Raw genomic sequence first — 106,450 nt, forward strand, 5'->3', positions numbered from 1 at the left:
TTGCTTGTGGTTAGAGCATGGTCCCCCTCTGGTTTCTGTAGCACATCATACTTCAAATACTTTTGCTTTAGTGACTTCTGTCAGAAGTCCGGAACAGCATGTCCTCTTTCAGTCAGGCTGGGCTTTTCCAACTCCCCTTCTAATTTTTACTTCTCTCTTTCTCCTCCACCTCCCAGCTAACTTTGTGTGTACATAACACAAGGCTACCTTCTATGCCAGAGCTATGTTGTTTTGCTTGTTTATGGTCCTTTGATCAGCATTAGGTTTCTCCCATTCGGAACCAGTTCAAAGCTTTTTAACACCCTGGACTTCCTACTAGGCCAAAAATACACCTTGTCGTCTCACTATAGTTGAGTGTGTGTGTGTGGGGGGGGGGGAGTGATTTTGAAGCACGAGTTCAGAAAGCATTTTGTTTATGGGATTGGTTTAGCACACCAATGTGTAACCTGGCTGCCACTGAGGTTTACCACCTTTTTGATTTAAACAAGGAGGCCCATTTTATCTTTGAGTTCTTCTGTGTTTGAGAACCTGACATAGTCCTCTCCCAGAACTACCCAGCTGGGCCTAGAGCTGCATGCAATCCACAGAGATCCAGAATGTTTCCACACAGAAGTTTTTCTCCACATTGGTTCCTAAGCTGAAACATTTTTTTAAAGCATCCGCATGTCGTGATCATCCTGTCCCTTTCCATATGAAAAATCTGTCCCCAGTGCAAGTGCCTCTGCATTCACAGCAGTGATTAAAGGACTTTGTAGACCCTTCCCCGTGTGAAAGCAACTCCAGTTATTTCCAGAATATAATGAATAAAGTCAAGGGGGGGGGGGTCCATTCAAAACTGAGAAATAGGCTTGGTCTTTTTATTATGTAATATGCAGGTATTACGGAGGATTGTGTGCCCACTGCACACTTTGTCTTAGGAGCAATAGTCTGCATCTTGTGCTTGCTGAACTTCAAAACAAGATCATAGTTCAGGGCACTTGTTTGGCTTTGATGTATTTTCTGAATCTTTGTAGAAAAAGATGGAAACAGCATGCTAGAGCTACAACTAAGGGCTCAGACAAGTTTTCTTCATTTGGCCAGATTGGATCTCCTTGATTAGTTATGCTTATCCTACTTTGTTACACTTTGTTTTCCTGTTTCCACGAGAATCTTGTCTCTGACCTCTCTCATCACCCATTACATGTAACAATCTAAATGCTTCCAGTCCCATGCACAGAGAATCATTCCTGGAAGATTCAGGGCAGAATTCACCTGTTCCAACTCCTTTTTCTCCTGACACCTCTATGATTTTTGTTATAAAAATCTCCACAATTATTTCCTTCCCATAAGTATCTGAACAAATAAGCTCCAACTCGCAGAAATCAAGCTGGAATAAATGTTCTTCATTCAACTAGCAATCCCCATGAGAATTGGGGAGAGGGGAGAGACTTCTTGAAAGTTACTTCCTCTTCTGAAACAAGGTGACATTATACTCTAGGAATTTCAAGTGCTCTGTGGTTTCAGAACAGGAAGTGATGTCAGGGGCAAAAATTGAACACAACTGGCGGTTTGGGGGGGAGGAGAGGATGTGAAGGCTGCCATCAGCAACAGTGTGATAATACTTACAGGGAAGTGATGTCTCTGGGAATTGCCAGAAGCTTTGTGGTGAAGCAGCAGCGTTTCTGATGATTTGTAAAGAGATGTGATGTCACTTCCAGGTTTCCTCCTAAAAGTGATGTCAAGCCACCAGCCCATCAGCCATTTTTTTCTTTATTTGTCTTCCACCACCACTCTGAGCAATGGCAGGAAGCAAGAGCCAGGAGCAAGGGATTTCCTGCCCCAGTTGGCAGGCCTAAGGGAGCATCATCAGTAGGGTGCTAGGTGCCCCCTGGCAACTGGTAAAGGGGACCTATTGGCAGAGGGAGGAGGCCTAGCCCAGTGTGGCAGCAATATCATGGATGAAGCAAGATGCTCTGGTACCTGGGCAAAACTCTATGGTAGAAGTTGTTCCCACCATAGAATTTTTGCCCAAATACCAGAGTGTCCCATGTTGCTGGAGAAGTGATGACATCACTTCCAGTATGCACTGGAAGTGAGGACACTTCATCGCCATCAACGTTACTGCTATGTCAGTCCTCCCCCCACTTAGGGTTGCCAGCTCCGTGTTGGGAAATACCTGGAGATTTTGGGGCGGAGCCTGGAGAGGGAGTTCAATGCTATATAGTCCAATTGTGAAAGCAGCCATTTTCTCCAGGTGGACTGATCTCTATTTGTTGGAGATCAGTTGTAATAGCAGGAGATCTCCAGTTAGTACCTGGAGATTGGCAACCCTACCCCCACTGCCAGTAAGTCCCCCACCAGCTAGCTGATCCATGGCAAGGGGCAGCGGCGAGCTGTCCCACACCACTACCAGGTAAGTGATAACCCTATTTTTTCCAGAATTTGCCGGTATAACTTAGGTAACCAAACTTATTTAAAATTGTATAACCAACCTACAACCTCCACTGGAAACCCTAATCCCACCAAATTTAACTCCTTCCTCCAACAGAAACACACTACACTTTTGTCCCTGAGCAACTGATAATGTTGTGATATACATGTTTTGTGCCATTAAATCAGTGCAGCCAATCAACATTTGAGGCTTCACTGCCTTAGGCATAGGGTTGCCACCTGCCCGGTTGTGGCAGGCAATTGCCCGCCAATCAACCGGGCTGCCCGCTGACCAGCTGGTGGGTGGAAGCAGAAAGGGGGGAACGATCCCCTGTGCGCTCCCAGGAATGCTCCAGCCTCCTGTTCCATGCTGCAAGTTCCTCCCAGTTCTGCTGTGCGTGCGCTCAGAGTGAGCGCACAGTGGGGCTTTGAAGGCTCCAGGCTCCCTTTGCATGCTACAAGCCCGATTGGGCCTGCAGCACGGAACAGGAGGCTGGAGCGTACCTCCCAGCCCTGCTGTGCATGCTCCGAGTGCGCACACAGCAGGGCTGGGAAACGGGAAGGGGAGTCGGGAGCACACAGGACTCCATCCAGCCCTGCCCAACAGAACCTCCCGCCCAAGGTAAGTGGGGACCTGGCAACCCTACTTAGGCACCATACGCACTGGAGGATATGACCTAGTGGTCTGTTTGCACATGAAGGTTTCATACATACCAAGGGGCAAGTAGGTGGGGCTGTTAAGACCCTTGAAAGATTCCCAAATCAAAACTCTTCCTGCACTTGCCTACAACTAAGTGTACAGGGAGAAGGAAAGGAGTGAAGATCAGTGCTATGTAGCCCTTACTGGGCTATGACCAAAACATTTAGCCAAACTATTATAGGCCATTTTAATCACTTGATTATTTTGGAAAGGCTCTTAGATATTAAAGCCCTGCTGGGCCCATCTATTTCAGCATTCTATTTCCAAAAGTGGTCAGCCAGAGGCTTCTAGGACACCCACAAACAGGACACAAAGGTTTTCAACGTTTGTTGTCTTCCCATCATAAGTCGCTGCATTTTAGCTTTGGCAGCCTCTCACTCTGTGAGACTTGGGGGGGGGAGATCTTTTGAGTTAAGATTATTATCTGCTATTGTTCAGAGTTAAGTTCTCTTATGACTACTGATTTTATGTTTCTCTTTCGAAAGTCAAGGTCAAGAGTGCTTGGTTGTCATGGCCATCAGGAATGCAAGGTGAGAGTTCAAGAGCAAGACCTGTGTATTGGGAGGAAAAGATCTGAACAGAAAAGGGGGTCATGGATTTAATAGCCAAAATTCTTGTTTCCCTGAGCACTTTCAAGCTTAACCAGATTTCTATGATGTGTATGTTTACATTTTAATAATGAAATAATCTAATCCTGCCTACCTTGTTCTCACAGTTGACATCCAAACAAGTGGTTATGACTGAATACTTCTTAATTTAGTTGTAGGATTTAGTAGATACACTCCAGGATAACTGGAATTTTATGCATAGGGACTCACTTCTGTTGGTCTGCACCCCATGCAGAAGGATTACACCACAGCACCTGATATCCCGGGGCATGTTGCCTGCAGCATTTTCCTCTTGACTGAGGCTTCTGCTATTTACAAACTGGTAGAAATTTGCAAAGGAAATCATTGCTGTGAAGAACTTTGGATCTTCCTGGTCATATACAAACAATACTCTGGTAGTCAGTACTTTGGATAAGATGAAGTAAACTTAATTTGATAGGTGACCCCTTTGTTCTTCTACACCCTCCCTTATAATTTCGATGATATTGCCAAACAAACTGAAAATTCTATTTGTGTTGTTCATTAGAGCAGCTATTTGTTCAAGGCAATACTGCTAGCAAGCATGCTTGCAGCGTAGTTGTAAGTACTCGATAGAGAATTTGGTAATCTTTCTGCATAATTTGCTGTGAACAGCTGTGCTGTCATTTTAGAGACTAGGAGTTCTTCCAAGAAACACAAGGGCAAATAGCTCTTCAGACATGACCTTCTGCTTTTATTCTTTCTACAGTGGTTGGACTTCTAATTCTGTAGTATCTATTTCACACCATTGGAAGGGGAATAGGAAAACAAACTTTTGCTCTGATCTTCATTGAGCTCTTAAAGGAGAACACAGCATTTCTGTTTGAACAAGAATATTTCCACCAAAAAATGGACAGCAGTGTGCGTTGTTAAAAATAAATAAATAAATGGGGGCCTCAAACATTTTCAAATACCTCCCTTAAGCTCAGCATGATCAAAAGTGCTGGATATGAATTAAATCAGATTGGAGTACTGTTACAACGAAGGCTCTTGATGTGGATGTGCTTGAAACTAATGGCAGGATTGCAAGAACAATGAACCAGCAAAGTATTAAATGAAATAGTTACCAGCTATGATGGGTTCCACTAGTGGATCGTGGAAATATGTAGATAGATAACCAGCCTGCTATCAGAGAATAAGTAGTATGGAATATTTCTGGTCAAGGTTGGCGATTATGGTGATTAGGGACTTAGGTTCAAGAATGGCAAAGTCATTGTCAAAGCCAAGGCACCATTGTCTCCCTTATGGTATCCTAGACTTATGGCTTTAGCAGTGTTGTTCAACATGGAGCCTACTTGCTTTTTCCCCAAAGCAAAAAGCCAATCCTGACTTTTCTTCACTTTGTTGGAACAGGAGGGGCTTCAGAAGAATTTGGAGACGCATTTCTGTTTGCAGGCAGCAACCATTTGGAAATCGCTGTGCATTCATCATAGGAAGATGCTTGAATTGGAACCTCCTAAATGTTGTGGAACCTCCCAACATTTTGTAATTGGGTCTAGACCACTTGGCCTCCACCCTATGGTAGGCATTTTCAAAATTCCAGAAGTGGCCACAGGCTCACCTGACACTTTCCTTTCAACGTTCTGCTGCTATATTAGAAGATCTTGAATTGTGGCCAAACAGAACTAAAAGTTGTTTTGAGATCGTATCTTAGTGTTTGGATTTAAAGATTAATACTTGTTATTCTGGGCAAATACAGCAAATTAATGGCTATTCATTCTTGCTATTAATTCTCATTTGTAAAAGCTTAATCCAAATTCACTGACCAGTTGCTTGTACTGGATTGTACTATCAGTTCCTGGACTGGCCTGACTTAAGGGCTCCATCTTTGAACAAAGAACACTTGGCTCCTGTATATAGTCCAAAAGCAGGCACCTTAGATGTTCATACCTCACTTTTCTCCTCAATGATGACCCAAAGTAGTTTACATTGTTTGAACCCTTCCCCAATTTATCCTCACAACAGCAATCCTGTGAGGTAGGTTAGTCTGAGAGAGAGAGTGACAGCCCCGAGGTCATCCAGTAACCTTCTATGGCCAAGAGAGGATTTGAATCTGGGTTTTCCAGATCCTTGCTGTGGCAGTTGTGAATTAACTTAGCAATTGCCCCACACCTCCCATTCCAGAAAGATACAACATTCATCTAGTCTGAGGCACACAGAAAAGCAACCATTCACAAACCTGTAAGTTTGTTACATACCAGGATCAACACAATAATTATAAAGCAGACCAAAGACAGAGTTGGGTTATCTGCAGAAAGTCATATGATTCGTCAGAAATATCTGATAAAGCACTCTTGCAGGGAGATATACATTCTAATACAATTGCGATTTGAAGGAAAAGAATGGGCGAAACCCTAAAAATATGAAGATGTAAAAAAAAAAAACTCATGAAAAGGTGTTCACAAATAGAAGTGATTTTAATGTTCCAAAGCCTGTAGTCTTAGAGTTGTCACTGTTTATTTTGGAAAAGATTGTTGTACACTAAACAGATGTATGACATGCAAAAACTGTGCTGACATGCAGAAATATTCATGTGGGGCATGCGTGGCATGCAGGGATAAAACATGGAGTGCTGCCAGGGGAAAGTATGGCAATCCTATTTTAGAAACAAAAGAAGGTGTACCATCTTCCTTAACAGGTTCTGTTGACAATACATTCCTTGAGTCAGGGATCTGTCATCTTGTATTCTGTAAAGCACTGTGGCACTACATAAAATAATAATGGGGGGATGGAGAAGTCTGGAAATATGTCCTCCATTTATTCATGGTACGTTTTGTTTGCTTTAAACAGAGTAGGGTTGCCCGCTCCTGGTTGGGAAATACCTGGAGATTTTGGGGGTGGAGCCTAAGGAGAAAAAATAAAATCCCCACAAAAACTGAACACAGTAAGGGGGGGGCTCTGGATATCAGGGCACAGGAATGTCTTAGAAGAGATATATCACTATTGGGGAGTGTTTTTTTTTTTTTTAAACAACAACTAAGACTTGTTTATGCATGGGGCAGAAATCCTTCTTTCCATGGGGCCCGGGGAATATTTTGATAAGGTAGTGGGTGCCATAACAAAATGGCTGCCATGGGGTACAGTGTTGGGAAGCTCCAAGACAAGAAGCCTATGGTTATTCACAGCAGCCTTCTGGGTTCTTCCTGCACTGAGTGGGTGAGGAAAGCTGGTAACTGGGATTAGCTCTTTGCTTGGTGGAAGAGATGTTGTTTGGGGTCAATTTCCACAGAAAGGGGAGGGTTACTTCCTTGCATGTCCACAGGAAGAGGTGGCCCAGCCAGATACATCAGATATGGCCAAGGTGAGGGAGCATGGCTGTGACCTACCGCCTGGGATGAGCTCCCATCTTTGTTAGTCAGGGAGCTTTATCATTCCCTGCCTGCTGTTTTTGTTTTGTTTTTCTATTCAAGAATGTCAGAGACTCAAGAAGCATGCAGACGCCAGAGAACACATTGGCAGGCATCATTGTGCTCCTGGGCATCATGTTATCACCTGCACTAACTATATCATCAACAGCTTCCAAGAAATAAAGAAACTCTTCCAAGCATTTCTTTTCATAGATAGAAAAATAGTTCCTTCTTTCCTTGAATTTTGTTCACCAGTAACAACTTTAAAATTTCCCTTGGGTGGAATATAATCGGCTAGGCTAGGCTTTGATAAGTATGAAGAATGAATATTTTGGTAGTGAAGAGTACAGCGGTGCTTAGATTACCTTGAAGGAGCAGGAGACTCTTTTCTTTATCCTTTGGAATCCCCATCATTCTCCAGAGTGGCCCTGGTCACCATCATGGTACCCACCAATGTGTTTCCTGGTGCCCACTGCCCACTTCTTCCCCAAAACCTCTCCCCCCCAAAAGCAAACAGCCAGTCCTGGCTTCTCTTTACCTCACTGGAGCAAGAGGTGCATCAGAAGAGCCCCGGATTCATCACCTTTGAGTCTTCAGAAAGTGTCCTGGTGGAAACAGCTGCATCCATCAAAGGAGGAAGCTTGGCTTGGGATTTTCCAATAATCTGTAATTGCCCCTCAGAGAAGACATTTTGTGACTGGTCTTCTCTCCCGTGGAAGGGCTGACCACTATCCTTTCTCAAGATGCTGGAAGTGCCTAGAGGCTCGACAAGGTTGAGATAGAGCCCCTGGAGTTCCACATTAAGAAGAGGGTGCTCAGCATATTGTTGGCAGCATGGTCCTACCTGGTACATTTTCACATTCTCATTGTGGCAGTTAAAATAACAGACATTGAGTAGTATCAGATCACCTTAAGGAATACAACTTGCCCTCATTGTTCTATAAAATCCAGTGGGCTGCCATTGGTGTGGCACAGGCTACAAGCGACAATATTCTGTGAATTCTGTGAAGTAATACTTCAGTTTGCTCCCAATATGTGGCAAATAAATGAACATGTAAGATTATAGCCTTAAGTGATGTGTTTTTGATGTGGAGGAATTAGAACTTCACGGTACGCATAAGTCTTTATTATGAAGAATGACCTTGCAGGTAAGTGGCACTTCACGCATAACAGGGGCATGGGGCAGGGCTCAATGGTAGAACATTGGCTTAGCATTCAGAAGTTCCCAGATCAGTCCCTGACATCTCCAGTTAAACAGTTCAGGTAGTAGGAGATATGAAAGACCTTGACCTAAGACCCTGGAGAGATGCTGCCAATCAGAGTAGACAAAACAGACCTTGGTAGACCAGTAGTCTGACTCAGTATAAGGCAAATTCACATGTTTACATGTGACAGCCACAGGGAAGCATCTCCAATAGCTTTCACAGCTGCTACAAAGCTGTAATATGTGAGAGTCACTCATCATATTAATCACCCTGATGAAATGGAATGCTTCTTTGCGAGTACCTCGCAGTTGAAACAATAGCCTGCACAGGCATGGTATGAGTAAACACATTAAGGAGAACGGTAGCCTAGAAATGATTGAAGTAATTTTTTAACAAAAGAAACAAGGACCATCCGTGTGACTAGCAGCCACCAACGACATCTACCACCATATATTTTTCTTTCATGGGCATCTTGCAAGATGAATCCCCTAAAAATCCCAGGAACATGAAGAATCTTCCCATATCATCAATGTCACTCCCTTAAACCCTTGTCTTTTTAAAAACAAAAAAATATTTTGTAAAGGTTACAGGTATGAAATGCAGGACAAAGATTGTTTTGTCACTGAAACTCAAACCATCTTTATTGCATATTCATGAAGCGGACAAAACCACAGCTCACTGAACAACTGCTTCTCCGTATAAAGAACATGGTCTGTGAAGTGCTATATGAGATCAACAAGAATATTTAAAGAAACCATTTTTCCCTTAGAAATCTTGTTAAATAAAAAAAGTTAGTCTCCATATTTACAAATTAATATGCTGATGCATCCTTAAAGGGTCACTTAACATTTAGCAGGTCTCTCTTCATCTATTTCAAGCCTAAGTGTACACTTCTGAAGCCATTTACGTTAGTCTATTGACCACCGAAGATCAATTCAGTACCTTTTTTCTAATCACAGCACTGTCCTTCTTATTCTCCTTTGTCTCTTCATGTTTTTATCGTAGAGCTTCTGGGATTTCCACCTGAAAAAGCAAAATTGTTCTTCTATGAAATCAGGGCTATTTAGAAGGGGGGGGGGAAATCAGATCATATAATTATGAAACTTGTATGGTTAACATATTGAATAATCATGTGTTTGCAAAGCTGAATGTATTTATTTATTTTGTTCAATTTATACCCTGCCCTTTCCCAGCTCAGGCTGTGGCCAGGGCTAATCCAAGCACCGGCTAATCAAGCTATAGTTTAGGGCAGGGCTCCCCAACCTTTTGGAGCCTGCGGGAACCTTTGGAATTCTGATACAGTGTGGTGGGCACAGCGACAAAATGGCCACCGAAGTAGGCTGAGCCAGTCGTAAAATGGCTGCTGCAGTTTACCTTCAGTCACACAGTGAAGATCCTTGTGCTGTGGTGGCAGGTGCTGCCCAAACAATGTTTTAAAAATTCTGCACAGTCATTGCATAGCCTTGCTGGGCAAAAGCCCCACCTTGCCCTGCTTACCTTCTAAAAATACTTGGCGGGCACCAGGAAAGGTTTGGTGGCTGCTATGATGCCCATGGGCACTACATTGGGAATCTCTGGTTTAGGGGCTTAGATTAAATGGGGCCTCTAAATGTAAATGACAGGAGCCTTGTGGTGCAGAGTGCTGAGCTGCAGTAGTGCAGTCAAAGCTCTGCTCACCACCTGAATTCGATCCTGACAGAAGTCAGTTTCAGATAGCTGGCTCAAAGTTGAGTCAGCCTTCCATCCTTCCGAAGTTGGTAAAATGAGTACCCAGCTTGCTGGGGGTAAAGTGTAGATCACTGGGGAAGGTAATGGCAAACCACCCCATAAACAGTCTGTCTAGTAAACATTGTGATGTGACGTCACCCTATTGGACAGTAATTACCTGGGGCTTGCACAGGGAACTACTTTCTTTTTTTTTTACCCTAAATGCAAACTACTACTAAACTTTACTAAGTTACCATTGGGGGCGGTAGTGCTACAGAGCATCTTAAACTTGACATAGTTTAGGATCTTAATTGACCATGCCTCTGAGCACTTTTCCTTGCCCATATAAACATAAAAGGAAAGCTATTTTATCTGTCTCCCAGTTTTCCTATCAAGTTTTAAGACTTTGCGAAATATATATATTTGCACTCTCTTATACTTCTAAGAAAAACATGAGACTACAAGAATTTCATATAAATATTGTATTTCTTTTACATGTGTATTCTGAAACATCGAATTGCTACCAATCTTTTGAGGGGTTCCTGGAAGTATCTTCATTTTTTTAAGTCTATCGGTTGATATCCTACTACTACCCGAGTGCTTGCACTGCATTGCATTTTTATCCTCTTCTCAAAGGAGCTCAAGCTGGCACAGATGGTTGTCCTCTCCTTCCATTTTACCCTCACAACAGCCTTTTCTTATAGGCTGGACTGGAAGAGAGTGACTGGCCCAAGGTTACCTAGTGAGTGGCTTCGATCAGAAGAACCCAGTTCCCCTGCATTAGAACCCAGTTCCCCTGCTCCCAGTCCTGGTCCAGTGTTCTAACCACTACACTGGCTATCTCATCAATGCTTGTGAAGCATCTACAAAGAGAGGACGGCCAACTTTATAACCCACCCTTTCTCTTTTTCTTCAGTTAATTATGGTGTTTTGAATTCAGTCATCAGAGATCTCTAATGCTATCTCAACACCAACAACTATAATCTCACACATTTTATAATTAAAGAAAAATGTAATCAGAAATGCCAATTTTAGAGTTGAGTATGGTAATGTGTATGAGTTCTAAATATTTCAACTTGCATTATTTTAACATGGTCACCCTGCATATCTAAAAATTTAAACTTTGTTATTATAATTCCAAAGGTGTAGCCATGTTAGACCGTTGTAACAAATCCAATAAGAGTACAAGACTCCTGTTTATTCATTATCATGTCTCTGAGACACAATGAGCCTGTAAACCTAAAACAGCCTAAGAAACTTACCCTCTTTAGCTGTTTCATGCTACTTCCTCTGATTGCATCCATGAGGTCACCATGGAGAGATCTCTGTGGGGTAGGAGGTCGAGTAGAAGGGCGTGAACCTTCTTCTGATTTCTTATCTGGGATTGATTTTAAGGAATCTTTGATTTCTTTCAAGATCTCGTTCTCATATTTTTTGCTTTTCTTGCCTTTTTTCTTTTTCTGTTTATTTTGTACAACTTTTTGGGCATTCTCCTGCTGTTTGATAACTTCCGCGATATTCCTGGTTGGTGCCTTTTTCTCAGTGACAATTTGAGGAGGGGGTGAAGGAGGGGGTGGAGGGGGTGGGGATGGAGGGGGTTGGGGTTGTATTTTAACAGATGGAACCTTTTTAGGAAGCTTTGGAGAGGACCATGGTGAACTCCGAGGAGATGAATAAGGTGAAGAACCAGGAGTTCCTTTTTGCAAAGCTTTGGTCTTTGGGTTGATTGCTCCATCACAAATGGACTCTTGCTGTCTCTGTTCCTGCATCCGTTTCTGCCTTTGTTTATCCATGTTTCTCGTCAGGATGCTTGTCATACTCATTCTTGGTCCAGCAAGCTCAAAGTGATAGCCTAACTTCACCAGTGTAGTATTGTCCTTCATAAGTTTAGCAATGTCCATTTCTACTTGACTGCCCATGATATGTCTTTGGTTGTGGAACCGTAATTCTGTCAAAATCTTATTATACTGTAAAGCCCTCATGATAGCTAGTATACCTTTGCCTGTAATAAAATTGGAATCTAGATTCAGACTTGATATATGTTGATTCACTTTTAGCATTCCGGCAACAGCCATTGCAACATTGTCATCTGCATGAGTGTTGGACAGGCTGAAAGTTTTGACTACAGTGTTGTTCCTGAGGGCCTGAGCAAAGTGGGTCAACGTCTGGGTGGTAATGTTCTCAATATTGTTTAAGTTGACTTCTGTAGTGTCAGGGTCATTGTCCCTAACTTTCTCCAGAGCATCCTCAATCACCGTGGGATTTCCACAGGGGTGAATGGCACCTGTTCTGCAGCTCAAATCTTCTATGCCTTTTTCACTATGACCATTGGTAATAACTTCACTGTCTGCGTTGCTGTCACATTTTCGTTGTTTAATTTTTTCACAGCTCCTGCTGCTTTCACAATTTGTAGTCCTTTGACATACTTCAGCAATTTCTTTTTCTTCATCTGCACTACTTTCTTCTTCTTCTTCCTCTTCCTCTTCCTTCTCTTCCTCCTCTTCTGCCGTTTCTTCTTCATCTTCTTCAGTGTAAGCCTCCTCAGAAAATTCACTGTTACTTCCTGTAAAATCATCTTCATTGATTTCTTCTGATGTGTCATCATCTTCATCTTTAGACTCCTATATAGGAACGAAACATCAGTAATTATTTAAGGAATAACATAACCTACATTAAAAGTTCTTAAGCTTGGCTCTAATGAACCTCACTAAGGTTCCCTCCCCCCAGATTATTAGTTTATTAATTACTGTTGATCATTCATGTTGTGAAATCCAAACACATTTATTTTATAAATATCACATTTCCCCCCAAAGACTACAGTATACTGCATTGGAAAATCCAGTTCTTCTCGCAGCCAGCATTTGGAATGCTGGCATTTTATTGGACATTTATTTAAATAAAACACTTCTATCTTGCCTTTCCCAAGGCCCTGGCCTTTACGCCCACATGGACCCCTTTATGGGGTGTAAAAAGGTGGATGGGTACACAAAAACTTATGTGCTGTTCTTCTGTAGAAATATTTTATTTTATTTTTAGTCTCTTTTTTTCTCCAAAGTCTTCAGGCACATTATGCCTTCCTTTTATCCTCAGAACAACTCTCTGTTGGTAGATTAGGCTGAAAGATAAAGACTGGCGCCAAGATGGCCATCTGTCAGCAATACTGATTCTGTGAACTTAGGCAGATCATGAGAGGGAGGGCAGGAAGGTTGCATCAGTGTTTGGCTGTTATGTCACTTTCTTACATGCCCAGGGTAGTGTCGATTGCCACTTTGGGGTCAGGAAGCAATTTTACAGGGATCCTGGAGGGTTGTTGTTGTTGTTTTGCCACCTTCTGGGCATGGAGTAAAGGGTCACTGGGTGTGGGGGAGGGAGGCAGTTGTGAATTTCCTGCATTGTGTAGGGGGCTGGACTAGATGACCCTGGTAGTCCCTTCCATCTCTATGATTCTAAGATCACCCAATGAGTTTCATAGCTGAGTGGTGACTTGAAACCAGGGTTTCCTAGTCCACCTTTCAAAGAACTGCAACTCACATATGGCTGAGGATTTGCCAGAGAATACAAAGGGAGGATGGCTGTACTGAGCCCTAGGCTAAATCTGTTCCACTAACACCTTCCTTTGGCAAAAGGTGCCTTCCCTTGATGAAAAAGATTCTCTCTATAGCAGAAGAGTCTCTTGCATCAGGGAATGATATCTTGTGCTGCCATTAACAGAACAGCCTGCATGCTGATGGCAGAAAGGTATGTATGTAGAATATTCTGTATGCATCTGCCTTAATGTGAGTTGCTGAAAGGAGAAAGCACCTAAATTCTGGCAGTTATGCATCATTGCATGAAGACATGGGAAACATTTACGAATTGGTAGCTTTAACCACAAGTCTCCCTAGTCCATCATGAATCAACACAAAAAATATATGACAGAGGGAGGCCTGATGGGAGATGAGAAGTGTACGATGACCTCCCATTTCCCAAGATGTTCCATCTCACTGGCTGCACATACGTAAGCAAGGGTATCCATCCCTTCAGACTGAGTGGCTCATGCCCTAAATGTTTGCGACTAAAATTAAAATAATAAAGGTGCTTGAAACTAAGAAGTGTCAAGCAGCCTCAAGTTTTGACACAGCTGAAGGATAGACCTAACTGTGCTTTTGTTTTTAAATACATGGACACACGAAGCTGCCTTATACTGAGTCAGACCCTTGACCTATCGAGATCAGTATTGATAGACCTCTGGCTGGCAGCAGCTCTCCAGAGACCCAGGTAGAGGTATTTCATCTTGCCTACTGCCTCATTTTTTTTCCCACTGGAGACGCTGGTAGGGTTGCCAACTGCCAGATAGTAGCAGGAGATTTCCTGCTAATTCAACTGATCTCCAGCTGATAGAGATCAGATCACCTAGAGAAAAATGGCCGCTTTGGCAATTGAACTCTATGGCATTTAAGTCCCTCCCCTCCCCAAACCCCACCCTCTTCAGGCTCCGCCCCAAAAATCTCCCACCGGTTGCGAAGAGGGACCTGGCAACCCTAGACGCTGGGGATTGAACCTCAGGCCTTCCGTTCAGGCTCAGTCCCTCCCCAGGGATCTTTCCAGTTCCAGACACCAGTTGTTGCTCTGTGGATGCATGGCTATAAGGCACAGCTTTGCAGCCTTCTAGAATCATTATGGTTGTATTGTGTTAGAAAATTCTTGTTGTTGTTTTGCCCCTACCCCCATGGAGAGAGTGATGCATGACAAGCACTATATTAATACTTTGACGGATGGCATACCAACACCCTGGCTGGCTGCTGTGCTTGGATAAATACCTTCAGCTGAGTTCTGATAAGAGCCAACCCAGAAGTGAGATAATGTCCTGGTGCTGCTTTACACGGGTAGAGGACGTGGCTCTATCAGTGCTGTGGTGTATATATAGCCCTATAATCTGTAGCCTGTTAGGAATTCTGTATTCACTCTTCAGTGTTTTTGTGTGTGTGTGTGTTCAGTTTGCTCTGTGAAAACAAGTGATTATGTTACAAAAGAGGCAACGACACATATGAGATCATGACCCTATGAAGTTGTGGGACTCTTTCACGTGCTGTTTTTCATTTAGCCTAATCTTCCATTTGTGAATTGTTTTTTCCACTCAAATCCATTTCCCCCCTGACAATTCCCTGAGAACCAAAGTGATCTGGTAGACAGCATATGCACCCGGAAAACAGGCTTTTAAATCAAATTGAAGCAAATATATCAATGATCCTTCATTGTATAGGTTTAGGATGATTTGATTGCAGCAAATCTGGAGGTATTTTAAGATCTTCAGAAAATCATGTGCTGTTATTTTGTAAAGTGACTTTACAACAGGGCTGATTCAAAGTATTTTGTCGCCCAAAGCAAGGTGCACCCATTGCTTCCTGAGTAAGGTTGCCAGGTCCCTCTTCGCCACCAGCGGGAGGTTTTTGGGGCGGAGCCTGAGGAGGATGGGGTTTAGGGGGGAGAGGGACTTCAAAGCCATAGAGTCCAATTGCCACAGTGGCCATTTTCTCCAGGTGAACTGATCTTTATCAGCTGGAGATCAGCTGTAATAGCAGGCGATCTCCAGCTAGTATCTGGAGGTTGGCAAATTGGCAACCCTTTTCCTAGAACCAAGCCAGGCCTATGGATACTGCCAATGTGGGCTCAGGAAGTGATGCCAGTCCCCTTGTATGCCACTGATGGCTGGGCTTAGCCCTTCAGAGCATCAGTGGCCTCCTCACTGTGTTACCCTAGCCAGTTATTTGGGTGGGCCTGGCCCTGGTGACAAAAGTGAGAGAGAATCCATGCTCAGGCAAGACACTGATCATTATCTATAACTGTGTAAAACAGGAATGATCCCCACTCTCAAGTATCTACTACGAGTAATCTGCGGGACTACCTCTCTCAAGTATCTACTGTGAGCATCTGTGGGACTCCCTCTCCTGGTATGCCCCTCAGAGAGCTTTGCATTCAGCAAATACAAATCTCCTGGTGGTCCCCGGCCCAAATGTTTCTTTTCTTAAATGTAAGGAACAGAAGACTGAATTCCTTCCAATCTCTATGCATCATTATGAATTCTCCCATAAGAGAGGACAAACTGCGGTAAGGAAACATGTAACATATGGTCTAACACTGATTTATTTATGGATTTATCAGCACACTTTCAAGTCAAAACAATGGGCTCCATAAATGGCATATTTATTTTAAAATCATTTAAAATCATATGTTGAAAAGGTGCTTAAACTTTAAACCATGGTTAGAGTTTGGAAGCGTTACACTTGTCCCAAGCAGGAATGGGTTAAAAAATCAAGACAAATAGATTAATATTAATCTCCTTTGGCTGTCTGATGGCTGACAGGGAAAGAATAAATGACCTCTTGGCCATGCATAAGGGCTTCTGTGTATGCACCCACCAGGCCAGACGTTCCCCTGAATTTCATAAGCACCTTTTTGGGTGTGTGGCTGTTTCAGAAAGAGTCCCCAGAAATCTTGTATCCTGTTCAGGGGCTGCAATACAAATGAGTCCCTTTGAGGGTGCAGAAATGTGTTTGCACTTTCTATGGGCCCTGTCATGCCCAAGATAAGTACTTTATTGATTTCCGTGGCAGAGGTTTTTAGCATGTCTGCCTTAGTGAAATCAACACAATACAAATGTGTTTTGTAGAGAGCCTGTGTGTAGTGGTTAGAGTTTCAGACAAGGAGCTAGGAGACCCAGGTTTGAATCCCCCACTCTGCCATGGAACCTCACTGGGGACCTGGGGCCACTCAGACAAAGCTTCCTTACAGGGTTACCGTAATTTAGTGTGGATCCAATAGAGGTAAGGAGAACAGTATTCGAAGGCACATTGGGTGTCTGTTGGGGGGGGGGGTGGAAGCAGGGAATAAATAAAAGTTCTTAAACCTGGCTGAATCACATCCTAACAGAACTCCTCCCTGCCCCTGGTGTTCCATAGCAAACTTCTTTTGAAACTCTGATTTGAACAAGCAGTTTGTAATACAATTTCATTCAGGAAAACAATAATTTCCACAGAGAAAAGAGCTAGATGTGCTGTTCTCTAGATCTGTTGAAAGTGTGTTGTACAGAAAATGTTCTACGGAAGTCAGAGCTATAGGCTCAGCAAAACTGCATGGTAGTCCTTTTGGGACTCTGCCACCACTCCAGACCATAAATAAGGATCATGTTTTTAAACTGTTTTTTTTTTTTAAACTACTTTGTATGTAATACATTGGGAGAAAGTTTTTGGTGTAGTCCCTCTGCTATACGTGGTAAGTTTGTGCAAGCAGGATTTTTTAAAAATGTGAAACGCTCAGAAACGTAGTCCTAATATACAGTCTAGACGCACTCTGTCCTATGAATGTGAATATCAGCCCCATTAAAGAGGAGAGGATTTCACAGTAATTCCACGACATTCGCTCTGCAGCAAACATGCTACCCTTGATCAATTTGCTTTTTAGGGTGATAGAAAACATTCGGGCGGAAAGCGAATGGAAGGACGTCTTTCTGCAACCTAGTGAATACATTTGCTCTCCTACCTTTTCACATGCCCCCATCCTCTCTTTTTCTAGAAGTTTCCTGGTCTCCCTCTCCCAGTAGGCCATCAGGGCTTCCCGGCTGAAAGTTCCAGTTGGAGTTTTCTCTGTGAGGCTTTTTTGCCTCTGGCCCACTGGGAGGTTGCGGTCAGGCTCAATGTCCTCCAACTCCCTCTCCAGCTCCTTCAGCTCCTCATCAGTTAGAGAAGCAAGCAGTTCGTCTTCGTCTAGGTCTTCATATTTACTAAGCTCTCGCCTGTAGCCAAAGGTAGACATGGTCCCTTCTCTTGTCAGACCGAGATATAGTTGAAATGAAAAGGCAGCATTCACAAAAGCTGAACCGAGGAGTCTGTGTCTGGTTTGGTCAGCAACTGTTTCCCTGTGTCGCTGCGGCTCCCTTTAAAAAGTATTCCTAGGGGGTTGCGACAATGTACGGAAGGATGAAAGCATGCTCTGTTTTAAGCATCAGACGTCAGCAAGACAGTTGAACAGAAAGAATGTCCCAACACCAGTGTCTGTACGTCTCTTAAACACAAGGATTATTGACCTCCTGGCCATGACCGTATTTAGCGTAGCCCAACATGAGGAAAATGTATACTTCTCTATGCACTTAAAGGACAGGAAATCAAGCAAGTATGCTCCTCAAGATCTTGTCCTCACCAAGCAATAGAAAGCAATCAAAAAGCATTTCATTTTGTTAGGGTTTGTGTCATTCTGAAAGGGGAGGGGTAGAGGCTTTCCCAGCTGTTCAGAGAAATACCTCTCTATTTAATGGTTATTGAAAGGAGAATGGGAGGAGAGGGGCCGTCACTTCATCTTCTGGATTAAGCGTTGGTATGTTTAGGAATGTAACGTGAGGCTAGGATGATTGCCATGCCCCAAGATTGTGGAATAAACCTCTCAGGTGATGTCAACTGCATGTTAAATAATTGTACACATAAGCTAATTTCAGAACCCTGTCTTTAAAAGAAAACGTGAGCCCAGCCACAATAGTAACTTCCTAAATATTTTGAACCTTAACATCATTCTTTTGAACACAATGGGATTTGTCAAGATGCAGGTGTGACCTTAGGGTTGCCAACCTCCAGGTAGTAGCTGGAGATCTCTGCTATTACAACTGATCTCCAGCCGATACAGATCAGTTCACCTGGAGAAAATGGCCCCTTTGGCAATTGGGCTCTAAGGCATTGAAGTCCCTCCCCTCCCCAAACCCTGCCTTCCTCAGGCTCCACCCCCAAAACCTCCCTCCGGTAGCAAAGAGGGACCTGGCAGCCCTATGTGACATTGAAACCTGAGAAGCCACAACCAACAGCAACCGTTTACCAGGGCTGACAAAATGTCAAGTAATTGTTAAAATATGTATTTCTCACATTTCACTGTGGCTCAACATGGTTTTCAAAAACTGTACAAACCAGCAAAATAAAACGCCTACACGTTAAGTACCAAGGTATACACTTATTACATGGTTATGCTAGGTAGCGGTAATAAAAGATACTAAATGTTTCTCTCATTAGCCACAGTTTTTGATAATCCCCACACGTGCGCGCACACACACACATACACACACATTAGAGATGTGAAGGCCTGGTGGAAAATGGAATAATTCATGGGAAACAACTTTTTCTTGAAAGCTTTTAAATTTTTTCCCAATGGAAAATTGGAGGATTTTGTGGAACACTGAAAACAACGCCTATGGAATATTTTTCTTTGAAGTGAAATGCTTTTTAATACAAGTTTTTATTCACTCAAAATGGATAGCATGAAAAAGTCTGGGGATTTTTAAAAATTCTGATAGAAAATTTGAGAAATTTAGGAAAGTACTAAAAATCTCCTATGAAACTTTCCCCCCCTTTTGGAACAAGTGAAATGTGCTAAAATATCATGCTATTTTACTTTATTGATTGTTGTATTTCATTTTGCTTATAGAAAAGTAAGGCATTTATACTTTTAATTCCATAACTATGACAATGAAAAAAACTGTACATGTTTGAGACCTAAACTATTATAGTATGTCTTATGTGTTTGTTTTGGGGGCATTGTTTTCTATTCATTTTGATTTTTTAATTGTAATCTTTGTTAATTCTTGTATTTTACGTTTCTCTGATTCATTTTTTTCTTCTTGTTAACAGATTTTCACAATATGCAATAAACTTTCATCAAAATTATAATGAATTATGCATTTTATGTTGCTAAATCAGCAACATATGTTTAGGCTTGATTGGAAAGTATCATATATATTTCAAAAAAAACCGCAGGTTCCATTAAAAAACTCAAAAAATATTTAAATGGCTCCCACAATACTCACCTAGAGTATTGTGTTCAGTTATATGCACCACAATTTAAGAAGGATGTAGACAAGCTGGAACATGTCCACAGGAGGGCAATGAAGATTTTGAGGGGTCTGGAGACCAAGTCCTACGAGGAAAGGTTGAAGGAGCTCAGTATGTTTAGCCTGGAGAGGAGATGATTGAGAGGTGATATGATATCCATCTTCAAGTACTTGGTGTTATATAGAGGATGGTGTGGAGTTGTTTTCTTTTGCCCCAGAAGGTTGGACCAGAACCAATGCGTTGAAATTAAATTAAAAGAGTTTCTGGCTAAACATTAGGAAGAACTGTCAGAACGGTTCCTCAGCGGAACAGGCTTCTTTGGAGGTTTTTAAGCAGAGACTAGATGGCCATCTGTCAACCATGCATATTCTGTGAACTTAGGCAGATCATGACAGGGGGGGCAGGAAGGAAGGGTTGTGTAAGTGTCTAGCTCTCATGGCTCTTTCTTACATGCCCAGGAAAATGCCAATACCAACTTTGGAGTCACGAAGCAATTTTCCTCCAGGCCAGATGGCCAGGGATCATGGAGGGTTGTTTGTTTGTTTTTTTGCCATCTTCTGGGCATGGAGTAGGGGGTCACTGGGGTGTGTGAGGGGGGAGGTGCTGAATACTACATGTGGAGCACTGCATTGGGTCAAATAGCTGCTCCCCAAGGCTGTTTCAGCTTGGGAAAACAGCTTGGGGAAGAAGGCTTAAGCTCCTCCCCCCTGTGTTGCAGTCCCAAACTGAATCTAGCCCTGACACACTTGGGAATCTTGGTTCCTTGAGGTCGTTTGGCTGTGCAGAGAGCAGAGATGGGTCAGGGAAATCCTGACCCAATTTGTGCCAGACATAATGTCTAGTTTGGACCTTGCTGTGGCAGTTTGCTGTTTATCTTCTGTTGAAAGATCTTTGAACTGTGCCCAAATATAGATGAATAGCCAGTGCAAACCTTTCTGCACAGAGGAGAGGTGATCTATGTTACACCCCCTCCCCTAATAACCCGGCTGCTGCATTTTTGGCCAAGATCTCTCCCACAGGGTGGGGGACAAATCTACACAGAAGCCATCTCAAATAACTTTAGTGACATGAACAAATATAATTTGTGAACAGGACAATCAAGGAAGTAATTGTTGAAAGCCAGCATGGTGTAGTGGTTAAGAGTAGTGGACTTTAATCTGGAGAATCAAGTTTGATTCCCCACTCCTCCACATGAGCAGCAGACTATAGTGAACCAGGTTGGTTTCCACTCCTCCACATGAAGCCAGCTGGTGACCTTGGCCTAGTCAGTTCTCTTAGAGCTCTCTCAGCCTCACCTACGTCACAAGGTGTCAGTTGTGGGGAGAGAAAGGGAAGGAGATTGTAAACCAGTTTGATTCTCCTTTTTTAAAAAAAGGTAGAGAAAATTGGCATATAAAAACCAACTCTTCTTCTTCAAGTTGCTGGAAAAAGGTTCTTTCAAGTCAGGGCTGGTTCCAGATTTGGGGAGGGGGCTGGGCATAGAGTACCCAGGGCCCTTTCCCCTCCTCTGCCCATGACTAGCCCCCTTCACATGCCTCCATCCTTACCCACCAACCCATTTGTTTGTGAATCCTTCCCGTCCCCCACATTCACAGATGCCTGCATCACCTATTGTGATAGAACTTATAATTTCAAGATATTCCTTTATATTCATCTAGTGTGTTAATTTGAAGACCTTCCCTTAGGTCACATGTTTAAGTAGGCAGCTCAGTTAGTTGAGAGTGCTTGCATAAACCTGTTAGAGTTGCTACTTAGATTAAAACTGTTTGAACTACTACTCATTCTTCTGGTCTCTGTTTGGAACCCAGAAGCATCACCCCCCACATGCCCTTTTCATAGGATTGCTAGGACCCCTCTGGCCAACAGCAGGGCTGGTGGTTGAGAGGGACTTACTAGCAGCAAACAGAGGCTGAAGGGAGGCTTTAAGTGACATTGTGTCACTGACAATCGTATTTTTACCATAGTGTCTGCCCAAATACCAGAGCATCCCTGCAATAATCAGCGACGTGATGACATCACTTCTGGAAGAGAGGTCATCATGTTGATGCCGGCCTCCATTTGCAGCTAGTAAGTCCCCCATCAGCCTGCTGAATGGCACCAGGGGGAGGGGGCTTGGAGGAGGCTTGGAGCAGGGAATCCCCACCCCTGGCGGGGGAATGGCAACCCGATAGGGTTGTCAGGTCTCTATTTGTCACCGGCGGGAGGTTTCTGGGGCGGAGCCTGTGGAGGGCGGGGTTTGAGGAAGGGAGGGACTTCAATGCCATAGAGTCCAATTGCCAAAGCAGCCATTTTCTCCAGGTGAACTGATCTCTATCGGCTGGAGATCAGCTCTAATAGCAGGAGATCTCCAGCTACTACCTGGAGGTTGGCAACCCTACAACCCGACCTTTCCGTGACACTGCTGAGCAGTGCATATAGCTGGGAACATGGAGGGTGGCAAGCAGTTGGGGGAAGGATATGCAGGTCAGCAGCAGTGGGCCTCACCAGAAGACCTAAGTCCCAGCAGCTGCCCCACCTCAGGGTATGCTGATGTAGGCCCTGCTTTACTACACCCTTTCAGCCCTTAACGGTAATAACCAGCAATTGGGATTGTGCACAGAAACAAAATGGGCAGCCACTGCAGATCTTTCTTTTTGAGCAACCAAGTGAAATCAATTGAGAGACTGATGTTTTTGCTGGAGAACTGCATAGAACATAGCTAGTCCAAAATGTTAAGAACATGATGCCATTTGTTTTGTTCTTGGACAGATGGTGTTCTTGGAGTTGCTGTTTCAGCAATGGAAGAATTGGTATAGCTACTCATTACAATTCCTGGAAAGCACTTTCACTTTTCAAGTAAGATAATTTTCCTCCAGTGTGTTATTCAGTGCATCTTTGCTCTGAACCTACATTTGAGAAACTATCATCAAGGCAGAATGTTTCTAAATAAGGTTTTTGAGTTGGGTTCTCTTTATGTGGCTCAATGGGAGCTGCAATTCTGCAGGTAACAAAGTAACTCAATATAGCCATTACAAAAATTTGATCATCAGGCCTACAATGGTTGAACATTTGTATAATTCAAAATGTCTGCAGATCTGATTACTTCACAATGATATCACAATCAAGCTTTAAACAAAATGTACAGCTGGCTTCATGGTCTCTACACTCATAAAAATGTAACCTAGAAGGGGGAAACAGTTTGAAGTCTTAACCAGGACTGACTAGGTTTAGCCTCCAAGAGCTGACAAGATCTGGCTGGCCTGGGCCATCCAGGTGTCATTGAGTTGCAATTGACTCATGTCAACCTCATCCATGGGGCATTCCAGAAAAGAGACTAATAGAGGTGGTTTGCCAATGCCTTCCTCCATCTTGCAATCCCAGTCTTCCTTGTTGGTATCCCATCTTAAGTACTAACCATGGCCAACCTTGCTTAGCCTCCAAGCTCTGACAAGCTCGCCTAGCTGGGCTACTTGGGCTAATCGTCATACCTGATGTCCAGTCGTTTTTTGTTTTTGTTTTAACTATCAGGTCACAACTAACTTATGGCAACCCCATTGGGTTTGCAAGGCAAGAGATGTTCAGAGATGGTTTGCCATTGTATGCCTCTGTGTAGCAACCCTGGATTCCCTTGATGGTCTCCCATCCAAGAACTAACCAGGGCTGACCCTACTTCTGACATCTGACGAGATCAGGCTATCCAGGTCAGGATCTGGATACCATATTGAGGTAAAATTTGCTAAAATGCCATAACAGCAGGTCCTGAGTTGGTCAACTGAAAGATGAGATATAAATATTTAAATAAATAAACGCAAGCTACATCTACACAGCAAGGATTCTCCATTTATCACCACTGCGAATGCAGAGCCATACACAATGGCAATGGAGCATTCACATAAGAGTTTTCAGTAGACGTTACACTGTCAGTCACCATTTTCCCTGTCACACCACCAGAGGACTTGTTGAGGGCTTTGGTTAATGGTCTAGTGCTAGCAAAATTACTGATTTTTTTTAAAACCCTTGTGACACAGAAGCGAAAATGGTGGCCACAAGGGGTTGACAGAAGGAAAAAATGGTGCCAATGTGGGTGGGACCCTTGAAAACATCCAGATGGCATGATAACACACTTGGGCTATGGTGTTCCCTAAGAGATCATAGTGAAGCAGGGCTGGGAAAGACTATTCTGAGGACAGGGAAGGGATGACTAGAGCAGAGCTGAGGCATGAGGTTGAGTGGATGCTTTCCCCCAAAAAATAGCACTCCAATTTGGACTTCCTCCATCTGGAAGGAGCCTTTGATAGCACTATATACCAAAAGATAACTTATTGTCCTTCCAGTTCTACTAGTCTTTTGCACACTGCCCCCTAGGAACATATTCTCCTTTCTGAAGATGAGGATACCTCACCTGAGCCCATTAAACTTATGAAACATTACATCTTGATAGCTCAATACCCTGTGAAGGTCAGTGTACAATATTGTCTGAGCCTTCTGCTTCCAATGGCAATGATTATTCTGTCCTGCTGACATTCAGCTACTAATGCTTTCCATCTTACAGGCCTCCAGATGCTCTGTATCTCAGGAATGATCCCAGGTATCCTGAACTGGATACCTGGAGCCAGAACACCTGTCAGGGGCAACTCCTGGGTTGTAGTATCTATAGAATGTTTTAAAGCATACTTATAAGGCCATTGGAGAATAGCATGCCTATACAAGATGTGCTCGGTTGCAATGGAGAGTTCCTGCTCACACTGCAACCAGATAGAATCCATGGTCTCTGCATATCCATGAGCCTCCATTTTCACTTAAAAAAAAATCCATACCAGATGTTTGTGTTCAGTGTTTTATGTTCTTTCTGGAGATTTACACTGATCACTGGGTCCACATCAAAGAAAAATTGCAACCATGGAGCATAATCGCCACCCCATCAACAGCTCTGTTGGGCTGAACCCATTTGCTAAGAGTGTCGACCTCTACGCTAACAAAGCAAGGCAACATTTGGGGAGTAGGTGCTCTTGGGATGTGACTGCACATTCTACTTTGCTGTTTCTGGGAAAGCAGTGGGCAACATGCTGAGTTTCTTTAAAAGTGGCCAGGGAAAAAAAGGATGCTCTTTACTACAACAGACTATACATTCAAGATGGTCAAATGTATACATATGAATTATTAAAAATCCTCTTGATATACTGTATTGTAAAGGTGTTAAAAGGGGGGAAACATTTAAATGTATCATGGATAATAATATGTTTATTATTTGGGAAGTATTTTTAGAAATTTGTAATAGTAATTACCTTTGCAAGCTTTTTAATCTATCCTTATCAAGTATTGTATACGGTCTCTTAGGATTTATGTTAAGATCCATTATTATGATAATCACCATTTAATGTGAATTATTATATCATTATTTACTGCTTATAATTATTGCTATCATATATTGTTTAGTATATCATTGTTTATTATATCATATGTATACTTTTTCTTTCGTGCTCTTTGATATAATTGTAATTGTTCTGTGATATGGGTTCTATTTTTTTCTGTTCTGTTTATATTTATTAAAAAATTCTTTTTTAAAAAAAAGCTTGTCAAATGTACTTTGTTTTAGTGATTGCTACCCCTGATGTCATACTGAGCAACTTGCCAACATAATGCATTTGGAAAAGCCATCAATTATCACAGGAAAATGTATCCCAAAGTGACAATGTTCTGCCAGCCACCACTCAAGTCTGAACGGCTCTCTCTTGCTCTGAATTCTGTGGAACCTCATGTTTCTCACAGATTTTGATGCAATATCTCAAGTGTTACCTGAATTAGATAGTCTCCCCTGTTGTTGGGGGGAATTAGTGTTGGGGACAGAGATTTGCAAGAGGCGGGTTAGCTTAGAGATCTTTTAAATTTTTGTATACAGGATAAGTCCCTTGGAAATTTCTTAATAAAAAGGTGGTTATTCAAATGAAATGGGGTGTTATTATAAAATAATCTCAAGCATACAAGATAAACACCCACATATACACAATTCATACAAGAGCTATGGAAAATATAGGGTGAAGGGGTGGGAGATAGAATTAGGTTTTGGTTGATAGTTACCGATCTAGAAGAGTGACGTCTGATGAAAGCAGCATTGTAGAGGGAGAAATGAACCAGTGTTTCTGGAAACAAAGCAAGTAACCCTATACGCAAAGGGGGTGGGTGTTCAAATCCAAGTTACACACACACTTGAATACCACAAGGACCAGTATTTATATACTAAAAAGGGTCCTGAGGTGATATGAGGTAACTGGCAAAGGAAACTTTACCAGGGACAAAGAATTTTGATTGCTCCTCTGGGGTCTGGACAAGAATAGGAGAGTTTGATGGATGTCAGGAGGCAAAAGAATGTCTGTGTGAGTGCTTGATTGATTGCTGGTGATTGCTCTGTTATAGATATTAGAATGTGAGAGGATGTCTGAGGGGTTTGTCAGGAGGGGTGTAAGCGGATAGGAGACGTTTGTTCAATCTCCTTTGAATGCCTGGTGACTGTATTGATGGGAATCAGATATGCAGGAGAATAGCTGTGTGACTTTCCTGAATAACCTTGATTGCCCACAGCTGATGAGATTTAAAGTTCTCTGTGTTTGCCAGGAGTGCTTAATTTGATATGCAAGGGAAGCTTAGCCATTTCCATTGATTCAGCCATTCACACCCTGGGCCTTGGAGAAAATGCAACGCAGTCAACTCATCTTGCAACTTGAAGTCACAGCAAAAACTCAAAGATGGATTCCAGGTTCCTCTGGAAGAGTGGTTCATCTATGTGGAGTGGTTTCCTACTCTTGTGCCAGCCTTGGTTCCTTATACACTTATGGCACCCTAGGTTGCTGGAGCAGTCCAGCCACTTACACAAGGTGACAGGAACCTATTAAACATTCTTCTTCTCCAACCATATCCTTCAGATAAGAGCAAGTGTGCTGAAGTATTCAGTTATACAATTGACTGGACTAATTCTTCATGTTTCTACTCCACCCTTCCTCCAAGGACATCAGGGTTACACATGGGGAGTATCCCATTTTTCCCTCACAACAACCCTGTGAGGTAGGTTAGGCTAAGAGCATGCAACCGGCCCAGAGAACTTAATGACTCCCACAGAGATTTAAATTCAGTTGTCTCTGGTCCAGGAGCATTATATTGCAACTTCGCTTTCTGAGCAAAAGGCACCCAAGATGCTAAACAGTTCACTCTGTTATAGAGAGTTTGGGCTCTGAGCCAAGAAATCATGGGGACAAATTAGCCTTCACCACACACATTCCATCTACAATATGGGGTCAACAACCTCCAGAGATGTTATGATTACTAGTTATATTAAGCACTTGAAATGCTTCAAAAGCACAGCATCAAATCTAGATATTAATATCATAAAAGCCATGCATCCACAAATATATCTGTGTCTCTGGTATTCTATTTAAAGACATTTTCTCCAGCTAAATGGGAAAATGACCAGGGATTTATGAAATAGTTCCTAGATGGTGGGCTACCTTTTCAAAGGGTTGAGGCTGATATGACAGAAGCGTCAGGTCCTGTGGTGTGTGTACCTGTGCCACTATCCCCTGGACACTGGCTTTTCGAGGGTTTGCTGTGATTCAAAATCTCGCAAGCTTGGTTTGCCAGGAAATGGCAGTAGGTCAACAGAAATGGATGTGGGGAAACTAGGAAAAGGATGTCTCTCTGAATGTTGTCTTTGGCTATTGTACCAGCTGTTGCTGTTTGCAGCCAAAGTAGAGGGGAACACCACAAAATCCCTCACAAAACCAGTCACAAGTCAGGCAAGGTACCGGGCAAACTTTTGGGAATGTAATGTGCAACCCAATCCTCAAAGCATGCACAGCCACACCTCTGATACAAATCTCATCAGTTAGGTTTGTCTCCACTCAGATTTCATAAGCATTTTGGAGGTTAAATGAGGCAATGTTCATGTCAGCTTCAGTGGCGTGACTGCCCCAGAACTATCCATATCACTTGTGTGTGTGCGTTTTGCATTGCATGTGTCAGTTAAGGTTTTAGCTGTTTTTACATGGATTAGGAAGTGTATTACTTACAGATATTAGGTTTGGTTCATACAGGCAGAGGGATGAGCAATAAGAATGCTGAAGTGGTACAACGGACCCTTCAGACTGCAGAGGGGGATGAATTTGGAGGATTACATTTTGAAATGCTGCTTTTCATTCAAAATTCCCTGCAAACAAAAAATTTGCCCAGTAAAATGGGTGGAGGAGGTAGAAACGTTCTCCATTTTACTATTTTATGTAGCGGTGTCTTCCTTTTATGCAAAGGACTGCTCAAAGCTGGAATCTACCACCTGCTGTCTGAAGTGGGGCAGTCCAATCAGCCACCTCAGAGCCTGCCACTTCATTACCTCTTCGTTCTCCTGCATTTCTAAAGCAGGAGCCACTAAGCTAATATCCACTTAATCGTATCTGCATGTTTTTGTATTATGGGCAGTGATTATCCTTCCTTTGAGTCTTGACACTGTTGAAAAAGGAAGTGGACTTCATTATGGTTTATCAGAAACTGAACGTGATACAGAGATGAGGAACAGAATTCTTCTGAGATACACTGTTCTGGGGGGTAAGTATACATACCAGTGCTAATACCCAGAAGTGTCTTCCGTTACTATTGTGGCACAGGCACAGGTTTTCCAGGTAAGAGGCAAGGGAAGTACAGGAGGAGGATGACACAGCCTTTGTGGGCAATCCTCTTCTCTCTAAACTTAAAGGGCTGTATGCCCCCGGTTATTAAAAAAAAAGTTCTCAGACCCTGTAGCTAGGTATTGTCGAAGGCTTTCACGGTCAGAGTTCATTGGTTCTTGTAGGTTATCCGGGCTGTGTAACGTGGTCTTGGAATTTTCTTTCCTGACGTTTCGCCAGCAACTGTGGCAGACTACTCTGAAGATGCCTGCCACAGTTGCTGGCGAAACGTCAGGAAAGAAAATTCCAAGACCACGGTTACACAGCCCGGATAACCTACAAGAACCTGTAGCTAGGGTTGCCAGGTCCCTCTTGGCAACTGGCGGGAGGTTTTAGGGGTGAAGCCTGAGGATGGCAGGGTTTGGGGAGGAACTTCAATGCCATGGAGTCCAATTGCCAAAGCGGCCATTTTCTCCAGGTGAATGGATCTCTATCAGCTGGAGATCAGTTGTAATAGCAGGAGATCTCCAGGTAGTACCTGGAGGTTGGCAGCCCTACCTGTAGCCCCTAACATTCATACAAACCTGCTCTGTGGGATAAGCTAACTTACACCAGAGGGCCCAGTTTCATGGTTTGCCAGATAGGCATCTGGCAAACATCTCTGTGTGGTGAAGTGGCTTGAATGTTGGACTAAGACCACGTTCGAATCCACGCTTGAAGCTCACCAGGTGCCGCAGGGGCAGTTCTAGGTTTTTGTAAGCCCTAGCCAAGAGATTATAACTGGGGCCCCTTTCTTACTTTGAAGAAGAAAGACAGGGTACAAACGAAGTAAATAAATATCTCAAAAGAATGCTGAGGTAGGTTAGAAAAAGCTATAGCAATTCAGTCAAGATTACACAATGAGCCTAGATTAAGGCTGAGTGATGACATTTTTAAAACCTAGTCTTAAAGTTCCATGCCTAACACTATCATAAAGTGGTTCTCACTAATCTCTACATCCCACAGACTACAAGGGGAAATATGGGGAGGGAGAAGGAAGGAGGGAGGCAGAAAACGGTGGAGAGGAGCTGGAAAGGAGACGACCACTCCTCTGCCTTCAGTTGTTTTCTCCAGACTTCTTCCTTCACTAGCAAGAAACTGTAGGGTTGCCAGGTCCCTCTTCACCGCCGGCGGGAGGTTTTTGGGGTGGAGCTTGAAGAGGGCGGGGTTTGGGGAGGGGAAGCACTTCAATGCCATATAGTTCAATTGCCAAAGTGGCCATTTTCTCCAGGTGAACAGATCTCTTATCGGCTGGATATCAGAAGAAGAAGAAGAGTGGGTTTTTAAATGCCGACTTGCTCTACCACTTAAGGGAGACTCAAACCAGCTTACAATCACCTTCCCTTTCCCTCCCCACAACAGACACCCTGTGAGGTAGGTGGGGCTGAGAGAGCTGTGACTAGCCCAAGGTCACCCAGCTGGCTTCGTGTGTAGGAGTGGGGAAACAAATCCAGTTCACCAGATTAGCCTCCGTGCTCATGTGGAGGAGTGGGGAATCAAACCCGGTTCTCCAGATCTGAGCCACCACTCCAAACCACTGCTCTTAACCACTACACCACACTGACTCTCAGATCAGTTGTAATAGCAGGAGATCTCCAGCTAGTACCTAGAGGTTAGCAACACTAAGCCTCCCTGTGACACCTGCTCTGCCGGGTGGGTCAATCACTCTCTCAGACTCATGTACCTCACAGGGTGGTTGTTGTGAAGATAAATTGAAGAAAAGATAATAAGCTACTTTGAGTCCCCACTTGGAAGAAAAGTGGGGTAAAAATATCTAAATAAATAACACCTGTGGTACCTTAAATCTACTCCAAAGTTTACAGCATGACACCCAAAATATGATACAAATGTTTTAATTAAGAAATAATTAATAATTTACATTTATTGTAGGATTTAATTTTAAGGTTAAAATATATTGAATTTAATTACAATAAATATTGTCAGAGGCAGTATCTAACTATCTTATGGTCAATGAACTGCTTATTTCAATTACTGCAGATATACAGAAAATAATAATGAAAGATGCATCAACACATGCACAAGTGGAGGTAAACCTTTGGTTTTTGTTTCATTCTTCTCTCTTGAAACCATCCATAGAGAAAGCTGTAAAACAGTCCTTCCACAAGTAGCCTTTGGATCCAGCTCCACAGTTCATAATTCTGACACCCTGAGCCTAAGCATGGATAGTTGAAGGCAGAAGGAGTGGGGATTAACTTCCAAGTAATTTGTGTTGAGGTGAGTTACAAAATAATTGGTTTGGAAATCATGACAAATCATGGAGCCCCCTTCCATAAAGGTCATACTCTTTGTATAGGATATACCCTTTAAGGACTGGTGGAAGAGGAAGCTTCTTCATTGATAATGGCTTCTGTAGCCTCTCTAATCCTACACATTTACGTATTTTCAGGCGGCACAGATGCTTTAGTGGACGGGGGTTCTCTGAAAGACAAATCAAGAAAAAAATATAAGTGCATTCCTATTAATTTAATGACTGTGCTGTGGTAAAAGTCACCTCACCATGTGACTCAAAAACATTGCCAACAACTTAGCACATGGTAAGTTAACAGGTAATCACTGTGACCTAGACTCCTGCTAATACAAAATCTCCAAAACAGACATGTGTAAAGGATATACCCTTTGCCACGACTACCTGTTTTCAAGAGTACATCACTTCCTGTGCAGCTGTAAGGCATGCTTAGTAAATTAGAAAGACTTGGTGAAGACTGAAACAACCATTCCCCTTCACTTGCTGTGTTTTGTTTCTATGGTACAGTTTTCATCTTTGCATCTTGGCCTGTAGAACAAGACCTCATTCATCTGACATCTTGAGCTCCACTTAACCATTATATCCCTCTGCCTGGGTTCCACTTTTTATTTGCTGATTAGAATAAAAATAGGCATCCCTTGTTCCCTTGATTCTATATATTATTTCAGTGGCATTGACTACCATTGTTAAGATCACTGCATAGGTGTTCTATCAGAAATAAATGGGGTTACTGGCAGAGAATAATCTTTTTTTTAATTAAAACAAATATATCCTGCCTTTCCGTATGGTTCAAGGCAGCTTACAATAATAGTTTAAAACATTTTCAGTTGAAACCAAAAATAAAATAGCAAACCTCAAATCCCCACCCTCCACTCCTCAAAAGCCCTAGCAAAGCCCTTGCAGCACCTCCTGAAGATCTCCAAGGAGGGGACCCCCTTGCTTCTTCAGGGAGCTCATTCCAGAGAGCTGGGGCCATGATGGGAAAGGCCTGGGCTCTGGTCAATGCCAGAGAGGCCAGCCTAAGTGGTGGGATAGCCAGCAGATGGCTGCCTGATGACCATAGTTAGTGCACAAGGACATATGGAAGGAGACAGTCCTTCAAATACCGTATATACTCGCGTATAAGCCGAGTTTTTCAGCCCCAAAAATGGGCTGAAAAAGCTGGCCTCGGCTTATACGCGGGTCAATACGGGGGGAGGGAGGGAGGAGGGAGGGGGGAAACTTACCGCCGTCGCCGCCGCCGGGCCCGTGCCGCTTCCTGCCGCCGGGAGCGGCCTGGGGCAGCCTCCTGCAGCCGCAGGAAGGCTGCCCCGCCCCCCCCCCGCCATTTTTCCCAGGCGGGAGGGGCCTTGGGCAGCCTCCTGCAGCCGCAGGATGGCTGCCCAAGGCCCCCCGGCCCCCACCGCCATTTTTTTCGGGCGGGAGGGGCCTTGGGCAGCCTCCTGCAGCCGCAGGATGGCTGCCCAAGGCCCCCCGGCCCCCGCCGCCATTTTTTCGGGCGGGAGGGGCCTTGGGCAGCCTCCTGCAGCCGCAGGATGGCTGCCCAAGGCCCCCCCGCCCCCGCTGTCATTTTTCCCGGGCGGGAGGGGCCTGGGGCAGCCTCCTGCAGCCGCAGGAAGGCTGCTCCGGGTCCCCCTGGGCCTCGCCGCCGCTTCCTCCCACCGGGAGCGGCCTGGGGCAGCCTCCTGCAGCCGCAGGAAGGCTGCCCAGGCCCCCCTGGGCCGCGCCGCCGCCGGACCCTCGCCGCTGGAGAGCCCTGTCAGGTAAGCCTGCGGGGGGGGGAGGGGTTATAAGCCGACCCTCGGCTTATACGCGGGTGCCTAATTTTTCCCCATTTTTGGGGAGAAATTAGGCACCTCGGCTTATACGCGGGTCGGCTTATACATGGGTATATACGGTATGTGGATCCTAGGTCGTGAAAGATCATATTCAGTAAATTAAAGATCATATTCAATAGATGACATTCACTGAGGCTACAGCCAGATTAAGACATGCTGAGATCCTAACCTATGCCAAGTTTAAGAGGCCCCGTTACATTATCAAAAAAGAAGATAATTTAGTAAAAATGTTTGTATTTAGAAGCCGGCTTTGTACAGTTGCTTTCTTACTTTGTGCATGAATCCAGCTCTGCCGGAGACATACAAATTATATAAATATGGTCTACCTTTACCTAGTATTTGCTGGATCTCTCTCCATTCTGTTTGTGTCTCCAGGACAAACTTAAGTTTTGTGCACAAAGGAACGTAATCCATGTAATCTATCAAAATGCGAACAATCGATCCTACTAAATGTTTCATCCAAGAAACGGTCATAAAGTCACAGAACTGAAAGGAAAGACATCCAATGTTACTTTAAACCCTTTCTGAGGAATGACCTCCAAATAAGTTTTTGCAGAATTGACAAGCATATCACCAGACATTCAGAATGATTACAAAAATGTCTTTGCTTTGACATCCTTTAAAACAATTTAAATCTAACTTCTTGAGTTCTGAACAGAAATAAGGCAGAAGAGAACAATACAAGAACAGCCTCTTGGATGGATGGGGGGGGGGCTGCAGGAGACAGGGAGGGGTGGGAAAAATCTATTATGTGGATCCAACCCATAATGCAGTATATATTTGTGTTTGCCCAATCTGCAACCCAGTCCACAAAGCATACTCCTTTAGCTGCACCAACATCCTTGGCACTGCTGTAGCCAAATACAATTTATAGGAGCTTCTTGCTTATTTGCATTTTAGGTCGAATAACAAGAGGACCCTATAAACCGTATTAGGCTGCAACAGTGTCAAGGAGGCTGGCACAGCTAAAGCAGTTTGGTTGGCAAACAGGGCAGAACAGGACTGATCTGGCCCCCTCCTAAGGAAACTCTTCCTCAGTCTATGAATCTGTACAAGGACCACCATGCTCAGGAACACCAATACTCCCTTGTCTCTGACAGACAAGTGGCGAAAGGGGGTGCCATGTAGTAGGGCTGTTGGTGATCTCATTCTTCTCCCAGTAGTGCTGAATAGTGCTGAATCTTCAGTGCTTTCATACTGTTTCTTGGACAGCCTTCTTGCCAACAGGGCACTGAGCATATTGTTGTCGCTTTTTCAGTAATGGTTCTGCCCTCAGCTTTAGCCACTGGGACAATGCATCTGTTGTGCTGGTGGAGTATTCTTGGTGTCCAAGAATGATAAAACTAACAGATTAGTTAATCTGAAGTGAATGATACTAAATCAGGGAGATTAACTCTTCCAAATGGAACGGTATTGAATTGGATAGCCCTGAATACGCATACTATGGCACAAGACACTTGTAGATCCTTAGACCAATTAAACAATGTTAGATTCAACTGAGGCAACCACACAAACTTTGTGTCATTTTTCTTCTTCTTACAATAGCCTACTGTAACCTCGTCCTGCACTTGGACTTTGCATCATGGCTAATAAGGGAGAACAACAAATGTCCATACAGACTTCAGTTGTCTGTTTTCATTTTCCTTTAGAATTATACTATTCAATCAGTGACATGTTTGTAATCTTGCATCTGATATATACTTGACTAGGTTGATGAAGAATAGTAAAGAAATAGGGAATGTGTGCTTACTGGATTATCTTTAATTATGCAAGACGTCCATCCTGGTAATATTTCTTCCTCTGAAGCTGACCACACAAAAGAATTTCCAAAGATGTCCCCATGCATGCAGTCAAAACACATATCCACATCGTATCCATGATTCAGCAGTAGCCTTAACATGACCTCATCGTTCAAGGCATACTGTATGGCACTGGGGAAGTGGGTGTCATTTACAAGGTTAAAATAGCAGTTGACATTGGCTTTATAAGAAAGCAGTAACCTTACGATTTCATGGTTGCCAGCTCTCACTGCCACGAGAAGGCAGTTCAGGGGGTCTTTGTTTGGGTCTGCTCCGGCTTGGAGTAATATTTCAGTTGACAGAATGTCATTGTTGGAAACTGCAAAATAAAGAGCCGTTTTCCTTTCATCATCATAACTTTCCGAAATGTGTTTAGCCAGGAGAGCATTGACATCAAAATCATTTTCAATTAGGAGTTCAAGGCATTGTGGGTTTTGGCCGTCTGCTGCTGAATGAATGGGACTTAGCCCACTTTTCTGGATTGCAGTTGTAGATGTAACTGGAATTAGGTATTTCAAGGCCCTAGAAGGAAGAAAAATGAATTAATAGATGGCTGGGAAATCACTATGGACTGCCACATTTTGTCTGGCATCAGTACTGTGCTCAGAGAATAAAGCCAAACAACTGCCTATATTGTACCCGTCTTATCCCCCCTACTATATCTCATAGGACTTCAGATGAGACTGGCATAATTTCTAATGGGGAAAGGGTTAAATCACAGCTCCTTAGGTGCCACTACCCCCAGGAATCCCCCATCCTCAGGAATCCCCCATCCTCTTCTGAGGTTTTTTTAGTATTAAAGAAAACTTTAGGTCAGGCCCATTGAGCCCCTTTCCTTCAATGCCTATGGGCACTGGCTGTCTCTTTCCCCTGCTTCAAACTCTTGCTGGCTTTGCGAAAGTTCATGCCTCTCAGCTAAACCAAGGGTTTAGAAAATAAAATGGAATAAGGGGTACTGTATCCCAAACTGACATCCTGTGATAGGTTGAGAAAGAAATCCAGTTATATAAAACCAATACATAAATTAGACTTGGATCCTAAGCAATGCAAGCGGAATCATGCTCGAGGAAGGCAACTTCCCTAGCTCATCGTCCCTCTTGTGCTTTCCAAAATTGTGCTCCTGCAGATTTGTGGACTCCCTTGAGAACAGTGTGAAGGGTAAAGCAGGAGTCTACAGCAGAAAGCAAGAATCAGCAAAAATCACCCTCCCCTCTGCCACAAACAAAAATGCCACTGTGTTGCAAGCACAGGGTTTGCGCCTTGTAAGCTACTCATGCCATTTTTAAAAAAAATATCATTTTGTATAATGTGTGATGCTTGTTGACAGCGCTGTGTAAGTAATGAAATTTATCAGCCTCATCCTTAAACAAACAGTGGGGCTAGTCATACAAACACAGGAAAGGTAATAGAAGCGTACTCACAGATAATGCCCTTCATAGGCGGCTCTGTGAATAGGGAGGTGCCCCGCCTTACTGGGCACATTCCCACTTCCTCCGTACTCCAACAACAAAGCTATACAGTCTGGATTCCCACCACCTGCTGCTTCAAAGAGTACTGAGGAGCCGTCATCAGCCATAGCATAAACATCACCACCTAGTGGAAGAAGTCTCAACTTAATCCAGAAGAACAAGAAATGTACAACCATATAAAAACAAAATCAGCAATCACTTTTTAAAAAAAAATCCTTATTGTATAAATAACCTAATAATAGAATAAACATGTGTGAACTTGTAAGATCTTGCACTTGGAGTGACATTTCCTTATCTGTGTTGAATGCTAACAGGTTTTTACAGGGTTTGTCCGCCTAGTCTATCTGCACAGTTGACTTTTTATTTGTTCTTAGTATACCCTTCTTCCCTGGAATGGAATGACAGCACTTCTGCCAGTATTAGATAGGCTAAAAACTTGAGAGCTTTTGTTCTGGGCCACTGGAATAAAAAAATATCAATTTTTTCCTCTGGCTTATACAAAAATCACAACTATGTAAGTGAATGCCAGAGAGTCACAGCAGGTATAGCATGCAGTTGGCTATTCATAAGGGAGAGATCCCCAATCTGTGTTTCATTTTCAAAACCCCTTTAAAGGAATGTGAAAGTATTTGCACCATCTCTTTTCCTCCGCAATATTTAAGTGAGAGTATAATTTTGGCTTATGAGCTACATTAGAAAAAGTGGAACTTCAGAGAGATTTGACGAAACATTTATCAGAAATCTGGAATGCCATTTGGTAATTGAGGTAAAAGTTGGAAGTGGGAGCAGAGGGGGACATGTTTTAAATCTTTCTTTTAAAAAAAAAATCCTAAAGAAACAGGAAAGGATAATGAATACTTGCAGGTAGATTCCACCCGATAAAAATCCTTGAAGTAGTTTGTTTGGTGTAAATCATATGAGAGGGCTATGTCTATCTATGCACAGATGGTAACAGTGAGGAACGGTGCACACACCTGTATCCTTGCAATAAAAGACAGTGCTGGAGAAATCATAGATGCTATGACATTTTAATATCTGGTCTTTTTTCTGCTGGGTATTGGTAAAAGGTAAAGGTAAAGATCCCCTGTGCAAGCACCGGGTCATTCCTGACCCATGGGGTGACGTCACATCCCAACGTTTACTAGGCAGACTTTGTTTACGGGGTGATTTGCCAGTGCCTTCCCCAGTCATCTTCCCTTTACCCCCAGCAAGCTGGGTACTCCTTTGACCGACCTCGGAAGGATGGAAGGCTGAGTCAACCTTGAGCCGGCTACCTGAAACCAACTTCCGTTGGGATCGAACTCAGGTCGTGAGCAGAGCTTTCGACTGCAGTACTGCAGCTTACCACTCTGCGCCACGGGGCTCTTTGGGTATTGGTAGGGACAGAGAGAGGGAATCTCTGCTACCTGCTATTCTAAAATTTATTCATTAACTGAACTCCTGTCCTACTGCTTCCTTCAGAACTCAGTACTGCATCAAACACAGGTTATGCCATGGTATCTTTACAACAACCCTTTACAGTTGTTATGATCGACTGTGCATAAGGGGAGACTTTGTGGTTGTCATTTTGTGTGAACAGGGCAATGCATATACATTTGAGCTTTCGTAGCCACAAATCGGTAACCTCAAAAATCTGGGTTTTCTGATCACACATACCAAGACAGGAAAATAAGAATGTTGACTTGTTCATATAACATGGTGACTGCATGTATGAACAGATCTTGCTAAGCATGACCTCCGCTTACATACAGTTGATTGTAATGAGTAAAAGGGCTACATTCACTTGTCTAATATCAGGCAGCTTCACAAGCAAGCTATTAGTTTAAGTTAGGCTTCCCCAGTCCGAGAACAACATATACATTCCATGCTGGCTCTTCCAAATGGCTTTGTCACTGAAAGAGATGTGAAGGCCCAGAAGAAAAGTGGGGAAAAAAACAGAAAAAACACTGGGTTTTTTCCCTTTTTTCATGAGGCGCTTTCAATTTTTCCAATGGAAAAATTGGAAATTTGGGGGAGTATTGGAAAAAAAACACTATGAAATATTTTCTCTTTTCTAATGAGTGAAATGCCTTTAAAGACAAGAAACGGGGGAAAGCACATTTTTTCCCGTGGGTTCAAAATTTCTGGAAATTTTACATCTTTAGTCACAGACTAATAACCTCTTCGTGGGGCTTGGCTGGTTTGACAATTGGAATCATGCAGTTAAGTGCATCTTGACTAGGCAACCAGTGTCTGCTTCATGGTAGGGTGACAGATTTGTCTTCTCTTAATAGAAGGGGACAGGCTCAAGAGAGTCTTAAAACTCTGAAGCAGGGTCTGAGAATAAGAGACAGAGGAAAACCCTTGTTTGGCAGAAATGCAAATCCTGTTAACACACCTTTATGAATCAGATGTTCCAGCACCTCACAGTGTCCATACTCAGCAGCCACACCTAATGGGGTTACCCCATAGCCATCTCTCAGGTGCACGTTTCCCCCATTCTTCAAAAGAAGAGCAATAATATCATTTCGACCCTGTTTTGCAGCTTCATGCATTGCAGACCAGCGTTTTGCACATGGCTGATTGATAGTGCAGTTGTATTCAATCAGAGTGGAGGCCATTTTGTAGGAACCCTGTCTTATTGCTGGAAAATGAAACGGAGGAGAGAGGCCATTTTAGATGCTTTGCTTAAAAGAAGAAATTGTGTTAACTGTAAAATTTCACTCTTTTGTTTTAAATGGGTAAAGACATAGTTATGGTTCAATCCTAAACAGAGTTACAACCCTTCTAAGTCCATAGATGCAATGAGTTTAGAAGAGTATAACTGCACTTAGGATTGCACTGTAATAATACAGTTTAAAAGAGACAAAAATGATTTTTGATCCAATAATGTTTTCTTTCACTTATTTGAATAGTACAGTTCTTAAAGAAAAGGAACAGCCACACACGTAGTTACTGGTAGCAGAACAGGGTTCCTCCCATTTGAGAATGGATACTGAATATTATCTTGGTACCAATGGCCAAATTGACAAAGTTTGTTTGAGTCAAGGAAGAGAAACACAAAACAATTTCAAAGAAGAAATGTTGGTCATAAATTATTGTAATGTCCCTAATAATAGTAATAATACCAACATTCACATTATTATAAGAAATATATTATAAGAAAAAGTGTTAACTTATATATAATCTTTTATATAATATATATTGCATATTATATATATTTATATATATATATATATATATATATATATATATATATATATGATATAGTATGTGTACATATATAAAAACTTACATATGATATGTATCTCTGATAAGAAATTAATCAAACTGAACATTTATTAAAAATAAAATAGTAGGATATACAACAAAGTACATGGGCCATGAGTGTGAATTAGAACCTTCTGTATTAAGTAAGCAATTCTATGAAATTGTTCATTGACTTCTATAATGGTACAAATTTAAGATTCAAGGGAAATCCTGAACAGAGTTACACCTTTTTAGTAAATGGAAGCTAAGACATAAGGGATTTTCTGCAAGCTCAACTTACTCCTGATTTTCTTGCCGGCTGAACCACAAGCAATGGAATTGGTTTGGGTGCAGTTCGTCCAGATTTCTACCTTTCCTCTGCATTTTCAGAGTTGTGGAGTCAGTTTATTTTCTTTGGCACGTGCCTTCAATAATGAGGATTTTCAAGGGAGGGTGCTGTCGTCATTGGTGGTGTCATCAGTAGCATCACAGCACCCCCCCTTTTTTTAAAAAAGCACTAATATATATATATATATATTGGACTATCGTCATCAAACCACTCTCTCTCTTCCCCTCACTCTGAAGATGAGTGTAACAGTAGGCTTAGGAGGTTCTTTGAATTCCCAGCTTTCATTTAAAAAAAAAAAAAAAAGAGTCTCTGGCTCCTTCCCTTGTGGAGATATGCCTTTTCCTTTATGTCTCAATGACGGTAGGAGATAGAGACATGCTTTTTTTTTTACAGTGAAAGCTTGGAATTAATTACAGTGCGCCAGCAATACATTGAAATTGAATACATTGATATTTTGGTGGCTTTTTTAAAAAAGAAAAAGAATTCACTAGTCTTCAGGGTGGGGGAGGAGAGGGAGTGGTTTGACAACAGCAATCCAAATCATCAAACAGTGGACTGGAGGTGGGTGGGAGTGGGCAGGACAAAGAAAACTGACAGAAACATTACTCACAAGGAAGAAGCCGACTCAAAACTGGCTTCCAGAAAAACATAGTGGTAAAAGTAGTCTCAAAAGAACTGGTAAAAAAATAAAAATCCAGAAGTGAAAATTAAAGGCACAAAAAGGTGTGTGGAAATCAGGGGATAAACCGAAGCAATATGGGACAAGAACCCATAACAAAATGCCATATGTGCAAAAGCCCTTAGAAGGATGGAATTCTGCTTAGGATGGCTTTGTTAGTCAATTGCCATGTAATTAACAAGATAGGTGAACTAATTTTCAGTCTCTGGAAGCAACATGGTAAGAATTGGGAGAAAGTGAAAACGCTGAAGGCCACATAAGGAAGCAATTACCGATGAGAAGAGGAGTTTCTCCTTTCCAGTTAGTGGTGTTGGGCCAGACACCCTTTTCCAGTAGCGTTCTGACATTTTCAACAAGGCCAGATTTGGCTGCCAAAGTTAACGGGGTTTCTCCATCACATGTTTTATATTCCCACATCGTTTTGTAAGAAGCTAGATTTTTTAAAAAGTAAAAATATGATAGATCAGCATTATCAGAAGTGAGAGTATCAACTATGTTCAATAAAGGAGACTTATGTACACAGCCTAGGGCTTTGTGTGAGAATCTCCGGATCAGAGACTATATTTATCTCCGTGAATCTACCAGGATGTCTAGCTGATTCCACAGATATAGCTGAACTACTGACAATTCAAATTAATACTTCCTATTTTGACTCCTTGATGTACACACAAATGAACACACTTGAAGGTGCCTTATATTGAATCAGACTATCAGTTCATCGAGGTCAGTATTGTTTACTCAGACAAGCAGTGCCTATTCAGGGTCTTAAGTACAGGTCTTTCACATTACTTGTTACTTGATGCTTTTAACTGGAGATGCCAGAGATTGAACCTGGGGCCTTTTGCATGCCAAGCAGATGCTACACCAACGAGCCATGGCCCTTCCCTGATGTATCAAAGTCTGCTGTTTGTTGTCCCTCTTCTGTTTTAATTTCTAATAGGTTTGCATAGAGGACATCTTGTGTTTGCTCCCTCTCCACTTGAGCCACACCTTGCTACTGTGTCCTTGGATCTCCAATTATTGGCCTGTTCTGCTTTGTCTGCACACTATTCCACAGCTTGTAGCCATAAATTTGCCTCCCTTTGCCCTTGGACATCACCTTTCAGCCTATTACCAGCTTCTGATTGGTTCTTCTGGCTCCATGCGCTAACTAGTTTCAGACCATGCTTCTTGCTTCACACGTTTGCTATAATCCTTGGATCATATCCTAGTAGTATCGTCTACGGTTACATAGCAAAATTTACCATAATGCACTTAACATTATGAAACCATACATATGTGCATACAGTTAACAATTCAGATCAACAAAACAGCTAACACCTATACCAGGGGTTGGCAACTCATTAGTCAAAAAAGCCAAATATCAACAGTACAACGATTGAGATTTCTTTTGAGAGCCAAATTTCTTAAACTTAAACTATATAGGTAGGTACACTGTTTATTAACTTAATAAACTTTAATTAAAGTTTTAAGTCTTAATTAAACTATAGGTACACTGAATAAAAGTTGATATCATACTTAATAGTGATCTTATTTATTGATAAAAATTAAATTGTAAGTCCCTGCCATTTCCCCCTCCCTGTCTGGAGTCCTCGTCTGGAGGCCTGGTCTACCACCATAAAAGCCTATTAGTAGACCTGGCCTCCAGCTGAGTCCCATTGGGAGGCCAGGTCTACCCATTGGCTTTCTTGGCAGTAGACCTGGCCTCCGGAGGCCCATAGAAGCCAATTGGTAGACCTGGCCTCTGAAGGGGGACTTTTTCCCCTCCTCGGAGTCCAGGTCTACCGCCAAGAAAGCCAGTGTGTAGACATGGCCTCCCAATGGTCTACCAAAGAAAGCCCGCCCCGCCCAATAGCTGATAGGCGGGCGGGGGGGGGGCAGGAACCGCCGAGCCGCCCAGCAATCGCGCGGCTAGAGGGGAGGCTTTAGCCTCCCAACCATTGAGGGCAAGGGAAAGGGGGACCTGGCCATTCTCCACGGCGGGGGGAGGGGGGAAGAGAGACAGCGCGCCCGCTCACCTGCTCTCTCTCGCTCGCTCTCCCTCTCTCTCTCTCTCTCTCAGGCGCACCGGCTCCACAGCCCGGCTGCCGGCACGAGCGGGCGCAAGAGCAGGGGCTCCGAACCAAGTTTGGAGAGCCGCACTCAACAGGCCAAAGAGCCGCATGCGGCTCAGGAGCCGCAGTTTGCAGACCCCTGACCTATATGATACAATGCTAGCATTGATTCCATCATGCTTTATTTTCCTATGTTTTCCATTTTTTTATCCTGTGCACTGACTTACCATCCAATATGACTTCAAGTATTTGCTGGATTGGCTGAGCAGCAGCTTCATGTAAAGGAAACCACCCTCTTTCATCAGCCTCATCGAAGGCATATTTGCATTTCACAAAGTTTTGAAGGTCAAATACTTGACCTAAAGAAAAAAATCAGGCTGTAATGCAATGGATGGCAAACTCACACCCAAGAGAAGCAACTGTATTCTTTTGGTGCTTATACCTTCTCTTATGGCAGTTACAAGTTGCCTGTTCTGCTCGCTGACTTTCACAAACCCACTGAAAGGACAACAGGAGAGGTGAGGTGTAAACAATATCTCAAACTTTGAGACCAATCACTATTATCTCATAATAATATATATTGTTTTAACAACCTAAGCCTTAAGAATTTCATCAATGGTAGAGGTAAACCTCTGAACAATCCTCAGACAAGCAGAGGAGTCTGCCACCATGCAAGGACACAGCCCAAGGGTGATTAGGTTCAGCACAATTTTAAAAAGAGCTATGCCATCCTAAACCCATTTACTTCAGTTGATTTACAAGGGTGGAACTCTACTTAGAACTTCACTGTACACCTCTTTGTACCTGGGAAACTATGTCTCCTATTCCTCTTCATTGTCCCAGTGTTATCCCCATGAGCATGATGAGCCTTAAGACCAAAGATGACCTACAAAATATATTCAGATCATAGTGGTGGACAGATGGACACTCTACCCCATTGTTAAGAAAATCCTTCCCCTACAGTATTTCCCAAATAGTTATGAAATTCTCTCTCTTAGAAAGCTGCCATACCTGCACATTTTTTCGGAAATGCTCTAAGACCTATCTGTTTGGGGTGGTTTTGGAGGTCAAAGCTGAACCAGATGAGGGTTGGCTTGTGAAAACTGAATTTTATACTTATTTTGCTGGGGGATTTTTGTGTCCTTTTAAATTTACAGGTATCCACTCCCAAGTCATGGAAGTGAAGGAGGTTATACTGCGGATAACAGCTCAATGGGACTCTGCCATCTACCCTTCTGAGTAACTAAGGACAGTACGTAACAATGATAAGGGGTGAGTTACTCAAGGATAGTAGCCAGCGTTAATGTCTGTGGCACTGAACATTCAAAACTGGGTTCAAAGACGACCACAAGTACCTTGGTTCATGACTGGGGGAAGAAGATGGCTGACTCCTTTCACTTTCCAGGGATTCTTGAATGCTAAACTGAACTGCATAACTGGTAAGGTGGTCTTCATCAGGCGCCTCATTTTCTTCCATTTTTCTTTGTATGGGTTGATGAGCTGTTCTCAAGAGACAAAAAAATGGATTAAAGGTCATATCTGCGCAGAATTGCTGTTCTAATGTGGCGGAGTCTGTTGATGAGCTGTTCTCAAGAGACAAAAAAAATGGATTAAAGGTCATATTTGCGCAGAATTGCTGTTCTAATGTGGCGGAGTCTGTTTAGAAATCGGGGTATTACTTTGCAAACAGGAGGTTATCAGAAAACAATGTCACTGTTTTAGGTAAGAAAGCAGAGATGAACATCAGAGTTCTATAGAAGGATAGATGGGCCCTAGGCTGAACTGTTCCTCACCTTTGTCCCTCACCTATAAATTGTATTTTTCCTCTGACCATTACTGGAAGGAACAGAATCCTAGGCTACCAGTGAAAATGTCTTTGTGCAACCAAAACGGACCAATACTTGCTCACTGTTCAGGTACAAAAGTTCCCTATTCAGCATTCAGACCCCAGGTTTACGCAAAATTATCTCTACAACTGAAATATGAGCCCATAGCTTTCTCATTACTGAATTATGTGAACTTCACACATGTGAGCGACTTCAACTGAACACCACCACTGCATCCCTTTCCTTTATAGGGAAACAGACACATGGCTGTGCTTTGACCCCCAGCTCCTGGCCACAATAACTTTCATAAATAAATATAGCTCCTGAACACTCATAAATCTCTTTATTTTTGGCACTGCAGAATAAGGCTTTGTGTCAGTCATAATACATGGGAGTCAGCTTCCTTATTCTGCCCCCTTTCTACAGGAGGGGGAAGTTTTAACATAACTGGTTAAAAAAAGATTCCACAGACCAGTTTATTATTTACTGAAGTGATCGGAAGACTACTGGACCCTGTATCTCTCATACCTTTCAAGTCATAACATAAGACACAACTAAGAGCAGGATATAACCTTTTTGGTCAGCAGCAGAATCAAAGCTCAGGCCGAAAACACACACTAAACTCTCTCCCCCCCCCAAAAAAAAAGTAATGAGGTTGAAAAGCCCACGGTTTTGGCAAAGGATGCTTTTGACTCTCCTGCCAATTGCAATATTTGTAATAATACCGGTAATAATAAATTTTCCATTGCATTTAAATCAGGGGTCCTCAATCTTGTTGAGCCTGTGGGCACTTTTAGAACACTGAAAATGAGTAGTGAGCATCTACACCAAATGGCTGTCACAGGAGGCAATCACAAAATGACTGCCATGAGGTACTGGGGCCAATCACAAATCATGATGGAGGCAGCTGTTTCTGAATGGGTGCTTCCTGCTGACAAAAAGGTGATGCCTCCCAGGCTCTTTTGATGCACCTCCTGCTCAACTGAGGTGGAGGAAAGCCAGGCTCTTTGCTTTGGGGAGAGATGCCAAGAAACCAATCAGCAAGTGCCATGGTGCCCACAGGTGCCACACTGGCAATCACTAATGTAAGGCATTTTTAACATACAATGCTGTGACATCCCTTCTAGTTACTAGAGTTGCCAACCTCCAGGTGCTAGCTGGAGATTTCCTGCTATTACAGCTGATCTCTAGCTGATAGAAATCAGTTCACCTGGAGAAAATGGTGACATCATGGTGTCACCGTAACATCACTGCCGGGCACGTTACTAGAAGTGAAGTTGCTTGTCATGTGATGCCACTTTGCACACTCATTTAGCTCTGACTGCTCCAGTGAACAGCAGCGGAAGCCTGGGGGCAGAAGGTTTCTTGCCATAGCTGGAGGACTGGCTCCCCTACTGAACTCTAGACCAGGGCCTATAGAATGCAAAAAACGACAAGCGTGGTAGTGAAAGAAGTTGATGGCATGCCCTATATTTATGTACTTACTTCATTTATAGCCCACCTTTCTCCCCAGTGAGAACCCAAAGCAGCTTACATTACTCCCATCTCCTTCATGTTATCCTACCAGCAACACTGTGAAGGTAGGGTGGACTGAGTTTTCAAAAATTATTCTTGAGTTCTCACCTCAGTGAAAATGGAGACTGCTAAAGCCAGAAAATGTTCAGCTTCCATTAAAAAAAACTTGCATATGTCTGTATCTCTGCATCGCTACTGCTACATACATTTACTTGGGCATAATTTCCCCAGTCCTTCATGGGATTTACATCCAAATAACAACTAATCCCATCTGCTGAAGCAGAAAGCAAAGTCTTTCCTCTGAACAGCCATCCTAGCTTGTGTAGAGGCAACAGCTTTTCAATGTGCAGGAAGCAAGACTGGAGGGAGAGCAGTGTTCTTCAAGCTGTGCTCCAAGCAATGGCTACCTTCAGCAGCTTATCAGAGGTCCTTTGATAACAAATAAGTAACCATTGACAAGCTTCCCTGAGAGATAGACACAATACACAATGATTCTAGGGCCATTTTGCAATGCATACGGAATAACAGTGAGGCCTGACAGGTCTGGCAAAGGCCCTGGAAAAGTAAATTGTTGTTCATATGATCCAGCATAGCTCTTTTTATATTTTCAGCAGGCTATGTCCCCAAATACTCTTAAAGTACAGGGCTTCCTGGCAAACATATGGGAGTTCATTGGCAGACAGGTAAAGATGGAAAGAGTTCCTTGTTAGAGTTGCCAGCCTCCTAGTGGGACCTTGGAGACCTCCCAGAATCACAACTGATTTCCAGATTGAACAAACGAACGAACTACAGAGATCAGTTCTCTTGGAGAAAATGGCAGCTTCAGAGGGTGGACTCTATGACATCACATCCCTGCCCTCAGATCTCCAGGAATTTCCCAGTCCAGAGTTGGAAGCCCTATTCTATAAAAAATTTGAACTCCAGTTCAGTAGAGCTATCGTTGCCCACAGAATATACTCTGTTCCAGAAAATGGAACTGTCCAAGTCTTCCACATGAATTCCCAAATACACGAGTAAATACCCTTACTGTAGTTTAGGGTTGCCAGGTCCCTCTTTGCCACTGGCGGAAGGTTTTTTGGGCAGAGCCTGAGGAGGGCGGGGTTTGGGGAGAGGAGGGACTTCAATGCCATAAAGTCCAATTGCCAAAGCGGCCATTTTCTCCAGGTGAACTGATCTCTATCGGCTGGAAATCAGTTGTAATAGCAGGAGATTACCAGCTAGTACCTGGAGGCTGGCAACCATATTGTAGCTTCTGGTTAGGCCTGTATATTTTCTGACAGGAATAATACTGTTTTGTTTTTACCAGGCACAAAATCAGGATTATTTCTCGTTGTTTGCAGCCCTTTTTTTGTTTCCAGCTGTATACTTTTAAGGTGAACAATTTTTTGCAATGAGGTTCGCCCCTGGACCCACCATACCCAATGAACTCTTCCCCTAGGCTGCTGAAAATGGACTTTTTACAAGACTCACTTGGTGGCTATGATCCAGGCCTTACTCAGGTACTAGAATTTTTGGTTTCAACAGTCAGCAGTCCGACTTTCAGACAATGAAGAGAAGCAGGCCTTTAGGACAGAGCACAAGCCACTCCTTCCTCACTCTAAGGCGGGATCTTGCTGCACTGGAGCAAAAGGATATGGTCCCCTCTGCTTCCAATTCTCTGCTCTAATTGCCACTGCAAAAAAGCAGAGCATTGGACAGGATGTTAATTATATCTGAGGATTGTTGCTTAGTGCTATTCTGTACAATTATGTACCTTAAAGTCCATAGATTTCAATGTGAGAGAACAAACACATGTTAAATTTCTCCTGTTGTAACTGACTAGATGGTTGCCTTTTTAAAAAGATAATATACAAGATTAAGACAAACATTTTCAAGAGTACAGACCTGCTGCAAACATTTTAAATAGTAAGAGAAAAGGACACTTATAGTACTATAGTATGCATAATTATTAAATGGGGCTTATTCCCAGGTAGGTATGAACAGGATTTCTGCCACTATCTCCTACAATTCTATTAATGTTATTAATTTTATGCTAACTAGATATGTTTGTGCCCTGACCTGGATGGCCCAGGCTAGCCTGATCTCGCCAGATCTCAGAAGCTAAGCAGGGTCAGCCCTGGTTAGTATTTGGATGGGAGACCACCAAGGAATACCAGGGTTGCTGTGCAGAGGAAGGCACTGGCAAACCACCTCTGTTAGTCTCTTGCCATGAAAACCCCAAAAAGGGGTCGCCATAAGTCGGCTGTGACTTGACGGAACTTAACACACACAGATATGTTTGTAATACTATACAGATGAAATTGTTTAATCGTAATTGATGCTTTATAAGCAAGCTAGTTTTTTTATAACCAAAATGACCCATAAACATTCCAACTAGGATTATCCATAATAGCATCACCATCATAATAGTAGTCGATATATAGATTCATTCTTAATCTAATATTCCTGGTTTTAAACAATCTCTCTGTTAGGTTAATTGGCAATCTGCACATAAAAGGGAGAGTCTCACCTTTTCAAAATCTTGCCATTGTTTCATTGGACCCTGAATTTCAAACATGAGAGCATAGGCCTGTGAGCCACTGGGTCATGTGGCATTTCTAAAATTAAGTACGCAGTTGGTAGTTAAATTTAGGACTGACCTTATACAACTGTAACACAAGCAGACTCAAGTCTACAGGAAAGTATGACACATGATTGCTCTAAAATCCTCATCAAAGTAATCTGAGGTCCGACTGGTATAATAAGATTATCTGCACACTGATTGGCTCAGCCAACCCTCTTTAAGAAAATTAATTATCTGTCATTTTATTTTAACGTTGCAAATTCGAAATAGGTCTATGATAAAATTCCCATTAGCTGTATTAGAGGCAGGATTGCATCTAGACAGCCAAATTCCAAACGTACTTTGCATATAGACCAGGGACCTGCAACCTATGTCTCTAGATCCAAATGTGGCTCTTTAGAAAGGAAAATCCAGTCTTGATATTAGGAGTAGGATGTAGAGTTGCCAATTCCAGGTCTAGAAATTCCTGGAGATTTGGGGGTGGAGCCTGGAGAGAATGGACTTTGGGGAGATGGTTACCATAGAGTTTCCTGTCATTCCTAGAGACTTGTGATGTCACATCCGGGTTTTCACTAGAAGTGACGCTACCCCTCCCCAATATTGCCCCCCCACATCTCCTGCTGGTTGCTAGGCTGCGCCTAACAACACTGGTTGGGATCCCCAGATGGATCACATCCTGTTACGTTACAAACCCCTATCGGAGTTTATGCTATGTTACAAACCCCTATGGGGGCGCACAACGAATGAGATCCACGTAAGAGGAGAAAAAGTTGCAGGAAGCCATCAATCTGGGAGCTAGAGTGTGACGTTGTGCTTAAGAGCGGCGGATTCCCGACTCCTCCCCGTGAAGCCGGCTGGGTGACCTTGGGCCAGTCACGGTTCTCTCCGAACTCGCTCCGCCCACGGCGGGGGAGGCAGGCGATCGCAACCCACCGCCGAACGTCTCTTGCCTTGGAAACCCTACGGGGTGGCCACATCGGCTGGGAATTGAAGGCACTTGAAGCACACAGTTGGGTTAGACACAGACATCCGTCAGGGATTTTCTGGAACACAGACGCGCCCACGACTCTATCCCCTCCCTTAGGCAAACGCCTCGTCCCCTACCCAAGGAATACGAGTGACGGCGGTCGCCTTCGGGCTTCAGAGGGCATCCTTGCGGCTCGGGCGCATGCGCGCTCCGCTACCCTTCGCTTCCCCTCCGCCCTCCGGAGGGTGCGCACGCGCACTAAATGGCCCGTTGGTTTTTGCGATTGGTCCGTCAACCGAAAGCGACGTTACTCCAGCGTCGCGCCCCTTTCTACCCGCTGCGGGAGTCGCAATGGCTGGCGTGCTGAAAAAGGTAAAGGGCGGGGGGCTTTGCGGGGGCGGTTGCTTTTCCTCTTCGACGAGGGAGGGGGGTTCATTTACATGGATGAAACAGCGAAGCATGGGGGGAGGAAGGGACGTGAGGGAAGGAATCCTTGGTCTCTATGGAAACGCCCCCCCCCCGAAGCGCCTCACACCTTTCTCTTCTGCTTTCTGAGGGGTTTCTGGGCGCACCTCGAGTATTCATCCATCCCGGGACAGTCCCACCGTCCTAAGATCTCCACGAACAGGTATCCTGGGGCAGTCGTCCTTGGAGAAATAAACATCTAGCAAAGGCCAGCGTGGTTTAGTGGTTCAGGTGTCGGAACAGGACCTGTGAAAACCAGGTTCGACTCCCCACTCACGCCATGGAAGCATGCTGGGTGACCTTGGGCCAGTCACACACACTCAGCCCCGACCCTGGCTAGTATTTGGATGGGAGACCCCCAAGGAATACCAGGGTCATGACACGGAGGCAAGTAATGGCAAACCACCTCTGAAGGCCTCTTGCCTTGAAAACCCTACAGGGTAGCCATAAGTCAGCTGTGGCTGGATGTTTTTTAAAAAAGAGAGCTACTTATGTCTCCTTAAAATTATAAAAAATGTAGGCATCTTGGGCAACCTTACAGGCTGACAGGTTTATTGTTGCATATGCTTTTCTGTGCACTGTGTCAACAGCTGGTAAATAACACACAAACACATGGGCATTATTTACCTATGTGCCACCTATCCAGGACCCTCCTTGAGGTGGCTCCAACTAAAACAATAAAACACATTTAAAAACAAGTCAGGACGTAGAAGCAGTATCAAACAAATAGTGAGCAAGCAGTATAAAATTATATGCATAACCCATTCTCAGCTGTAAGCAGATAAAAAAAAAAGTTCAGTGGTACCTTAAAAGACTAGTAACATTTATTTTAAACAGATCACACGTACACAAAGATAGAACTTCTACAGAGCTTCTAAAAGCCTGGGTAAAAATAAATGATTTGGCCTATAGAAAAGTAAGTGCCAGATAAGCCTTAAGGAGGAGGCACCACCACCTCAGGCAGGGACACAGAGAGCAACGTGAAAAGAGGATCTGAACTGGTGCTCTTCAGCCTTTCTAGACTGTTAACCCAAGGCAGCTCAGGAACCCACTGAATGGTAGGAATGTGGCAAGAAACCACATAGCACGATTGTCATCATGTGACAGGAAGAAGAACAACCAGCGTCTCTGCAGCTGCCTATTTTAAAAAGGAATCCATTAGGCTTTTGTGGCCTTACCTAGTTCTTCTGTTCTCCTTGTCATGGGTAAAATATAAACCAACTGGTTAAAAGGCACTATTGCCCTTTTTTAAATCCTTCCAGCCCTCCAAGGAGCTCAAGGTGGTGTACGTGGTTCTTTCATTCCCATTTTATCCTCATAACAACCCTGAGAGGTGGGAGGGTGATTGGCCTAGGGTTACTTCAGTGAACTTTGTCTTCTCATCTGAAACTACTACATAACAGTGGCTGCCAGTGAAATGTAATTGGTAGAGATTGTGCCATCTCAAGCCTAAAGACTCAAAGTCTTGATCGTTCACAGCATCAGTAACAAAGGGGATTACAATTGATTTGTACGCTTTTGATTTGTTAACCACCTTGAGCATGCTAATGCTGGCAACTGCCCAATATCTTCGGAGAGCTCTGATTTGTGTGTCAATGTTTTGTGTTGGTAATCAGTGGCACTCTATTTTTTGCATTTTGGAGGACGATAATTGAGCAATTACTGATGTGATGTTTGCTGATTCGGTGTGTTTCTGTCTTTTTGAAAACCTGCAGACTACTGGGCTTGTGGGGCTCGCTGTCTCCGAAGCTCCACATGATGTAAGTTTTCTAAAATATCTATTTATTTGAAGTTGACTTAGAGCAGATACAAGTGGTCTTCCACTGATTAATGCTTATGTCTATATTTATAAGATGCATAAAAACATAGTCAATTATTAGCTGGTTAATCAGTTACCAAAAGAAGCTTAAATCCAAATCCTTTAAGCATCCTAGGCTGCAGGTAGTGCTACTTTAAGAAGAAAAAAATTATTATTTTAAATAGTTACTTTCTTAGTTACTTACCACTGCCTATGGTGGTAAGAATTGCCTCCTGGTGACCAAGTAGGGAAGCTGTTCCAAAGTGGATGATTCTGTTTCAGCAAGTGAGAGATTTTTTTAAAATAATTTTTTGAACTTTTTGAAAAAATTATACATCAAACCCCCAAACAGAAAGAAATAAAACATGACAAATATAACAGTAGTGGTGGCAAGTCTACAGATGAACATCTATAAAAGGTTTCCAAACATGCCTACCTTATAGGAATTTTTAAAGGATACAATGATAATGTATGTGAAGTGTTTTGCAGTGGTGATGTGCTGTTGTTTGAAAGAAAAGATCTTTTAACTAGTTATAGACTTCTGCTTATATATTACATTCTAATATAAAACTCAGTTGTATTTATGAATATTGTGCTTGTGAACATTGTGGTTGAGTTGTGATATATGTAAAAGCAGGAATGAATTTTGACAATATCTTGTTTATCAGATGATGGGGATTTCCCCCCCTCCAAAAAAAAGGTTAATTAAATGTTTAAATCTATATAACTACAGTGTTCTGACTTGGAGTTGAAAACAAGCATTCATTTTTAGTGGGCTCTGAAGATTTTATAGAAGTGTGTTTAATTGTTCATTTCAAAAGTTGCATTGTTTTCATCCCCCATTATTGACGTGAATTCATGATCAGACATTACAGTTCTATTAGAACAGCCTTGTCCCTGTATCCCCATATTACTTGAGGCAGGTTGCAATATGAACTGTCATACAGGAAGTGCAGTAACTCTGTTCTTGAATCACCCCAAGTAATCAGCTGTTAAGATGAGTAATCAGAACAAATATTAATGGGGATCCTAATGTGGTTAAAGAGGCTAGAAGATAATGTTTCTAGAGATGGGCCATTGGGGGCTTGAACAAGATTGGGGATGTATCAAGGGAAGGCCAAACACCCATTTTAGCCTAATCCTGGACTAAAGAAGTAGAGTGAGGATAGTTACTGTCAGACGTGAATGTTAGCCAGTATGGACCAATGTGGAATACTTGTAAGAAAGTGGCCGAAGTGGTACCTTCTATCTTTTGCTTCAAGCCCTTCCCTCTGGAAAGAGACAGTACTGGTAAGAAATTTAAGATGCTTTTACCCCTGTTGCTAGGATCACACATGGGCTTTTGATCAGGGCAAGTTTCTGAATGTAAAGTAGGATAATAAACTATACTCTTTTGCATTAGGACAGGGGTGGGGAACCTTTTTTCTGCCAAGGGCCATTTGGATACTTATAACATCATTCGTGGGCCATACAAAATTGTCAACTTAAAAATTAGCCGACCAAGCCCCAAGCAGGCAGCTGCCCCAGATGACCCCCCCACGTGGACAAGCAGGCAGGCATCCAACCAGTGGTGCACTCACCCACCTGGTGGCACAGTATGGTCTGTTGCACCAGCTGGGCGTAGCTGTCCAGCCACATGCCAGAGTTGCTTCTGCTCTGCATGGTCGGGGAGGGATTCTACAGCCAGCTCCTGCTACCTTCACCTGCAGGGATGAAATGAGGACACACTGGCTAAGAACTCCCCTCCCCCACGCATTCTGGCCCTGCCCTCTTTAACCCCTCCATTGTCACCACTTCTGCCCCCAGCCCTCTTGTAGTACAGAGGGAATACGTTTCTCCATGGCCCGGGTGGGAAAGGGTTAACACAGTTTCTTGGGCAGTCCTAGCAGCTCCATAGCTAATGACTCTTCTGCAAGGGGGAAAAGGGGTTCCTTTTCTCGGCAAAACCAACACATCTGCCTTGAATAGAGGCTATTCCTGTCCACAGGAGGGGGCGGATCAACAGTCTTAGATTCTTCTAAACTAGAGAACTGCCAGGACCCATGAAGGGCCAGACCAAATGATTTTGCGGGCTTTAAACGGCCCCCGGGCCTGACATTCCCCACCCCTGCATTAGGGTTTATGGAAAGAAAACCAGAACACTAACATATGGTTGAGGGCAGCGACATTATGTAGAACAGCTGGCCTCCTGTCCCCTGCCCTTCCCTTCCGTCCTCTCCCTTTCCATATTTTCCTGCCATTTTTTCATTTTCATGGTTCCTTCTCCATCCCTGTTGCCATTGCCTGCCGGTCTTTGGGCTGGAGGGCCCCTTGGAGGGTACTGATCTGTTTCCATCTTTGGCCAGTTTCCTTGATGAGGCACTTAGTCATGGAAGTCAGTGTTGAATTTAGGTGCCATCTGTATTAAGTGGGCTAAAGTTTTAAAGTTTTCTAATCAGCGTTTTAATGTTGATGTATTTTATGAATTATTATTCTGTTTAGTTGGAAGCCGCACTGAGTCCGGCAATGCCGGGGAGGGCGGGATATACATTTAATAAATATACAAATAAATAAACTAGCTATTTGAAACCTTGCAGTTTTTATACATACCTTGAATTTGGGGATCTCAAGACTTCAGTGCAGCCTTCTCCAGCAGAGCCCTGCTTTCACTGTTGGTATTGGCTGTGTCATTTGTGATGATTTTCAAGGGTTAATTCATAGGCTTGAATGGCCAATTTAAAACTGCTGCTTACTTAATGCTGTGTGATCTTTTCAGCGCTTGAGGATACTGTATACAAAAATTCTTGCCGCTCTGCAAAACATTCCCAGAGATGCTGCCTACAGGACCTATACAGAGAAAATTGTAAATGAGAGATTTAATATGGTAAAAACAGTAAGTGCACGATATTTCTTAAATTCAAATGGCATGGTGCAGTTAGCATGTTATCTCCCTTCTCTTGTCATACTGTGTGTTTCAAAATAATTGAAAGGTTCTGAACTTAAAATTATTTCCATTAAATAGTTTTCAGTATTGATGAGAGAAGATTTGAGGTTTCAGTTGTTATTACAAGAGGATGGTGTTATCTTTAGCTTATTCTTGCCAGTCTCTCAAAACTGTAAAGTTCCCTTTTTAATAGTACATGGATTTAGTCCTAAAGAAAATAGATAAGATGCCAGAATGGGTTGTATATATGTTTCAAAGAGAAGAGGTGTATTGAGTAGACCTTGGAAAACATAGTTACTGGTGCAGTATTAAAAGGATCTTACAGTGTTATCGTCAGGTATAGCTAAATATTCATCTTCCATGGTAACAAAGCTCTTTATTGAAAATGGTGAACACAAGTGTAGAGCCCTTGAAAATCTACAACTTGTTGCTGAGAGATTAGCTTAAAATATTTGCTTGTTGAGGAAAAGGTGTGAATGTATGTCACCGGTAACCATAGCTTTCAGTTTTTTGTTTTGCATTCTATGAGAACCTTTCTCTGTTTGCTTATATATCAATACTTAAGTTATTTTTCTTTCAGCATGAGGCATATGCATTTGTTACATATATAGTAGAACAGATCCAAACCTTTAACTTGCTTTTCTATTCTTTTAATTTGCAGGAGCCTGATGTGGGAAAACTAGAAAATAAATTAAATTCTGGACAGTTAGAAGAAGTGATTTTGCAGGTAAAGCTGGACAATCCTTAAGTGCAAACAATTGAAGTACATTGTAGGTTCTTTCTGTCAGCTGTAACATGTATTAAGAGAACGAAAGGAATCCGAACATTCATTTTTATGTCTTCATTACTGAAGGATTAATGTCTTTTTGTGTCTCTGTAGAGAAGAATATGAAAGTTTAGAATCATAGAGTTGGAAGGTCCAACCCACTGCACAATGCAGGAAATTCACAACTACCTCCCCCACATATCCCCAGTGATCCCTACTCCATGCCCAGAAGATGGCCCAAAAAAATCCTCCAGAATCCATGGCCAATTTGACCTGGAGGAAAAATGCTTTTTGACCCCAAAGTTGTGATCAGCATTTCCCTGGGCTTGTAAGAGAGGGCCACGAGAGCCAAACACTGATGCAACCCTTCCTTCCCTCCCTCTCATGATCTGCCTAGGTTCACACAATCAGCATTGCTGACAGATGGCCATCTAGCCTCTGCTTAAAAACCTCCAAAAGAAAGTTCTTCCTAATGTTTAGTTGAAAACTCTTTTGATTTAATTTCAACCCGTTGGTTCTAGTCCAATCTTCTGGGGCAACAGAAAACAACTCAGCACCATCCTCTATATGACAACCCTTCAAGTACTTGAAGATGGTTATCATATCACCTCTCAATTGTCTCCTCTCCAGGTTAAACATACCAAGCTCCTTTAACCTTTCCTCATACAACTTGGTCTGCAGACCCCCTCACCTTCTTCGTTGCCCTCCTCTGGACACATTCCAGCTTGGCTACATCCTTCTTAAATTGTGGTGCCCAAAACTGAGCACAATACTCTAGGTGAGGTCTAACTAGAGCATAGTAAAGCGATACCATCACTTCACGTGATCTGGACACTATACTTCTGTTTATACAGCCCAGAATCACATTTGCCTTTTTCGCTACTGCATCACACAGCTGACTCATGTTCAGTGTTTGGTCTACTAGATCCTTTTCGCACATACTACTGCCAAGACAAGTCTCCCCCATCCTATAAAAATGCATTTGATTTTTCCTACCTAAATGAAGAACTTTACATTTATCTCCAATTCCTTGGTCCAAGACTGCAGTCATAGACCTAATAAATTATTATTATTATTATTATTAATCTCCAGTGAAATTAATTTTATTAGTTTTAGCCCAGTTTTCCAGCCTGTCAAGATCATCCTGTATCATGGCTGTCTAATACCATATTTGATACCCCTCCCAGTCTCGTATCATCTGCAAATTTAATAAGCATCCCCTCTATTCCTTCATCCAAATCATTTATAAAGTTGTTGAACAACTTAGGACAGAACCCTGAGGCACTTTTCACTCCTCTCCAAGAGGATGAGGAACCATTAACAAGCACTCTTTGGGTGCAATCTGTCAACCAGTTACAGAACCAACTATCAGTAATAGGATCTAAACCACATTTTACCCACTTGTCAACAAGAATATTATGTGGAACCTTATCAGAAGCCTTGCTGAAATCAAGACAAACCATATCCACAGCATTCCCCTGATCCAGCAAGGTAGTAACTTTCTCAAAAAAAAGGAGATGAGGTTAGTCTGACATGACTTGTTCTTGAGAAACCCATGCTGGCTCTTAGTAATCACAGCCATCCTAAATGCTCAAGGACTGACTGATGATTTGTTCTAAAACTTTTCCAGGTATAGATGACAAGCTGATGGGTCAGTAGTTACCCAGATCCTCCTTTTTCCCATTCTTGAAGCTGGGGACAACATTTGCCTGCCTCCAGTCTTCTGGCACCTCACTTGTTCTCCAAGAATTCTTAAAAATAATGGACAGGGGCACAGAAATTCTTTCAGTACCCTTGGTTGCAATTGATCTGGCCTTGAGGTCATAGTTTTATTTAAAGAAACTAGGTGTTTATGTACTATCCCTATGCTGATCCTAGGCTGCAACTTTTCAAACACTCTCCCTACAAGCACTGGTTATTTGTTTATATTCATCCTTGGTTATAAGGCCCTCCTTCCATTTCCTAAATGAGTCTTTTTTATTTCTCAAATTTTTAAAAAGCTGTTTATGGAGCCACCCTGGCTTCTTTAGGAGCCTCCCATTTTTCCTTCTCATATGAATCGTTTGTGATTGTGCCTTCAATATTTCACTTCTAAGAAATTCTGTATTAAGAAACACTGTATTATTGTTAATATGTTGTTTAATCTTTACAATACAGCAAAATCTTTGTCATTAGTATATTGAGTAGTAAAGTGGCTTGTCCTATGTACCTGTTGAGAGGAGGGAATGTTTTTCCCCCTGCAATGAACACACATGAAGCTGCCTTATACCGAATCAAACCACTGGTTCATCAAGGTCAGCATTATCTACTCAGACTGACAGCAGCTCTCCAGCATGTTAAGCAGAAGTCTTTCACATAATTTGCTACCTGATATTTAATTGGAGATGCCGGGAATTGAACCTGGGACCTTTCACAAGCCAAGCAGATGTTCTGCCACTGGGCCATGACCCCTCATTCATTCCTGGTGAATATCCCAAATGTGCATGATCCCCAAAACCAGGACACATAAAGACAAGGTAGATGTCTCTGCATACTGGGAGGGAATCCTTTGTTACACCAAAAAGCATAATGTTGTAATTAGCCAAAAGAAACAAAACATCTGATTAGAACTGAGTATGCTGTAGGGGACATTGAATTTTGAGAGCAGTTGAGTCCCCCCAAAAAGTGTGGGGGGGGAGACTTAGTTTGTTCATATCTTCACGAGATTATAGAATCCTGGCAGGAAAGATTTTTGAAGGCAGGGTGGGATTCCCAAATGTGTGCACCCCCATACAATTTCTTTATGAGCCCACAGCTTGTTTCTCCTAATAGCAAGGTTGATAGGTAACCACTGTTCAGTAAGGTATTGAAACAAGGCCACCCACACACAATGTAACTATTCCTGCACATTTGGGATACTTGCCAGGAAAGCAGAAAAATGTTAAATTGTAATTAAAAGAACATGTCAACATCCCAGTGGCTTGATGAGAGCTAGGTGTGCTTACTGCTGTTAGAAAGACTGGAATATTGAGAGCAGTTAAAGCAGGGAACCATGGGATAGCGAAATTGGCATGCTCAAGCCTCAGGTGGCGTATAGTATTCTGGAGTGCATGAGACATGCATCCTCCCTACAGCTCTCACATGCAGCATAGGAAGGGGAAGGTAAAATAAATCTTTCTTTGCACGGTACCCTTCTTTAGTCACTGAATAAAGAGGCAGGAGAGATAGTTTCATCTCTTCCCCACAGTAGCCGCCTCACCCACATGATTATTAGTCCATGTTCCACAATCCTTGAGTCACTAAGGTCTACTGGAAGGGAACAGCACGGACTATCCGTAACAATTACTGTCTTCCATTGACAGATTGCTGCATTCAACCCACTAGGTCAGGTCAGTGCAGGATGTTTGGGGCAGGTGTCAAAATTAACTTGTTTTTTTATCAACAGGCTGAAAGTGAGCTCTCTCTAGCCCGGAAAATGGTGCAGTGGCGACCATGGGAGCCTTTAGTTGAAGAACCTCCTGCTGATCAGTGGAAGTGGCCAATCTAGTCTGCACTGTTTCCAATTTCTGGAATAGAAAAATACTTCACTAAGTGTATGCTGCGTGTGGATGAAAAATATATTTAATTTAAATACAGTGCTATGTATAATATTTTTGTCTGTTTCAATATTAATTGGAATTTTACTCTTAAATTTTCCACAGAGAGGAGTGGGGTCTGAATACTTTATTTCCTTTTCTAATACTCAGCAGCAAACGTTTTGTTGTTGTTGCTAATAGAAACTTTCCTTCAACTGGCTTCTGCTATTTAATTAAATTGGCGAGTCAAGTCAGTAATTATGTCTCACTGATGTGGAAAATATTTTATTGTATTTTAGAAATCATAAGATTTGATCATAAGATCAAATCAAGCCTGAACTGACCCGAGAAGCTAAAATGACTGAACTGAGGCTATCGTATTTTGGTCACGTCATGAGACGACAAGAGTCACTGGAAAAGACAGTCATGCTGGGAAAAGTTGAGGGCAGCAGGAAAAGAGGAAGATCCAACAAGAGATGGATTGACTCAATAAAGGAAGCCACAGCCTTCAATTTGCAAGATCTGAGCAAGGCTGTCAAAGTTAGGACATTTTGGAGGACTTTCATTAATAGGGTCGCCATGAGTCGGAAGCGACTTGACGGCACTTAACACACATGCAAGATTTGATTACAAAGGTATCTGCTGCAATCTTAAATCTGATAGGCTTGATCCTTTCCTACAAAGGTATAGCAAGACCTGAAGGGCATAACAGAGCCATTCTCTCACTCCTGTCCCCTACCCACGTTATCAAAAGGTTGGACTAGGGGGGATATGGAAAGGATTTACAGGGTTTCTGTTACTGGAAGTACCATGGCATGATTCCTGTGCATACATCCTATGGGAGTGGGGACAGGATTGTACTGTGGGGATCCCTCCATGTGTGGGTTTTATAGCTAGCAGACAGGAACTAATACAGATCTTTATATTCCACATTATCTCAATGAAGGATATTCTTATGTGAGTTAACTCCCCACACTCACTCCCAGAAGTGTGTGTGTGTCATCAAGTCACAGCTGACTTATGGCAACCCCGTAGGGTTTTCAAGGCAAGAGACATTCAGAGATGGTTTGCCATTACCTGCCTCCACGTGTGCTGAGAGAGTTCTGAGAGAACTGTGGCTGGTCTAAGGTCACCCAGCAGGCTTAACGTGGAGGAGTAGGAAATTGAACTCCATTCTCCAGATTATAAATATAATAAATAATATATAAATAAATTAGAGTCTGCCACTCTTAATCACTACACCACACCGGCTCATTCCCTGAAATAGAGGTATGGAAATCTTGTGCCATGAGGAGCCCACCCACGTTCTCCTTTCTCCACTGACACAGCAATAATCCCTGCTTGTTCTGAGTAACTGAACATTTTGTACTTACAACAGGAGATTTTATTATCCCTCCTTTCACCATCTTCGAGTGGGAAGGGGAAATTTTTAGCAGCAACTCAATGAGCTTGGCTTAAGCTCTGGAAAAATGTGACATGGCAAATGAACAGAGAGAACATGGCCACCTGGCCTAGCAGAAGCTGGACAAAGCCACTGACAGTGACTTAACTATCTTGGTGGAGATGTTTACCAGTGTGGTATAGTGTTTAAGAGTGGTGGCCTCTAATCTGGAGAACCGGGCTTGATTCCCCACTCCTCCACATGAGCAGCAGGCGTCAAATCTGGTGAACCAGATTGGTTTCCCCACTCCTACTCATGAAGCCAGCTAGGTGACCTTGGGCTACTCACAGCTTCTTAGAGCTCTCTCAGCCTCACCTACCTCACAGGATGTTTGTTGTGGAGAAAGGAAGGTGACTGTAAGCCTGTTTGATTCTTCCTTAAGTGATAAAGTCGGCATATAAAAACCAACTCTTATTCTTCAGGGGGGGCAGGGAGGACTGTGTGAGTTTATTAATAATAAAGGGCTGTCAAGTGCAACTGACTTATGGCAATCCCTCATGGGGTTTTCAAGGCAAGAGATGAGCAAAGGTGGTTTGTCACTGCTTTCATTTGCATAGCAACCCTGGTCTATCCAAGTACTAACCAAGGTTAATCCTGTGTAGCTTCCAAGCTCTGATGAGTTCAGGCTGGTCTGGTCTATTCAGGCTTCTTGTCAATTACCAGTTTATAAAAACACTTGCATTTGAAGAAAAACCACTAGGTGGCATAATGCATAAGGATATGATAGAAAGTAAATGCAGAAAGAATGTGTGCACGAAGGTGATCAAGTGTTGAAATATTAGTAATATGTACGTTTTTAAGTTTTACTGACCTAATATATATGCTTATTGATCCACTGAATTGAAGGTCCTCTTTCTAGAGATTGCTGATATTTCTTCCTTTTAGTTCCTGGAGATGTAATAACATACCTCGAGTTGCTCTGACACTACTGCTTATATAATATGTTGCTGTAAACCTGTAGGTTGTACCAATATCAACTTAAAAACTGGCGTGTCTCTACAGAGGTGAATTAATCTTGAACAGCAGAGCATTGTAGAAGGCGGAGAAATCAGTTATATTGTTTTTGCTGGAATCCTTGTGTAATTAAATTGAACTCTTGCTGTACCTTCCATGGACTTGTACTAACTTTTAAATCAGCCTAGTTATCAGTATCTGCAAAGCGGATGCATTTATAACACATTAACTTTGCATCGAAGTCCCCTTCTTGTTCAATTACCTTTACCATAATTTACAAACAGATTAAATACAAGTAGGGTTGCCAACTCTGGGTTCGGAAATACTTGAGATTTCAGGGTGGAGCCTGGGAGAGTGGGGTTTAGGGAGGGACCTTTGTAGGGTATGATCTGTCTTCCAAAAGTAGTTTGCCTTCCAAAAGCAGCCACTTTCTCCAGAAGTGGTTTAACTGTTTTAAATAAAATAAATAAGTGATTTATGTAGTCTGGAGATCTGTTGTAATTCTGGGAGATCTCCAGCCCCCACCTGGAGGTGGGCAATCCCAAATACAAGGCAAGTTGTCTGGTAACAAGAGGCCAGAATGTCCTTAGCCTTATACCGGCAGTCTGTAACCAGCAAGTGGTACAACCTCTCCTTTCTGGGAGGGAAGTTGGCAAGCAAGCTCTCTAGCTGCTGTTCTGGCTGATGGTGGGGAGCCAAACTACCGTTCCCTGGACGTAGAGTTGAGGTGTAACCGTTCGGTGACCTCGCTAGGAACGGTCTTCTGTACCTTTTGATAACATGCAATTAGGAAATGTTAGCAGTCTGCAGTCTCTCTCTCCCCCCACCCATAAATGTACGGCCTCCCTTCTTTCCTTTGCATGCAATCGTTTTATTTGGCAGCTGTGGGGATTAAGAGCTGTTTTGCTGTCTGTCTGTCTGTCTTTTCTTTCTTTTTTGGTTGCAGGGACCTCTCCCAGCAGTCCTCAGCCGCTTTCTCCCGCTTTGTCAAAGAAAGGCTGCGAAACCGCAGAACAGCCAAGGCTAGGCTCGCTTTAGTCTCCTCTCACTCTCGCGAGAGTTCACGGCATCCTTGTTGCCATAGTTACAGCGGCTAGCCAGCGGCAGCCGGTATAGGCTGAAGGGGCTTCTGCAGGAGTGTCGTTGCTATCCGAATATCAAGGTAAAGGCGTTCGAGTTTCTTCATTCTTTAACTCAGAAAAACAAATGTGAAGAGAAGGGGGGAGCCGGAGCGGACCTGCAAGAAACTGCGCCGACTCGCTCTTTGTAGCGCAGAGGACCAAGTCCCTTACTATAGGTCCCAGCATGCCGTGCGCAAATGCCTCCTTTAAAAGTACCGCGATGGCGGCGCAAAGCACTTCGGGACAAGTAGTCCATAGGCTCGATTGAAGGGCCGACCAAAGTTTCCCCCTCTAATTAGTCTCACCTTATGGTTCGTCATACATGCTGGGTGTTGCACTCCTTAAAGGGCATTCGGAAGGCTGCTGTGAGGCTTCTATAAACCCAACAGGGACTTTTAAGGCCGAAGTGCTGCGTGGGGGTGATGTTCCAGATGCCACAAGGTTCCGGGCCCTTGATGACAGGCGGAGCTTCGACAGGGGCAGTTGAAACCATGGCATTAAAAACTTTCTCGATGTTTTGCTGTCTGTCTGTCTTTCCTTTCTTCTATGGTTGCGTGTGTGTCTCGATGTGTGTCTCCTGTGTTTTTAAGCTGTCGTCGAAGCCATTGCGCATGGAGTGAGCATAAGTCCCACAGTAGAGCCAAGTCATTAACCCACCAGCTAAGCGGACCATGCAGTATAATACATTTGTGTGAGTGAAGTGCGGTCAGCTTGTTTGATTCATACATGCAGGTTTTCTGTAAAAAATTGAATAGGACCATTTTTCAGGGTCTCTAATAGAGCATGATCCGACCTGACTGGTTTATTTGTGTTTCATAAAATTAAGCACCACATGTTGGCTTTATGTTCCAGTAGCAGCAAACACAGAAACTGAAGTATTTGATTGTTGGGGGGGGGGGAGTTAAATGTTATATTCAAACAAATTTAGAACTTGATGTGGAAGTTATTTTTATTGGTAAAAAAAAAAAAAACACTTGTAAATCTTCCGTTCCACAGCATACATTTAAAGAAAACACTGAAAAAACACTGACAACGATTTATAGTCATTTTACCCTGCCCAAAGAATTGTGCATGATATGCCATGGACATAGGCCATTTACGCATGGGAGGTTTTGCCTTGGATTTGCGCCTGTCTAGATGCACGTTTTCCCCATCCGAATTCTTAAAACTCAACAATAAGCCCCCATGCAGAGTTCTGAGAATTTGGACAGGGAAAATGTGCATCTAGACGGGCAAAACCTCCCGTGCATAAATGGCCATAGTTGTTCACTCATCATCTATTTCAGCAGAATTTGACTCTTTTACATGGGGGTCACTTGGGTGCCCAAGTTTCACTGTCACTCTTCACAGCATTACTTATTAATTCCAGATCAGAATTATTAGATTGGCAGTAATAGCTCTTTCACTGTGTGAGAGGAGACATGTAAATAAGAATTTGAACTTTGGTTTTGATTTGATCTGAATTCATACCTTAGTATGAGAGAGATAAAAGTGTGGTTTTATTCTCCCTTCTCTCATTTACAAATTTATAAAAAAATTACATATTATCTTTCATACAATTCCAAAGGCTAATCACCTGAAAAACATTTATTATAACTTTGAAACTGCCAAGCTTGCCCAATATTGTATTTGCAATGGCATCTATTCATAGTTACTAATTTTATGGAAAAAATGTTTAGAGATGGAAACTTTTCCACAGAAAAACAAAGACTAGAAAATTGTCCATTTTGGAAAATTTCCACATCTCTGGTTTAATCTGAACAGCTCTCTCTTACTGATGCTTTTGTGCCGTGTCTAGCAGAAGGCACAACTGAGTCGTTTCAGACTGGGGATTAGATTAAATTTATAAATATGGAATATCATTTATTTGAAAACTATGCTTGACTCTTACAAGAAGGTCTAAAATATGTACTCTTAATTTCAGTGAAATGGCTGATCCAGAGAAAGAGGGAGGTGACCTTGCTGAAGCAGAGGCTAATATATTAGTAGCTGAGCAGCAAGTTGTAGAGGACACAACAGAACAAACAGAAGAAATTCCAGACTTTGTGGAAACTACGGAAAAATACATAGATGCAACACAGCCAAATGAAACAGCTGTGCCTGCCGAGCAGGAGCAGTTAATGCTTGAGTCCAGAGCTGCTGAGGAGGAAGCAGAGAGATTGGACACTGTAACAGAGCAAAAGGAAGCCCATGCAGAACTGCCGGTTCAGGAAGATGTGGCAGATGTCAAATATTTTAGTGATGAAATCCAGTCTGATGTTGACACACCGGCTCCAGTAGTTGCAATAACAGCAAAAACTGTTAAAATTCTTGCTGAAAATCTGTCTGGATTAGCTGCAGAAACACCTGTTGTAGATAGCACATTATCGGGAGCTTTGGGATCTCAAACACCACAAGTTCCAGAAGATACAAAAGATTCTACCACAACAGGTATACAGTTTACCGGATACTGTAATTCTCTTTTGTTGCCTTTACTTCTTCTCTCATGTTTTCCCAGGCTAATTTCCTATCAAAGCCATATTGGTGCATAGATCAGAGTGTGATGTGCTGAGTGAGGATTTTGTTTTTCAAAGACAGAAAATAACCAAATTGTTAACTTATCTGTTATCCCTGCCATGGCTGGTAGCATCTCTGGGGGCAATTTCTATCAGGCACACAGCACATGAGTGTGCTGCCGTATCCACATTGCTGCAGTATCCACATTGAGGGCCCCATGGCTAGATTAAGAAGGCATCAGGAGTTTTAGTCGTGGATCTCCCATGTAATGTATAGCTTGTCCTTCAGTGGTTTTTTATTTGTTTCTTTGTTTGGTAAGTTACACAGTGTATATATTGTTTTGGTTGAAAAAGTACACAGCATAGTATACACTGAGAGCACAATATACCAACCCGCAGGTAAAGAAAAAAGTAGAAAAACAACACCCTCACAAAAAGTAATCCAGCATCCACATCAGTAATTGCAAAACTACAGTAAAAGAGCAAGAAAATTATTTTAAGGCTGAATGCCTAAAGCCTAGTAGATTAGAAACAAGTGGGGCCCCACAACACTCATGGGGGTTACCCCTGTTTGAGAGTGGAATCCCATCTCGCCCCCCCCCCATTGCTGCCGCAGATGACCTGGGCCCAGCGAGGATCCCAGCATCTGCTGTGGAGCCCACTGTGGCTTCCTCCCCCCTTTGCCGCTGCTGCCCTTAATTGCAGGCCCATAAGGCTCCCAGTCTGTCCTGCAGAGCCTGCAGCAGCTTCCCCCACCCCATCACCACCACCGACCCAGGCCCAGTCAGGATGCTGGTGTCTTCCTCACCTGAATGTCTGCATGCACAGACAACACTGTTGTTGTTGTTTTTAAATCCCCAATATATATTTTTTTAATTTTCAGATTTTTCTGCAGACCTAGAGGGTTCCCCAAGTCTGCAGAAAAACCTGTTGGGGGTCAGTCTGTCCCTTATCTGCAGATTTAAGTATCCGCAGGCAGGGGGCAGAGTTGGGAATTAGATATATAGAGAATTTAACAAAATAACTGAGGCAAGTCGTCTGAGCCTCAAAAAGGAGATAATTCTGCAATCTGGATACTCTCCAAATCTTTGTAAGCGATGAGGCCTCAACAAAGCCTCCTGAGATGATGTGTCAATATCCCAGTACTGGGATGAATAATGGCTTCCCCATTTACTCCTGTGGAATGGGGGGGCTTTCAGCACCAAGGGATTTTGAGTTTTCTGCATTTTTAGGCATCCCCCTCAACACAAGATACATTCTCCTGGTGTGTGTAGAGATGTCTTGCTTATGAAATCAATAGCAGTTAAACGATTCTTTATTTATAACCTATCTCAACTTGCTTCCATCAGGGAACACATGATGGTATACATAGGGTTACCAAAATGTCTCTATTACAGGTGTTAACCAGACCTGCTTAGCTTTATCAGTCCATTTTCTGTGTACTTGTTCATTATTTAAGGAGTTGCTGTTATTATATAGTAATGATGCATAATTGTATGGTATTTAAACAATTGTATTTAAACACCGTTGTTTCTAAAGTAATAATAAGTTTGCAAAAAATCACCTTAGTTGTCTGGAAGAGGAGAAACAAGAGGCATACAGTAAGAGCTTCTGTCATCCAACTGAATGAAAACCCTAAACTAGTTGAAGTATGAGCATGGATATAATTTCTTTTCTTTTTTCCCCCCAGTTAAAATTATGCTACATCCTGACATCCAGGTTTTCACTAAGGCTTTCGATATTAACAGAACTGTGGGGCAAATGAAACAGTATTTTTCATCACGATTAAAAATACCACAGGATGTTTTACAGTTTATGTTGCTAGGTATGTATCAACTTCTTGTATGAACTTCCCTGTGCTCCCCATATCTATAAAACTAATCATGAGTGGGGCCCAGAGTAAGACTGAATATTGCTGAATAGAACTGATTGATTTGTTGTGGCTAAAGAATCAATATATGCAAGTAGCCACCACCTTTTGGTATCCCTAGGGAGACTGAAAGAATTAGTTAGGATCACAGTCCTGCATAATGACTGCAGAAAATATAGTGCAGAGCACGGGTTCCCAAACGTTTTCGGGCCACCACCCCCTTGATTCCATAAACTCATCCCCAGTTCCCCCATCCTATAAAAAGCGTTATTCAAAACAGCGGTTTGCATGATTCGCTAAGGAAGATCATAACAATAAAATTAAAAACAGTAACAATTAATTGCACATCTATTCAGAATCAAAGTAAAACTTTTTAGTTTAATTTCTTCAACAAAATCGATGAACGTGATCAAGTGATACCAGCTTTTCAAAGTCTGTGTGTGTGTGTGTGTGGGGGGGGGGAATTCTGATAATTTCCACCAGATTTCCCAGCATAATCTGTTGTAAATAAGTGAACAACACAGTTGAAGGGGCCCACTTCCAGCACCCCCCTGCCACCCCCTTGCCTCTTAGTGTTCTGCCCACTTTGGGAACCACTGGTATAGAGGCTCTGCACATAATCAAGCATGCTGGGAGCAGCAAGTGTGTTTCAGTTCAACCCATAGGTGCAGTTTGCATGGGGAGCCCTGCCACACAGTGCCTGGCTAGTCCTCTCATTTGAAAAAGTCTCCCTGTAACATCACTATTTTCAGATTCCCATGTACATGGAGAAGGCAGGGGAGAAACCTTTCTGTTGTTGTTGTTTTTAAAGAAATGGCCAACTCAGAATATCAGTTGCAATGGCATTACCATTCCCTAAGCATGGCTGCATCTCCAAAATCAACCTCATTTTTATTTTTATTTTTATTTTCTGTGTTTATATTTATCCCTTGTCTATGATGTGGAACCTGTTAATTTTAAATATTAAATTTTAGGGAGAATAATGGAAAATAGTGAAACGCTACAGGACCTTGGCGCTACATGTCATGAAACTATACAGTTCGATATGTTCTCCCTAGATGAAGAACACTTTCCAATCCAATCATCTAGACTCCTCAATGAATACTATATGCCTGATGTTATAACCATCAGAGTGCAAACAGGTAAATAAATAGCCATTTTCAAATACGATTCCAGCTTGTTCTGATCAGACATTATACTGTCTTGTATGCAATTTAACTCTGCTGTTTCTGATAGATGAAGATACCTTTCAGGATGTATCCATAGCGATTACGAGGCCAACTTTCCAGAAACCGTTTCTAGGTGGATTTAGACATAGGCTAACGGGCATGGAATATCACAATGCAGGATCACAGACGGTACCCAAAAAACGTCCAGAGAAAGGATATGAAGAATTTTGTCGGTCTACACAGGTACATTTGCAAGACGATCAAATGACATTAATGTGAATCTAACAATGCAATCCTCAGGAGAGATACTCCAGCCTAAGCCCGTTTATTTTAATTGTGCTGTAAGTAAACAAACTAAGTATCTTTCAGTATGTTTGAAGATAATTATGTGAATTACTTTTCTGCCATACAGTCACAAATGAGCTTTTCATTCATTGCAATTGGTATACAGAAAAAAATGTGTTTTACAGTGCCATCCTAAGCAGAGAATAATTAAGTGCCGTCAAGTCACAACTGACTTATGGCAACCCCTCATGGGATTTTGCAGAGGTGGCTTGCCATTGCCATCCTCTGCATAGCAATGCTGGTCTTCCTTGGTGGTCTCCCATCCACATCCTAACCATGGTTGACACTGCTTAGCCTCCACATTCTGACAAGCTTGGGCTAATCTGGCCTGTTTAGGCTGCTAGAGTTATACCCTTCATTACACTGATTTCCGTGGACTTAGAAGGGTGTAACTCTGCTTAGGATTTCACAGTTATGGTAGCTTTCACAGTTTGATCTATAAAAATGATTTTTTTCTAGACAGTGGTTGAGAGGAAAAAGCTGCAACAGACAAGAAATACAACTTCAACCCAGATGACTAAAATTGGTGTTTATGTGTCAAACATCACTGACAGACTCATCGAACCAAAAGGCTATGTCACAGCAGAAGAGTACCATGCTCGAAGACTTAAGGCAGTAAGTGTTCAGGCCGTTGAATGATCATCATTAAATCACCACATTGAAAGCAACAGTTCAAATCACAAGATGGGGTGAAGCTACACAGTATTACTGGTTACTCTCAAGCTGTTGGATGAGCAGATACTAGGGAGTATAAACAAAGTAGAACAAGTTGATACTTTTATACTGTTATATCTTGTGGAATAGTGCAAAGGAAATGAAACGCCTCTATCAGACTTTTTTTTAAAAAAAAAAATGTGGGGAAACATACACAGAGTGGAAATTTTAAAAAATCAAAACTACACAGAGGGAACATTCAAGCTAGCAACCCGACAGAAAGCCAGCTTGTGTTGAAGAAAGAAAGACTCTTGTCCTTTGCAAGTGGCAGTAGCGCAGCCACCTTGCAGAGCAGGGGGAAGGGGTTTTTACCTTTCCCAGCAGCAGGGCCTGGGCAAGAATAATCCCACCGACTTGCATGAGAGAGGGAAAGTCTTCTCTGTCCCAGTAACGGTGGCTTCTGGGGCAAAAGAAAGCTAGCTGGCTTGTATGGGAAGGGGCTTTTCTCCTATCCCTGGCAGCGACGGACACCCAGGACCAAAACAGTCTGACCAGCTCATGCAAAGGTGGAAGGGGCTTCTCTTCCTGGGGGTGTGTGTGTGTGTGGGGGGGTAATGGATAAGGTGGGCAGCAGCCTACCTAGTCATGCAGCACAGATCCTCGTGTGGTTGCTGCTGGTCAAAGAACTTTTTAAAAAAAATCTGCCTGTTGGGGATGGCCTATAAAGAAGCTCTGATAGGAAATTTTCCCACCCACTTTCCAAGAACTCTGGGTGTGGACCAGGGAAGGTGCTGGCGGGCACCATGGCATCCACGAGCACTATGTTGGGGAACCCTATTTTAATTTAACAATAACATGTAAGATGGAGTGTGCCATCAAGTTGCAACCAATCCATGGCAACTACATGAAATTCCACTTCATGGGGTTTTCAAAGCAAGAGATGAGCAGAGGTGGTTTGCCATTGCCTTTCTCTTGGACTTGAACAAGCCAAGCTGCAGACTTCTTGATCTGCATGTGAAGCGAGCGAGAGAGATGTCACAAATCATTAAGAGATGTTGGCTGAAGGTTTCTTCTTTTCCTGCACATTTTTAAAGATTGGAGTATACAGTACCATTGCATTGGAATGCAGAAGAAGTCAAGCTTTAGTTTGCAAGCATTTCAAACAACCTCTCATTTCTTTCTTGCAAATGTCAATAAGAATGTTTCATTGTTTTTTGCATGTATTGAATATTTTTCTCCCTCATTTTCTCTCTTCCTTTTCTATTTACAGGTTATTGTAATACAAACCTATTTCCGACGGTGGAACTCTATCAACATAGTAGCGAGACTAAAAGAAGAAAAAAGGTTGAGAGAGGAGTGGGAAGAACAAGAGGAACAAAGGAAAGAGCGAGAGAAGGCGGGGAAACTACGGAGAGAGTATGAACGAAGGATGCATCCTAAAACAAAGGATGACTTTGAACTACTCTATCATGCTTTGGAATGTAAGTTTCTTGAAGACACACATTTAAATTAAAATCCCAAATTGAAGAGAAGTTTACATAGATCCCTTACATCATTAGAATGTTTGTTTGCTGGAGTGTTTATACCAAATCACAGCTACTATCCTAAAGCATTTGTCAAGCTGAGGTATCTCAAACTTCAGTAAAACTTAGAAGTCCCCATAGGTTTTCAGAACCACAGCCACTGGTTATATCCAAGTGCTGTATAGACTCAGCTTCTGTGCTTTACTTGAAATAAGTCTCTGATGTCACAGCTGCATTTTACATTTTAACAGAAATAACCTTAGTGAACAGAACTCAGGGACAAGTTAGAATGACTGACATTTGTTGGTGCCCTGGGACTATTCTGCAGCAGGTGCAGGTGCTTTTGGGTTGCTAACTTTTGCTTCTGTTTATTCCACCAACCCTCACATTGTACAGAACAGGGTGGTAGAATTCTGGATTGTTATCATGTCCAAGGGCAGGTGGGGAGACATATTTTGGATGCTTTCCCAACTGATAATACCATGTCTTATCATGACATCAAAAGTAGTAAATTGCTCATTTCCTTACAAGCCAAAATTTTACATGACAAGTCACTATTTGGGGAGCAGTGAACTGCAAACCATACTTTGCCACTTTGGATGTACTGGCAAACTATTGGTTGCCACAAATTTGAGGCTGCTCAATAGGTCCCCACATGCAATGGCAGGAAGGAGCAGAGTTTGTTTGTGCAATAGAGCTTGAAGCTTCTTCAGGGCATGTCCACATAGCATCAAACTATTGGGTGGGATCCCACAAACATACTTGAATAATTTATTGGAGAGTATCTGTGACTTTCTTTTGTGATATCCCTCATTACTGCTGGGATAGCCTTTCTGGCTTGGTATGGGAAAAAAAGTCATTGCAAAGTTTTTTTGTTTTTTAATTAATATACTTCATAGACATCAGACCCAATATGAACATGGGCTGTTGCCAGGGCTGTTTCAAAGGACTGGATTCATAAGAACATAAGAAAGGCCCTGCTGGATCAGACCAAGGCCCATGAAGTCCAGCAGTCTGTTCACACAGTGGCCAACCAGGTGCCTCTAGGAAGCCCCCAAACAAGACGACTACAGCAGCACCATCCTGCCTGTGTTCCACCGCACCCAAAATAATAGGCATGCTCCTCTGATACTAGAGAAAATAGGTATGCAGCATGACTAATCTCCATTCTAACTAACAGCCATGAATACCCCTCTCCTCCATGAATATGTCCACTCCCCTTCTTAAAGTCCTCCAAGCTGGCAGCCATCACCACATCCTGGGGCAGGGAGTTCCACAATTTAACTATGAGTTGTGTGAAAAAATACTTCCTTTTATCTGTTTTGAATCTCTCACCCTCCAGCTTTAGCAGATGACCCCGTGTTCTAGTATTATGGGAGAGGGAGAAAAACGTCTCCCTGTCCACTCTCTCCAAACCATGCATAATTTTATAGACCTCTATCATGTCTCCCCTCAGCCGCCTTCTTTCCAAGCTAAGCAGCCCTAAGTGTCTTAATCGCTCCCCATAGGACAGTTGCTCTAGTCCCCTAATCATTTTGGTTGCTCTTTTCTGCACCTTCTCAAGCTCTGTAATATCCTTTTTTAGGTGTGGTGACCAGAACTGTATACAGTATTCCAAGTGTGGTCTCACCATAGATTTGTACAAGGGCAGTATGATATCAGCAGTTTTATTCTCTATTCCTCGTCTAATTATAGCCAGCATGGAATTTTCCTTTTTTACAGCAGCCTCACACTGGGTTGACATCTTCATTGAGCTATCCACTACCACCCCAAGATCCCTTTCTTGGTCTGTCGCTGCCAACACAGATCCCATCAGTGTATATGTGAAGTTGGGATTTTTTTGTCCCAATATTCATCACTTTACACTTACTCACATTGAATCTCATTTGCCATTTTAATGCCCATTCTTCCAGGATGCAGAGATCCTTCTGGAGCTCTTCACAGTCCAATTTTGTTTTAACCACCCTAAATAATTTGGTGTCATCTGCAAACATGGCTACTTCACTGTTTAACCCCAACTCCAGGTCATTGATGAACAGGTTGAAAAGCACCGGTCCCAACACAGATCCCTGAGGCACCCCACTGCTCACATCCCGCCATTGTGAGAACTGACCATTGATTCCTACTCTCTGCTTCCTATTTTTCAGCCAGCTCTCAATCCATAAGAGGACTTGTCCTCTTATCCCGTGACTATGAAGTTTGCTTAGCAGTCTTTGGTGGGGGACTTTGCCAAAAGCTTTTTGGAAATCCAAATACACAATATCCACAGGCTCATTCCTGTCCACATGCTTATTGACGTTTTCAAAAAACTCTAATAGGTTAGTGAGACAGGACCTACCCTTACAGAAGCCATGTTGGGTTTTGCCCAGCAGACCTTGCCCTTCTATATGCTTGACAATTCTATCTTTAATAATGCTTTCCACTAATTTACCCGGAACAGACTTTAAGCTAACTGGCTTGTAATTTCCTGGAACCTTTTTTATAAATGGGTGTTACATTGGCCATTCTCCAGGCCTCTGGTACAGAGGCTGATCGAAGGGACATATTACATATCTTTGTTAGAAGTTCAGCAATTTCCCATTTGAGTTCTTGAAGAACTCTTGAAGAATTCCAAGGTGCTCTTCTGCTGACAGCATTTAGACTAGTGAAAATCCACTTCTGTTGTTGGGAGGGGGATTTTGGTCAGCTCTCCTCTCACTGCAGGCTTCACTCCCACACCGGCTATTTTGCGGTCCCCTGGGACCCAGTTTCAGGAGTGTTCCGTTTGCTGTGGTGGAAGGGGGAGGGATCCCCTTTCTGTGAGTTTCGTTCCTCTCATGGTACTTTGTATCCAACCCATAGTTTACTTGCTGTCCATCGAGGCATGTGCATTGAGCCTGTGCAAAGTCCTTGTGACGTTGCAGAAGCTTTTGGGATTGTACTCTCCTGTTGTTCAGGGAGATGACCCTGCTGGGAGGCCATGCTGTGGGTCACAAGCTGTTTTTGGCAGGGGGGACAAGGGCTTTGAAGTATGAAGGCTGCTGCCTCATCTGTCTGTACTGGAGCCCTAGCCTGCCATTTGCTTCTGTTTTTAATTTGTTGTTGACTGGTTGCTTCCCTGTACAGTGATTGGCAATCACTTTCATCCCCCCACCCACCCACCCAGAGCTTAGTGATTCTAGGAATCAGGGTTTGTTTTTTTTACCTGCGACTAGAAGTACTTCTCACATTGTTGTAGTGTCAACGATCTGCACAAGCTGAATTGCTCTGACAGTGATCAGGTGAAATTAATGTCCTCTAGGGATCTTTGAAGGGCATTCCTACTGAATGCAACAGTAGGACTTTGTTACTGAGGTCAGCTAGTGACACTAACAGTTTTTAGAACAGCCGTCTTGTCTGTTTAAATATATCCAAAGTGTTTTCAGTAAAGGATAAATGGTTATATGAAAACAAGAAAGACAGTAAACAGTACTAAATAATTAACCTGGAAATGTCAATATTTTGGTCACAGACAGTCCTTTAAATTTAATGGTCTGTCTTCTGTTTATCAGGATGGAAATGATCAACACTTAAACCTGGAGTCTAATTTATAAATGTCTTTAGTTCCAATGAAAGCCTGTCTGTTCCGTCATATTGGGCTTGTGGCAATGCAACTGTCACTGACTGGCCAAGCTGCTGTGAAGGCTAAAAACATTCAGCCGAACAGGGGATAAAGTAGTTTGCAGTCCGGGTTCTGTGAGGAAAGGAAAAGCAACTTTGGATGGGGGGGTATTTTATTTTATATTTAAAGCATTTATTAGCCACCTTTCTGCCTTGTGGAACTCAAGGTGGCTTACACTGACACAATCTTGCTGTAACCATTACCAACAACCCTGTAGGGCAGGTCAGTATGCTCTTTATGTTGCAGTTGACAGGAAGGGGCACTGAAAATTGGATTGCCTAAGACAATCTGTTGAGTTCATGGCAGAGGCATCGTTCAGACAGTGGCTGTCCCAATTTTTGGTGCAATCCTTTTTCCTGGGAGTCAGCCAGTAGGATTCTGTGTAGACCTTTTTAAGGATTTCTGTCTTGGTTTCTTAGCAAATATGCCGCACTGTTTAAATACAGAGATTTAACTGGGTTGTAAATTAGACTAGAAGTGAAACCAGCTCCAAAAAGCCCGCATTGAAAATTCGGTTCCTGTAGGCATATGCCTGCTTTTGCTTTTGTTGGAACTGCTGCCCCCTTCTGGGACCTCAGGAAGTGCACTGATTTTGCTGTGTCCTGTTAACCGGAGCAGAATTGCTTAAGCCAGGGATCCTCAAACTATGGCCCCCGGGCCGAATCCGGCCCCTCAGGGTCCTGAACCCGGCCCCCGGCCTAAAGTATTCACCGGGGAAGCCATAATTCTTCTTAAGCCTGCCCCACTGTTCTTTCTCTTCTCTCATTGACTGGGAAAGACACCCATCACCGTCCCACTCGGCAGCCGGCAACTACCAACCACCTTTCATCCTGTTTCCCTCCCTTTGCTTCATTCATCCAAGTTAGCATTCTACCCCGCCTTTTCGTGGCGTTGCTGGCCAATCAAAACACCTGTCGACGTTAAAGGGCCTCAACACCCCCTCTTCTCTACCCAAGCAGTTACCTCGAATTGAATTTTTTTCTTGGTCGCTGCGCGCCACAGCCCCCTCCTCTCCCTTCGCAACAATGCCTTTTAGAGAGAAAAGGTGGGGCCATGATCGCCGCACCCCCTGCCTCAGATGCGTGCCGCTTTGTGCCCGGCAGCGAGCTGTTGCTTTTCATGCCGTTTTGTGTACAGTCACGTTCTTCGTGCAGCTTCACTCATCACACGCACGAGGAGGTGGCGGTTCTGGATAACCAGTAAGATTCGGAAATCCCCCCTCCTCCTAACCGTCCCTTTCCCTGCAGCGGTCATTCGAGGCTGGGCAATTGAAGGAGGGGGGGCGCGACGAGAGCGGGAAGGGTCTCCCAAGGCAGGAGGAAGGAAATGAGAGAAATGAGGACTTAAAAAAACAAAACTAGGTTAATTTCTGTGAACAAGAATTCAGTGACATCTCTATTTTTCTCTCATTTGCTTAGGTGTCTCATAATCTCTTGCCACACAATAGTGTGATGAGTTTTATCTGTTGTCTGTAGGACTCGTAATGTTAAGATAGGGTGATGCTTTTTAGTGCAGGTATAGCTCACTGCCCATATGCCAAATTTTAGGCCCTGGGGCTAATTCTTGAGCTCCTTATACATGAGTATGACTTGGCCATCTTTCTCAAAGGGAACAAGACTTTTAATGGCTGGAGCACGTGCTGAGCATAATTCATATTCCTCCCTGCATTCAGAGCACTATATTGCCAAACCTGTTGGTGTTTCACTTTTTGCCCTGTTGCATCATGCATCTTTTCCAGTCCCAAGAATGTTAGCATCTATCATTTCTTTATTCCATATATGGAATAAAGCATTCCATATATGGAACCGGATATTGACCATCTCATTAGCCAAAAGCAGCCCCATACTTCCCATTGAAATATTATAAGTTTATGTTGATTAAAATTGTTCTTCATTTTAAATATTGCATTGTTTCTCTTATTTTTTGTGCACTACAAATAAAATATGTGCAGTGTGAATAGGAATTTGTTCATATTTTTTTCAAGCTATAGTCCGGCCCCCAACAGTGTTTGAGGGACAGTGAACTGGCCCCCTGTTTAAAAAGTTTGAGGACCCCTGGCTTAAGCCCTGGAACAGTGTGGTATTCTTAGGCAGCCACTCATACTTAACCAAACTAGAAGAATAAAAAAGAAATAGTCAAAATGAAAAACAAAACAGGCTCTGCAGATGTGTACTCTTCTCTGCGCTGTTTTATTATTACTGCATTCAGCTAAGTGCAACCTCTGTTAGAAATTAGAACAAAACGAGAGATGTTTTTATGCACAGTGATTGACTCTGCAGGTGGCTGATGTGCTCAGAGATGGATGTTGCATGCTTATATTATGTCAAAATAAGTAACTTGTGCTCCCGTTTCAAACCCACCCCTCTGGAGGAAGCAAACTTTTCTAAGCTTTCCAGAAATATATGGAGACCTTCAAGCTGTGATCAGCATGGTCCAGAGGACAGAGACTGGGGCTACGATATGCGTTGTGTGGCATTGAAGAAGTTACCTTTGTTCTACCTCAGTGGACAGTCAGTAAAATGGGAATAGCAGCTTTCTGGGATGTCAGTGAAAATGAATGAAAAAAGTATTAGTAAAGATCTTTGCATGTTATTTACCTAATAGAGAAATGTACTATATTAAAAAAAAACTTATGCTTACACACATCTCTCCCAGAGGATGATGGCTAATGGGGAGGAGGACAGTTTACATTAATATTTCCCATTAATTTCCTGCATATGCCAAGCTGATTGTTTGCAGCCACTACTTTGCACCAAATTCTGCTTTTATGCACTCTTCAACTAACCCACACTGTGGTATTTGTGGTGGTTTGCTAGTGGCTAAGTTCAACATATGGCAGCAGGTGCACCTTACAAGTTTAGCACTTTGAAGTAAGATACCATTGCTTCACGATATTGATTAATGTTTTGGAGCAATCAGGCTGATGTGGAAGCATTATCAGATATTAAGGGCTCACTTCACTGAATTTGTGAGGCAGTTAGGAAGGCCATAGCTGAACTGGACTCTCCCAATGATCAAAGGTTTGCATGCATTTACAAATGCTTCATAAAACACTCCTTTTTGGAAATTGGAAGTGAGACATGTTGTATTGATCCCCACTAAACACATTAAACTAGTTCTGCATCTTGAAAAGTCATTATTGTTGGGGTACTTGTTTGACCAGTTTCTTTATCATTTACTGTCTGAGAACTTTGTATTCAAATTGAAAACCAGAGTTCTGTAAATGAAATGTGCATGCTCAATAGGGCCACAAGTAAAGAAGTGCAGAATTTCTAGCTGAAGGTAGAGGATGATATCTAAGCAGTGGTAGATTTTCATGTGTCAGAGTTTTGTCACAACTTGGGAGGAGTAAGTTGAAGGTGATAAATATTGAGCTTTTGTCAATCTAACATGTCCTATAAAGCTGATGGAAAGCAATGGGAAAGATGTAACAGCCTCTTTCACTGTATCAAGGTATTGAAAGTGAGAATGGACAGAGTTGATCTGTGCAGATGGCCTGCATCATTGAGAGAATGTTTTGTGACAAAATCTGTGACAGAAATAGGCCCTCATGCAACTGAGAGTTCTTTTTCAGACATCTTCATTTCCACTGCCTTTCAAGGATACAGAATGCAATCCAACATGCATGGCCGATATTTATTTCCATGACACTGCTGGGATAACACTGTGTTTGTAGCCCTATTCAGTTGTTGCATTTTTTGGCTCTTCTACCTCATGACGCAGCAGAGCATGCGACACCTGATCCTTTTGATGCACACAATCGCCATTGTTTGTAAATAAGGTGATACTTTTATCTTCCAGCTTCAGCATGTGCAATTGGATATGTTACACATATGCATTCACACATACTCCTGTCCTTTTTTTTTATTGTAAAAAAAAAGTGCTTGTGTTTATATATAAGATTGTACCAATATCAATCAGTTCTTTCCTCAGGACTTGGGACAGCTCCTCCCCTCAAAATGTGCCATTAGTACCACCGAGTACCACTACAATACTATTGTTTGAAAAATGCACAATACCCTATTCACACAAAATTGTGATCACACATATCGGGAAGATTGTGGGTAGCATGGGAGGAGCAGTAGTAGGGAAAGCTAACCTTGATGTCCAGGCTGTATCAGGGCATGCCAAAATAATGGCATGTAGGAGATCATAGAGGTATTTGTACCCCTCTAGGAGAAGCTTCGATGACGCTTTGAGAATGCTGGGTGTAGAAGGCAAATTCCAGAAATAGATTCAGTTAAGCATATGTTTACAGAAGCTGGAATCAGCAGTCAAATCTGTGACTCACTTGCAGGGCCAGGAGTTTCAGTCACCAATTTCAGTTTGGTTATCTATAGATATAGCTTGTTCTCTGTGGGTATGAGCAAACCTGTCTGTCGAGATCAGATGATCTAATCTAAGAATTTCTCTGTCACTTGGATAGTTTAGCTTGACATATTAGCCCTGAGGATCATAACATTGCTGAATCCAGAATATGACACTCATATTCCAACTTCAGGAACTATTAGAATTATGTACATCCGGTAATCCTGTCTCCCACTGCGGTAGTTTCACATGGAGAATAATGACATTCTCTACTCCTAAAGAGATTATTAACCTGGGCACAAAAGCCTAATTGGATAATTTTTATTTAATAATTTTTTTATTTTTCCAAAATTATTAATCACATAGTTTAACAATAACATAAGGAATATAAAGTAAAAACAAATAAGTAACATTGTTAAAAAAATCTATACATAATAAAAATTGTTGACTTCCCCTACACCTCCCTTCATTTTGTGATAAATTAGTAATCTCTTTTGCACAGAATTCAAATCCTAATACTATTGTTAATATTTATTGGTGTCTTTGACATTTGTATTTTTCAAGGAAAAAAGCAATATCATATAAAGGAAAGAAAAAAAGAAATAAAAATAAAAGGAAGAGGAAGAGAAATAATAAATCTCACTAATAAATGGATTAGTATAATAAAAAGCATTTGATTATTTCCATTAAAAATTAATTATTTTGTAAGTCCTCCATTTCTCCCTATCGTTCATTTAATACATATTGTTTTTCTAGTAAATTGATATCATATATAGTTCTATTTCCATTGTCCAATCCTTTTAACCAGTTCCTTTTCGATCTTATCCAGAAGAGACATTAGACTCTTTTAAATTTGTCCCTTTGTCTGGAATTTCCAGCATTTCTTTCTTTCCCACATTAGCAGTAATCGTCAAAGAGCATCCTTGGAGATTGTTGGTAAAGTCTCTTCTGCAGATAGATAATTTCCATAGTAAATCCATGTTGCAATATCTTCCATCCCAAAATTCAAAGAAAAAAAACCTGACAGCCCCAATATTTCTACTTATTGAATCCTCCAAGCAGGTGTTGAAAAGTTCATCAAGCAGATTCAGGGGACAGAAGTCAAAATCGCTCACGTTCAAATCCATTGTTGTCAGATGGGCTATTGCAGATTGTTTATTGTAATTCCTCGTTTCCTTTGCAGGGTTCTTCTGTTCTTCATCTCTTTTATCAACTAGAGGGCCCTCTAGTATCTCCTCTGATCTCATTGTGATAGTTTGGGTTTTTATATCTTTAAGATCGTCTAAGATGATGTCCAGTTTTTGATTAATAAGTTGAAATGAATTGTTCATCAAAGCAGAGAGTTGTTCCATCTGTGTAATCAGATATTCCACAGTTGCTACTTCTGAAGAACTCAGTTAATAAGATCCAGGCAGATTCCAGTGTAGTAAATAAAAAGGAGGTGCTGCAGGAATGAGGGTCGTAGACCTTCCGTCTTCTTTGTAGTCAGGAACTTGGGAAATATTTGCCAGTTACACACTAATAGCACACTTCCGATTCCAAGTTCTCTGGCTCTCTCGCAATGATAAATTGTTTCCGGGAAGGACATGGCAGGAAGGCTTGTTTAGTTAGAAAGACGACTCTTTGGGGTGGGGGGGTTTCCACTCCTCCCTCCCCTTTATACGTAGCGATTCCTGATTGGCAACTGAAGCGTCTTTCAAAAATCTTAGTTGTTATGTCTTCCCTCTGATCAAATTGATAAGATCCCTGCCGGGTTATCAGATCTTTTCTTATTTTTAAAGAGTCTTTTAAACATTGAGTGGGGAGATACGGATTTGACTGATGTATTTAACAGTGTCCTGGGACTTCCAGATCCAGGTAAAACAAAAGAGTTCTTTTAAACTTACTCAGATTTTAGGAGAATAGGTATTCTTGCTTCTATATAGTTGCTAGAGGGTAATAGATAGGGGAGAGCGAAGCCGAAATTCCCAAGAGACGTCTGCAGCAATTTATTGCTCCTCAAGCTGGCGGGGCTACTACTGAATCTCCGAAGTCGTAAAACTCAGATAGTTCAGGAGTCAACCGCTCTTCATCGGCTGCAGGAGATATCCTGATACCCGTTCCACTATTTAGGAATCGGGAGGGGTGCGTTAACACCCCTATTTAAGACGTTTCTTGGTTCCCCCTCCGGGAGCCCCCGGGGAGACAAGTGCTTTGCTCAACTGCCCTAGCGGAAGTCCGCCTAATTGGATAATTTATGGTCTAGCTCAAAGTGTTTGTCTCTTTTTGCCAATGCTCTCCTAATAGAATTTTGCATTCTCATTTAAACTTAACATTTAAATTATGGTTGAGGCTTTAGTACTAGCATGGATTTGGGATGCTGCATAGTGTAATTTTCTACCCATACAGATTGTAATAGCAAATGTTGTGACTAACTAGTCTTCTTATTTTGTGCAAGATAATGTTCATAAATTGCCACTTAAGTGCTCAGGATATTTTAGGTAATTATATGTGAAATACATTCAGAGAGTAGCAATTGAATAGGATCTCTACTGATGCCGTATGTTAATTAAATTACACATTAAGGGCTAGTTTTTAAAAGATCTTTTGCTCTACATGGAATCCTGATTATGGAAAGCAACATTTTTGGGTGGACAAGTACAGTGTGTGAACCAGGAGAGCATCTATTTCTGTGATCACTTTCCTCATCTTCTGCAATTAAAGCAGTAGCTGTTACCAATACCTGTGGTTTTCCTCTTCACATGGTACACTGTCCACATGAATGCATAGCCAGGGATGGTTGCCAACTGTTTATCTGTGGACTTTCAGTGCAGTGTTACAAAATTGGCAGCCCACCCATCTGGAGCCCCATGAACAGACACCCTGCTGCTTTAGAAGACTTTCAGAGGAGGAGAGCCAGTGGGGTGTAGTGACTGGAGTGTCACACTTGGCTCTGGGGGACTCAGGCTCAATTCCCCCACTCTGCCATGGAAGTTTACCAGGTGACCTTGGGCCAGTCACTCTCTCTCCTCTCTCTCTCAGCCTAACCTACCTCTCAGGATGGTTGTTGTAAGGGTAAAATGGAGGAGGGGAGTACACTTTTGTAACCCACTTTGAGGCCCCATTAGAAAGAAAAGCAAAGTATAAATATGTGCATAAATAATCTTCGCAAATTTTGCTTAGGGCATGTGGGAGACTGCATATAGACACAGTGCACGAGATTGGCATTGTCTAATAGTTTGGACTGTTTTGTGGCAAATTATCAGTGCCATATGATACGGGGGGAGGGGCAGGAGACCACAAGTCTATGGTTTGCAGGTCAGAATACAAAACATTTGCATGTATAATCCCTAAAACAAGTGCTGTGTAGATGCCCTTTTCATATAATTCTTCTTTCATCCTTAGTTATATATTTATAGTAGCAGAACAGACAGGCATGGAACATCAAATTAGGGAATTTCAGAAACCCCTTTTCATCCATGTACATAGCTAAGCTTAGTGTAGCTGTATGTGGAGGGGGGAAGCCATGTAATCCCCTTTTCCCTCTGATTAAGTATTTTTCTAATTTAAAGGATCAATTTCATGTGGATAGCATGTGAAATCTTAATCGAGAAATGACAGTTGAAAAACCAATAACACTGTCTTTTGGATTGCTGCAGTATGGAGGCAGGAGGAGCTTGCGCGCATTGATAGTACCTTCACCGGAGCTGAGCGCAAGGCAGCGCTCTGTGAACTTTTAGAGAAAGAGGCCCAGCTGATTGCTTCCATCGGGAGGCACAAACTCAACGCTGATGACGAGAATGAGCAAATGGCAATCCTGTCTTTCCTGGAAAAGGTCAGTGAGATTATTTCAAGATGAACCTTGATTGTTGCCAGAGTTCAAAAACCAAAAGTAACATTTACAAACTAGCAGCGGATAAAGGAAAACCACAGTAATTACCATGACTAATTGAACATAGGAACTGGAGGCCCTCTGCATGCCTGGAAGTAAAATCGGTTCCTTAGTTGTCCTTGTTCAAAGCCTTTGTATGTGCCTGTAGAATTTTGCAAATCGTCTAAGCCTAGAGAAACCCCCACTTACACCTTAATTTATTTAATTGAGTCTTCATCTGTAAGGTGATGAGTCCTGGGCACCATAGAATCCTTCATTAATGCTACATTGAGAGGCACAAGCAGCTAATAGTTCAATCCTATGTGGTATTACCTCAGTCTAAGCATACTGGTTTCAGTAGCTTGAGGCAAGAGTAACTTTGCATAGGATTGCACTGTAAAATGTACTACAGTAGGTCTCGTTCTTTTATTCTTTTCTTTTTTGCCATTAAGTTGCCACCAATTTATGGTGACCCTGTAGGGTTTTCAAGGCAAGAGACATTCAGAGGTGGTTTGCCAAGGCCTGCCTCTGGTATTCCTTGGTGGCCTCCCATCCAGATACTTGTGCAATCTGTTGAGATCTGGCTAGCCTGGGCTGTCTAGGTCAGGGAGTCTCATTCATACCTAGCTGAATTTACATTCTAAGAAAAATTTAGTGTAGGACTTGATTTTTTTTAAAAATTACTTTCAGTGTTGTGGGGTCAGACTTTTTTTAGTGTTGCAGAATTGCAGGAAAATATGTAGTACTTTGGATTTTGCAACATGTGAACTGTTTACGAAGAGATGTTTTTAACGTGTGGGTTTTTTTATAAAGAAGTTTTGAATATATTAGGTGAGAGGAGGTCTACGACATCACTGATCAAAACTAAATGGTTACAATTCTCTTCCTTTAGCCTGTCCTGTGTAGAGCTGTGTGCCACACTCAGCGCACTGCAACCTTCTAGGCAATTCACAGGAAATGGAGGCCTTTCCTTTGTGCTTGAACCTTTGAGCTGCAGTTGTTGGGTTCCTTGGTCATGCATCTGCAAATTTGATTTACCATGTCACTGCAGAATCTTTAAAGTGAATGGGATATGTTGTAATCTGGAATCTTGCACAGAGGACCAGTTGGCTGCCCCCTTTGCTTTGGGTTGAGTCCTTATCCCCAGCGTGTTGCGTCCTGCTGTACGGTGGGTTGGTGGATTGCAGCTCATGTTCGAAAATATGATATGAGCCAGTTCACCTTGAAGCCATTTTAAATCTGGTCTAACAGATGAAGCTTAAACTCTCACTTTCCATAGTGTTTGGAATTAATTCAGCTATGGCAACAATCAAAGACAGGTTTGATTAGTTCAGGATGCTTTGTTTGGCCAACAGATAATTCCATCTTGATTGATCTTGCTGTTTTGCTCTCCCTTCTTGCAAATATAGTCCTGTGGGCCAGAACCCCTGACTATTGGTTTGCATGAGAGTGAATTCTTTGCTCTCTTCTGGTTTATACATTGGAACTGTAGAGCTTGGAAATATCTAATTCACTGCTGCTTTGGAATAAAAGCAGATGTTCCCAGGAATAGGTCTGTGGATAAACTATGTTTGCATTATTTTATTTTATTTTATTTTAGGCACAAGCAGAAAAGTATATGTCAAAACGGAGAATTGGTTCTTTTAAAAAATAGGATAAATATGTTAAGTTTACTCATCCACCTCCAGATGTCACTGGCAGCCACTGCAATAAAAAGAATTGCAGCTGAATGGAAAGAAGTGCAATTGTGATGGTTTGATAAATGTTTGTGAAAGAAAATGGGTTTTATAGAAGAATGGTAGAGGGGAGAGTGTCAGGTACATGGGAGAGGGCATTCAGTCACAGTTCAAATGCTGGTTGCTGCCATATAATCATCCACAGAGGAACACTGTGGCTGGTTGTAGTCTTGCAACCCAGCCAAATTTTGAGGAGGTCCAAATTGTGTAGGCTAGGGCTTTCACATGGAGGATGGACATGTGGTTCTGAGAAGAACCACTTCAAGCACACCAATGACAATGGCCATACGTACAGCTGCTCTAAGAGTTGATGGTTCATGCCATTTGCCTTTCCATCCAAATCTGGCGGATAGCCTAGCATGTTCCTAGAGGAATGGAGGCTGGAATGTTGCTTAGCTGGCCCCAGGAGTCTGGGTAGCCTGATCTTATTCATAAAGGACACTAACAAATCTGGCATGAGTCTTTGACTGTTTTTCCTGTGTACTGGAATACTGCCATTTTCCTTGTAGTTGTGATCTGACTTGGTCCTTGGTGTGTGTGTGTAAAATGCTGTCAAGTCGCAGCCGACTTATGGCAACCCCTTTTGGGGTTTTCATGGCAAGAGACTAACAGAGGTGGTTTGCCAGTGCCTTCCTCTGCACAGCAACCCTGGTATTCTTTGGTGGTCTCCCATCCAAATACTAACCAGGGCTGACCCTGCTTAGCTTCTGAGATCTGACGAGATCAGGCTAGCCTGGGCCATCCAGGTCAGGGCGGTCCTTGGTAGACTGAGATAATTTCTTTTGGTTGCTTGCTCTTAGTAAACATTTGTTTTTCACACACCCATCTTTTCCTTTTATGGTGCATAGATCTAGCTTCTCACCGGCTAATTGCAAAGAATGTCCCTTCTCACACACATGTTCAGCTTCACATACCTCTAAGCAGAATAGGGCCTCTCCCAAAAGTACAATCCTGACCTTGGTTTTAGCGCAACCAAAACCATGGCCAGTTAAATGGCTAAGAGACTGAGCTATGAGACCTTAGAGACAAGATTAAATCATAAGCTCACTACATGGTCTTAACTGAGCTGCTGCAAACACACCCACCCCCACAGGAATATAATAATTCTACCTATCTATCTTGCAAAGTTGTTGTAAGGGGTACAATGTAATAGTCCCTTTTAAGACTCGTTAAGTATGTCCAGTGAGTACAGATAGGGGAACAGGTTGGTGGAGGCAAGGCCTGCCCCTGATCCATGTGTATTCATTAGAATTTATGCACTTGTATGTACAAAACTGCAGATCATTTCCCATCTTTTTAAGTTTCTGTAAATAGCTGCTGAAGGGGCCTGATGTGGATTGGATCCTTGGAACTGAACATCCCCCCTCCCCCACACACAAACCACTTTCTCAATGTGAAGCAGCATGCTGGAGGTGCTGTTTGCTCCATTAGAGAAAAGGGGTGGGAAGAAAGTGCCATAGATAAGTCAGTTTAGGGAGCTCACCCAGGAGGCTTCTTAGACAGAAGAAGAGGTGGTGTCCACTTTTATTCAGTCTTTTCCTCAGGTGACCACTTTGCAGTCAGCAGTGCATTTTCTAGAACTGTTTGGGAGAGTCCAGCCAGCTAATACTAGTACATGAGATCTGGGGGACCAGTGGGAAGTACTGGTTTTTTTTGGAAAGACTAGGTGGTCTCTATCAACTGTAGGACCATTACATACTCTGCCGGATTCTCTAAAAAGCACACACACTCGTAGATTATCAATGATTTTGCCTGTGAATTGGAAACAGACAAAAAGTTATGGGAGGGAGGGATGAGCAGTTAGGAAAGATCCCCCTTCAGAATACCATAAGCTCTTAAGGGGACATTTCCCCATCTCCATCTTTTTCTTCTTCTACTTTAACTGACTCTCAGCAGCTCTCAACATTTTGGGGTGAGTCCCCATCAGACCCATTGGGGCAGCAGAAGGGGGATATTCTTTTCATTTACAAGCAAATATTTTGTTTTTAAGTATGTAAAAATACAAATCTGGTTTGTGGGTGGGGCCCCCTTATGGTAGTCAATCTACCTTGAAGTTAGCTAATATTTAGCATATTTATTTAGCATAATTATATTCCGCTTTTCTCCCCTGGGCGACCCAACTCAGCTAACAGAAAAAAAACAAAAAAACAAGAAAAGAGAGGAGGCTTCCAAAGGTCAAACACTCCTGTCTCTACAGGATGCTCTTCTGCCTAGTTCTAGGCTCTACCCTCAGGCTAAGAGCCCTTTGGCTCACACCCACAAGTTCATGCTACTGGGCATATATTCCTGTGTGTAGAGAGGAGAACAAAATTGGCAAGATGCCAGGAATTGGTGGAAACCTGAAGGAATTATTGGGAGGTTCTTTCCCCAGTCTTCCCTCCAGGATTCTGTAACCTCTAAGAGACTTGAATAGGCCAATATCTTCATCTTCCTTTATTTTTTTCGGTTACCTAACTCTCATCTGCCCTCAGTATTCTGTGCTTTCTGAGGCACGTTTGGTCATCAGACCATCAAGGGGGTTCCTGAATATGTGGGGAGCCCCTCAAATGTGTAGAAATTCTGGCCTTGTCCATTAGTGGCCAGGTTTGTTACTTTTCTGGTTGGCACAGATTATTGCTTTACTATTATTTATAATACTAAGCTGGGGGCAGAGAGAAATGATACAAGGAAGGGGGGGTAAAATTGGGAACCCCCAGGATTTTATAATACTGTTAGAGGCCTGAGAAGACCAATTTGTCTACATCCCTTTGTCCCCCTGTCTTCTGCTTTTTTAACTGTTCACATTCCAAGGGCAGGCACATACATGCATTGAAGCTGTTTAAAGGTAGGGGGTCTTTTTTTAAAAGAAAAAAACCTAATTTTTCTGCACACCTGCGGACCCCCCAACTATTCAGAAACATGAGGTGGTCTGTGGATGGACTCTTTTTGCTGCCTTTGTCATAGGCATTCAGCCACAACATTTGCCACTGGAGGGAATTATAGTGATGGTATTAGCACAAGGTGTGTGTTATATTTAGATGTTTTTGCAGTTTTCTTCCGCAGTTGTCTTCATTTCATTCGCTGTTGTTCTTCAGTCTGCCTCCTTCTATATCTCCCAACGAATTTTCCACTCAGTTGAGATATTTGAGTCTGCTTTCATGTGGTAGCAACTGAATACAATTTACAATTGACTTGCTCTCTGAAGCAATTTAGATAACAGGATTATTATAATTTCTGTGTTGCAGCCAGCAAACTAAAAAGGCAGAAGAGAACTGGCAAAATAAACCAGGAGATTGAAATGTCCTTGCATCAGTTTTGAGTGTATAAAATGAAGTCTGAAAACAGAACTTGGGCATGCATAAAAGACAGTCTTGCTGAGAGAGCATTTGGCTTCTTTGCTAAAGATGTAACACATTTCATTTTGCGACTCTTCCTGCTTTTCAATAGCCTGTGAAAATGTGATGTGCCATTTTTTTGTGTTATCTAAAAGTTCACCACAAGATTATTGTATGTTTACCTCTAACAAGAGGCCAGTAGCACCTTAAAGACTAACAAAAATATTTTCTGGCAGGGTATGAGCTTTCGTGAGCCACAGCTCACTTCTTCAGATTTCTACTACTGCAGACAGACTAACACGGCTACCCACTGTGAATTACCCTAACAAGAGGGTTATTTATACATCTTTTTACTGTATACAGTTAAAATTTCTACATTACTTCTTGATGTAAATATAGCACCAAGTAAAAGTAATGTTGTATTTTAACTGGACAAGGAAACAAACAAAAACCTTAAACCATGAAAATAAAAACCTTCTCAGCTGAGTGACTGGGCATAGAAAAATCACCTGAGCGACTAGAACACCTGATTCATAATACAGGCTTACAGTGTAAACCTTATTGTACCTTAATAAGGATTTGTTTTGCCATGCATACATGGGGAAACAAATTAATAAACTTTCAGTTACGCTAGAGCAATAATCCTCTGTTTCTGATTTTGCTAGCTCTAATTGAAAGATTTAAAACTTAATTATTCAACCAAACCTGTTTCCTGTCAGATTTTAATCGGTTTTGGCTTCAATCCCTCATTTAATTATAATGCTAACCCTTCTAAGAATCTGTCAAATTCTCATTTATGAACTCCTGTTTTATTCATCCTTTGGTTTGTTTTTGGTATGTGGTTTTTGTGTGTGTGTGTGTGTGTGTGTGTGTTTTTGCGGTCAAGTTGCAGCAGACCTATGGTGACCCTGTAGAGTTTTCAAGGCAAAAGACATTAAGGTGGTTTGCTATTGCCTGTTGCTGCATAGTGTGCCTGGAATTCCTTGGTGGTTTCCCATCAAAATAGTTATCAGGGCTGACCCAGCTTAGCTTCTGAGATATGATGAGATCAGGCTAACCTGGGCTATCCAGGTCAGGGCGTTATGTGCTTACAGAACTTAAAAAAGGGATGATTCTAAGTTAGCATGTATGCTTCCAAGTGGAAGCTGCACCTACATATTTGTGTTTGGCATAGAAATTAGCATGGTTAGTAGTAGAACTTGTTGAGTTCTGACTACGATATGCCATAATCAGTTTTGGAAACTTCATTTGAGAATTCCTTTAAAAAAGAATTGGAGTGAATAGTGATAGCAGGAATGGGATGGAGAGCTGAGAGCAAGTTGGAGGTGGTTGGGGAGTTGGGGTAGTGAGGAGCATGAGCTCTCAAGCTAATTTCGATTGGATGAAGCTCTAGCCTGTCCTGATAGAGCAGGGGAAGGAGAGACAGAAGACTGCTGCAGGCCAGGATTGGAAATTATTTCCACCCACCACTTCAGTTATTCATTCCAGTCTTTTCTTTGATAGGAGGTAAAGAGTAGCCCTAGGCTGAGGATTTAGACACAGGCAAGGAGCTTTTTCTGGAAAAAATAATAAAAGTTGCACATGATTCCAGGAGACTGCTTGCTTTGCGCTCATAGATCACTGTGGCATTTTTGCCACACACATAGCTCATACACATGCACACAGACACACCATATATCCATGGGTTCTTAATCTTATTCAGTGCAAATTTAAGATGGGAGAGCCAAGAAAGTCTCAAGAGAAAGCAATCCCAAAATAACAAAACTTCCTAACTTGTTCGAGATTAGACTTTGCTACAACCCATTTAGAAAGTCTTAAATTGCTATTTTTGGGAAAAACAGCAACGGTATTTTAGATTTATTGTAGTTTATTTGCAAGCCAGCGTGGTGTAGTGGTTAAGGTGTCAGACTAGGACCTGGGAAACCCAGGTTCAAATCTCCACTTGTGCCATGAAGCTTGCTGGGTGACCTTGGGCCAGTCATACACTCTGCGCATGTTCAGACAATTATTTTTTTTTTAAATCAGGGGGAATTAAACCCCCCTGTTGTTGTTTTTTAACTTTTCAGATTTTTCTGCAGACCAAGGGCGTCCCCCGACTCCGCAGAAAAACCTGTTGGGGGAAGTGTGCCCCCTAACTGCAGATTTAAGTATATGTAAAGAGGGCACACGTGAGAGTGAGATATATAGATTATAGAATGCTTTAAAATGGGGAGAATTTCACCTGACAAATTTATTTGAGAAAAAAAATGGTGCTAATATACTACCCCACCAGGAAGGATCTATTTCAAATAAGTAATTCGGGACCCAATCCAAGCCTGGAAACTTACCAGATTGCATACAACACATCATTCTACATATATCCTTCTTCAAAATGGGAGCTCAATTGGGAAGATCCTAAGGTACTATACCCTCTATAACTGTTTTACAGGAGAGACTAAAGCAAAACAACTCCTTAAAGTATGCCATCCACCTAGAGGTATATATGCATGATGGTAAGTTAGACCTCAGATTCATAGCCACAGAAACGAATTTCCAAAAACCTGGTAGATTGTTATTGTTAAATGATGTAATAGGAAGTCACCACCCCTTATACTTTTCTTTCCTGTTTTTATTCCTTCTTTATTTTATTACTGTTGCCTTGTTAAATTACTAATTCTCTAATAGCTTCAGCTGACATCTCATAAGTCCCTTCATGTTGGATTGCCACTTCCCCCCCACCCCCCGACAATTTGTACTTTTAACAGCAGGAACGTTTCAGATTCTGTACAAGCTTGCCGCTATTCATCAGGCTGGTAAAATGTGAAATTCAGCATTGCCAATAGGATGCTTAGCATTCGAAAACAGAACACTAAAAGCCCAGAAGCAATTTTTAAAAGGCTGCTAGTTCACTTCCATGCTGTATTGAGCCATTTTCCTAGTGATGTTGGAATGGAGCATTTCCTTTTTGAGCCATAATTGTTTTGGTAACAACCATAAATTAAGTAATAGTATACAGTTTACAGGTGGAACAACATCTTCCTTGTGGCTTTTATTTATTGCTCCCTGGTTTTATGTTCATCAAGGAAACTTATCTATTGAGTTTCACAACTGTAACATGTCATGGGACGGCAATGGTTCTTTGCATAGCTAAAGCAAGTGGTTCTGTTTGTAGAAGCAAGGATCGTTGGTACGTTTTCGAGTATTGTCCTTTATTCAGCCGTTTATCCCATCATTTTGCAGTGTGCCAAACCTAAAAGATGGAAGGCTTTTGATGGTAAAATCACCGAAATGGATACCCAGTTTACTCTGCGTGCCAGGGAACTCCTGGATATCTATCGCAGCATTAGTATGAAAGACATTCTTCAAGATGAGCGGTTAGATGTGCTGCTGACACTGAAGCATACAGTGAAGGTACGCTTGTCTCAAGCTTTCAGAGATACCTGACTGAGATCACATACAGGCCTCAGCAAAGTACTGTGGATATGAAAGGGCCAAAGGGGGCGCTGCAATTCATATGCCAGCATGCATGTTGTTTAATATTGCACTGACTTCTTAATTGGCCACAATCCTAAATACGTGCATACAAGCAAGTCCCATTGAATACAGTTTGTCTTGCTCCAAGTAAAAGATGTTTAGGATTGGGCTCCATTAGTTAGGAAATGTTGATGGAATATTTAATAAAAATAAGAGCAAATGAATAACAATTACGGTGATCTCGTATCAGAGACCTTCTGTCTTTCACTGAGTAGTGAGAAAAACATAATATCAGTAAGATTAAAAGAGATTAAAAGATAATTAAAAGTAGGGTTAAAAGAGAATTAAAAACTAGAGAGAGTTCAAAGGAGCATTCCTTTAGGAGATTGGCAGTGGTCCCGTCCTATGTTTATTAGTACTGGCCTGGATCCAGTACACAAGGAGAGGTTCACTAGATAAAGGGCCACCAGGTACATGTCCCCAGTATAAAAGAAATTGTTTAAATATTCTGAAATGGCTGAATAGATTGTGTAGTCTGCTGCCTGCCATAGGCTGGATAACTGAACCCATCCCTAACAAGTAGCCAGGGCTCAAATTTTGAGGCTGCCTTTTAGAGATTTGTATAGCAAGTGGTCAGACTTTTAAAATATAAATTCTACACACATGGACAAGTTTGATTCTTTTTTTTTAATACTCCATGAACACTTCATGATGTTAAAGCCTCATGAAAATGGAATTGGATCAGACAGATATGGGTGTTCACAAGTCAATGAACAGTGGATAAGTAGATGCTTTATGCTTCTGAAAGCCAGCCATTTCTGACTTCCCAGATGAAAGCTGACTGCAAGTCCTCCACCAAGCTGAACAGGGTGTTTGACACTGCTACTTGTCTGAAGAGATCATTTCCCTAAACACAGGGTTTCACATGCCCAGGGCCACGTGTGGCGGCATGATTGTCTGGCAGCCTGTCTGAGAATTTATGCACATCTGTAATGTTTACCTTGTCCTTTGCAGGAGCACGACTGTAAGCTCACACATGAAATAGTGGAATTAATAGACAGAGAGGCTGATCTCATGATGAGAGGAGTGAAGGAATATAATCTAGAAGGGCTCAGAAAAAGAATATGTACACTGTTTCTGCAGTATATTAAAACACCACTCTTTAACCCAGAGGTCGCAAGGTATCTCAAGGTATTTCCTTTTCTCTTATAGTTGTCCCTTTTGTGTATCATCATGTGCTGTATGGATAAGTAAAACTGCTAGCTCTGAACGGATGAGAAGTGGGTGAATTGGTGGATAACAAAGTGAATTGGTGGATAACAAAGTGGGATGGATCCTACCCCTATCCTACCAATCCACTGGGCAAAATTGGAAACCTTCCTCCAATTTAAGTGGCTTTTCCTTCAACTTAAGTTAGAGGAAGATTCCTTAGGCTGGAGGAAGGCTCCCTGGAGAATGAATGGATCTATCCCAGGAAATCTTTTTCCCAGTACAATTAATATTATTGTAGAATAAACCAGGTTCTTTGGGAAGGCTATAAATATGAATAGTTAGGAATATGAAATTCTATAAAAGCAGGAGTAGAATGTTTGTTACAGCATGACAAAAGATGCTAAGTATCATCAAGTAATTTAATAAAGAGGGTACTAGAGAAAGTAGAAGGCAGTTCAAATGAAGTGGTATAACGGCTAAGAGTGTGAGCTAGAAGGTGCACCGTTCCATTTTCGCATCAGTTACAACCTCACTAACAGTGACCTCCTTAGCAGAGTTAGACTTTTCTAAGCCCATTGTCTGGTTAGGATGGTACCTTAGGAAACCACCTTTTTCTGTCTCAGTTCTTCATCTGCAGTCTGGGTATAATACTGGCCTAGCTTACAAACTTGTTGTAAGGATTAGTCAGATAACAATTGTAAAATGTGTTGAATGCTTCATAAATGTTACTAGGCTGGAACTGGTTATTTTGAGGTTTCAGTAAGAAGATTCCATGAGGATGGTCACAAAATTAAGAAACCTTGTTGTGGTTGTCAAATGTGAGTAGATTTGTTTGAGATGTTTCTATGTAACAATCCCAAGGTTCTTATGACATCAGTCAGAGTAATCATGACAGCCAATGAAGGCAGATTTTTCAGGCAAAATCTTCCAACTGGGACTGAGGAATGTTGAATATGGTATCTGGATTTTACTTTTATTTTCCTCCCTTACCAGCTTCAGGGGCTACATGTAGAGTTCAAGACTGCAGAAGCAGTCTTGTTTAGGTCTGAAATCACAGATAAGAAGTGTGAAGTGGAAATTAACCAGACAAGCCAAAGTCCATATTTGGACTGAAAGTGCTGGAGAAATGTGGGTGTACGAAACCCCACTGAAACTAAATGGATGCTCTTTAAACTGTTGAATATTTCTGTACTTCCCAATGTTGGGTTTATATCATCTCTGCTCACTAAGACAACCATATTGGCACGCATTGGAGGTATTATTTGTCTTGAGTGTTTTTATGTAATTTTAAAAGAATTCTTAACTCTTTTGAACTTATCCTCACATACCAAGCTTTAAAAATATGTTCATAATCACTAGGTTTAGTGTATAGAGTGGAGGAACAGATTGCATTTGCCAGACTGCATGCTGAGTTACAGCAGAATTGTTCAGTAGAATCTATTTATTAAGAAAGGTCACTGTGCATCCAGCTATCAGCAACTACTCTGGAACATACTGAGTGAGATTTTAATTGAGGTTGGGTTAAAGATTGATACTAAAATGCTGGTGGTTATTGGCTAATACAGCTTGGTTGTTTCACTGACCTGACTGTATACTTAACATAGCAAATGCCTCAATGTAAATGACTTTTAAAAAGCACTGTCATATCACCCTTGTGTGATTAAATGCGTGGCTTGCAATTATATGGTTCTCTTATTCGCTCGACACAGATATCTGTATGTGTTCAGATGTACACGTGGAGCTTTTATATGCATTCACTTTCTGTTAATTCCTGCTGATGAAAAAGATCCATCTGGGCCAAGGAAAGCACACCAGGGTCTGCTTCCTCTGCTGAAGTGAATAGGAAAGCTCCATGTACATGTGAGAATTTTTGTGCCTGAAGTAGATCTCTGGCTCTACCCTGGATCTGGCAATGATTCAGTCTGAGCAGAATCTTGTGATCCTTTGAATCCTTTTGTCTTTCAGGTCCCGCCAGACCCAATGAAGCTTTATCACAACATCTACTTTTGCCTCGGTTGCAAGTGCTACCTGCCTTCGACTGATTTTGCCCTGGCTGCCAGTTCACGCACCGTTGGTCGGTGTCGTCGGTGCTGCAAGCTGGATAATGAAGCTCGTCAGAGAGAGGCCTTTTTGAAATACAAACTTATGCTTAGAAATCTTAGGCAGTCTGAGATGAATTATAAGGATAATGCTAAGATTGCATTCTTGATACAGGTAAGCCGAGATCCGGGATGAGACAAAGCATTAGAAGGCACAAAATGAGGTAGTTGGGTGGAGTTTTATATTACATTAACTTCATTCGTTAGTTTACGCAGAACTTTTTTTTCTGGAGCAATAGATAATTGATTTAGTTTAGAATGGGGATTTTTTAGTTGAATTGACAGGAGTAAGACATTTGATGGCATCTTGACACCACCAAAGGACTTGAGCCAATAAGACAATCTAACCTGGGAGGAAATTTCTTCCCAAGCCTAACTGTAGTGGTCAACCAAACCTCAACATGACCATTAATAACTGTTGCCAAAAGGTATTTGTACAGTCAAGTGCTTGATGGGGAAATTTTCTGCCTTCGTCATTCTATAAATGTTCTCTCAGTAGCATTAGTAACTACTATGGCTTATGAGAGCAAATATCCATCGCCAAGTAACAGTTTTTGATACAACTTCCTACCAGTGATATTATGTGTCAGCATGTACAAATCCCCAGATGTATTAAGGGAACTCTGCCAATCAGACACATGCAGCAGAGCCTGAAATTTTGTCATAAAATTTAGAACAACTTCTTTTTAGCAAATTAGTGCCTATTTATTTATTTAGCCAATTTTATGCCAAAGAACCTGCCCAAGGCAGCTTACAAAATAACACATAATAAAAATGTAAACTAGTAAAACTTGTTAATTAAAATCCAGCATTAAAAGCCCAACCAGAGCATAAAAACATAACTCACTGAACAGCTTATAATTAGTTTAACAGTTTCCAGGCTAAAAGCCGCTAAAAATGGTTTTAAAAAGACCAACCCCTTAATTAAAAGACTGGGTAAATGGAAATGTTTTTCCTAGTGTCCAAAAGAGAGCCGTGTAGGCACCAGGTGATCCTCTAGGGGAAGGGCCTTCCATAGGTGAAGCGCCACTAATGGAAAAGTGCTACCAGCCTCAGCTCTGAATGCTGGGACACGGAGAGTAGGGTTTGTGAGGCAGGGCAGATCTGAACTGGTGGGCTGAACAGTATGAGAGGTGGCAGGCATTCAGGCATCCTGGCCCCAAGCCATTTAAGGTCTTAAAGGTAAGAAGCAGTATTTTGAGTTGTGCTAGAAAAGGAGGCTGAAGTTGGTTACTTATTCCCAGTTCGTTCCCTATTCCCAGTTCCTTATTCACATTTCTTAGTTCCTGAATGTTTTTGAGGACAATTCAAAAGCTCTGCACCCGAAAATATGGATTGGACCACCACATATCATACACCCCCACATTCAGGGAAGTGTGCCCTTTGAGATGGCTTATACTGGGTCCTGGTCAGCATATAAAATGGCATATAAAAACCAACTCTTCTTCTTCCTCTTTCCCCACAGAGGCATGCAAGTAGGCCTACAGACAATTAAAAACAGTATAAACAATAACCTGTGGGCTGTGGTCACAGCTCCTTTCCATTTCTTTTCCACATTTTGCAGCTTTTGTCCAAAGCCTTCCATTTCATAGCTTTCTCATTCTTATCCCCCACCCACACTCTCATCATTTTGTGCCTTCCCAATAGAAGGGGGAGCATTATAGTAGTAAAGTAAGGCTAGGTCTGTTAAGTAGTGCATAAAATCCAATTCCCCCCTGAAAATTTTTTTTAAACTAACAATTCCCCTCCCTCCATGGCTTCAAAATTACTAGAAATATAACACCTCATGGACCTCAGACTGGTCACTGGCTTGAGGCCAGGATCTGGCAGCAGGCCCTTTTCATGGGAGCCAGGATTTTCTGTATATGAAACAGTAATAGCAGCCTCTCATGTTGACTATATACAGCGTGCTAAGGAATGGGCAATGATGACCCACCAGCTGGTGTTTCTTAAATCTGACTTTGCTTCTTCCTTCTGCAAATCAAAACCATGAGCCTTGCTTTCATGCCACTTTGTTTCCTTACACTGAATTCCTCATACATTATTTTCATGCCACTTCTTTGTAAAAGATATAAAAATGGCATAAAAGAAACAGGCTAATCAGAGATACCTGTGACAAACAGGAGAAATGAAAATGCTCACAGTGATGACCCACACAAGTAATGAAATGGTATATTGAACATCCTTATAGCTTGGGTATTTGCTCAAGTAGTACCTTAATATGTAACATACCTTGATGCCCTCTGCTACGTCCCCCCACCCTAGTATGTTGCCAAGTTTTGTACCCTCCAAGAAACACCAGAAAGAGCACCAGAAAGGAAGTTATCAGCTAAGGATCACAGAGGAAAAAAATCTTATGAAATAAAAGCTTTAAAAACAAAGGCCTGGAGAAGATCTTTTCATGATCTTTTCTGTAGTTGTCTAAGGAATGCATGGGCAACTGGTGAGTTACTGGTAGTTGGAGACCCCTGGTGTATGAGTTTGTGACTCTGGAAGATTTATAACATGCATTTCCAAGAATAACTCCAGAGCATCCTTGTACCTTAATCCTGGCATATTTTTGAGGCATCATCATGCAATTCCAGTGATCCAGTCAGCAAACTGTGGAACCCCCGACAGAGAACTCCCACCTCCCAACAGGTCTTTCCCACAAAGTATCTTGATTTTGTTAGTCAATAATGGGGTGTCATAACTTTGAATTTTATTTTATTGATGAACTATCTGTATTTGAGTGTTTGTTAGCGGTGTGGATCATTTTTTTCCTTTTAAATAGCAGCGGGAGGGGGCGCTTACAGCCACAAAAATGTTCTAATGGCAGTCTACAAAGGGAGAAGGCAGAGGGATCCTAAATAAGGCTTTTTAAAACTTTCATTTTAAGTTTCCGCATCTCAGAATAATTGCATTATTGTTCTTCATCACTGTAGAGGTGGATTAATATTTCCACCCTAACTAAATGGTTAAACGCTAGAAATGGTGCACAGTAATATTAATTCTCTGCATAAGCTACATGGAATGTGGATGTGGTGATTTTATCAGTAAGCTCTATTTTTCCATCCCCTCTCTCCCCCATTCCTTTTCTATTGCAGCAGCAAGATCTGCAATATATGGTTGAGAAATTTTGGGGTTCTCAGTCAGCTCTTAGTGCCTGGGATGATCTCTATGACATGGTTATGGTCAGGTGGGATAAGTATCATGAATGGGCCCCTTGGAACACTATTCTTCTCACGAAGGACGAAGCTGAGGCTCACCTTAAGCTGACAAATCTTGAAAAGGTATAGATTTTGATGAAATATTTAAGGGCTTTCTTTTCTTTAGTGTTATAATGCTGAAAAACGTCCTATGTTCGACAATGAAAGACAGAGCAAAATTGATTTAACTGCCTGTAAAGTCTTCCGCCCATAGAACTGGAAGACTCTGTTCCCTACACCAGGGGTCCCTAGCCTTTTTTAAGCTTGTGGGCATCTTTGGAATTCTGACACCATGTGCAGCTTATCTTCAGTCACACAGTGAAGATTCCCAGCTGCTGCCGATACGGGTTTTTTAAAATCTTCACAGCCAATCAGAAACCTTACTGGGTAAAAGCCCTACCTGACCCGACCCACTTTATTTTATTTATTTATTTATTTTTCATTTATTTATAGCCTGCCCTCATCCCCAGCAAGCCAGGCTCCGGGCGGGTAAAAACACTTGGAAGGCGCCAGGAAAGGTGTTGGCGGGCACCGTGCTGCTTACAGGCACCATCACGTTGGGGACCCCTGCCATACATCATGAGAACCTTCCTGGCTGCTTACTCTTAAGATGGTCACCTTCTTTTCATTCTGTGGAGGAACACCCTCTACCCACGAATACACCCCAGTGTTTCAATTATTGTGACTGATCTCTGTCCATGGACAGGAGCGCCCTGCTGCAGAACAATAGCTGAGAGAAAGGAGAGGGATTGGAGATAGTAGCTGTCAAGCTCCCAACACAGAGGATTCAAGCTCTTAGTTATGCAAAGAGATTACTACTCCATCCCCTGCTAGTAAGTTATACCTCGAGCCATAAAACTGGGAGGGCTTTCTTTGGGGCAAGAAGGCCATCCCAAATGGGGTGAGGAGAAAACTCTGGACATGGGGGAGAGGGCTCCTTTTCCATTTTCCATTTTGGGGAGCGAGGAACTCCATCTTGTCTGTGAGGGAAGGGACAATGGAGAGGAGTCCCAACCTGGAGATCAAAGCTAACGATAAGCTCTAAATTACTGCAGCTTCAACTAAAGCTCACCTGTTTTAAATCAAACATCATAAGAAAAGCCCTGCTGGATCAGACCAAGGCCCAGCAAGTCCAGTCCACTTCCGCTAGGGCAGCTGAGTGAAGCACTCGTCTTCCCGGGGGCTCCTGGAGGGGAACCAAGAAACGTCTTAAATAGGGGTGTCAATGCGCCCCTCCTGATTCCTAAATAGTGGAATGGGTATCAGGAAATCTCCTGCTGCCAATGAAGAGTGGTTTGACTCCTGAACTCTCCGAGTTTTACGACTTCGGAGACTCAGTAGCAGTCCCGCCAGCTTGAGGGGTAATAAATCGCCGCAGTCGTCTCTTTGGATTTAGGCTTCGCTCTCCCCTATCTATTACCATCTAGCAACTATACAGAAGCAAGAATACCTACTCTCCTAAAATCTGAGTAAGTTTAAAAGAACTCTTTTGTTTTACCTGGATTTGGAAGTCCCAGGAGACTGCTAAATACATCTGTCGAATCCGTATCTCCCCACTCAATGTTTAAATGACTCTGCCACGTCCTTCCCGGAACCAATCTACCATCGCGAGAGAGCCAGAGAACTTGGAATCGGAAGTGTGGTATTAGTGTGTAACTGGCAAATATTTCCCAAGTTCCTGACTACAAAGAAGACGGAAGGTCTACAACCCTGATTCCTGCAGCACCTCCTTGTTATTTACTACACTGGAAACTGCCTGGATCTTATTAACTGAGTTTTAACAGAAATCTTCAGAAGTAGCAACCGTGGAATATCTGATTACACAGATGGAACAACTCTCTGCTTTGATGAACAATTCATTTCAACTTATTAATCAAAAACTGGACATCATCTTAGACGATCTTAAAGATATAAAAACCCAAACTATCACAATGAGATCAGAGGAGATACTAGAGGGCCCTCTAGTTGATAAGAGAGATGAAGAACAGAAGAACCCTGCAAAGGAAACGAGGAATTACAATAAACAAGCTGCAATAGCCCATCTGACAACAATGGATTTGAATGTGAGTGATTTTGACCTCTGCCTCCTTGATCTGCCTGATGAACTTTTCAACACCTGTTTGGATGACTTAATGAGTAGAAAAACTGGGGTTGTCAGGATCTTTTTCTTTGAATTTTTGATGGAAGATATTGCAACATGGATTTACCATGGAAATTATCTATCTGCAGAAGAGACTCTACCAACAATCTCCAAGGATGCTCTTCGACGATCACTGCTAATGTGGAAAAGAAAGAAATGCTGGAAATTCCGGACAAAGAGACTAATTTTAAAGAGTCTAGTTTTTTTTTCTGGATAAGATCGAAAAGGAACTGGTTAAAAGGATCGGTTATAATGGAAATAGAACTATATATGTTATCAATTTACTAGAAAAATAATATGTATTAGGGAGTGTTAGGGAGAAAAGAAGGACTTATAAAATAATTAATTTTTAATGGAAATAATCAAATGCTTTTTATTATGCTAATCCATTTATTATTAGTGAGATTTATTATTTCTCTTCTTCTTCCTTTTATTTTTATTTCTTTTTTCTTTCCTTTATATGATATTACTAACTATTAATCTTTTTCTTTTTTTTCTTTGAAAAATATAAATGTCAAAGAGATCAATAAATATTAACAATAGTATCAGGATTAGAATTTTATGCAAAAGAGATTACTAATTTATCACAAGATGAAGGGAGGTGTAGGGGAAGTCAATAATTTTTGATTATATACATTTTTAACAATGTTACCTATTTTTACTTTTTACTGTTTATGTTATTGTTAAACTATCTGATTAATAATTTTGGAAAAATAATAAAACTTTTATTTTAAAAAAAGGCCCCCAAATAAGACTGCAGCAGCACCATCCTGCCTGTGTTTCACAACACCTAAGATAATAGGCATGCTCCTCTGATCCTGGAGATAATAGGTATGCATCATGACTAGTATCCATTTTGACTAGTAGCCATGAATACCTCTCTCCTCCATGAACATGTCCACTCCCCTCTTAAAGCCTTCCAAGTTGGCAGCCATCACCACATCCTGGGGCAGGGAGTTCCACAATTTAACTATGCATTGTGTGAAGAAATACTTCCTTTTATCTGTTTTGAATCTCTCACCCTCCAGCTTCAGCAGATGTCCCCACATTATGGTATTATGGGAGAGAGAGAGAAATGTCTCCCTGTCCACTCTCTTCAAACCATCATTTTGGAAGAACCTAGAGAAGGGAAAGAGGTCTGCGTACTTGTTCCTTTCCTTTGTTGCTTTGTCGAGCCTAAAAGCTTGAACAAAACATGGGTATTATTTTATTCATTTATTAAACGTTCTTGTATTTTGTACCCTTTGAGTCTGTTCTCTGGAGACTCACCATGCCTATTAGGAAGGTATCTTAAGTTTGGTACCAAGGAGGGATAGCAGAGACACTCACCATTCCAGGAGCAGAACAGCTCTAAAGGGCAAAGTTGTGATAGATTGTCCCCACACTTGCTTCTAGAGGGGTAGCAGGAGGCACAGCAACTAGGCGGGGCCTCTAAATGGCAGTGTAGGTATAGGTCATTGGACGGATAACTCCAAATGGCAGGAGAACTGTCATTGGTGACAGTATGTGGTTATCCAGGCTATAATTGACACCCCTGGTGAGCAAGGGGAATGGGTGCATTGCCAAGCAGAGCCCTGGGGTGGATGAGGGTTCATCCAACCTCCCAGGACTCCAATCAGAAGGAACAGGGAAGGACTTGCAACCCTGTTCCTCCACACATGCCATTTTCCCCAACATATTTATTCAGTATCCTCTTGACTGTATGCCCCCATATTCTGGTATTTCTGTTTTATTTAATTAGCATATAGTATTTTTATGTTAAAAAACCCACAAGGATGGGATTTTTATGGCTTTAATTAAAGCAAATGTTTTGGAAGCCTGCAATATGGATATCTGCTCAAGAGAGATGTTTTTAATCTTATTTTATTTCATTTGCCTTTCCCTCTCCTTTTCAGGCATATGAGATGGTATTCATTCATAGGATCAAGCACAAACATATCCTTGCAAAGAACTATTTCTCCCAGTTCCCAGAGATGGCAGCAGTTCTACATAGAGGTGACACGCAGGCCTGCTCAAGTGATCTTTTAGTAACAAAGCCTTTAACACCCAGTTCAGCAAAGCAGTCCGTTAGGGAGAAGACCGTTCACAGATTTACTGCTTGAAAAACCTGTCTGATCTCAAGATAAAGCAGCATTTGTTTCTTTCTGTCTTAATTGCTCCGTGTTTCCTTAATTGTACTTTAGGGAATATACAGTTGTCTTAAAGCTAACTTCCAACAAATGGATTCTGACCTGATTATTGCTATGCTGCATTTCTCTGAAAATTAATCACATTTAAATGTATAATTTAAAAAAAAAAAAAAACATCCATACATATTCATTTCTTAATCAAAAAAGGTACATCCTTCCTCTCAGCAACCTCTGAGCTTCACAGTTTGGCACACCCGAGAACAGAAAAATGATATGTCCTTCTGTCCTCCTCAACAATGATCTCAACCTGGTCTTGGAGACTGGCAGTGCAATCCTTAGCAGAGTTACACCCTTCTGAATCTATTGAAGGCAGTGAACTTGGAAGAATGCGACTCCGCTCAGCGTTGCACTGCAGGCAGTACAGAAGCTGAAAACAGCAGCTCGTAGCAGGTGGTTTAACTATGGTCATTTAGGCATGGTTTCTGTAGCCTCCTTTATTCCCCGTTTCAGCCAGGATCAAAGTAACCCGGGTTGGGGAAAACTGTATGCATTGGCTGGAATGATCAGGGACGAAACTGTGTGCTAATGGAGGCATGAATACAGAAAAGCAGTCTCCCAAGTTCAAATCAAGTCCCACCCCTTTAAATGCTGCTCTGTAATTGGCTTACCTCGCAAGAGAAGGTTTCCTTCCCCCCAAACCCAACTGCCACATAAAAAAAGCATTTTAAAAAACAAAAAACTGAGCAATCTGAAAGAAGGGGGTGGGGAGAGAAATCCAAGCCTCGTTTTAAAAAAAGCCTTTCTTTTGCTCAGAAAGAGCTCCGAGGTAGCAGGAAGCACTTGAATCCCTGCCTCTTTACATACTGCTTTGTGATTGGATGTGAGAGAAGCCAATCTTCTGTGCTTCCCCTGTTTGGTTATCTGTATGCTGCCTTGAAGAGGGGTTTGGAAAAAGGTGGGGTGAAGCTCAACCCAAGAAAGTTGTACGCTCGCTCAGTGATTCTGGAACGAGCCAGGATGAACGGTTTAATTCGGGGCACAAGAGGAATGGGAAAAGCCGGGTTCATTTTGCATTGAAACAGGGTTGTGCCAACAAGGAATGAGATAGCATGCGTTCAGAAAAATTTGATCCTGGCTGAAACAGGGAATAAAGGAGGCTACAGCTATCATGCGTAAATGACCTATCTTGTGTGGCTTTTTTATTGCACATTTGTTAACACAGATCCAGAGGCAGTTAAAAGCACTGGTGTGGAGTCATTGTCTATTTTACATTACTTCTACTGCAAGCCCCTTTGCAAAGTTAAGTTGACTGCAGGATATGAAGAAAGTATATCAGTTGATCTCTTGCTCACAGTCCATTTAGCCAAGTTATCAATGGGTCATTAGGCTGCCTTTCAGTTGATGTAAAAGCATCACTCTTTAAATCAAAGTAGTTGCAGAGATTATAACATCTGTTCTGCTATATAAGCACCCATGACAAGAGACCACTGGCGTGTTTCATACAACCGTGTTTATCATGTGAGTTGTTTACCCTTAAGAATATCCTTTCTTACAGTGCAGTCTTCTACAGGGTTACTCAGAAGTAACTCCCATTGTTTTTCAGTGTGCTACTGTTAAGTCTGCAAGGACCTACTGAACCTTATCCAGTACCACTGATCATGTTAGCCAGCATCTACACTTCAAGTCCTTTCTGGGAGAACACATACATAATTCCAAACATCAATTTTCCCCCTGAGTATCTGCTTGGGGATTTCATTAGCCTGTCCCTCAATTGTAGAACAAGAATTTTGAAAATGTTTGCTGTCTGTCTTCATGCACCATTGATTCCAGTGGCTGCTTGGGGCAATTCCTGACTAATAAATTTAGATAATGTTTTGGCCCTGCAACATACAAAATGAAAAGAAAGAGAGAGAGTCTCTCTGTGTATATGAGTATAATGTCAAAGATAACATTTCCCACTAGCAGTAAAAAGTACCGAGGGCACAGGAGACTGTTAAGCCTCGAAGCAGTGAAATGATATTTTTTATTACTTTTAAAAACAGTCTTGGATTGAAGTGAAATATCTAATACAAAGTCATAAATGTGGCATTATTGTAAAGCATACTCTGCTTAGCCATGTTTACTACAGACAGCTGTTTGGATGACAAAATCTTGGAAACTCTTTACCACAGAAGACTTTCAGAAAGGATACTGCTTAGATTTATTTTTAAAAAACATTTGTATCCTGCGCTCATTCTCATAATTCCTGAGGCAGCTTCCAATAAATGTAAAAAGATAAAAATTACATTCAAATAAAAAGGACCTTCAGATCAGTCATAAAATCATTATAAATTAGTTGGGGAAGTCTGAAAATGCCAGCATTCCACTATAATAAACTCAAGACAGTAGAGCAGACTGTAATGTTTTTTAAAAAGCCAGACAGTCAAAACTAGTATCTCAAATCACCCAGAAACCTGGGAAAGCAACATTTTTTTTGGCCTGTCAATTAGAATCATAGAATCATAGAGTTGGAAGGGACCACCAGGATCATCAAGTCCAACCCCCTGCAGAATGCAGGAAATTCACAACTTCCTCCCCCCCACCCCCTGTGACCAGAAGATGGCCAAGATGCCCTCCCTCTCATCACCTGCCTAAGGTCACAGAATCAGCATTGCTGACAGATGGCCATCTAACCTCTTCTTAAAAACCTCCAGGGAAGGAGAGCTTACCACCTCCCAAGGAAGCCTGTTCCACTGAGGAACAGCTCTAACTGTTAGAAAATTCTTCCTAATGTCTAAATGGAAACTCTTTTGATTTAATTTCAACCCATTGGTTCTGGTCCAACCTTCTTGGGCAACAGAAAACAACTCGGCACCATCCTCAGTATGACAGCCCCTCAAGTACTTGAACATGGTTATCATATCCCCTCTCAGTCTTCTCCTCTTCAGGCTTAGCATACCCAGCTCCTTCAACCTTTCCTCATAGGACTTGGTCTCCAGACCCCTCACCATCTTTGTTGCCCTCCTCTGGACACGTTCCAGCTTGTCTACGTCTTTTTAAAATTGTGGTGCCCAAAACTGAACGCAGTACTCTAGTTGAGGTCTAACCAGAGCGGAGTAAAGCGATACCATCACTTCGCGTGATCTGGACAGTATACTTCTGTTGATGCAGCCCAAGACTGCATTTGCCTTTTTAGCTACCGCATCACACTGCTGACTCATGTTCAGTGTTTGGTCTACTAAGACCCCAAGATCCTTTTCACACACACTACTGCTCAGACAAGTCTCCCCCATCCTATAATTATGCATTTGATTTTTCCTACCTAAATGCAGAACTTTACATTTTTCCTTGTTGAAGTGCATTTTATTAGTTCTAGCCCACTTCTCCAACTTGCCAAGATCATCCTGCATCTTGGCTCTGTCTTCTACCATATTTGCTACCCCATCCAATTTAGTATCATCTGCAAATTTAATAAGCATCCCCTCTGTGCCTTCATCCAAATCATTTATAAAGATGTTGAACAACACAGGGCCCAGCACAGATCCCTGAGGAACTCCACTAGTCACTTCTCTCCCAAGTGGATGAGGAACCATTTACTAGCACTCTTTTAGCACTCTAAAGCCTTACAAGCTTTCTGCTATGCAATTCACTGTTAATCTGTCTCATTTATTGGGTAAAATGAGTTCTTTCCAGTGAATTTTGCATAAAACGTGTGCAATGAACAATAGTAATTATCTTTTCCTGTACAAGTCCTGCGTTAATTAAGGTTTTGTAAAAATTCCAAAGAAATGCATACACTCACTTTATTTCAGATCAAGGCCTTGCAAGCTGCAAGATGTTTTGCTGTCATGTATACTGCAGTATTTCAAAAACTGTGTGGAATGTTGATGGCCTCTGGTTTTCGGATACCGAATAAGGTACCTGGACTGTAAAGGCAAATGATATTGGCAAAGCAACTGGGCATGGTTTGCTGGTTTGTGTTGCAGAAACTCATTTTTCTTTCCCCCCCCCCACACACACCTTTTTGTTTAGGCTTAGAACCAGATCAATGAGCATGTAACCCACTTATGGTCAAATCATCCCTCACAATGAAGGAAATTGCCACAGTCAAACTCAAGACTTCTTGAGACAGAACGGTGATTTTCACTTACTGTGGACAGCAACGTTCTCATATTTGCAAAGTTAAAACGGTTCGCTTTTTAACAAGAATATGAATAATATCACTTTTCCTGTCCAGCAAGAGAGATTGGCGCACATAAGCATTTTTCCACATCCACTGGATGTGCAGCACGTGCAGGTTGAGATGTATGTCTGGATGGAGGGGGCGTCATATGATGCATATGGGCATGTTTGTCTGCATTGAGGGCTACCAGCTGTTACGTGTCTAATCACCTGAAGTTACAGCTGGATGTGGACCCATTACTTTATGGAATGAGCAGGTTGAGATATTCCAAGTTGGGGACCGCCATTCTTTCTCAGTGGTTGAGTGGATCAATGAACTCAACGGCAAAGCATACAAAGAACCGTACATGGCAGGAGGTAATCTGACAATCAAAACAAAATCAACTGGCCATACTAGTGCTTTCTCTGTTGTGGCTACCGCCTTGTGGAATTGCCTGCCCGAGGAGGTCAGGAATGCTCCTGCTCTCTTGGCCTTCCACAAGCTATGCAAAACTGAACTATTCAAGAGGGTTTTCTGCTCAGTTAATAAGGCTGCACAGTACAAAATGGTTCACAAACTTACTTAAATGATTGGGACTAGCGTATTTGTAAGTAGGATCCTATTGTGTCATTTCTGTACCACTTAATGTGTCAAGTTAATACTTATGCTATGGCAGGCAATGGCAAACCACCTCCGAACATCTCTTGCCTTGAAAACCCTGTCGGGTCACCATAAGTCAACTGTGACTTGACGGCAAAAAAAATTGCTTCTGTCTCTTTCTGGTGATTCTAGACTTCTCCTAATGTATTAGTTATTGAATGTCCCATTTTGTTGATTGTTTATTGTACTGGCTCACTATGTGTAATGAAAGGTGGACTAAAAATAATGTAAATAAATTAATAAAATTAAGGACAATCCTCAGCAATGGCCTGAATACCCTAAAGGAGGCAGGTGAGTCTTAATCTAGGTGCCAAATACATTAATTGTTTTTACAGCTGTCTTTTTGCATAAAATGCAGCTTATCACTTTCTTAATTGGAACTCTCAATTAAACAATGTAGCTTGAAGGTTAAAAAGAAAAGAAATTTGCTTCAAGAAAGGACTC

At 42.2% G+C, this 106,450-nt stretch overlaps 4 protein-coding genes across 7 annotated transcripts; 2 read left to right on the forward strand and 2 right to left on the reverse strand.

Annotated features, from left to right (window-relative positions):
• Positions 1-9,244: 9,244 nt before the first annotated feature.
• LMOD2 (leiomodin 2) lies at positions 9,245-17,894 on the reverse strand. The gene is made up of 3 exons (XM_056847199.1): positions 17,513-17,894; positions 11,257-12,615; positions 9,245-9,310 (listed from the first exon to the last, which is right to left on the reverse strand). Exons 1-3 carry the CDS (start codon positions 17,783-17,785, stop codon positions 9,284-9,286), a joined length of 1,659 nt encoding a protein of 552 aa, XP_056703177.1. The 5' UTR covers positions 17,786-17,894; the 3' UTR covers positions 9,245-9,283.
• A 12,819-nt stretch (positions 17,895-30,713) lies between these two features.
• ASB15 (ankyrin repeat and SOCS box containing 15) lies at positions 30,714-48,117 on the reverse strand. 4 transcript variants are annotated; one of them, XM_056847189.1, is made up of 10 exons: positions 48,038-48,117; positions 43,543-43,687; positions 42,630-42,685; positions 42,415-42,546; positions 40,406-40,564; positions 38,255-38,500; positions 35,830-36,001; positions 34,360-34,930; positions 32,942-33,095; positions 30,714-30,944 (listed from the first exon to the last, which is right to left on the reverse strand). In XM_056847189.1, exons 2-10 carry the CDS (start codon positions 43,662-43,664, stop codon positions 30,769-30,771), a joined length of 1,788 nt encoding a protein of 595 aa, XP_056703167.1. In that variant the 5' UTR covers positions 43,665-43,687; positions 48,038-48,117; the 3' UTR covers positions 30,714-30,768. The 4 variants fall into 4 exon arrangements, with proteins under 4 accessions (XP_056703167.1, XP_056703168.1, XP_056703169.1 ...); XM_056847190.1 differs by lacking the exon at positions 48,038-48,117 and adding an exon at positions 45,515-45,561; XM_056847191.1 differs by lacking the exon at positions 48,038-48,117 and having other exon boundaries at positions 34,615-34,930; positions 43,543-43,679.
• Positions 48,118-49,360: 1,243 nt separating this feature from the next.
• NDUFA5 (NADH:ubiquinone oxidoreductase subunit A5) lies at positions 49,361-58,622 on the forward strand. The gene is made up of 5 exons (XM_056847200.1): positions 49,361-49,430; positions 51,239-51,283; positions 54,077-54,193; positions 54,906-54,971; positions 58,435-58,622. Exons 1-5 carry the CDS (start codon positions 49,410-49,412, stop codon positions 58,534-58,536), a joined length of 351 nt encoding a protein of 116 aa, XP_056703178.1. The 5' UTR covers positions 49,361-49,409; the 3' UTR covers positions 58,537-58,622.
• Positions 58,623-64,008: 5,386 nt separating this feature from the next.
• Positions 64,009-101,228, forward strand: IQUB (IQ motif and ubiquitin domain containing). The gene is made up of 11 exons (XM_056847188.1): positions 64,009-64,510; positions 66,266-66,400; positions 67,420-67,587; positions 67,682-67,857; positions 68,419-68,574; positions 69,884-70,094; positions 81,723-81,898; positions 90,204-90,374; positions 93,615-93,863; positions 96,835-97,020; positions 100,972-101,228. Exons 1-11 carry the CDS (start codon positions 64,009-64,011, stop codon positions 101,176-101,178), a joined length of 2,337 nt encoding a protein of 778 aa, XP_056703166.1. The 3' UTR covers positions 101,179-101,228.
• Positions 101,229-106,450: the final 5,222 nt, after the last annotated feature.

The sequence above is a fragment of the Euleptes europaea genome, chromosome 3 (assembly GCF_029931775.1).
Source record: "Euleptes europaea isolate rEulEur1 chromosome 3, rEulEur1.hap1, whole genome shotgun sequence".
NCBI classification, from domain to species: Eukaryota; Metazoa; Chordata; class Lepidosauria; order Squamata; family Sphaerodactylidae; genus Euleptes; species Euleptes europaea.

Bases quoted from the DNA above. Each gene is read 5' to 3' on its own strand.
- ASB15 (XM_056847189.1), bottom strand. From the start codon at position 43,664: ATGGAAGAAAATGAGGCGCCTGATGAAGACCACCTTACCAGTTATGCA. The intron at 42,686-43,542 runs GTACTTGTGGTC...TTGTCCTTTCAG, and splicing joins TCCCCCAGTCATGAACCAAG to TGGGTTTGTGAAAGTCAGCG. The intron at 30,945-32,941 runs GTAAAGGTAGAC...TTTGTCTTTCAG, and splicing joins AGAGATCCAGCAAATACTAG to AGAACCCCCGTCCACTAAAG.
- IQUB (XM_056847188.1), top strand. From the start codon at position 64,009: ATGGCTGATCCAGAGAAAGAGGGAGGTGACCTTGCTGAAGCAGAGGCT. The intron at 66,401-67,419 runs GTATGTATCAAC...ATTAAATTTTAG, and splicing joins TTTACAGTTTATGTTGCTAG to GGAGAATAATGGAAAATAGT. The intron at 97,021-100,971 runs GTATAGATTTTG...TCTCCTTTTCAG, and splicing joins AGCTGACAAATCTTGAAAAG to GCATATGAGATGGTATTCAT.
- LMOD2 (XM_056847199.1), bottom strand. From the start codon at position 17,785: ATGTCTACCTTTGGCTACAGGCGAGAGCTTAGTAAATATGAAGACCTA. The intron at 12,616-17,512 runs GTAGGAGAGCAA...GTTCCTATATAG, and splicing joins GGATGGGGGCATGTGAAAAG to GAGTCTAAAGATGAAGATGA. The intron at 9,311-11,256 runs GTAAGTTTCTTA...TTGCTTTTTCAG, and splicing joins GCATGAAACAGCTAAAGAGG to GTGGAAATCCCAGAAGCTCT.
- NDUFA5 (XM_056847200.1), top strand. From the start codon at position 49,410: ATGGCTGGCGTGCTGAAAAAG. The intron at 49,431-51,238 runs GTAAAGGGCGGG...GAAAACCTGCAG, and splicing joins TGGCTGGCGTGCTGAAAAAG to ACTACTGGGCTTGTGGGGCT. The intron at 51,284-54,076 runs GTAAGTTTTCTA...TGATCTTTTCAG, and splicing joins TCTCCGAAGCTCCACATGAT to CGCTTGAGGATACTGTATAC.